This window comes from Dromaius novaehollandiae, chromosome 2 (assembly GCF_036370855.1).
Source record: "Dromaius novaehollandiae isolate bDroNov1 chromosome 2, bDroNov1.hap1, whole genome shotgun sequence".
NCBI lineage: Eukaryota > Metazoa > Chordata > Aves > Casuariiformes > Dromaiidae > Dromaius > Dromaius novaehollandiae.
Window position 1 is genome coordinate 55,177,608 of NC_088099.1, and position 135,302 is coordinate 55,312,909.

At 42.4% G+C, this 135,302-nt stretch overlaps 2 protein-coding genes across 2 annotated transcripts; one reads left to right on the plus strand and one right to left on the minus strand.

Annotated features, from left to right (window-relative positions):
- Nucleotides 1-12,965: 12,965 nt before the first annotated feature.
- Nucleotides 12,966-83,831, plus strand: EEPD1 (endonuclease/exonuclease/phosphatase family domain containing 1). The gene is made up of 8 exons (XM_064506552.1): nucleotides 12,966-13,100; nucleotides 13,327-14,305; nucleotides 50,482-50,533; nucleotides 72,943-73,053; nucleotides 76,788-76,922; nucleotides 77,804-77,936; nucleotides 82,931-83,125; nucleotides 83,347-83,831. The coding sequence occupies exons 2-8, from the start codon at nucleotides 13,452-13,454 to the stop codon at nucleotides 83,544-83,546; spliced, it is 1,680 nt and encodes a 559-aa protein (XP_064362622.1). The 5' UTR covers nucleotides 12,966-13,100; nucleotides 13,327-13,451; the 3' UTR covers nucleotides 83,547-83,831.
- Nucleotides 83,832-90,502: 6,671 nt separating this feature from the next.
- On the minus strand, nucleotides 90,503-125,329 carry MATCAP2 (microtubule associated tyrosine carboxypeptidase 2). The gene is made up of 7 exons (XM_026102143.2): nucleotides 125,136-125,329; nucleotides 114,709-115,391; nucleotides 102,871-103,014; nucleotides 100,563-100,695; nucleotides 99,033-99,338; nucleotides 98,434-98,531; nucleotides 90,503-94,316 (listed from the first exon to the last, which is right to left on the minus strand). Exons 1-7 carry the CDS (start codon nucleotides 125,158-125,160, stop codon nucleotides 94,155-94,157), a joined length of 1,551 nt encoding a protein of 516 aa, XP_025957928.1. The 5' UTR covers nucleotides 125,161-125,329; the 3' UTR covers nucleotides 90,503-94,154.
- Nucleotides 125,330-135,302: the final 9,973 nt, after the last annotated feature.

The following is a 135,302-nucleotide window of genomic DNA, read 5'->3' on the forward strand; positions in this document are numbered from 1 at the left end:
TGCAGAACAATGTAACTATGGAATAAACTACAGACATTTTAAACCTGAAACAACCAGCTAGAGAGACATAGTCTATCATCTGTGTTGATCTCTGGACTATCCTGTTAATGCAATTAGTCATAATCTGATTATTTAATATAGATGTTAGTAAATATAATAACTATAAGTTAGGAAGGATGGATTGTTCCGTCCAGTATTGAGCAGAATTTTTCACTAGTTGTGCTTTTTTTTAAAGTGACTTTAGTATCTGATATTCTGAGGGACAGTACATCTTATTTACTTGGGGAGATGGAATTCCATTTGTTTCTTCTCATTTTCTGGATTGTGCTTTCAAATGGAGAAAGGGCTCCTTTCCTGAAGCAAAGGCAACTGTCATTTTCTGCGCAGATGCAGTATATCACACAATGACTACGTATTCATCATGATATCTGCCTTCGGTCTTTAAAAGAAGTAATGGAAAACATTTGGGTTGTCAGTAATACTGTTTATTTTTACAAAGTAGCTGGCTGAAGTTAAAACTTACTATAATTTTTAGGGTTCTAGGCACACATGTCCCTGTGCATATTAATCACAGAAAAAAAAAAACCCAAACTTTTTACTAAGGAAACATTTTATTGTTTTAATATGCTGTAATTAAAGCCTGCTATCTGCATTAGTAAAACAAATTTCACTTTCACAGTGGATAATTCTCTTGAATTTTCATTGCTCTGTCGTTCTCAAGTGATCAAACTCCTCCTTATGTGGCCAAAAAAAATTCTGTCAGATTTTCTCTCTTACAACGAACCCCATCTGTCACGCACAATGGCGGCAGGGTGAAGGCTCCATGATGCTCCTGGCTGAGGGCTGCCCTGCTTCCCTTTCCCCAGAAAACACACTTTTCCTCTGCCTAGGAACTCTCTCTGCTGGCCCATTGACTCAGCAGGATTTTTAGATTTATATAGAGAAAAAGGATGAAACCAGATGCCTTAAAGTTCTGCGTGTGGTGCCCCCTGAGGAAGGGCTGACAGGTTTGGAGGCTCTCCAGGGTAAGGAGCTGTAACACCTCCTCTGCGCAGACATGACAACCCTAAGCCTGCTCGTTCTTTGCGCACGCAGGATCCATTCCCAGCTCGCCTTCAAGAAAATAGTTTCCTGCATTTCTGTAACAGGCAGTTCTGTAACATCTAGAGAGAGAGCAACGTGACTCCTGGCAGCAGCTGTTTCCTTTCTGCCACATGTCAGTCTCCTCCCTTGACAGGAGACTAACGCTTTTCCCCTTTGCTTGGGCGGTCGTCTCTCAGTTCAGCGCAGTTACCGGGGAATGGGGAAGCAGAGCTGGGCTGAGGGAAGGGCCTCCCCATTTCTCCTGGTCTTGTATTCTGCAGCAGAGAAGACCCAAGTCAGAAACACAGGTGAACACACAGCCACAACACTGTGACCCCAGAGGAGCTAACAGACCACTACCTCTGGTCCAGTGAAACCAGAAAAAACTTTGGTTATTCGAGAGCAGATGAATGGGGATTTTTTGTTGGATCTGATTTAGATCATAGGTCTTTTTCACCTATCAAAAATATCTGTACATCTGCAAGCTAGTTCATCAGCTTAAAATAGGATGGTTATCCCTGTGGATCTGCTGACAACGGAAATGAAGCTACCAGTCCTATACTACCCACTCCTCCGCTCACCTCCTCTCGTTCTCATAGCTGTGTTGTCCCCAGCTCCTACTTACCAAAGCAACAAGTCCAAGGCCACCAGCATGTATGGAATCACAGAATAGTTTAGTTGTAAGGGACCGCAGGAGATCACCTAGTCCACCTCCTGGTTAAAGCAGGACCAACTTCAGAGTTACATGAGGCTTCTCAGGGCCTTGTCCAGTCAAGTTTTAAGTATCTCCAAGGATGGAGATTCCCTAGCCTCCCTGATGCGGGACTTTTCACCACTCTCATGGTGAAGTTTTCTTTTCATATGGATATGATTTAAAGTATAAATTATATTAAGGCTTCTCTGTGATTGCCTTGATTTCTCCATTTTCTTCTGGTAGTTGAAATATTTTGTGGGAAAACATTGCTCAGAATTTTTTGCTGCAATTGAATACATTTAGAGAGCTTGTTTAATAATAACTGGGCCATGGTGGTTAGAAGCCATAGATTTTCTCCTTTTGCATCAGCCCCTTCATTTTACCTCAGCAATCCTGGCACTGAGTTTGAATTTTAACACAGTTTTAACATCTCAGAAGTACAAGGAAGGGTCTTTTGGTTGACAGTGAGGAAGAATAGAAAAAAACACACCAGTGGGCTGGCAGGGCCTTATGAACAGAGCTGTGAAGAGGGGTAAAAGTGAGATCACTCCTATAGGGCCCAGCAATCGTGAGGGCACTGGGATGCTGAGAAACCCTTGTGCCATCTGATGATTCCCTTCCTTTCACCCCTTTCAGCCTTTTCTGCTGTTTTTCTGCCATTGCTAGCTCAAAGTTATAAAGAACAAAGGTATAAAGTGTATGCCAGGAGGAAGGCAAGTAGGTGGCACAGGAGGTGGGAAGCAAAGAAAATAATTTCTCCTGAATAATTCGCTCCTGGATATTAAATGCTTCTCAGTGGGCCTGATCATGAGCCTGTTGCAATGCCATCACAGGCATCGGGAGGTGTTAAGCGAAGCCATAAGCAACTTAGAAGACAGCACAGCATGGAGAGTGTCAGATATCTTACTTGTAGGGATCATCTGTGCTTTAGCCAGAGATTAAAATATGTGAACGTTAAATGTCTGTCCCTGCCAAATGACAAAATATAGTGAGGTAAACTCCCTTCAGCTGGCTCGTAGGCTGTTTCCTTAAACAACTGAGATTAGCCAGATATTACAGACTTTCAAGCCTTTTTGAAAATATGCCTTAAAAGTAATTAGTTTTTGGAGCAGTGAGTTTGGAACAATTGTTTGACATCGCAAATGGCTGATATTTTTAGCAGAAAGGTCTTTTCTAATAAAAGTAATTTTGTTGAGGCGTTCCATTTCTCTAATAATTTTTCTAAAATTTAAACCCGTATTTTAAATCAGAATCGCAGTTGACTCTTTATTAAATATTCCAGCTTTGGAAAGTGAAACTACCTCATATGATCCTTCTGAAGATTTTGATTTAAAGAAGTGAGTTAGAGAATGTACTGGGAACTCCTAGGAAAGTGGGAAAGGGGCCTACTGTGACCTTTATTTAATCAGGTGTTGATTTTTCTTTTTTTTCCCCCCACTTGATTTAAGGTAACGCCAATGCTTGTCCCTCTCTTTTGGAACTTTTCTGCCTTTTGTCTTCACACACAGAACCTGGCCTGATCTCCCAAGAGGTCTCTAATTTTTCCTGAAATCCATGAGAAAGACTGCACTTGGCACCACTGGGGGACTTTCAAATGCCTTGGAGAACCTGTCTCTGCATATTTACTTAGGTTTACTTGGTAAATTGGTATAATGTTCCCACCAGGCAGCTCACCCCACATTAGACCTGCCAGAGCCTATGCTTGGCAAAAGCAAATGAAATTCAAAGCTTAACAAACAGGAAAATAGTGCCTTCCCTGGTCTGAAGGGTTCATTTTATAACAATGTTTTTTTCATCATTTGTTTTCATGCTACAGAGTCATCATTGTGCCTTAAACAATTACCAGCTTAAATCCAAAGGGAATTTGAAAATGTGTGTCACCCTGTCTAAAGCAGTGAGGACAAAAGGAATATGCACGGAGCACAACTCCGTCCCCATTTCATTTCAATCCACTGCAAAGACAGCGAGAACCATTGAGTGTTCACTGTTAGCAGAATTAGCCCTTTAAAAGCTGGGTGGTATCAAGGCCAATTGATGTGAATGCAATTTAGTGTCCCTGCCAACCATTAATGTACAGGGCTGCCCATCTCAAACCCTCCCTGTGAAGGCCACATGCTGCTACCCTTCATCATGTTGGGCAGCTCCCTGCTCTCCAGCTAGTTGTACTCATGCTGGAGAAAGTTGGGTTCAGTGAGGACAGTGCAGACGGCAGATCCTCACACACAGCATGCAAGGGCAGGCTGAGGTCCAAAGGCTTTGCACAGCCATTTGAAACCTGCAGAGACCCCTATGGATAAGATAAATAATCTATACATTGAAGTTTTCCAAAATAAATGGAGCCCATACTGTGTTCTTTTTTTAACTTGTTTTTCTAAAAGCATATTGTGTTATGCTATCAGAAGGAATGCTTGTAAACAGTGAAATACCATGGAAAAAAACAAAGGAAAGAATGTAGGATTGATGCCTTGGTTTGCTGAGGATCCATCTCCCCATCCTTGTGCAGCATGAAGACTATATTGCACCTAACAGCAACTGTTTGCTTAGTGAGGGTAACTCATACCTGACAAATCTAACCATTTAAGGGGTCAGTTGGACTCCTGCTCTACCAGGTAGCCTATCAACTTTGCTTAGAAGTGCTGGAGGTCAGGCAATACATCCAAAAGACGTTTGTGATGCCCTGAGCCCCAAGGCACAAAGTTCACTATGCAGTCAGCCCTATCAGGTGCAGCCTGAAACAGAGGCAGACTCAGCAGCTGGCACCCTTGGGACAGCAGGACCTTAGTCAGCTTTAGTCTAGTCACCTGCCCAACCACTTCTCCAAGCTTATTACCCTTGCTGAGTGCTCTGACACTAAGTCCCATCTTAGGAGTCGCTCCTGGGAGATCCTGAGAGCTCTCGGTGTCTCCTGAGATCAGCTGGAAAGCAGGTTAAGGCACCGTCATCCAGCAGCACCAGGAGATGGGAACAGCTTGTGAATCACAGCAGGATCACCTGCAGCACCGTAATTGCCTGCCACGCCACCGCACCATGACATAGGGTAAAGGCAGACATGCTCCATGACTAATGAGGGAGGAACGTGAGTCATGTACGAAGTGGCAAGGGTGTGTGTGTGTGTGTGTGTGAGACATGACCCTCTGTGGGGTGGATGCAGAATGAATCAACTGCGTGCCTTGGGATGCTCAGGGGACACACTAAAATCTGCTTTAGGTTAAGTAGTTAGGTTGTCGTTGAAACAAGAAGTTCTGGGAGCCCTTCCTGTACCACAGCAAAGTTTGAGAATCCATCATAGCAAAACTGGAGGTCCCACAAGATTTAGAAAAAGGTTTGTGTAGAAATTATAGCTATCTAATATCTGCTGTATTGTTTTTATGTTGAGTCATACTAAAAAATATACCAGGTAAATAACAATGAATGCCCTTCAGAGAATGGGGATCTTGTATTACTGACACAGTGCAAAAGCCTGGGTAAGATGGTGACAATTTTTTTTCATTGCACTGGGTTCGGTTCTTCAAACGTCGGAAAAGCATGTCCAAAGTAGATGACACTTGGCTAGAATAAGGGTTGGAGCTGTGGATGTGACCTCACCCGTTCTGTCACACAGAGTAAATATAACACTGTGACATCTTACGTAATTTAAATCCATATTTAGACAGCAAACTCCTTACCTCAGGCTACATTCTGCAAACTTTGTTCATGTTCAACAGTACTTCACCGTCCCTGTGATTTCAATTAGGTTGTTTATCAGAGTAAATATTAGTCAGCATGAGCAAGGACTAGGGTCTAGCCTTAAAACAATAAGCTCCTCAGGGCTGCGGGTTTTGTTCTGGGAGAAACAGCTTTTTGCAACTTGTACAACATCTGTCAGTTAGCAGTTCCTCAGTAGTTTGGTATGGTGGCTCTGAGCCTCATGTTCTTGACTGTAACTGTGTCACTGCATAGCTATCTTCCTTATCATGCTGCCAGAATTAATGAGATCAGGCAGAAGCAGCCTTTGTTCTCTACCGAACGGGCCACACTGCTGACTCCTGTTTACGCTGGGATCCTTTCCTGCTCTGTCTATGGCTGTCTAGCCACTTACTCCTCAGGTTGGATGGATGCCATCCCATCAGCCATTCCTTCCTAGGTCTCTGCCGAAACTCATCTTGTCAGTTGTGGAACGTCTCTCTGATCTGTGGAGACTGTTTTGACTTTTGATCCCGCCCTCCAAAGCCCTTGGCAGGCCCTCCAAGCTCGGTGCCACCCTCGAGCTTTGTAAGTATACTCTCGTTCATCCTCTGTGCCATTAATCTGCTGTTTCTATATTATCTCTCAAGCTGGTTGCTGTGACAAGAAAAAAAAAGTTAGTTTGATAAAGCCATGCTGGTGTTTTTTGAACTTGTAATTATCTTCCAAGTACTTGCAAAATGATTATTTGTGCCAGGATCTTTCCAGGGATCAAAGCTGGTTTCAATGGTTCCTTCATTTTCTGCTTTTATATTGGTCAGCACTGTCCATCTCCAGGTCCTTAGGAACTTCTCCGTCCTCCAGGGGTTCAGCAATTGCTCAGACTAGCTCCGCAAGTGCTCTACTGCAGATTTCATCAGCTGATGATGATCTGAGCACTAAGCAGTCTTTAAGCTGTCCTATAGGAACTGATTCTCTAGGAAGACCTCTATACTGTTCTGCTTTCCTGTCTCCTTTATGTTTTCCTTTGAGCAAAAGCTGACTTTTAGGCAGAGAACAATGCAAGTTAATTATATCAGCAGTGCAGGTCAGTCTGCTCACATAAATCAGCATAGCGCCGTCTTGAATTTTCTGGGCATCCTTCCACAACTTTTATGGGAATTAGACCAAATCTTTGGAGAAGGTGTTGTAATGACTATGCAGCTAGGTGTCTCTCGTCAGGGAGGTTCCCCGTGTGTATGTTCAAAGTCTCTCCTGGGAGTGGTTGAGGCCATGAAACAATGTATATTGTTGGTGCCAAACTTGAAATGTAGGAGACCCAGGTTTTCTCAAGAGAGCAGTGAAGAGAATGAAAATGATTCTCATGTAAGCAAGCTGCTCTGTTTTGTGTGAAAAGTTTTAAACAAAATACTTATCTTTTCATAAACCAATGACCTGATCCTCAACAGAGCTATGAATTTATATTTTCTGAGAATCTGTCTCCTAGAGATCTCTTCTGAGAATTTGGGACTTAGGGAAAATTTGGTTCTACTTCATGCTTTTCCTTTTTAACAAAGAGAAGCTGACAAGTGAAGAGGCAGAGACAGGAAAAAAATCAAGCTTGGAACAAATAAACAACATGGATATCTGACCTCTCCTCACATATAAGAAAATCAAAAAAACAAAGAATCCAGGTTTTTTTTCTGTGAATAACTTCGGGGCCTGAAGCACAACTATTTATGTGAATGAGAGTTACAGACCGAGAGCTGGAGTTTTTATACCAAGAAAATCCAAAAGCAAAACACCCAAATAGGAGAAGTTACAGAAAATATATACGGTAGGACAGTCCTCCAATAACCGCAGAATCATTTCGACTTTAAAAGATGTATGTATCGGTTGATTAAGAAGTTTATGAAACACCTTGAAAAGTCAGAAGTAAACTTTTTTTTAAAAAAAACTGTTCTCTAATTTATTAACAAGAAAATTAATGGTTATTTTCTAACTTAGTAGAAGGTAAACCAGTAACTACCAGTAAGGTGTAAATGATAAATAATGTCAAAGTGTAGGGGGGATAATAACTTCTTTGGAGAAACAACAGAATGAGCAGGAGATAAGCCTTGTAGTATTTATCATTATTTTTGGCATTAAACATTAACAAGTTATATTGCTTTTGAAATTCTAGTGTTTAGAAAGGACTAGGGAATGCTTACACTGCCTATAAAGTCCATGGTCCACTGTAAATTAGCAAACTAATTTGCTTGCACTTTAAATCCCTATCTATTGCCAAGGAGCGTCACCTAAAGACATTTGAAGGCTAACAAGTCTGTTTAATGAAAGGGAACGTTTGAGAGGCTGCTGTCCAACTGTGCATAAGCAAAGAGATATGTGAACTGAAGTGCTTAACGCCTACCATATTAGATGTCTGTTTTCACAATGTTGGCTTACCCTCCCTCTCCACTTGTTTAACTCTCGAGGTGCCTAAAACCTCGTTGCCCATATTTTTTTTCCACAAAAATTCCTTTGACTCTCACTTCTGGGTAGAATCGCCCAAACCTCGCCAGGGCAAGTACTTATCTAATCCAGCTCATAATTCACAGGCTGTGACCATCTCCCCTGCAGTAGTGATTTATGGCCATTCTCACAAGAGGTCTGCCAGACTGGGCCTCAAAGAAAATCTTAGGTCCGTTGTCTCGCAAGTCCATCTTCTCCCCCATGTCTCGTTTGGGAAGGGTCAAGGAGACTCCACCACTGGTGGCCTCTAAGTACGTTTTCAAGACTGACCGTATTGTTTCTGCCTGGGGTGACGGAAGGACTAGGTTTTTTAATTCCTTATTGGTCCTTTTTGGGATATCTGAGCGAATAACTGTATCACCTAGGATGTGTGGGATGAGAATCAAATCCCTCTGCTATCTGGGGAAACTTGACACCACATCCCAAACTGTAGGAGTATGTCCTTTCTAATGTGAGTTTCTCCCATTTCCCTCCAGTATGAGCTGTTCCACCATGCACTGATGAAAAAATGGCGGGCCAGTGGTTAGGATTTCACGTGGGAGGGAGAGATCTTGCCTTCAGACCCAACACTAACCAAAATTAAGTCTTACTGCGGGTGTAAAGATGAGTCACTTCTGCTTACCCTTCTGACTGTAGTACTTCTCTATAGGATGTGACACTTGTCACTGGTGCTGGGTTGCCAAGTTACATCACTCAATCTTTTTGCAATAAGTTTGGCAGCCATATAAAATATCTTACAGGAAAAACAGCTCATGCCATAGACATTGGATTCCCAGGATGATAAAATTCATGTGACTGTGTTCTCTGCTGCCTGTCATTCCCTCCCCAGGGACTTTTGGGTATGTGAGCTAATTTCAAGCAAACTTGATAGGTTAAATGTCTCAAAAATACCTAGTTCCTACAAGTGTCACAAAAACCGATGGCCAGGCAGAACAGAGACATCCAAATTAGCGACACTGCTGAGAGACTAATGTATGCTCAATGATATTATTATACACCAGAAAATCAACACAGGAAAGAGCCATCGGAAATCAGACTTTGTAAGTTCCACTGCTCATGAAACTGCAAACTCCTTCTTGTTATTACTTGTCTTAGTAAAAACACTGGCTGTCAACTGCCTCAGGCATCTGTTATGAGTGTTACTGAAGATGTCCTCTCAGAAGGAAAACAATTATTTTAATATCTCTGTTTAATAAAAATACAGACACTGCAGTTAATCAGTTTCCTTTTCAAGTCCTTGGTACGTTAAGAGCCCAGTGTAGCAGGTCTGAAAACGTGCTCCCTTGGCAACTCCCTGCAAACGTATTACAGTTCCATTTTCCTTGAAGTCACAAGGATTTTTGCCATTGGCTGGATGGAGCCCAGCCTCTGTGGTATCTGCCTATTCACTGGGATTGTGTGATTTAAAATAATTCCAGCATAGGCGTTTGCAGCAGGAAAATACTCAATTCCAGTCGCCAGTCTTCTTGAGCACCTTATCTTTCGCTGGAAAGGAAACCTATTAAAAAGGTGAGACATGCAAGCGATTTCTACTTGGAACAGCCCAGCGACAACCGCCCATATGCAGTTCTCATTTGAGGTGTGTGAGGTATGACTCCTCTGTAGTGCCAGACCAGGAACTCCCAAAGGCCGTGTAAGCAAGAGCTGGAAAAAGCACTGCTATCACGTTGCAGGCTGGTAGGAATTTCAGTTGCTGACTGAAGGCAAAGGCAAGACTTAAAGCTGTGGTATTTTGTTGAGCAACACCTTCTGGCTCCCTCTACCCCTCATCATGAAACAGAGAGTTTGTTTAGAGTCTCTGCAATGTACGTGATACATTTTGGAAAATTTGAAAAAAGATACATAAAGACCATCTTAAAATCTTGAAAAATAAAACCTTTAAAATGTAATGCCATCTAGTGTGATGCTTCGTACAACCTAAGACAAAAGACAGCACTCAGCAGTACCCGCATCAGCAGTATCTGCATCCACTCCATCCTTCTGGGTTAAGCAATTGTGTATCTTTCTCAAACATCTCATTTAAAGACCTCAAGTGTTGGAGAACTTCTTTCCTATGGAAAAAGCCTAGCTTTTCTTCATTCTGAATTGGACATTTACCGCAGGGAAGAGGATTTTGAGAAATCCAGAGCCAGCAAGCCGGTGACACTGCCCTACCCCTGGGTCTCTCACGTGGCACGCTGCCTATCTTCAGCTGCCCGGGAACCCCTTCTGCCTCGGGCGAGCTGCTGGGGAGGCTGCTCAGCCTGAGCAGGCAGCAGGGCTCTAGACAGTGGCAAAGTGAGCCCAAGGTCAGCACGTGGCTGCTGGGCAGTGATAAAATAGCCGTTCCCTCGCTGCTTACTTTGCTAAGCCATATAGTGATATATGAAAACGCTGTGCGTGTGACGGGTGATGGCAGCTACTGAGGGCCTTTTTGAAGCATCCTTCCCCCTCCCCTCACTGTGGAAGTCAGCCTGGACCTTCAAGGCTCTCACCGGATCCACATCCTCCGAGTGGCAAAATTCAATTTTGCCTACGCTGCCCTGGCAGGCAGCCAGCTGCTTGGTAAGCAACGAGCTGTGGATCCTGGGGAATAAGCCACCCACAAAGCCTTGGAGCCTTCTAACCTGTCTGAGCTGATGGAGATCCAGCAATCCCAGATTCGTGGCCTCTTGCCACATTAGGTACTGGGCAGCCTACAGGAGCCAGGAGGTACCAGCACACCGTGATCAATCATTTGCTGGATAAATTTAAGTACACTGAGCTTGTGATTGGAGTGAAGATAAAATGTAATATCCACCCTTGTTTCACAAGATTTATTTTTTGCTGCCTACACTGCTTGTCAATAATTACACCGTTGTCTTTTCAGTCATTTCAATCCTTTACTGACTGCACCCCATTGTTAGCTTTCTCATGCTAATGGATTGCCTAAGAATGATGTCAGGCCAGGCAACTCATCTCTTTTTTTAACCTTTTTAAATATAGACCAAACCTGTACTTTTTCACATCTTTTGGCACTTCCGAGAAATACCAAGATGTGTTAAAAGTTGACTCAGAGCTCAATAAACTCCCCATACTAATCCCTGATGAAAAATCAGGGTAAAGGGTTAATGAAGCAGTGTTCTCCCTTCCCTCCTCTGCAACCCCCCATTAACATGGCTTAGCATGGTTTGTACTCTGGATCAGGTGATGGGACACCAATTGCACCACTTTGAGCTCCTCTTCCTCATCAACACTGCAGCTGTGTCCAGCCCTGCAAGCTATCTTTGTCCTGCAGATTTAAAAACGTTGAGCAGTTGCTGACAGCAGAAAGTGCTGGAGGAGAGTGACATCTGTTACTCTCTTTCTGGAGCTGCTCCTGCATTCCCTTTGAAACACAGAAAACCTAGCTCTGCTGGCAGGCACAGAGGCACAACTCAAATGGATTTTTGGCCTCTTCAGCTTCAAAACTTATTTAATGAGCCTGAATCAATTCTAAACAACCTGTTGTGGAAAACAGAGGAGCATGTTCTGCATTGAGATAACAGCTTGTGGAGCTATTATCGTAATAATATTGCCTTGCACAGAATACTCATTTGAGTGGTTAATTGTTTGCAGCTCTATGCTAGTATCATCCCAGCAGAATTAGGCCCAGCATGATTTCTGCTGCATTGGCCACTGTTATCACGGTGCACAGAGCACTTTCCAGTAGATGTGGAAGCATTTAATCACCTAAGCGAGCACTTTCTCCATTCCAGCAGGCAGTGAAGAGCCAACTGCCTAATGCAGAGAGTACCCATTCCCATAATGACAATGAGCTAACTCTATTGCTTGGGCGAACAGAAGAGAAATATGTGATCCACGGCAGAATATCTAGTGCAAATGGCAAAGCAGTAGTGCCCACGTGCAGTCGGAAAGCCCAGTGCAGCCTGCAATCCCTTGCACGCATTACATTCTCTTTCCCCTTAGCCAACAGGCTGCAGCTGAATAAATTCAGCCTTTTATTTCAGATGAATCAAAATAATTTCCATTAGCTAATGATGGAAAATGCATGTATAAGCCAGGATTGTAAAGCTGTTCAATTTTGATGAGAGGGCCCGTCAAGACTCTTGATGTTCAGAGCATACATGCACTTGTAGCATATTCTGTCTGGATAAAAGAAGTACAGCTATCTTGTCAGCATCACACAGCATCAGCGTGCATAGCTGGCATCTGTAAGCCTATGTTGCTCTTTCTTTCAGTTTTCCTCCCCCTCCCTTTCAATTACACCCACTGATTATATTTAGGATTCATTGACATGGCAGGCACTTTTGTGTGGGCACAGCCAAGCTAGTTTTAAACGAGCTAACTTGGCTACAGCTTGCTCTGCAGGCAGCAGCAAGGGACTTGATGCAGCAGCAGCAGCCGCCGCTGCCGCCGGGTGAGTACTTTTGGTGGCTTTGCTAGCACAGACCGCGGTGCTGCCGTGGCTCTCCGGGCACAAAGTCCACACTTGCAAGGCCACTCAGGCACAGGGGTGTTACACGGCCATGATTCCTGCGCCGTGCTGCACCCCAGGGAGAGCCCAGGTGCGCAGCAGGCCAGGGATCTTGGGCCGGGGCAGCTCTAATACGTATATCTAATACACCAGAAAGCACGCTGTGGGGAATTTCAACTCAGCAAAAACCCTCATGGTTGTCACCTTGAGATGTGCCTACAGTGGAAATGGAAAAAGAAAGAAAGGGGGGGAAAAAGGTAGATTTTACATAGATGTATGAAACCACGATGCCTGCAACAGCAAAATAAATAAATAAATAAATAAATAAATAAGGTGGAGACGACTGATGAGACTTTTCGTTAGGTTTGGGGAAAAAACACCCCAACAAACTTCTGCTCTGCAGCGGCGGAGGCAGAGCGCGGCACGCCGCGGCGGGGGCGCGCTGCTCCCCAGCGCCCACCGCGGGGAAGCCGAGCCCGGCCCCGAGGCCCGCGGAGGTGGTGGCGGGGCCGCAGCGCGGTGCTCCTGGCCGCGGGGCCCCGCGGAGCCTCTGCGGGCCGCGGCGCCGCCCGGGGGCGGGCGCGGGCGCGGGGCGGCCCCTGGTGCCGCCCGGGAGGCGGCGGCGGCGGCGGCGCCGGGCTCCGCCTCGCCGGGCCAAGGGGCGGGAGCTCCCGCCGAGCTACTACTACCGCCGGCGGGGCGCGGGGCAGCGGCAGGAGCCGCGGAGCCGCAGCGGTGCGGGGCCGGGGGGCAGCGTGGCGGCGGGGCTCCCGCAGAGCCGTCGGGGGGGCGCGGAGGTGCCGCCGTCGCCTCTCGCCGCTGTCCGGCGCGAAGGAAACGGGCGGCTGGGGAGCGCGGGGAGCCCGTGGAGGAGGAGGAGGAGGGCGGGGAGGAAGGGCGCCCCTCCGGGAGCGGGGCTCCTCTGCGGTGCTCTGACCGCGTTTGCCGTCTCCCCTTGCAGGGTACCTGCGGCCGCCCCTGCTGACGCAGCCCCGTGGCACCCATGAGGGCTGGGAGCCAGGCCCCGAAGTCACCCCTTGCCCAGCGCCGGCCCAGTGCCCACTCCCCACGGTGAGGTGAGGTGAGATGGGGGGCAACCTCGGCTGCCACCGCTCCATCCCCCGGGACCCCGCGGACCTGTGCCACAGCCGCAAGTTCAGCGCGGCCTGCAACTTCAGCAACATCCTCGTCAACCAGGAGCGGCTCAACATCAACACGGCCACCGAGGAGGAGCTGATGACCCTCCCTGGTGTCACCCGCATGGTGGCCCAGAACATCGTGGAGTATCGGGAGTACATCGGTGGCTTCAAGAAGGTGGAGGACTTGGCGCTGGTGAGCGGGGTGGGGGCGGCCAAGCTGGAGCAGGTGAAGTTTGAGATATGCGTGAGCAGCAAGGGCAGCTCTGCGCAGCACTCGCCCAGCTCCTTGCGGAAGGACCCCACCTCTGAGCACCACCTCTCTGCCACCAAGATCAACATCAACACCGCCACTCCAGCCCAGCTCATGAGCATCCGCGGCATCACGGAGAAGATCGCCAACAGCATTGTAGACTACCGCAAAGAGCATGGGCCTTTCAAAAGTATCGAGGACCTGGTGAGGATGAACTGCATTAATTCCTCCTTTCTGGACAAAATCAGGCATCAGATTTTTGCAGAGTGGTCCCGTCCCCCTTCGACGAACACCAATGGCGGCCTCAACTTCACTGCCAAGCCTCATCCCAGTCCCACATCTTTGAGTCTCCAGAGTGAGGACTTGGATTTTCCACCTGGGGGTCCAACCCAGATCATATCCACTCGCCCCTCCGTGGAGATGTTTGGGGGGTTGAGAGATGGACGACCTGTGCTGAGGATCGCTACGTGGAACCTGCAAAGCTGCTCCATCGAAAAAGCCAACAACCCAGGCGTGCGGGAAGTCGTGTGCATGACACTGCTGGAGAACAGGTAAGAGGTGATACTTGACCTGTAGGCCCAGCTTTGTGAGGGGTCTTAGCTGTTTGAATTGTGTTGATTCTTCTGTAGGATTTAGCATGGTAAGCTCCTGTTGTAACCCTAGTACCTTGTGTGTCTGAAGTCCTGGTTTTAATTCTCATAATTCCTTCCCAGGATTATTCGATGTTACCCACGTCTTGCAGTGGTACCTTGGCTTAGTCTTAACACTGGGGCTGTAATGACTGTCCCCAAATAAAGCCATTATCCTTCTTAAAAGGCGGTGGCCCTCACGCAGAAGTACATACGTACTTACGCACATCTGTACGGGGAAGACTTGAACTGTTACAGGCAGTCACATTGTGCCTATTAATGGTTAGCAGTTATTGCTGTGGTCAAGGATTGATTCTCTGTCAAGGCAAGAGCCTCTTAAACAAATCACATACTACTTTCCTGCCAGAAGCTTGGACAGCATAGTGGGAGAAGGATTGCTCTGTGTATGCCATGTTTCTTACAGTGTTTCCCTAAGCATCTTACTGTCGCTCTCGGAGGCAGGATCCTGAGCTACGTTAACATTTCTCAGAGCCAGTACGGCCGTTACTCATGTACTTATTGCCAAGCTGAGACCTTCCACTGTCTTTTCTCTGGAAAGTTTTGTCTGGTTATCTCCTTAACCCCGGTGTTAGGGCTGTAGTCCATTCTTTCCTTTGCCTCCCCTCCACAGGTGAAAAATGCAAAAAAAAAAAAGGAGGGGGGAACCCCAGGAAAAAAATGTGAGAAGGAAAAAAAAAAACCACAACAAACTTGAGAGCACCCTGAGACTGGTTCGTGCTGTTCCCTAACAAGCAAGCAATGCCCCAGCTCGTCTGTCGAGGGTGACACAAGCCCTCACGAGCAGTCACCAGGGCTTGCTAAACCGGCGGGGCCGTTACCCGCAGGTGTGCCAGGTGCAGGACAGCTACCCGGGAGACCTGGCTGGTGTCTGTGTCACCGCAGCTCCTCTCTGTGCTGGTGGCAGGGCGTCCCCAGGGGAAAGCTGTGCTTCTAAAACCCAGCTCCGGGCAGGCAGCCAGCCCCTGATTTCAGTGAGTTTATGGGCACAAGCGAGATCTGTTTGGCTGGTCAGTGCCTGGACTGACCTTTATCACTAAAAGTGGGACGGTGCTTCTGTTGTTAGTGCGTGGAAAGCTGAGACCTATTTTTTTGTAAGGCAATGGTGCAACAGAGCCGGGAGTATCTCTAAAGCGCTTTGTTGCTAAACTTTATACAGAAACATAGGAGTGCAATAAGGATTTTGAAATAACTTTTGCCCTTTCCTATCCACTTGTTAACTCTGTCCCAGCTGATCTGTTTGTTTTGTTGATGGCACTGAGAAGCTATCTCTTCTCCCCGTCTTCTCCTCAAACTTCCAACTGGAAATTAATATGAATAGGTGACTCTCAGACCCCTGAAAATGGGGTATTTTAGGAAGAGGAAGTGCTGACAACCTGTTATCTTTGGTAGTGCTAAGGGTTTTGTTCGTTTTCAGTACTGTAATATCATGCTGAATAATAGTGATTAGAAAGACAGTAGCAGTACCCTGGCATCCTGTGCCACAGTATTGTATTTGCGGTCAGTGAAAACTCAGTGCTGTTTTCCTCCTGTGTTGCTGTATGTTGTTCAGGAGCCTGATGCTCCAACACAGAAAACATCTACTATCTTACAGCCGTGACTGCGTTTGATAGCCAAAATGCAGATGATAGCCCAGCCTGGAGTATTCAGATGTCATGCCAAGTATTTCAGCCTGCCATCTTTCAGTATTCCTTGACTGTCCCCCGCCCGGCTTCAGATATCTTATGCTTCCCCCTCCACCATGGTGGTAGTTGTTTCATTAAATAAAATCATGAACCAGTTGCGCTAGCTGGAGTGGATCTTAAGGTGAGGTCTCACAGAGTTGGGCATGGGCGAAGTTGGAGGCAGCTAGAACTGTTGAGGAAAGAAATCTTTCCGAGTCTCATAAATCTCAGCATCATTGGACTCTGAAAGAAAAATGACTATCGATTTTTAGGATTCGATCTTGTGAAGTGTTAACTGCCTATGACTTTTGCATCTTCAGCATTTGGATAGAAAGGAGGGGGGAGAGAAGACAGGCTACCTATTAAAAAGGATAGGCAGATAAGGCTCTTTATAAAATAAGCCTGCATTAGCCCAGGTTGGCCACTGTGTATGCAGAGCATGGCCCTAACAGCTTATGTTTTTCTCTGTGTGGTACTTTATCTCTCTCCAACTTACCAAACAGGTACTCAGCTACACTGAGTAGTCTAACAAGTCTCTCTGAAACTTTGAAGTTTTAGGTGAGCCTGATATAAATACTTTTTCCTGTTCCATTTTTGTTGCACAAATGTGTGCTGTCAATCATGGAGGGAGAGTAGGGTGCAATTGCTTTCTATGCTTGACCGTATGTGTAGTAATGTGAGGAGCTGGAAAGAAATGAGAGAGTAACTTGCATCGACAGACGAGCATGCAAAAGTTTCCTGGGAAAGTAAATATGGGAACAGAGAGATCAACACAATGCAGGAAAAACATATACATTGGGAAAAGTCTTACTCAGCACCTCAGGGAGCAGTGGAAAGGAATTTCCTCTTGCTTGTGCTAGTATTGCTGAAGTCGGTGGAGCTTTGCAGCTATAAAATGGACTTAGCTAAGGTCAGAATCTGGCTTTTTGTCTGTGTGGGAAATGAATGGGCTCCCTCCCTCCCTGCTCCAGTCGTGTACCCTAGAAACTGGTTAAAATGACTTGCAAACTAATGCTTGCCCAGGTAAATTAACTTCAGTTGATAAAAGAAATTCAGTTAGGGAAATTCAGCTTTTGCTTCTTCAGTAAAGAATACACCACCGCACAGGTGCTTTCCAGCACTTCAGCCTAAGAAAGTCAGCGACGTACAAAAGATGAGCGTTTAAGGTGCTCTGCATGCTCAGTGGATGGCCCACATTTGTTGCTTACATTTACGAGCTGTGAGCAAAGCTGCTGCCCAGTGGATCTGAAGGCTATTTAGCCTCAGCACCCCCTAGCTCGTGCGAGTGCCTGCCTCCTGTGGATGCCTGGTAGCTAAGGCACTTTGTGCACAGCCATGTCCACACAAAAAGTCATGCACAACAGTCCCTTGTAGGCTTATGTTGTCTCAGGAGTACGCTGTTTTGTCACAGAATTGTTCTCGTTTCAGGGCTTGCCTCACACAACTTTTTAAGCACAGGAATAAAGCATGGCTAAATCAAGATGACAGTATTTGAAAAAGGGTGAAGAGCAGTAAAGAATCTTAGTCTGAGCAGGAGACGTCTTGTGCTGGGATTTTCATGCCAGTGGAAAGGCAGCTTTTATCATGACCTGTGAGCGTCAAATAGGGTTGAGACCACTGGGGCTTCTCCTTTCAGGCACCAACAGCAGCGAAAATTGCTGTTCGTTTCCAGGTGTGGCTGTACGACGAAGCTCTTCCGTCAAGCCCTGGATAGCCTCTGCACTGGGAACAGTTGTACAGGAAGGAAAAAGGACAGTGCCTTCATTTATAGGAAAAGCAAGAAAAGGTCAAACTTCACATTACTTAGAGTAATCTGCAGAAGGGAAAAAAAGTCCTCCAAGCTCACTCCCCAAAGTGCTAAGGTTTCTTAAGAATAGCAGCAAAGGGAAAGTACTCTGATTGCTCTAGCATCCCTTATACTAAATCGGTAAGTATGACTACTACTGCTAAGTTGTTTTGAAATCCATCGCCGCAGTGCAAAAATAATGAAATACAGCAAGGTCCTCACCCTCTTTCTTATGTTACAAAGATCTATGTTTATCACGGTGTTTGCAGTGTGAGAATGAGATATTTTCATTCACAGGACGAGAGAGTAATTTTAGAAGAGATTAACATGGTGAACATGGAGGTCACCGTGACACGTAATTGGATTAAAGACTCCAGTGTGGAGTGAATTTGCCCAAACCTGCGACACTTCTGCAGATGTAGTTCAGCAAATCTGGGATTCGCTTAAAGCCTGTTAGAGCTGGCCTTCCTCTTGGAGTGCAGGCTGCCTCCTCCAGCTGCCCTCTACCCCCTGTAAACGCTGGTAACCTAAAGCAGCGTGCCTGTGGCTTGAAAGATTTAAAGTGACAGCTTGTGGTTTTGGGAGCTGACAGCAGAGCGGATAAATCAGTTGGTGAGGGGGCAGCGCAACAGTTTCGTGAAAGAAAAAGCCACGTGCTAGGCGTGAAGCAGGGGGAGGAAAAATCAACAGTTTATTCTCACAAAAAACGTAGTGTTAGGGTGGCATGACAAACAGAGTAGCAAGTTCAGATCAAATGCAGGAAACGCTGTTGGGGGCGAGGTGGGGAGGAGGAGAAGCCCGAGCAGAGACGTTTCCTCTGGCCAAGGTGGGCAGAGTTCTTGCGCCCCAGGTCATGGGGAGGGGAGCTGCTTCCTCCCTTCCTCCCTACCTGCCTAAAACCTGCCCCTCCTGGCCATGAACCGAGTTTGAGTTCCGGTGCAGCATGTGATTGCCCTCTCAGTCTTCGTTATGTGCCAGGAATGCATGTTTATCATTGCACGAAGAAATGTGTCATAGATACAGGCTTGTGTAACGCTGACGGATGCACAGAATATGCTAAAGATGCATCCTCTAGTTTAATTGCTTACTTAAAAGTTTGCTGCTATCCAAAGGCAACAATTAGTTGTGCGTGCTTCCCGGCACATTTTGAGGGGGAGGTTTTCCAACTGATTTTTTTTTTATGCTTTGTAATACTGACCAGTAACTTCATGAAGACCTTTTATTTTTTTCTCTCTTTTTTATTTTAAATACATTTTGTAATAGAGTAAATGAAAGTTGACACAGGGTCTGAAAGCCAAAGCTCACAGCGTCAAAAAGGAGCGGAAGTACCAAGGCTGCGGCTCAGCTTCCGCGGACCAGCCCTGTGACTGCGGATGGATGGGGTCCTTCTGGGTGTCGGGCAGCGCTGCCTGACCTTTCACTCTGCCCCTTGCTGTAGTCAGCTTCTTGGAGAAGTTCTCTCTTTTAGATGCAAAAAGTATATATAACAAAGCCTTAACACCTGTTGCAAAAATTTTTTGTAGCATACAGAGACAAGTACCAATGTAAAGTTTCTGCTACTGATTTCTTTCTATTCTTGGCTTAGTTTCTCGGAGAATAAGGCCTCTGTGATTATTCTTCCAGAGCATGTCAGTCCCTCTTCCTCCCTCCAGCTTTGTAGCTGCTTAGCTGTTTTCCCTTAGGTTTGCTCTCAAAGATAAGTTCCTATGCTTTTCCCCAATTTCTGTGGCTCAGAGACTCAAATCAGTGTTCCTACTAAGGGAAAGATAGGTAGGATTCAGTCCAAAACTGCCTCCTGAGAGGCAGCGGCTGGGCAGTCAGTCCCGGGACACCGTTCGCTGTGCCACCATGCTTGCTGCCTCTTGCCCAGCAGGCCAGGAGGGGAGTGCGGGAGGGATGGCAGATACCCGGGGAGAAGGGGAAGGGAAGAGGAGAAATCCATTGCTTCACCTGACCAAGAACGTGTGTTTGTGGAAGGGCTATAGCAAGTGGTGTAGCCATGCTTGGGAGGGAGCTCTTCGTTGTGGAGGGCAGTCATACCTCCTCCGGGGAGGTGTGCCCAGGTGAGCAGTCACCCTAAGTGCATCCTCTCATCATGGGAAAAAGACAGGCTCCCAGATCACCCTCTGGAGGAGCCTCTTTCCCTGCTTGAGAAGGTGAGATCAGCTGTCTTGTTCTGGTGCCTCCGTTTGGGGCTGAAGGCAGTACTTTCCCACCGGTTCCCTGCGTTAACCAGGGTGAGGTGTTTGGTTTCCTGGCACATCTCCTACCCTGCATGGAGAGATGGCGCAGCTGTGCAAGGTGCAGTTTGCTACTCACGCTTGTTTTGCTCTGCTGTGTTTTGGAAAGGGCAAGATGTGGCACCTTGCAAGTGTGGCTGTGGCTTTGTAGCCGTGTTTCCCAGCAGAGCAGTGGCAGGGGATTGCACAGCCCGCAGTGGACTGTGCAGCTCTTTTCTCACGTTCCTCTAGCTGGTGTCTAGTAGTAGTGATAATATTTGTACTTGTTTGCTTCAGAGGCTCAGCACCAGGTTGTATTTGCTATTTCTGTTCTGTCACTACAACTCGCAGTGACCCTGCAAAGCCCTGAGGTGTGTCTGTTTTATGTCTCTCTTCTTTAAATGTCTGTTTGGTTTTTCTCAAACTAATAGTATGCTGGAGCATTGCCAAGAATAATTCTCTTGCAATAAAAGATCAGGAAAGAGGCCTGGCCCAAGTAACTTGACTGTGCTAATAAGTCTTAAACTGCAAAAGAACAAATACACCCTCCTCTACTTATGTAATATTTAGGAAATCCTGCCTCCTGCAACTTGAGAGAAAAAAGGAATTTTAGATGATATCTTCTATTTATGTGCACTTTATGAAAAGATTTTTTTGAACAATATAAATGCAGATGTCTGTAAAGCCATCATTACTGTGGGATTTTTTTAATGTGTCTGGAGACAAGAAAAAGTTGGGGTGACTGAAGAACTGGCTTTTTTTGTCCTCTGCCTGTATGAGATCAAAAATATCTTGCTTGCTAGGAGCCTGAAACTGCCTTCTGAATATTTTCTGTCAGGGGAAAGCAACAAAATATTCGTGGGTGAGACCCTGTTGTCCAGTGAAATTCTACTGATTTATTCTAGTTCAGGCTCTGGCCTGTTCTTTTCATACCTCAAATCACGGGAAGGCTCTAGAGTTCAATGCTACAAAGCAGAAATGTCTCCCCGGGTGGTGTGGCTTCCCTGTCTTGGGTGGGAATCGCAGCCCCTTTCAGAATTGGTTCCAGAAAGGTAGGTGATGCGAATTAATTCAAATTAACGTACATTCCCCTTTCGAAACCCATGCATGCTTCGTATGGATGCGACACTGAGACCCTCTATATGGCTATCACTTGCTGCTTCTGTAGGGAGTGGACCACTTACTCCTGGTGCTTTGCAGCTCAAGTCTTTGCAGACGGAGACTGAAAAGGAGTGGGTGGACTTGGAGCAAGACGGTGAGGGGCGTACGCCACCCTCTAGTCCAGCCTTGTGGCAAGCACCATATTGGGGAAGGTCGTGTGGGCCATGCGGTCAGGAGGTCTCAGAGGTGGGCGCACTGAGCTCCAGAGCCGTTGATGCTGCTTGTTGTCTGTTGACCTCGGCCAATCTGGCAGGTTTGGTACAGGTCCCACAGCTTTCCTCACTGGGACGTGATATCAAAATACAGGCCAGGCCCTTGAAATCTCCCCCGAGTGACCTCTCTGGGGAGTTTCTCTCGGAAAGGGTGATCTGGGCTTCTTGTTTATTTTAATGATCAACCATCTCAGTGTACCTTTTGAATATCTGAGAGGTGCTATTTAAGCAGCCATTTTAATCTGTGTATTAGCTTTAAAGGTGAGAATGTCGCTGGAGAAATGGTTTAGTTAAAGGTCAATTTGTCCATTATAAAATAACTTATTTTTGTTTTTACTTAATCTGAAGCTGTCACTGCTACGTGTGTCGTAAGACCTGCATAAATGAGAAATCAGTGGGGAAATCATTTGTTCATATTTTTTCCCATCATGTATACTTGGTACATCTGGCACTTAATGTCTGGAAAGTTTCAATCTGTACCTTGTGAACTCTTCTACAGGTTTATTTAATGTCACTGGATTCCCTTTGCAGGTATTCTGGTAAATTGGAGCCAAATTACTTCTGCAGATTCTGCAGAGTTTGCTGTATTCTGCACAGCAAATATGACATGGATTGGCTAATTTATGCTAATAAATTGGCAAATTAGTAATCAATGTTTTACTGCCTGCTTCTGGATCGTATGCAAAGGCCACAAGGCTGTATCTTCATCCTGCTAGAATTCTCAGAAAAGTTATGCTACACAGTTGTAGAAAACAGCACGTGTATCTATACATAGGACTACATCCTGTAAGAAGAATCTCTAATGCTCTGTGATTCTTTTGCAGTTTTGGAGATGACAGCACAAGTACAGGAACAGCAGTTTTCTAGCCTTGGCTTAAAAGGGGTAATCAGAGTGTCTGATCTTAAAGGCAAACAATGCTGCTTTGTTCTTACCAGGAACAAAGAGGGGGAAAGGAAAACCCGGAGACTATATACATGAGAACTAAATTCTGCAGTTTCTGAGAATGTGTGAGCGTAAATTCAGTCCCTCTTAGCTAGAGGAAAATACTGTCTCTGTGCAACCAAATGGTAGTCTGGTTCACTGGTAACGCTGATCTCCAGTCATATTAAAGAGGGACATTTAAGAGAGAATCTGTTTTTACACATTTAGCAGCACCCTTCTAACAGTGTTGGAGCCTGGATTCCCTGCTTTCCTTACCACTGCATTGTCACTAGGGCCCTGATCCTTCAGGCTTCAGTTTTTTTGTGAAATCACTGGGAGTCTTGCCTGAATAATGATTTCAAGATTTGGCCGGATGAGCAGAGAAAACCTGATGGAACAGAGATTATAGCGTGCATATGGCTTATTTTTAAACTGTATTGTTCTTCATTTCGACGCAGGTGTAAGCTCACATGCGGAGGCAAAACGTCCTTACTGAAATAATTACAACGTGCTGCAGTAATTTCTCAACACCATTGTGTGGTGTGGTGATGGAGACAAGAACCGTGGCACGTTATTAATAACAGCGGTAAAAACAGCAATGCGGTAGCTTTCTCGTTTCCAGATTTTTCTACCTCCTGGACTTGACTTTACTTTGAATAAGAGCTGGCAATCTTTACTGATCTATCGGAAAATAACACCGTTATGAGCGGAGATGTTCGAGCACTCGGTTGCTTGGCTGGCATGAGGGTGACCTGTAGCACACCTCGTCTTACCCTGGCATTAAATATGCATATGCTTTCCCCTTTGCTTAAATCTTGTCCTTTCCTTCCTTTCCCTCCTCTTGGGCTTCGGTGAGTCACAGCGGGATCCAAAATACCATATACGGTGCTGAGGACAACTTGGGCAGCCTGTCAGCAGCCCACGAGTGGTGAAGGGAATATGTAGTTGTAGTGAAAAAGACGTTTTCTGTTCAGAAACTTGTTTCCTTTCACCCTTCGCATAGGCAGCATATCCAGTCATGTGTCCTTTTCAAATGTTACAAGTATTTTAAACGGCTCAATCAGTGGCAAGGAGGATGGGTGCTGCTGACCTCATTTCCATGCTCACATCTGGGAGGTTTTCAAAAGCAGGAGCCAAGGCTCAGCACTGCACTGTTGTTTTGCAGCGCCTGCGGTAAAATTATTAAGTGCTGGTGATTAAAGTGATACTTGAGAAATACGTTTACCCTGATTGTGCCCCATACGTGTGCAAATGTTCCAGAAGTCCAACTGTGTAAAAAAAGGGTTAATTCATATGGAAAAATACATTAGAGAATATATTGTCATATATGCTAAAAATGATTGGGAAAATTACAGTTACTAGACATGCTGCATCTGCACTGGAATAACTCCAGTAGCCAATCTCCCGTGACCTATATGTTGATTTTCTTCTTTTCTCTTCTTTTTTTTTTTTTTTTAATGTAGAAATTTTTGTGACCCCCCCACAATGCTGCATTTCCTAATGGACACTGTTCTAGGGCTTGTCTGTTCAGAAGATAAGATTATTTCAGTGCTCCAGCCAAGCTAATTAACCTTATTTCCAAACATGGCTAATTAGCCTGGGAGCACAGTGCTGAGACATCTGGGCTGTTTCCAGCATCCCAGCCAGCTTGTATGGAGGGAGCCTGCAGAGTCCCTCTCCCTGGCACTGCCTCGCACAGCGTGGATGTGTCTTGGTTGCGAGGGAACTTCGCTGCTGTACCGTCTCTCCTGTCTGTCTAAGGCTGTGAGTCTGCCGTACTGGGGAAAAGTGCAGTGATGCCCTCCTGCTCTCATGGAGGGAAGACCTGCAAGATAAAGCTATTGCTGGGAGCAGTTTTTGCCTTAGATTTATGAGGCTGGAGATGACGAGGAGAATTGGAAAATTTCTCTTTCCTTGTGCTTGCCTTTATATATATATATTTTTATTCCTCCTTTTTAATGTTTGTTTCAGGTAAATTTCTCTTGCTGCTGTACAAATTTAGCTTCAACAGCTGTCCAAACTGTTCACAGCTGAACTAGTTTTTAATGGGTTACTGAATGGCTAATTGATCAACAAGGATTTTGCTTTGAGGTGTTACGGCAGGTTTCCTGCCCTAAATCCCTTGTGCTCACAATACCTTATTAGTCATGCAAAAATAACATGATCCTTCTTTGTTTAACGAGAGAAAAAGTGTTAACCTCTCCTGGGTACAGTGTAAATGGGTTTAAAGTTTTATTTTGGAGACGTCCTTTGACTCTTTGATATTTATAGTTTAGTTTTTCCTCTTCTTCCTTGTTTTTCTATACACCATATGCCTGTGGTTGCAGAATGCACACGTGCTCTGTCGTGCTCGTCGTTTGATGGCTCGTTCCAGCATTACTCACAGTAATTGCCGGTCAATGACCTCTCTGAGGTTTGGATCATGTAAACCTCAGTGAGTTTTCTGCTGAACTGGAAGTGGCATGCTGCTGTATACACAGTAGATGCTAACTTAGAACTTGTTTGTTTTTTTTTCCTTTATGTATGTATGTTTTAAACCAAATACAATCAAGTTTCTCTCTGTCATAGTGCCATTGAATTTCAGGATGTTATACGAGAAACGATTCTAACGTGGTATTGCAAGATTAACCATAAAATACTGAAGTCTGGTGCTTTTCTGCATACAAGTTCCACAGGAGTGCTGTCAAGCCTACTGGCTGCAGTGTATAAAATGACTATCTTATTTCTCTTTTCTCCTTTCAAGCAGACAAGAATTTGGAAAAACACAAACTCCCTCAAGGAGGAAAGTCTTAGCTGGGAAAGACATACATCATTCAGTTTAAAACAGTTTGCATTTTAACCAGGGCAGCAATTTTCCGGCGGTGATGCTGTCTCGAGCAAGGGTGGTGCTTCCATAGGGGCAGTGATGTGGTCCGTCTGCACACGGGTTAACTTGGTGAAGTCTTGAGCTGTTTTCCTCTTGTGGTGAGTGCGGATGGTGGTAAGGCACAGGCCGGCACCAAGCCAAGCACCACAACACATGCAGGAGGAGGTACGCTGTGCTTGCCTGCCGACATCCCCACCACAGGTAAAACGTTAGAGCTGCTATTGAATGTAAGCATGGAAATAAGTGCTATCAAAGAACAGGAAAATGCTGCAGTGGTACCTGGCTACTTTTGTAACCTTTATACGACCAGCCCAAGTTTACCTATGATTTTGGCAGTAACGGCAGTGCAGCTTTTGGCTATCTACCTGTCTGTCTTCCTGCTATTGCTTTGTGCGGCTCCTCCCTTATCTGTAGCTGTGTTTACATACCCGTTTCATAATCGATCCAAATGGAGCTACAAGCTTTGCCAGCTGTCCTCTGCACTGGTCTCCCTAAAGAAAAACATGCTATTGAGCAATGAGCAGGATGGCATCATACCTTCATTTTCTGCAGGAGCACCCGTTGAGTGAGGTTTAAGCACAAGAACTGAAGGCCAGGGCTGTGTAGAAAGGCCCGAGACAGGAATCCAGCTGATGGAAATTTGGGGGTTAGACTAGAACTGTAACCTGGACAGGGATGAATGGGTTGGTGCTACTGACAGACAGCTCAGCTTTATTTCCAACATGTTTCAGAGGGATCTTGTGATGAAGATATCTGTTGGTTAGCAAAACCAGTTTGTTGTCTTAATTATTTCTGATTTCTTCTGTGCAAAGTAGCACCACAGAAAAGGAAATCATGGCTTAAAGGCCAAAAACAGTTCAGGTTTGAACAGTCCTCAGTAAGCAGTTCATGGATTTAATAGATATATGGGCAGTTCCCGCACAGAGCTGTTGGCAGTAAAAATTCTGGAAACATTGCAAAGGTTTTAATGCACAAGCAATAGCCACCTCTAAGTGTGAGTGTTTCCTATTTCTTTTTTTGAACCAAGAGCATTTGGATTTTACTGTGGTTTCATTCGCTTCACTTCCTGTTGCAAGAAGCTCACAGTTTCATTTTGGATTTTTTTGCTTAAAGTAAAGTGGCTTTTCTAAGCAGCTGTGTGCAAGAATGATGGTGGATCTTTAAATTTCACATCTGTGCACCCAAATTCAGCAAAATGGAACTGAATGTAAGATGATGGGCTGTAATGTGTAGATTACTGTGTATTGGTTATCCATAAGGTGAAAGGAAATTGTCTTACCAAGGATCACCTCTATCTTGGACCGGAACTTCAAAGTTCGATCTAACACAAACGTGACCCCCTTCCTCATCCTCTCTCCAGTCCTACTGAAGTAGTCTTTTCACTGGCTTCCCTTGGCTTTTAAACAAGCTGTCCTCATTACTGGTCTTGCCGCACCTTTAGCGCTTCCAATTATTGCAAGTGTGTTCCCATCAAGCCTTGGGTTTCAAGCCATTAGGGTTGAATTGTATCATTTCCCACCTTCCTACCAGGTCAAGGGCTTTCCTTTGATCATCCATGATCCTCTCTCCAAAAATCATCCTAACATTGTCTTCTGCTTCCAAGATGTGCTGCAGCATTTCTTTCTCCTCTGCTGAAGCCTCTGCCAGGCACTTTGAAAATCAGTCCCTTTTAAGATACCTCATGTTTCTGGCAAAAACAATTTGAAGAATGCAGCTTTGCCTTTTAGTTCAGAGGGTGTTATGAGTTGTTGCAAACAGAGGAGGCCCTTTTACCACTGCTTTAGGAAAACCTAAAGGAAAAATGTCCTTATGTTTTTGATTTTTTCCTCAAATGTCCTTAAAGCTTCACAGAAAAATACAGTGTTAACTTCCTGATGTGTTGGACTTTTTCTTTTTTTTAATTTTCAAGAGTGATTGTTTAAAAAGCGTTTGTATGTACATTAGGAGTTCAGCAGCACTCAGCATTTTCTGTTCTCTTCAGCTGGACCTCTCTAGTTGTGTTCTACTGATGCATGCTGGAGTGACAGTTTACAATTCCTGTTCCGTACACATCTTATTTTCCTAAAGATAATATCTTGAGATGTTATCTTTATGAGGAAAAACTGTTGAATTTGTATCAAGAAAACTGTTTTGTCTAGCAGCTCTTGAACACAGAATACTATTAAGAATGTCTCTTAAAATTAGAAACTACTGAAGGAATGTCAACTTTGTTATGGTGGTATCTTCTGCCTTTAGTATGCAGCCTAAATCCTGTTATTTGTAGGAGAAGGCCTGAGTTGTCCATGCAAGACTCTTTGTGCCCCAGTTTTAAAAACACTGAATGGTACATTTTAGGGGACTGTTTGGCATCTCTGGTCAGATTGGTACTAAATGTGAGTACTGTCTTAGTTGGCATGCAAGTGTGATTTTTATATATATAAATATATATATATATATATTTTTAGGAACATGACAGCCTGAGGTTTTATTTCTCCTGGAGGAGAGATTTGCCAGAGGTTTATGTTGTCATTCTGTTTATTAGGGGATACTTTTCCTGCTCATGAGTTACAGGATGATTATAATCTAAAGACTTGACCCAGTGTTGTCCATAAACTTTGCTCATACGTTTAATTGCTGCATGGCAATTTCATGTTATCCAGGAACACAAGGTCTTAGAGTGACTTGAATCCACTCTTCAGAGAAAACATAGAGCTTTTTGCTTCTGTTTTTATTATTTGCAGTGCGTGATTCCAGTTGTACCTTCCAGACTTGCTCCTCAGAACTGAGATGCTCCCGGAAATGCTGCCAAATCCAAAAATCATCCTAATGAGGAAGATTCACTGCATACTTTGTAATTTTAGTGCTTGCCCCTCATGTTCTACTGCTATAGGTTGTGAAATAAATGTTGCTTTGAGTCATTTGAAAACTTCGAAATAATGAACTTGAGCCTGTTGCTAGCAGAGAGTCATGGTATTACAGCGAGGTGTATTAAGAAGTAGTTTGGGGTCTGTGAAGAGGTCAGCATAAAGCAGGGGAATCACTTCTGTGCCAAGACATCTCTTTTCACTTGTTTAGTGTGTATTCCTCCTCCTCCTTCACGTGAAACTTTGTTCTCCTTTGTCCATGCACTTATCCCCTTCTTTCTGTGCACACACTGAGTCTAGATGAATTTCTTTCCCTTAATCTTGGAGCTTGTGGAGAAGACAGATTTTTTTCTCAGGATTTAGCTGGAGTGATTCTTCTGCCTTAGATCTTTTCTGACCCGTTAAAATGCATTGCAAGACGAGACTTCCATGAGGCTGCATCAGTTCCTGAACTTGCTCCCACTAACTTGGCAGTTAAGCTCCTGTTGATGCCAAGCAAGACTAGATCTAGGGAATTTTTTCTTAAATCTTCTCTGAGCATACGCCATGCTTTTCTCTGGGGATATTGTTAGGACTGGTAGAGCTTTCTCAGCTAGTACAATTTTTTTGTCTCCTTCTGGGTTGGGCTATGCCTATTTATACCAGCTGAGACTCTGGCTACCCTGGCTAGATAAGGAGTGAGGATGGGAGGGACATGGTTGACCATGTGCCTTCTCAGGCAGCTTACAGAAACATGGTCTGACCACTGTTGGCACTCTGAGCTCTCCTATCAAGGAGGCTGGGTCTGCTGGCAGCAACCCTCCTTCACTGCCCCACATAAAAATAATTTGCCTCTAAGTGTATGTTGCTAGGCCTGAGTCCCATGCAGATTTCCAGTGAGGTCATGAATGAATAGAATAAAGCAAGAATCATTGCAACCTTCCTCCTTTTATTGCCACCTGAACTCCAGCAGGGAAATGCATTTAGATTTGGGAAAATACTGCTGAACATGGCATCTTTGTACAGCTTGCTTATTCCCTGTTTCTGCCCCCTTGAGTCAATCATTTCTGCATATTTCTTTTTCCTTGTCACCCTATTTTTACATCCTGTTTTCCATACTGTCATTTCTTCTTATGAGTGAGGTGATACGCCTGATATTTTACTACTCTACTGTTGTCTCTAGGTATTAAATCATTAGTCTGATTGCTTTTACAGAATACTTTTATGATTCAACTTCAGGAGGCAGTCATGCCAATAAAACTTGCACGAATCACACATCTTAAATGATCTGAAATGCTTTCTATAGAGCAATGATTAGATTATCCTCAGACTAGCCAAGAAATGGGAATGAGAACAGTGCTGTAAAATGGTTATAATTTCTGCTTCATGTCCTTCATAGGGCTGCAGCTGCATAAGTACTGTTGAGAAGAATCACGAGAGCCCTGTTTATATTGCTTTCTGCTAGCAATGTAGCTTGGATGGTAGAGGAGTTAAAGTCCGATATAGAATCCAATAAAATAGTTATTAGCACTTAGTATGCAATATTCTCAGCTTGTGCTCACTAGGGGTGTCCGTATTGTCATCTTCGCCATTTCGTTGCCCGTTTTTTGTGGGGTTATCACCAGTTAAGTCTGGAGAAGAATGTGATCTGGGACACAGCTGAGCTGGGTCAGGCACAGTATCGCCATGGCTGGCAGGACAGCGGGTAAAGCTACAGGGAACATCTTTACAAGCATCCACGTGATTCTGTTTCATGTCATGCACGTAGTTTGCTAAGAGCTACTTTATCCACCATGGAGCTCTTTACAAAACATGGAAAGCATGTACAAAGCTGCGTGAGGTGTAATTTTGCACTGCTGTGCGGAGCACAGCACAGCTCATAAAACGCTATATCCTCCTGTTGTCCCTTTCTAAAATATGATCGCACTTCAACTTTAGTATTTGGAGAGCTGTGGTTCTGGCCAAGCAGGCTTTCTCATTGCCACAGAAGACCTGTGTTTCTAAGACGGTGTTGTATTGAAGCCTCTGTCCTAAATAAGGTTAAGAATCTGGACAACACAATTAGCTCTGAAAGCCAGGAAAAAGCTAAGCTCAGGCCCCTGTTCTTTGCATTCACAGGGACTGTCTGTGTGCAGGGCACTGCACTGCTCTTACGTCCTTATGCTTTAAAGGCCAGTCTTATGTGCAGACATCTCCGAGCCTGGCACACAGGGGTACTGTTTGACTGGGAAGCTTTCAAAACTTCTTCCTGTGTGTCATTGTAAAGTTTGAAGCTGGGATTGCTTCCAGCTCCCTGAAGACACTCTGACATTGTTTCTTCCTAATCCCTTCCCCCTTCCAGAATATGTTTTTTATGGAGGCTAGCATGTTGTGTTGTTTGCTGTCTGTGCCGAAACACAAGCAGCAGTTCATGGGAATAATGTAACCCTGAATTAGCTATGAGCCAAGGCAGAGCGCGGTTATATGGTGTGACGGTGGTACGAGTGGTTGGCTCCCGCGTATTCTAGCAATGAGGCTTAGCCACCAGGGCTGGCTCATGGCACTGCTCAATTTATCTCCTTGCTGGCCTGCCATCAAGAAGCACAAATGTTTAACACTGCAGGCTTTCCGATTTTCAGCATGGAGAAATGACGCTTCCCCCTTGACCCTGCTGTAATCACTCATGGACGGTTTGCTGCTGGTTTGCTATTTCTTTTTGTCTGTGTGCAGGTATTCAGAGGAGGTAAAGCGAGTTACTAGAATAGCGATGGGAGTGCTTGTATTGAACCAGCCCTTTCTTTCCCAAACCCAGGTACAATGAGAGAGAGGACGAGGTAATGAATTTATATGTATGCTGCTGTCTTTAAATGTACATTGCTTTATGCAGGAATTTGGCCTTAGAAGTTTGGACTATATTATTTATAAGACAGTGGCCCTGAGTTCAACCCACCCAAAACCAGAGCGCAAAGGTACTGTTCCAGATTAGTTGGTACAGTTCTTGCAACATTCACAGGCTTAAGGAGACAAAACAGACACAGGATGAAAAGGGAATTTATCCTGGATAAATTATTTCAACTTTTCTTACCTTCAGCTGGTCATCAGGAGCTGAGGTTAAAATTTCTCCCGGTACACCAGACGGTGCTTGTGTTCACTGTTTCCCATGCTACCCGTTCTGGTATTATTAGCTGTGAGTGTTTGGAATGCTGAAGGAATTGATTTGAGGAGAGAGAAGGTGGGGGAAGGATTAAAGCTGTGGCCTGTGGTGCACAAAGTGAGAGAGGCGCTAAAATGCACAAGTGGATAGTTTTGAGGGTGTCTCCTTCTAATTGTTAGAACCTATAAATGGCTTTATCCATAAATAGTGACTGGCTGACTGGGATGGGATTGCTGAATAGGTGGCATATAGATGTGGAGGTCCTCTTTGCAGGGCCTAATTTTCAAGTATTGTCAATTCTGAAAGTTCAAAAATCATTAAGATAGACTCAAAAAAATAACAGGACTAACTTGGAGATATGTTCAAAAATCCTGCAGACTTCTGTGATCCATAAGCAGAAATCTTTCGAGTTCATCCTTCATGGCTGTGCTCTGTGGAATGGAAAATGCTGCATTCTGCCCAAAGACAGGAAAGCTAAAATGAGTGCATGTAGGATCTTTGGCAGCCAGAGCCACTTAAGTTGCTGGAAGATCTACTGTTGCCTGCCACGAGCTTTAGCCTGCACCCTGCTACAACTTCAAGGACCCGGCAGAGAGGTGTGTGAGTGCACATCCCCTGGTTAACCCACATCCCCTTTGCCTTTCACGTCCTGTAGACAGGATGGGTTTTTCCTTTCTTGAAGGAGTGCTTCAGAGCATTGTTCTGTCTTGGGATGGAGGGGGGGGAAGCAACAGCCCAACAACCTTGCTCTTCTCACTTAGGAAATCATGTGGTTTGCATGCCACGTGAGAGATTTCTTCAGTGCAGAGCTGGCGGTGAGGTTGTCTGTGGCAACGTTGACTCATGCTTCATAGCAGCGTTTTCCTTCCCAACAAAGTGTTGGCTCACCTCATGCTGTTACCAAGCTCCCATTGCACGCTACCTTCAGATTTGCGCCCACACGTCATTGCTGCTTGCTCATTATAGGAGATGGTCTCCTCAGCTCTGACTTTCTTCCTGTGTGGCAGGACAACATGGAGTCGAGTGTTGTATGACTGAGCACAAATTCCACCAAAACCCTGAATACGCGTAGATAATGGCTTCTTACAAGGCTGGGGAAAGCTGAGTTGTCTCTGTTTTGCACAAACTAGTGGAGTACGTCTCGTGTCAAATAACCCAGGTTTCTCTGCGTAGGCAGAAGGTACACAATTTAGCAATAACTCTTTGTGTGTGTCCACTGTTCCTGCGTGAACTGCCAGACTTCGGTCTGTGGGAGGGCAGCAGGTTTTGTAGTGTTCTTACCGAGTCATTTGGGGCTCTGGGGAGAGAGGGGACTGTGCCACCCAACCCGGAGCTGGCACTTGGTAACGAAGGAAGAAGCATTCAGGCAGAAGATATACTTCAATGACCGCTTATCCTCTTTCCATGCGTTGTTTCATCTGTTCATCCTGGCTATTAACTTGTGCTTCAGTCCTGAAGTAAAGCTTTTTGTCTGACCTATTTTTGCTCTTCTCTTGTAAGAGGAAAAGGAAAATCTGAAATGCTCCTTTCTGAGGTGTTTCACCCTGCTTTTACAGGAAGGCTGTCTTTAGCGCTTTTCCATTGTGATTTTTGTTGTAAGCTGTCGCGTATTTTGTCATCTCATCCTCATATTCCCCTAAAAGAAGGGACAGCTACTGCCTCTTGGTAGCCTTCCCTCCCAAAGGTACCGCTTTCCTTGTTTTCCTGTGGCGCTACACATGCATTCGAATGAGCGACGCTGAGTCGGGCAGTGATGCTCAGGCTCACATGTGACTGGGGAGCCTACCTTCCTCGCCTTGCTGTGCACCCTACGGATGAGATAATAGACTGGCTCTGCCCTCCAGTGGCATCCAGGAACCAATCATCTCCCTCCACTCCTTCAGGACTCCCTCTTTCTTTTTTTCTGAGCTTCTTTCCCTGAGGATAGTGGTGCTTCACGGTGACCTTTGTCAGAATAAGATGTCAAATTGCAATCTTGCCCTCAGCTCTTTGTCTTCAGTGAAGTAACGTGTGCTTGTGACCACTGGCATTGTTGCTTTTTTCAGGATTCCTGACATGGCTGGTCTTTTACTTGGCATTCTGTGGCTTAAGGCTTTTGGGGAGGGGAGGGTTGCATATATGCCACAGCAGCATTGCCACCGGAATAACATTTGATTGTTTAAACTGATGAAAAATTGGTGAACACCCAAAGGGTCAGAGCCCAGTCTGTTGTATGACAAAGTTATCACCATATTCTCCAAGGAGCATTGGCTTAGGCTGGCCCTCTCCTTCCTCCTCCTCGCTTACAGCCTGCGTCAGGGCACTGCTGCCACCACGAAGTCTGAGATGCCTCGGCTCCGTTGTCACCACGCTCGACCAGCCGCCAACCTGGCATGAGCACGGGGTGCCACCTGAAACACTGCTGCGGGGGCTCTCTCTCCTCAGGATAAGGCAGGGAGGTTTTGTTTCTCTCCAGGTGTTCTGGTTGCAAAAGCAGTCCGGTCACAATGCTCCTGCAGAGCTTAAGTGTAGCCACCTCTTCATGGCCTTCCAGGGTGTAAAGCTGGATGTTCCCAATGTAAAGCCTAGGGTGTTTTTTGGAAGGGCTCCAGGTGTCTGGAACTGGCTTTCCCAACATCGTCTAAAATAGCCCAGATGGGGGGTGACTTTGGAGTGCCTGGAAAGGGACACACGATTCTGGAGATGGCTAAGACTGTTTCCAGCAATGACGAAGAGGCAGAAGGCAGTTTTGTTGGGCAACTGGCTGATGGAAACCCTGCTGACATACTTTGTTTTAAAGCTGTGGAGACTTTTCTTGGTTTGTGGAATTAATGGGTTAGAGTGTCTAAAGGCTTCAGTCCCCTTGTAAGCACTGCACACCTGCATGCAGATGTTCTGCTTGGTCAAAGTAAATGGTGAGGAGAATTGTGAGCTGGCTCCTAAATGAAAATGGACTGCAGGTAGAAGCCTTGAATTCAGTGATGGAGGAGTGAATAAGAAAACAAATGAAATGCATTTCATGCAAACAGGCTGTGGAAAAATGCTATAGTGATCTCCCATTAGAAGTCCAGTAAACTCTATTAACCTTTCTTACACTACTACTTGCATAATGTCAGGCTTTTTCTTTTTTTTTCCCCCCTCTCTTGCTTACTGTAATACAGAGGTTGTGTGGTGGGAGCTATTTTTGTCTCTTCTCTGCAAAGCTGAAGAGACATGTGTGTGTTTGCTTTTTTTTTTTTTTGCCTAACCAAAGGAGATAAGAGAACTTCCTCTTATTAAATCCTGTGGCAATGCAATTGCGACCACGTAATATCCTATTGAATTTAAGCATGCTGAGACATCTGCCTTTAGCAATTTTCATTTTTATTGGAGATAGAGAGTGTTTCTCTTCTTTAAATATGAATCCTAGTAACCCCTAAGATGTCTGGCTGGATCCGTGCCTGCCCAGGGTTACTTCAGTTCAGCAAGTTCACTGTGCCCAGAGTTCATGGCAGGCTGAATTCACTCAGAGGCAAAGCACCTTAAATATTTGCAATATGCAGCATGAGTAGTGCAAAGAGGAAGATGACAAGAATCTTTTATTTAATAAAACCTCCTTTTTATGGCTCATTGAAAGGCTTTAAAAAGATTTTTTTTTCCCCACCCCTCCTCCCAAGCTTTTAAAATTAGAGGGATTTTTGGGTTTTTTTTTTAAGTTCAGCTGTGTTGGCTAAAAGAAAACCTTTGGTGACAGAGCTGACATGGCACAATCATGTTTTTCATCCCTTATTACACTCCTGGTGAAGCAGATATGACAATTTCTCCTTGCTTCAGAGCCTGAACCATCCACTAAAACTGGTTAAAGAAAATTCCCCCATAGACACCTACCTGCTTAATATCTGTAATGGTCATTTTTATAATTCTTTCTGTAGTAACTGGTTATGTGCGTATGTACTGAGGACGCTGCATGGGTTTGCTCCCCTGTGGCAATTCACAGGCATCTGTGTTTAATGATAGCTGTCTGATGAAACCAGTGTCCGTTTCTCTCCTCCCAGCCTGCTGCTTCCTCAGGTGCTGTTTTTGTTAAGATTTTTAGTTATGTATTTATTTATTTATAACCAGTGCATGACCTTTTAAGAGTATGCTGTAGCTGTTTAGTGTCTGGGGATTTATTTGACACACTTAGAGAAAAGCAGCCTAAAATTTCTGCTGCTGGATGAGTCTTGCTGGAAGGGAGACACTTCCTGTTGCTGCCCTGGGCTTCTAACCCAGCTCTGCTCATGCATATGCTGAATGTTACCCAAACCTACACAGCACAATAGACCTGCTCCTACTAGACTTATTTTGCAAAGTAATGAACAACGATGGCTAGGTTTTCAGTTCCATGTTCCCCATTTCTGAGCACTGATAAAGACCCTGTGGGCTTCCGATTGTTTGATTGATTTTTTTTATTTACTTATTCCCCCTGTCCCCACCATCCCAGGTAATCTTCCGCAAACCATCATCTGTGTCCTCAAACTCTAATCAAAGTTATAGCCAGGAACTCTTTAGCCATGTCAAAAACATGGGGGAGGGAAAGGGAGGGACTGTTATAAAAGTCAGAGCAACCAAATCCAAATGGGAAAAAGTAAATGCTAAAGCAGTAAATAATGCATTAAGGTTTTCCTTAAATCTGAAGTCAGAGCCAGTTATGCTATAATTAGCACTTATATAATGCTTATGCTTTCATGCACTGTAAAATCTTTAAATGAGGCATTAAAAAGTGAGGTGGTCTCAGAGGACAAGGCTACGGCCTGGGATTGTAGCCACCACAGCTCTACGCCATCTCCATCTCTGATGTGATATTGGATGAGTGATTTCAGTTCTCTGCAACTTCAGGCATGTTTCCAGCATCACTTAGGAGCTAGATGCTCCCTCTAGGTGTTCATTACTCTGCCTCAGCACCCTGAGCTGATCCAGGTTAATCTGGGTGCTTCGTGTCTATGAAGTGACTTGGCTTGCCTTAAACAGCTGCTGCATGTGGTTTATTGAGTGGGAGTGGTGACAGCGTAAACCATTTTATTTACAGTTGCAAGAGACAGTCTGACTATGCCCTGGCTGTCCATTTGTACGTGTTTAGGGAAAATGCCACTTCCTTCTTTGTAAAGCACATGCAGACCTACAAATGATAGCCAAGGCATCATTATGGTTGTTGTTATGATAAATGCTACCATGAAGACTCTAACTTTAAAATATCCTGATGGAAAAGCTGCTTCTGTGGCAGAAAAGTGGCTTAGGGAGAGGTGTGCGAGATGACTGCCTTTGGCGTGGGATTCAGACGCTTTCTGATCAGTTCTCCTGCCTGCCTTGGGAGATGGATCTCCGTCAGCATGCTCATTCCAGGCAAGTGGAAGTCGACAGCAAGGCTGCGATCCCGGCTTTGGGAACCAGACGTGCGGACAGCGTTGTGTTTCGTTTGGTTGCTAGGCTGCCAAACTCTTCCGATAAAGTCCAGCCGCTCTGCGTGATTCCTTCTGCAGTGTGATAGCTTATCAGCTCAGATCGCTTGGAGACTGACACTGCTAAGCATTTAGTTTTTTATTACTGGGACAAATGCAGCAGTTGTATTTGTCATAAAGAGGTGGGAAGGTCATGACTGATGCCCTTGAACTAGCATAAATTGTTCTAGAAACTACATGCAGTACTGGTTTCATTGCTATTCTGGCCATTAGCCTCAAGGCTTAGGACGCTTCGGTTTGATGGCACTGTTTGAAATTGGGTAGAGACTCACTTTTCATTTTGACTAAGTAAAAACTACCTGTGAAATGTTGGCTCCTGTGTACAATCCTCAGCAGCAGGAAAGCCTTTACTATGTGTCCCGCAGCTCACGGTGGTTTTTGCAGTTGTTGACTGAAAGACGTTTCATCAGCTTTCATAATGGCACCTGTTATTGCTATCTGCTTAATCTGATCATGGGTCCATATGTATGACACTTTTGATTGAAACTTATTACTCCATGTGTAAGTATTCCACAATTTAAAACTTTCCATGATATCTTCCATGTTATAAACTTCTGGTTTGGATCAGTACTGTAAAAGAGAGAAATAGATCTTTTTAATGAGGTTCCTTAACTGAGTTACATTCTGATTTCAAAGTCATAAGATGCTAGAACAAAAAAGACTGCTGTGGTAAGTGCATGTAAAATAAGTTGACTGTGGTATTTTTTAAGTATATATTAGAACGGGGGAAAAAGCCTCAACTGTGTCTGCTTCAAGAGAGAATTTTTAACATTGCACATTAATAAGCCCATGTCACAAAATATCATACTGGTTAAGAGCTAAACAGAAGGTGAGATAAAGGATTATATCCCTTGTTCCTGAAATGTGACTCACATTGCTATGGTTTCAGGGTACATGAGACATCCCTTCTGTAGTATTTTCAGTCAAAAGTTTCACAAGGGTACACAATCTTCCTTGAAAAACATTTTCAGTCTTGGCAGCAGTTCGCAGTCCAGAAAGCTTGGGAACCACCAGTGACAGTGGTAACACCCAGTTATGCGAGATGAGGGGAATAAAAGCAGAGAAGCTGCTTGGCCCTTCCACTACATATCTCTCTCTGTCCTCCAAAGACTCTGGCACAGGACATTTTCAGATGAAATCGTACATTACTTGACCCATCTCCCTGGTCAGATAAACCTATTCCTATGCTCAGCAAAGATCACTGTTGCAGTATTTAATTGCTACATAGAGTAATATAAATTATCCCTTAAGATGGATAATGCATTATTATGCTCTACACCGGTATGTAATTTGGGGGAGTGGCTGCCATGACAGATGGTAGCCCTTCAATCCAGAGTGACCTGGAGAAACTTGGCTGGGCCAACAGAAGCCTCATGAAACTCAACAAGAAGTGCAGAGCTCTGCAGTGCCAGTGAAATAATGCCATGCTTCAATACAGGCGGGCAATCAGCTGGCTCAAGACCTTCAGATCAGATAGGAGAAAAAACTTCCTTAGAAGTTGCTGCAGCACTGGAATAAGCTATCTGGAGAGGCTGTAGAGTCTCCATTTCTGGAAGTTTTCAAGACTCAGCTAGGTAAAGCCACAGCTGATCTTGTGATAGTCCCGTGTTGCGTAGGCTTCTGGACTAGATCATTTCCAAAGGTCCCTTGTGACCAACACTTCTGTGTTAGTGATTCTGTAGTACTCCTGAATGCTGATGTCCAGGATTCAGTTCACAGGGGTTTCTTCTCTCTAGCATGCATAGTTTTTAGGAATTTTCTGGGATGCAGTAGAAAAAAAGTGAATGGTAGATATGTTACTGCCTGAAGCCAATAAGCATCAGGGCAGTATGTGCAGCTTGTGGGCCATGTGTGTTTGTATGTAAGTGTGCTGAATTCTGTTCTCATGCCTCTGTTAGCCAGAGCTCTGTGAGGCAGTTTTAAGCCTGCACCAGTCAGATCCATGTTTATCTGCCTTAATCAAATCTGACATAAGCTCTGGATGAGACCCTTCCTGGTCAGATCTGTATCCTGTGTGGTTGATGACTGTGCTGAAAACAGGAGCAATCAAGTTAGCCAAGACTGAGAAATACTTCAATTTATATTTGTATTTTTCTGCTTTAAATGTCTGCTGGATGCTAGCACTAGCGAGCAGTAATGATGATTTTGCAATCTTCAGGCATATCCACCCACACCTACATATCTTTTGGAGTACCTCCTGAATGAACACCGTTATTATCATTTATTCCTGTATCTTACTGTTCTTTTCCTTAAAGTGACTGAAGCAGTTAAAATGGCTTCCAGTGTAACATACACATTTTGGATGGAGGGAAAAAATTATTGGGGTGGACGAAGACTTCTGGGTCCTGGACACCGGCGCTTTGCTCTTGCAAGGCACTGCAGCACTGGGTTCTTCAAGAGCTTCTTGAGCTCCTCCCTAAACATGGGCTGGCTTTTAGCATCCAATGAGAAGTCCTTAAAGTGTACAGACCATCTCTTAACACATTTTCTGCTTTATTCTCTACCTGCTCTAATGATTCATTTTATTTAATGCTTTCTCTAGAAATCTCTTTGGTGAATTGATAAGGCAATATAAGCTGCTTATGAGAAGGTGGTAAAGTACACTTGACCAAAGCGCTGCTCTTGATTTCTCTGCTGCTTCTCTCCCCTTGTCGCAAAGCCTCTCCTCAACAATTTTGTAGCGCCTCTCTGAGCACCTCTTGTGCATGTTCTTCTGTTCTTACCCCTGTGTTTCACCTTCTCCACCACTTAATTCTGCTTTGGCATAAAGTCTTGTTGATAAGATGCTCATATGAAACATGCAATTGCTATGGAGCTCTGCCAGCCTGTTAAAGGTAGGAGCCAATTTCTGAGGGTCAGTCTCTTTGTTACAAGCATATTATAAAGGACTTTGAGGTTCTATATTCAGATTCAACTAGAAGACTCCAATACTCTTTTTGCAACACCAGACTAATTTTTCCTGGCATTCCGATACCACCATCTGATTCTGGTTCTTGTACCACCAAACTACAGCATTGTTCTTGGGGCCTTATTTAACAAAATAAACTGGCTTCCAGTGTATTCTTTTGTAAGATTTTAAATGGGCAAACCCATTTCTCTGAGACGAGGATGTGCATGTATGACAAGGTAATATTGCATCAAGTTTCTGAGAGTGAATAAAGGGACAATAGGAGTTTTAACATAGATGTTTAAAGCATTTGGTTCACACACCTTAGGAAATAAGGGAAGCAAATGATTTTAATTCACATTTTATTGCTGCCCAAGTTTAAGTTTATTTTTCAAGGACACAAAAGTAAATTCTTCAACTATTCCCTGTTAATTGCTTTTCCTCCCAAACCCCCATAATTTTATTAATAGCTTTGTTCTTCATGGCAGAATGATAGTGTAGTGTTGTGCCCTTTCTCAAACATGCCAATTTGATTTAATTAAGGAGAAGTTAGTTTTTCCGTTGCTGCAGTAAGGCAGGATTGGATTGGAAAAGGTGCCAATTCTGGAGCTATGAAGCACTACCCGAGAAACGAATGATTCAGAAAATCCAGAAAAAGAGCCAAATGCCAGAGACCACTTACAATATAATATAATGCCTATATTTGGAAGCTCTAAGTCACCTTTGATTTTATGAGCTTCTATTTTTTTCTGCTAAATCTTGGTCTCCTCGCTTTGTTGGACAGACTTTAATAATTCAGTACTAGTTAAATAACTTGCTCATGTCCAGTTTAAATGACTCAGAAGAAACTAATGGTGCCACAAGCACAACAGCCTTTGTAAGCCTCCATCTTTCTGCAGAATTCTAAGGAAATGGACTTGCTTTGGAAAGAATAAAAAATCCTAGGACCATGAACATTATACAGAGTGTTTTCGCTAATTGCAAAACCTTTGGACCTATGGTGAATCAGTCTCAAGGGAGATGCTACTATTCTTCGCTAAATATAATAAGTACAATATGAGATAGGGGAAATATCTTTTGTCACAGTACAAACAAAACCCAAAGCCTCTCCCCTACAGCCCATTTTTAATGCAGGCAACTCTTTTGATGCCTCCTCTGAGAAGTGAGTTGGAAAAAAGGAGCTGAAACAACTTTGGGGTATTTTTTTTGAGTAAATATAACTGCCATCAGTTTCTTCCACTTGCAATAGTATTCTTTTGCGCTGCCTGATTTTTCATATAGTGAATTCTTTAGCACGGGAATAATCAGTTAAGCAATAGGTGGAAGCAGTCGCAGAGAAACTTGCTTCCTGGGTTGCCTGTCCCAAAGTTTTGAACGATGGTGGAAGTTAACCTGCAATGTCTTTAGCTATATCTGATCCCTGTTAGGAGATGTATGCAGACAATATTGCTGGATTCAATATAATTTAATATATGTATCTGACTGCTTGTTCTTTATTCTTTTGGCTACTACTCTATAATCATTATATTACTAGCAATCTTAGGCTTTCACTGCTTTGATCTCACGCATTTGGGAATTTGGGGGTTATTTTAAGCTGACTAGTCTATTATAAAATCTATTTTAAAATTTAAAAAAATCAACAAATAATGAGTTAAGAGAGATTGATCCTCCTGAGCCATTTGTGTGATACCTCTCCATCTCAGGAATCAGTTTTGGTCCTATTCGGTCAAGTGTGATGTCTCTGAGCCCTTAATACCAGCAGTTCTTTGGAGGTCCTTGGAAGTCTGCCACAACATTTACTCATATAACAGGTGCCGTTGTCTTGCCATCGCACCCATTTGCAGAGAGGGAAAGAAGAGGAGGAGAAAAGGAGGCCAAGAAAAGAAAGGCCCCTGGAAGGCCTGCAACTTAGCAAAGAGAAGTGTTTCTAGGAAGCGCAGTTAGCACTGGGCTCATGTCTTCAGTACTCTGCATCCCAGATGGGAGTGAGATAGCAAATCTGTGCAAACATGATGACGAACGGAAGCAGAGCTTTTACACGCACGCACGCACACGTGCACACGCTGTGTGCACCCAGAATGACGCTCCTGCTGTAACTTCCTCTGGTTTAAAAGTTGAAGGGAATCTTCAGAAAGGCAGATCTTATGCAAGAGGAAATGAATAAAGGGTGTCCAGTCTCCTTCCTTATTTCCTGAAAAAGGAAATAATTATTTCTGAGATACGATCCTGTATGTGGAGAAGGAGGTGAATATGACATTTCCTTGCTGCCCTTATTCCTCTCTGATAGAAGAGCCCAGAACTTACCTACGTGCCCTGTGGAGCACCAGTGCCTCACAACTCAGAAGATGCCTCTCTGATTAGATGGACAGATCTCCAGATGGCTATTTTTTTACAGAAATTAGCATTCTTTAAATCACGGAGAGCCTGGGAGTTTTGAGCAGCTCCCCTCTTCATTTCACCCTGAACCCTAGTGCTGCACTTGCCTTTAAATCTTGACTTTATTGTACATCACACTACAGGGAATAGTAATATATTTTCTGACCCCTATTGTTTTCACTAGAAATAGAGATGGACTTCTGGGCACATGAGGTTTTCTTCGGTAGCTTGGATCATAAATTGGCCATCCTGCCTTGGTGTTAATGCATCCAGAGCTCCTTCTTCTCCTCCCTGTAAGGTGTGATGTGATGTATTCTGCTTACTGGCATAAGTGTCCATAGGCAGAGAAGCATGAATATTGCCCTGTAGAAAGGACTTGGGACATGATCACAAGGGGATGTAGAAGAAGACCTCTCGGTCTCATCATGTTTGGCGTTCATGCCTTCTATTGCCTGTTGTGCTTTAAGTCATTTTGTGAGCATGTCTGACTCCCTTCCGGAGTGCTTGGAAGGAGTTTGTTGTACTCGCAACCTCACTTTTCGGTTTCAGGCTCATGCAGTGGGAATACGCAGAGCCTAGGGTTTACAAATCATCGTTCTGCTACTGCAGTGATCCAGCTGTGCAGAAACCACAGTCTCAGTTAAGCATAAATCAGACCCTTGATACCAAGTTGGTAGGTGCAGCAAAATGAAGGTCCTCCTCTGCTTTACCACAGGGGTAAGAAAGAGCATTGCAAGGAGGGAGCTGCACGCTGCGCCTCTGTTGGAAGGGGGAGAGGGTCGAGAGAGCAGCACTGGACCCAGCGAACCACTGAAATAGGAAAAGAAGGAAGTAAACTATTTCATTTGCCTCCTGTCTGTTAGCTTGGGTAATGTTGCTGTTTCCTCCTTTAACGCTCAGTACTAGCCATCCACATTTCATGTTTTTCCCTCTCTTAGTTCCATTACAGTTCCCTTTCTCTCCATAACAAATACTCCAGTCACTCACATAATGTAATAGGATCCATGAATGCAAACATTGAGGGAACAGTATTTGTCCAGCCTGTGTTACACCAGCAATTTGCTTGATGGATTTCAACTTCTCTGCATTTCCATTTATTCCTGGTTCAGTTCCCAGCTGCAGAGCCTTGATGTGTTTTTTGTTTTAAAACCTTTGTGCAGGCACATCAGGGATGACTAGATACTGCAGAACAGCTGCTTTCATCCAAACTAAGAAACTGCAAAGAGTAGCTTTAAGTAAACTGCAATAGATATTTTTTTTCCTTTAAGCAAACGTCGTTCCCCTGTTTTATCCTAATTTCTACTTATTATAGATAGATTGTTCCTGAGAATCTTCCAAATCGTTTTGTTGTGTCATTAACTGGCAGCTAGTCCCAAAGCAGTATGGCACGGTATTCCCATCCAAGCCTGTTAGCGTGCTTCATAAGCTCTCTGGTGGGTCCCAGCAGCAACTAGATGTGGCAGCAGACACATTTTTTCCCTCCGTTTAAGGAGTGATTGAGAAGATACAGATGCTTTTAGTGGAAAAGGCAAAACTGATTTTACTTCCTTGTCAGACCTCATATGGGTAGATGCAGGCAAGTTTATCTGGAAGAAAGTCGTCGTAAGCATGCTTTCTTCTTTCTTCTGTCTGCTTTTGTTTCTGCTGTTTTTGACTGAACCAAATCTCATGGAGGAAAAGGAAACTTTATAAATTGGACATGCTAGCAAATGTGAGAGAGGTTTTTCACAGTGTATTAATGTACATGTCAATGGTAACTATTTTACCATAGTCTAGAGGCACCGTGTTTACGTTGGCTATTGCCTATATTGGCATTGTCAGCTCTGAGGAAGGAGCAGCACAGATTGCTTTGCAATTCCTGAGGCCAGATGCTTGTTTCTCGGTCATCTCACCGCAGTAAGCAGAACTGCCCTTTCTGGCGTGCCCGGGGGCTCGGCAGCAGCCGGGTCCTCAAGCACCGCTTTCCTGTGAGCAGCGTTTGCATCGCAGCTCTTCCGCTTACCTTTGCGTACGACAGTCATCGCCAGAACAGCAGAGCTGACAGCTAAGCCTCACATTTCAGTAGACAGCAGCAGCAAGAGACGACTTCAAATATGTCAGCAGCAGCTTTTTTTTTTAAAAAAAAATAGTGGCTTAAGAAGCAGGATACGTGCCTTGCTGTGTATGTCATTTCTCGGCTGTTATCTTTTCCCACCCTCCATTTATTTACTGAAGAAGCATATGCCTGGTGCCTGAGCTTCTGTCTGCATTCCAAACAATTAAAAAACAGTTAATCACAGTTCCTAACATCATACTGTCAACAGCTGGCTGCAGTGGGGGACGTGCCTTCATTTTACAACCCCCGCAGTAAGCACGTAACCGCGACAGCCGCTTCTGCAGCCCATAACCAGCGATCACCCTTAACGTTATTCACTCTGACGTCTGGCAAACACCGAAGAAAAAGCTGGGGCTGTGGACTGTGATCCGCATGGTGCTGAAACGGAGCCGTGCCGTTCAGCGGGGAGCTGGGGACCGAAGTCAGGCCTGGGGACTGCAGGCGGGAGCGGGTCTGCTGAGCTGGAGTGCCCCAGGACCCACTGTCCTGGGGGTATTGGGGGCCGTTAGCACAGCTGAGCTGGGCTTTTCACCTTTTTTTTTTCTTTTGTAACTCTAAAGTTTCATGCGCCTCTCTTGGAGTGGAACTGATGAGTGAGTGAGGTCAGTTTGTGCAGGTCTGTGAAAACAACTTTACCGCACGGATTTGAGCAAAAGGATTTGAGCATATGGGTTTGACAAAGACCCAAGGGGTCTTTGTCCTATTTTTTTATATTAATTAATCCCAACAGAAGTCTGTCGTCAAACACTTCCATTATGAACACCTATAATCTACTCGTGGGTATGTAAGTCGTCCTTAAAATGTCACCGTGGGCCATCACGTGGTTATGGAATTTTATCTCATGAGCAGAAGGGAGAAGTTTATGGACTCCAAGGGAAGGTGGTGGGAATGCTTTAATAACGCTTAAAAGAATTGTTTGTTTGTGTTTGAGTGCTTTTTGCACAGGCCACTTGTAATAATGCCTGTGCTTCTGGATGGAGTGTGATTGGGTACAGCTGTACGCTGAGGAAGGCGCTGGAAAGCTGAGAGAAATCAAATCAAATGGCGTTTCTTCACGTTGTTACCTATAGTCGGGCTTATGCGCTGACTAAGAGAAAGCCTGAAGTTTCCAGAAAAAGTCAGGCCCTGGGCAAAGATTTATAAACTTGCAAAGTGAATTGAGGTCAGTTCTCAGTTCACACTAAACGGGCTGGTGTGGAAAGCAGAAATGACTGCCTGGGCTCGGTGCTGCGTCCTGTAAGAGCCCTGCGACGCGGGGGCAGTCTGCACCGTCTGTGCGGTAGGTGCTGCTGTTCCAGGCCGATTATGGAGGCTGGCTGCGGAAAAGGAGAAGCAACGCCAAGCTGTAGTAAATCTGGCTGCACGGGCATGCCTGGAGACTCCCCACGCAGTGATGGTGTGCGGTGCAGAGAGCTGAGGTGCAGGTCCTGGGAAGGGCACCTTGCAGCCCGCGTCTTGCCGCTTTCCCTTCCCCACCGCAGCCATCCTGCGTTGCAGCACCCAGCTGCTTCTGTGGAGCCCTGCGATGGGTGCGAGGGTTTGTTTAAATGCTTCTCCGACTCTCTGCTCACCAAGCTTATCCTTCGTGTTTTCCTCACTTCTTCCTGAAAGTACCAGCTTCTGCACTCAACTGGAAGCTCAGCCTCTCAGATGAAAACACCAAGCATATTCTGCATTTCTATGCTCTGTGGACCTGCCTGGCTCAGCAGCTCCCATCTACCGTCTGCCTTGCTGCAGAGCTGTAGGTTCAATGTTTGGCAGGCAGAAGAGCCTGGGGTGGTTCTTAGGAAGACCCTGACATCACCTTTTTGCAAAAGCACATGGGATTTGTAGGCAGCACAAACTCAAGCTGGGAAATAAAGTTCAGTGCAAATGCAATGAGATGATGGCTCAGGTCCCCAACCAGCAAGGGGCCTAATCCCCAGTCAACAAGTTGGCAGTATTGCAAAAGGGAGCTAAGGAGCCTTTAATTATTCCTGCAGTGGGGTACATGGGATCAGAGAGAGGATACCCAGTACTGCCTGCTCTTAAGTAGAAGATTTTTAGGAAGGATTGTAAAGCTAACCTAAGGAGTAGAAGTGGTCTGTAGCTCTAGCTCAGCACTGTGACTAATCTTCTGCGAACTCAAAGGAATTCCCTTGGAGGGAGAGCTCCATGCATCACCCACAGTCATGGGTTTCCTTGACAGCACTTCATGTTTGTGTATTTTTACTGCTGTAGGAGGGTTCCTCATGGTGATTGCTGCATACTTTAAAGTAGCAGAAGTACCAGTAAAGTATCTTGAGTGTGCTTGGGGTGGAAGGATATTAATTTCAGTAGCTTTGCTTAAATGTACTAAGGAAGTAATTGAGTCAGTAAGTATTTTTAACATAGTTTCAGATATAACCAGGGCATTTTTCATCATGCAGGCATAGTTATGTGCAGTACAAATTTATTAACAGCATACTTTAACACTGGTGAAATAGAGCAGGTGCTCCCACAACCAGAAGGATTCTTCAGTAAATGTTTTTCTGTAACTTTATTCATGAGCTAGTGTTCACATGCTCCAGGGAAGGATAAAATAAATGACAACAGGGTATATAAACAGGGTACATAAACATAGTATTGTACAGAGAGCAAGAGTTTAGGCTTCAGCTTAGGCTTTTGATAACTGTCTTTGGATTTCTGCTTTATCAGAGTTTTTTTTTCTCCCTCTCAATTACTAAGTAGCTATAGTCCCTTCTCTTCTGAAATCCCTGGCTAACACATAAGCCACAAACAACATATGGGAAGGTACATGCTGCTCTCAGTGTTTGTAGGCTTGCTGATGTGGTGCCTAAATAAACAGCTTCATTTTTCCAGTGTTAAACCCCCAAAGCAGCAGCCTTGAAATAAGCTGCATTTCTAAGCTGACACTGCACAGAGTAACACATATAAACTTTGCTTGGAATTCCTAAAAAAAAAAAAATCAGTAAGTGTCTGGCTATAAAGAGCAATTTTCTGAGTAGTGGATTGTAATCTAATGAGCAGAGACAGCATTATTGATAGTGCATCAAGGAACAAAGCGTCTTATGGCTGATTGCATGAAGACTAACATTTGCCTTTGCCAGTTCCTTTTGATACAGAAAGAATACCAGGTACCACCTGAGTGGAAAACAAAGAGGAGCCTTTAGTAAAATACTGGGAAAACACTCATCTAGTGTCTAAAGTCTAGAACAGTAGAGGGAAATCTTTTTCTTACTGAACATCAAATAAATGGGCCACAAAAGAGCTTCATCTTGCAAATTATATAACAATGTTGAATTCAGATTTGCTTCTGGCCCTGCCCTTGCAGTACCTTTGCAGAACATAAACATTTTGTGTAGGTTCTTCACCTCTGAACAAGAGTTCAGCATCCATGAAAATAAAATGGGATAAAATAAAATTATTCCTGCTCCCTGGTTTGTTACCTTTTTTGGTCTAACTCAGTATGCTCAGTTTTAAATAAAAGCGTGGCAGTTGAAGGAATTGTTGTGGGCTCTATAGTGTAGTAGGGAATGAGAGTAGGTTGGTACAATAAGATGATGAGGTCTAATGAAAGCAGGACTTGCATTGTGGCAGTCTGCTTCCTCTTTCTTCTGCAGCTACTGAGGGTCAGATAATCCACAACTAATGGTCTAGAAATAAATCAGCAAACTGGTAAAAGCATCAGCAGCCTTAACTGATACCCTTTACCTTTTAATGGTAAAGTGCTCTAAAAGTCTCAGGCAGCTATTGGTGTCGAAAGGAAAACGACAAAAGTAATTTGCATAATAAATACCACATTAGTGTGCCGCTTGTGAAAGGGCATGGCAAAATGCTAGCTTTCGCAGGGTGCTGCGTGGGCTCGAGGCTGTCTTTACAGAAGCCCAGCTGGTCATGAGAGCATCCTGAGCGCCTCCACATGCGTGTTGGTGTTCCTCCCTCTCGCCTGCCCTGCGTTTCTCCAAAGTGAGCTGCAGTAGAGGCTGGCCATCCAAAACCAAAGAGGTGAGCCCTGAATTCAGAGATAGGCCTTGATCGTGGCTGTATTGCTACTGCTTATGTTGTTTGGAGAACCTCATTCTCCAAAACATACCAACCTGGGTTCTTTCTGAAGTTTAGGGTTGCACACAGTATTACAGTATTTTTAAAAGGAAGTGCCTTTTTTGCTCAGTTCCACCCCCCCCTTTTTTATTTTGCTTTCTGAGGGAATTACAAGCAAAATTTAAGCAAAATACCTTGTATTGGCATTGTACTTTCCCTAAGTACCTTCCAGTTCTGCTAGAACGCTCATCTGCAGTGTATTCACCAAATCATGACAGAAAATCATGTGCCCTTGCTACTGTAGTAGTTGTACTTTAATGGAATACTTTTTCTCCTTGACTTTGCTGTCGTTTTCTGAACCATCTCTGCTCTCTCCATCTGAATAAGAGTAGGCCCTATGGACTGAAAATATATGGTCTCTGCTTACTTTATAATTCATTGGATATAGCCTTTTTATGATACTTTGAAGACATCTGAAAATTAGAAGTACATTAAAGTGAAAGCACATTAGTGTTTAGAGGTTAGGTTGTTAATAGTCTTAATGGAAAGCATTGTAATGTAGTGGGAAGACATGACTAAAGCTATGTTTTGCCAGCTTCTGCTACAGGATGGACATACATAATTAATGCATAAGATGTCAGTGGACATTCAGGAATTATGCAACATTGCTCTGAGGTTTTGAAAGGCTAGGTAAGACTTCTTGTAGTGCGTGGCAAATTATATCCTTCGGCAGACTTCCACATCAGCTACTCATATGGTATTGAACATGAGTGTCTTACTATGCTGGCTCTTTGCTGTGCCTCTCTGCGATCATCAGAGTCATTTAAACAATATTTATATGCATCATTTGATCCTCCACTGCAGTGCAATTGTTTGTGTCCATAGATAATACATTAAGTGACTGGTTTTAAGACTAAGGAAGGTCAGCAATTTGAGTTGCAGGATCAGTCTACTCCATGAGCAAAAAGCAGTGTTGAACCACCCCATGGCACTGAGGTCCCTCTCTCTTTCCTTTGCCCATACAGCAAACCTAAACAAGAGTTTCCATTAGGCACTGAAGCTGTAGAGAGCTAAAGTTGGGGTGAGCTGAGTTCTCGCCGTGCCGCCCTGCTGGAGCTGCTCGGCTCTGTAAGCAGGCACGTGGAGTCCTTGTGCTCTCCGGCCAAGGCAGCTGCCATGAGTTACTGATTGCAAGTCCCCCAGCGATGGGCAGCATGCAAACTGTGCTTTTCCACTGCTTCAGCAAAGGGCACGTTCTTACTAAGTGGTGTCTGTCAAGCTCTGTATGTGAAAAAGCCAGTGTTGTTTTGTATTGCCTGCAAAAGACTGAAGAGGTGAGTTTGGCCTTGAATTGATTTGGCATGGGATAGATTTTAAAATCTGCAATAACTGAAGGAAAGAGGGGTAACTGATACTTGATCCCCCCACCAATATGCTCCTAATTTTAATTGGTAAAGGAAAATTGGTCTGTTAGACCTTCGTCTCCATTTGGGGTCCCACCTGTCCTGTGAGGGCTGCAGTTTGGTGGTAGAGCAAGGGGATAGAGCAGGATCTTTACCTGAAATGCCTTAGGGTGGAGGGCATTGGACTTTGCGCTGCGTATGTATACCAATAACTGAATGAAGTTACAAGAGAATAGATAACTTCTAATTTCTCAATAAACTGATAATGACAGCACAGATACTGTACAAGGTTCTCAGTGCATATCTTGACTGAGCAATGATTTTACCTGAGTTGCCTGTCTTACAGGATCAAATCCTGCTTGAGTAACTCTTGAAGTCTTTTTGAAGTGAATGAAATGCACTGAGGAGGATTTAGCTCCTGGAGGTAAACTTAGAAAACAGTTGCTAGGTGAAAAAATCTGTTTTTGATTAGAAAGTGGCAGTACAAGAACAGCATTTATTAGTAAGTGTTTCTTTGCCCTACTTTCAAACAGTTACATGTATTGCTTTCTTACCTCCCTCAGATCTCTTGAGCTCAGTTGTGTCTTAGTTACTCTAACTCATCTATGATATTGTAAACAGTCGGGAATAACTGTTGTGAAACTGATGGAAATCAGGTGGTATTGAAGAACAAAGCTGTCTAAAAAATGATTTCAGGGATGAAAATACTTAGATTCTTTCTCTATGTTTGTGGATGAGAAGATCTTCCAGTGTTAATCTAAAGTACATAAGTATAATGATGAAAGCAGTTTCTCCCCAAGGTGAATTTGGATATGCTTGTAACTCAGAAACTAGAAAATCTATTTAAGACAGCTATATCAAAGCAACCAAAGTAACACTTGCTCTCTCTCATTTTAGTTTATATCTTGAGCACTTTTTTGTATTTGTGTATCTATAGACTTTTTGTAAAGTGAGAAAATATACCAGAACTGAAGTTTTCTTCTTCTACTTGTGTTTCTGAAATGCTTGCAATGGAATGATTCATTTTTTTTTTCTGGTGTGTTTTTTTCTGACAGTATCAAGCTTTTGGCTGTACAGGAGCTGGTCGATAGAGAAGCGCTGGAAAAGGTATTTAAAAATATATCTAATACAAAAGTAATAATATTTTAAAGCTCTTAAAGCCCCTTGTGTCAGTAGGGCTTCCTAACTTTATGGGAAATCCTATAGCATAAAATGGGACCTCTTTTTAGCTTTATAGTACCTCAAGTCAGGGGGACAATGTTTTTTCTAAGCTGACTGCCTATTCTTGGTGTTTTCTGATTTTGCAGTGGGTTTGGAATAAGCTGTCTCTAGTCTGTCCATATTAGCTTTCCCAAAATCAGTTCACTGCTAGCAGCAAGGAGAAGTAGATGATTTGAAATGACAAAGATGAATGTCTGAAGAGGAAAGAGTGTTTAAAGTGCCCTAGACGCTCAGCTCAGGAGAACAGCAGAAGGTGCCTTGGAAGGAAATGTGGTTTAATTTAGTGATGAAGGGATTGAAGCAGCTAGCTACTCAAAACAGGTCCTAGCAACATCAGCTGAGTATATAGTCTGTGTTAGTCTGAGCTCTCCTCAGGTCTGTATTGTGGAGATACAGGCCTATATTGTATGTGCGTTTTTCAGAGAGCTGAGAGGTACGTGGGGAGAGAAATTTTGGCTTCATGTTATCCCCTTGTCCAAGTGGGGTGCAGATAGTGCTTGACCCAAACCCCTTACTGTAGCCCATCCCTTGCAGCAGTGCCCCAGGGCCTACATTGCATTCACCCGTTGGTCAGGAGCTCCAGCAGGGATGGCCAGCGACTGTCCGCAGGACAGCTGGGATTACAGACAGACTATGCTCAGGGCACAGGCGAGAAGCCATGTCGAGCCCTCAGCCTCCTACATCAATGTACATGTGAGAGCCCTGCTCAGGAAGTACATCTGGTCCAGTGCCTAAGACCGGTTGGCTTAGCCAAGACGACAGCATCTCAGCAGCCTGAGATCCCATCTGTGGAGCTGTGCTAGTAGCAATAAAAGGCTGGAGACAAGGCCCTCGATGAAGCAGCAGGAGGCCAAGCTGTTTCTAATTAAGGCCATTGAAGCAACTACATGCCTTTTGTTTTTAAATTACAAAACCCAGTGTTTCTCCTCAGCCAAGGCTATTTCAAACACAGCAGTACCCTATAGATCATTTCCCTTTGTATGAAGAAACAAGTATCATATTTTTATCATTTTAGGATTTTACTGTCCTGGAGGGTAGGGCTGGACTCCCAATGCCCACACTGGAAATAGTGGATTCCCTTCATGTTCTGCAGAAGCTGCTTTGTCTAGAGGGTCAAAGAGCCACATGCGAAGCAGCATGGGAATATAAAAGGCTCAGTAGGATTCAAAGAGAACAACTGGGTTCAGAGCCCTACTGTGAAAACTTCTGCGTCTGTGGGTTATGTGGCAGGCATTGACTTGGTACTGACCCAAACAGCCCCTCTGTACCTGGCAGTGACCTGGTGAGACTTAGTGAGAAAGGGAGGAAAAGCTCTCCTACCTAGAGCATGTCCTATCGCTCACAAGAAGGTACTGCAATATTCTAGTTACAGCCAGCCCTTCCTTTGCTGCATTTGCTGGGTACTCTAGAAATACTGGAAGAGATGGAGCACCCAGGGTGAGTTTGCCTAGCGGTGTGGAAACGCAAGCATTATCCTTGGTGAAATGAAATCCAGCCCCAGTGGATGCTGCAGCCTTGCGCTGTGTCACCAAGTAGGGACGCATTTCACTGAGGTCTTGGGTAAGACCCAGCTCATTCAAAGGGGTGAGGGGCCTTTGGTGAACTCTGATTCTGGACCTAACGGGTGGATTTTGTTAAAAGGCAGCGACAGAGGACAAGGAAGGTGATACTAGAAATTTTTTTTTGCAAAGAAGATGAGATTGTCAACCGTTCGTTTTGCAAAACAGATTAATATGAACAAATCGTAGTTGTTTGTAGTAATGCCTCTGGTAGAATCTCAGCTTCTGTGACATCTCACAGGCACTGCAAATTTCTCACCTTTTTGTCAGGTCTGTGCCTCCCTTTGGCCCAAGGCCTCCTAAAACAAGGCTTGGCAAGAAACAGTGACCTCAGCCTGGTGGGAATTGCCGTTCGAGCCATTGTTTGTAGCTTTGCAGGAAGCTCTTCAGAAAGGCTCAGCATCAGAAAAATGATCTTTCTAAATTGAGCCGTCTGAATATTTGATATCTGCTTTCATACAATGCCAAGCTTAAAGAATGTAAAAGGCCAGTTTAGCCCTCTGGAAAATAACAGCGCTGAATTATATAAGTTCAAAGAAATTTGCTGCCTTTATTTTTCAAATACAGAGGGGGAAAAACAGTAGGCTTAAAAAGATTCATTGTCGTGTCTGCTTGCAGAATCAGGTTTTGAGAATGTGCTGAGTTTTGTCTTCGTAAATCATTATTTATCTGCTTTATATTATAGGAATACAGAGTATTATTACACAATAAGATTTTAGTATTCATTGCAACATGGATTTTATATTTTTGAAGGGAAGGTTTCCTCTAAGCTAGCTATGGACATAATAACCTAAAGGTATCTTCCTATAATACACTTTCTAGTCTGTCACATTTCCATGCATGAAGTAATATATGACGGTTTTTGAACTTCCAAAGCCTTTTCATTTCTAAAATTCAGTGCTGAACTTTGAAAGTGTTATATTTCTGATACTTACATAAAAACTCAGAATGAATAAAATCACTTTGGTGAACAGCAATGTTTGTCCCCTTGAAAAGACTTATGGGCACAAATCAGTGCTCATGCTGCATACTAGCTCCATTAAATCAAATCACATTGAAGTTAAGCATATATGTAGTAAGTCTTTTCAGAATCAGGGCTTTGAGACGGTAAAGAAAAATGATCTGGCACCGCAGAGCACAATTTACTGTTACCTTTTGGAAATTTTATTATGGACTTGGAAGTGAGCGTGTGAAGCAGCAGCATGTCACAGCCTTCTGCAGCTTGCAGGCTGGGAGCTGCTGCTGCTGGGCTCGTGAGAAGGTGATAGCTGCCTGGGGTATGTCGCAGAAGGCTTTGCACAAAGAGGGGTACTGCTAGCAAGTTCAAAAGCTGTACCTCAGTTATTTACTGGTTACTTGCAGCAACCTGTTATTTACTGATTACTTCCAGCAATCTTTTTTTAATTCCATCTTTATTATCTTGTATAGTTTAGTATCTTTTTATTTTTTTTCTTACCTTGACCATTGAAAATAAATTGATCAAACAATGAGAAGACTTGTGCTGTACAAAGAGTCTCTTTAATTTTCTAAATCCTAATACTCGTTGGGGAAAATTTGGCCAAATGGCCCTATAAGTCCAAGTTCTGCCACAGTTGGCTGCGTTTCTGGGGTAACTGAGACAGAAGACATGACTGACTGGGTTTAATTGTAGACCCTGGCTCTGGACAAGGTTGTCTGACCCTTTGGTGCTGATGGTCATCAGTTATGTTGTTTATCTCTGGGGTGCCTTTGGCACCTGTAAACACTACCAAATGAGGATGGTGGTTGTGGAACTGGCCCCAGCACCCTACTTGCTCTCATTAAGATCAACAGGAAAATAATCATTGAGCTCAGTGGAACAGGACTAGATCACAAAAGAAGTGCAAGCGTTGTCTTTACCTGGACAAAATTCAGAGTTACAGATCGGCTTATTTGTGTTTATTTTGACCTTAATCCATCAAAACATTCCAGCAGGTACTCCATTTGAAGCAGAAGAGAGGTCTCATTGATCGGTTAAAATTAAGCATGTGCTTACTTGCATTTTGTTTTACCCTCAACCTCAAATCTATCTGTCTGCTTCCCCCTGCCTCCATATTCGGCTCAGCCCGGCTGTCGGGCAGGGTGTTGCAGGCGTCTGAGCGGTGCTGCGGTAGTGCCAGTCCTCTGGGTCACCAGGGCTGCTCCCTTCTGCTGGGGCAGCAACAAACACAGGCGGCCGCGAGATGCCAGGCAATAGCCTGCGTTTGTGGTAGCCTCATTCCCACAAGCGTTCAAGACCACTCAGAAACTTTAGAAAGAAGTGTCTCGAGGAATATGGGTTTGTTGGCACCACATCCTACAGAAAGCGCAATGTCCTCCTCTGGAAGCACAGCTCAGGGAGAGACCTCCAGGGCCAGTTTTCCTGCAAGGTGTTTTTGAGTACTTTACTCAATCTAATTTTGTCAAGTCCTTAATTGCAGAGGAGGAAGTCTAGTGTACTTTGCAAGTGTTAATCACATTTATTTGGGGAAGGGGAAAAAGTAATTCCCCTGAGGAACATGCTGTTTTTATAGTTTAAAAATAAATCTGTTTAGATAATTAGAAGATTGAACTGCCTAGCCAGCTGATGTTTCATGTTGGTTTCTGGTTTTGTGTTTAAATCCGTAGTGCTTTTCCAAATGCAACAAGTATGTAAAAATGATTTATCATTTGGTGCTTTGATGCCAGCAGGATGTTTAGGGAGAGCCCTCCTCAGAATACTTTTGTCGGTTTTTGTTACAAACTGAGCATGTTCCCCTCACAAAAAGAATAAACTAGTCAAGAGCAAAGGTAACACTGACAAAAATTTGGGGATATGTTCTCAGCTGGACTGAATTAGTTCAGCTTTGTTTAATTTCAGTGGAGATATTTCAGCTTCTGCTGGTCGAGGCTCTGACATGCGTGTTTAAAATGAAGTTGTGGTGGTGCTTGCTGCCTCTGCATTCATGTTCCAGTTCTCCATTCTTCTGCATGCTTTCTGTGCAGGAGAGGCCTATTTCATGTTTTTGTTTAGGGTGTAGAAAAACCTAGCAGACCTAGTATATGTCCTGCATGTGATTTTAAAAGGTGAGCAGAAGCCTTCATGTTACTTACTCCTGTAAAATCACAATTTAGGGCACATATATGGTCAGGGACAAAACTGAAGCTAGTGACAACATTGCCATTGGCTGTAGGCAGCCTTGGATCAGTCTTTCCATTAAATTAAATTGGGACGTCAATGTTATCCATGACATTAGTGATTATTTTCTGTTTTAGTAATCCTTAAGTAGCTCATTTGACTCTAGCTGTATTGCTGTGGAACTTCTAATTTTGGTAAAATCACAAAACTATGGAACAAATAATATTCTTTGCAGTGTGTCAAATGTTTCCCACCATACCCTTTGAAGTGTTAACTCTGATCTTGAAGTTCATTTCCCCTTGAGTGTTGGGTTATTGAGGAAAGTTAAGTAACTTATACAACAATTATACCACTGAAAGTCAATGTCAGTAAACCATTGACAACTCTTATATAGTAAACCTGCTTTGGGAACAAGCAACAGTAAACCATTATTCTCCTGTTTGTGTATTAATAAGCAAATGTGTCTGCTGTTACTCTGAATGATGATGGACTGAACAATTTACTCTGCAGATACAAGTTTCCTTGTTTCTCATCCGTGAAATCCAAATCATGTAATTCTATCTGCTCAGCAGTCTTTGAAAGTGTGAAATTTATCTGCAAAGTGATGATTGCTTTGCTTGAAATTAGAACTGATCCATGTAGACTGGCATTAGAGATATGCTGGGTGGGCTGAAGCATCACAGGAGTTGGAGTGAGAACTGGCTTTTGTTCAGGAGTGATGTTCTTGAATTTGATAATCTGCAGCTTGAACATCAGGATAAGTGATATAGGTTTCACTATCAAAGTATGTCTATGCCAGTGGTTCTATATTTATACCCTGTGCGCTACATCCAAGGGGTCAGTGAAAAGAAAGTAAGAGCAAATTAGTTCTCAGTAGGCTTACATTCTCTGTATGGGAATCTTCACCTTCTCTTGAAAAGTTTTGAAGGTCACAAATCAAAAGGGATTGAAAATATTTCATCTGGTGTTTGGAAATTGGGGTGCTGTAGCTCTGAAGCACAGGACGTGTACGTTTGGCACCAGGTTGCTGTAGCTACGGAGCTTCTAGCTGGCTTCCTGCAGAATGAGGTGTCCTCTGTCTGCTGGCCAAAGACTGTGTGCTTGTTCTCTGGGCATATCTCCTGGTGTGCACGTAAGAAGTTGGGATGATATGAGAAAAGGCTGATAAGCCTTCTTGTCCAGATAACTTCATTTTTTTCCTCATATGAAGTATTATTTCTCTTTGCTGAAAGAGAACATCTTTGCCCTATTGAATAATTTGGAAAGCTTAACAACTAGCACCCAAAGCAAGCAATTCCTAGAATTGTGGGTTTTCCTTGTGGGTTTGTTTGTTTGTTTGTGTTTTTGCCACCTTCCTCAGTGATAAGAGTAGATACTAATGGTTTCTTTTTCTACTTGTGCTTGCCTGTTGTGACCTGGAATTGTCTCATGTGATGTGGAAATCTGTTTTGTATATTTGCCTGCTCATAGGAAAGACTGGATGTTGAGGTCTGTGTTTGGGTTAGGTTCACTAGCTGCCACCCATTCCTGTGATGCAGAATTTTCATATCATGCTTAAGGAATCAGTGAACCATAATTGCGGTGACACTGAGGAGGTGGCATAATGTAGTAAAAGAAAATTTATGTGCTTGTCAGTGATCAGAAATAGGCTTTGTTTGAAGGGGAATGCCTTTGAGTGTTGAATGTTAGAAGTAGCATTTCCCACTTTTACAGGGAGAGAGCCAAGAGATCAGGACAAAAGAGAGTGTTGATTTCCTTCTAGTTGCATCACTGTAGTAGTGGAATTTCAGCTACTTTCAAAAACAGATTTATAAAACGCTGAGCTGCACACTGCCATAGTGTTCTCCTCTCTGCACAGCACACAGAGAATTTCAACTAGAAATTTGCTTTTGTTTTCTTCATCCAGTGCACTGTTTCCTCCAGATATTATCTGAACATAAAAAGTGTGACGTCAGTTGAGGTTCCAGAATTTCCAGTATGAAATGCATCTGCTAGGGGGTTTTATTTATCTTTTGTCTGCTTTTGAGTAGATTGAGCCAGATCAGTATTTAATCATGATTAAGCCCATTGTAATCACTGTTCTTTCCAAAATCCTTTTCAGAGGAGAGCAGGTTGTTTATTTGTGAAAGGCTATCCCTACGAGTTTTTCGATGTTTAAAAGAGAGGTCCTGTTTTCTATTTGCGTGTGTGAGAATAAGCACATCAGTTCTTCTATGCAGGGACGGAAATATGCTTATGTATGTGTGCTTGCTAGGGCAGTTGGAACTGAACTGTAATATGCCTTGCCACAGAGCAGCTGGTCAGCTGGGGATGTTTATTTGTCCCATCACCTTTTCCTCATAAAAGCATTGAGTGGCCAATCCTGCATTAAATGCTGCCCTTGCAGGTAAACCTTATCCTCATGTATGGGCCAGCAAAGGTCTGGGAGCTACCAGCAGTGCCTCGCTGAGGATGAAGAGGGAAGGACTGGCCACATCCGTCCTCCCGTGCATGGCTTTGGCCCCGCACAGGGTCAGGAGCTGTGTTGCAATGGAGTCCACAACTGCTTTCTGAGCTCTGTGGCTTCTAAGCTTGGGCCGCCTAAAGTCTATCTGTTGCCCTTGCAGCCAAAATACCCTGCACTGTTACTGCTGTTTGCAGTTTTTTGGGGAGTGTGATTTTGCAGCAGTCCCTGAAAGTTAGGGAAGAATTGCTGTTATCCTTGATTTACACAGGAGTGGTGGAGTTGCAAGTAAATCAAATGATTTTGTTAGAGTCACCTAAGACAACTGACTCCTGACAGAGCTGGGAAGTGAACCTAGGTCTCTTGAGTCCCCAGCACTCTTTGGACAAGACAGTCCTTCCCCTTTGATACTAATTCTTTTGACTGCAGCAGGGTGTACCCTTTAGGATCAGAAAAGCAGTTAGTTCAGTACTGAGTCTTTGTGTGAGTACTTTGAAAATCTGGAATCCTCTTGTGAGCCCTGTCCTGCGATCTCGCTTCACTTGAAACTATTCATTAAAGATTATAAAGCAAATGATTGCTGTAAATGAGTTATATATATTGCCAGTTCTCAAAACTCTCCTTCCCGGAAAGAGGTTGGCCGCTGTGAAACTTAAGTGCATTTGCGTGTTCTGTATAGTTACATGAGGAGATAAGTCTCACATTCAGGGAACAGGAAAAGGAGATGCAGAGTTTGCCACTGACTCACTAGGCATTTTTCATCAGTCTCTTCCAGCTATTTTGCTACCTCAGTGTTCTGTTCTCCATTCCTAGAGAGGAGAGCTGCAGTCTAATCTCTCAGCCTAAATTGAGCCGTGGGACAGACTTCTGTATAACTCATCTGCTGTACTAGTTCTTCCTGCCCTGTTCATTCAAAGCCACCATGGAATCAATGACTGACTGCTCAGAGTAGGAGGAGGAAATTATTCCAATAGATGGCCAACTCATCCAAATGAGGTTATTTTAATCTGTTTTTCATCTCGTTCCATATTACTTTCCCTTTTTCTCTCCCATACGATTCCTGTGTTTTTCCCTGTGTCTCTTTTTTCTTTCTCTTTTACAAAATTAGTGTTCTTTCCCTTGTCTTGCTTGTTTATCTGAGTGTAGGTCATGCTTACAGGTGCAAAGTCCTTTTTTAGAAGTCAGCCCTTGGGATCAAGATATCTCAGGGCAAAGGGAAACAACTACATGTTGTGAAGCCATGGTTTTGGTTGAGCGGAGAAGTGATGTCTTCTGTCAGAGTGAGTGACCATGAAGGTACAAGTTTGACTCAGACTTCACCTGGGCGTGACTGAAGTGTGTAAAAGTTGAAGTGTAATTGAAGTGCATTGTATGGGTGTGAACAACGGCTTTGCTTTTCCAGGAGTATCTCATTCAGAAATGACACACTAGGTGGTGTGCAGGGGGAATCACAGTGTCCTGCTGCTGAATTGTCAGCACCATTTCTTACAAACCAGGAGGTTTCTTTGGGGCATCCATCCATTAAATTGACTTAAAAACCCTGCAGGAATACAACTTTTGCCTTCTTTCCTCTCTCCTCCTCTCTCCTTCTCTTGGAGGGGTCTCGATGACTAGATGTTTAAGGAGTCTTATTAGTGGACTTTATGGCTCTGACCAGCTCCATGATGATTTCAGTAGCTCTATTGCTATTTTGTCTTTCCAGGCTTCTTTACTGAAAAGTATTGCCAAGTGGTCAGCAACGCAGGAAGCATAGGCCCACATCTGTTTGTATCTCTGGCTTCTTTAGTCTGGGTTGGACTTTTCTTCTCTTCAGTTGCATTCCCTCTGTCTTTGTCTGATGATCAGTGGACTTTAAATAAACAAGAAGTGGGAAGCAGTGCTATAGCTATCACAGGGAGCTGTGGAGAGCACAGATTGCTCTTAAAATGCCGTTGTTTAGGAGGTGCCCTGTTGTTCTCCTCCCCCAGAGCACAGCTGTGGGTCTTCCAGAAGCCATGGTACTGAGATGGCACTTTGTATTAGGTTGCCTTTCTTCTGTGAGGCATCTAGTCTCATCCTAGGACAGAAGCCAAACTTATCCATTGGTGAAATCATTCTCCACATTTCCAGAGCAAGGAGGAACAGAAATTGTGGGTTACAAATGCAGGCATGTATTTAAGTTTTGTTTGTAGGTGGTAGAAATAATATAAGGAGTTCATAATCTGTACTTTTTCCCCCTGTGCTTCTTCTAGAAGATGGCGGAAGACAGAGCAAAGTTCATAAAACAAGATAAGTTTTAATAGTCAGCAATTTGGGGGAAGGTTGCTTTTGTTGGTTTTGGTTAGATGTTTTTTTTTGATTGACATAGCAGGAAGAGTGGTTTAATGTCAGCCTAAATCATTTTTTTTGGTTGCTGATGTAGATTAAGTAATGTGATTTTTCTCTACGGGGAGCTGGTGTCCATTACATCTGTTAAAGCAGACCTTTGTACAGGGTTAGGAGGTTGTCCCTACACAGATCTGTGGAGGGAGTGCTCATGGGTGAAGGCAGAATACTATCTCTTTTTATTATTATTATTTTTCCTCATGCAGGACTATAAATAACTTTTGTGGAAAAACATATAAAGAAAAAGGTGTATGGAATCAAAAAAAAGTGAGATGAAATGTTTTAATTCTAGCAGACTGAAGAGATCCTCCTGATAATAAGCATCCAAAAAAGAAGTAATGGAATAGGATACAGGACTATTTTAAATAACTTTACAGGAGGTGGCACAGTGTTCTGTAAGGTGGTATAATCAGTGCCTGAGGGAAGAATAAATATTTGAAGGTGGCAATGGTTGTGAGTCATATTCTATACTTTTCTCTTCCTTGTATGTGTGTTCTCATGGAAAAGAATGCCTGCTCTAAACAGAAATATAAATCAGTTTCGGAAAAACAGTAATAATAACAGTAGGAAAGAAATGGATGGAAATAAAATGCCCTGTTAATTGCTAACTACTTTAGATGCAAGGCTCTGTGGTAGAGGTGGCCAGCCTGTGGCCTTGAAATAATGAGGGCTATTCCATTTTCCTTTGTATCACAGCAGTTAGCGTGCTGCTTTTCATTCATTCTCATATTGCACATCAGCACACTCCAGTCCATCTTCACCTTCACATATATTTCAGAAGTGTACAGGTAAAAAAAAAAAAAGTCACTTGTTAACACCTCTAGAAAATTTTCATCATGGAGGTAGAGAAAGATCTAGTTGCCTTATGTGCTTAAGCAGCTCTTCTTTGATTAATAACATTCAAAACAGTATGATTTCCCTCTTCTCTTTCAGTTTTGTTTGTTCTCCTTTTGTCATTAGCACTTTTTTTCATTGTCCTCTTCTCTTTTGAGTCAAGGCAATGTGCAGGTAAGTAGATTCAGATCATGGCAAATCAGTATAGTTCACTGAAGTTTTGTAATTGGTGAACAAGAAACTCACTCTTATCACTTTTGGTCTCATGTTTCATAGGATGTTTTTCCATTTGCCTTCCCAGTGAAGGGCTAGGTTCTGACAAACTGATTTGCCTCAGGGAGTCCTGGTGATTACCAGGTGAGTAAAGTAGTTGTCACTGTGGTATGGCTTTACGCCACGCCACAGAAGTCGATAGGAACTTACCCATTTCATGTAAAAAGGATCGGCTCGGGCTAAAGAAATGTGAGAGGTTCCCAGGCAGTCCCGGACTCCTGGTTGCCTGGTGCCTTATATCTAGCCCAAAACAAACACACAGATTAGCTCTCCAAACATTTGCCGCACAGTCTATGGCCATAGAGAGCAGCAGCTGTAACAGTGCCGAGTGGAGTATGTGTGTTTTGACTACACAGTTCATTTATATCTGTCGTTGCTTGAAGCGATATCCATAGTGATACATAATCTGATGCCTTATTGCTCTAATAATCTCAATAATACCGTCCCTGAGCATACATATATATTCCTAGGGAGGTATTTTGTGTTCTTTCTGATGGCTGAAGTGGCAGAAAAACAAAACTTGTCCTCTTCCTTTGGAAATAATTAAGTGGAAGAAAAAAATGTTGAAATAGCAGCTGAGTATTTACACCAGAAAACACAGTAATAAGTAAATAGTTCAACCGTGTGGTGGCTGTGATTTTAGCTAAGCTAACTAATTGAGCAGACCATTTTATAGCATTGTAGAAAAAGTGTTTGAACACAACCACTTCTCTTGTAAAAGCAGCTGGATAAAAAGATGGCCTCAAAATCATGAGGCCTTCTTCTTTCTTCTTTACATCACATGAGTTCCCTTAGCATGCCATTATTACTGATAATGGTTATACTGCCTATTTATGCAGAATAAAACACTCACTTGAAAAGACTTGAAAAGAATAAATTGCAAGGCTTTGTGATTGTCCTTCACAACCTCCTGAACCCAAATTCCTGTATTATGTTTTAAAAAAGTTCTTAAGGGTAAGAAAAGCAGTATTCAAATAATGTGTCTTTTGTGAAATGCCTGTTCCATGAAGAACTAGGAAAAAGCTCAGCTTGTAATGGAAACATGAGAAATTAAGAACCCATGTGAGTTTGTCATCCTTAGTATGGATTCTTTCTGTTGCACAGTCCAAGTCTTTGGCAATAGAAGATGAATTGAGAAACTTGGATCTTACAAACACACACAAAACACTATAGTCATAAATTTCTAGCTCTCACGGGACAAAAAAATTAAATGTGGGAGACCTAAAGGTTCCAGTAGAAGGCAGCAAATGGTATATTTTTATCTCCTTCTTCAAAAAAAAGAAAAAGTGCTTCAGAGCTATCCTCTTCAGCTTCAAGCAAGTGTTAAATATATGTTAGCACGTGGCATGGAGTAATGCCCCTGAAAGTGGAAATCACAGGTAAGATGGCCTGTATAAATCTCAGGATCCTGTGTAAATGAGAATTCTCGTTTTCACAACTGGACTTAACCTTTTTTTTTTTCTTTTTTTCCCCAAGTCATTATGTTCTTTGAAAACCATCGTAATTCAGGTCTTAAGCAATCATTTTTTGTAGTTGCCCATTCTTAACATAACGTATGTAGATTTTAATTCATTGTAGTGCATACCGCTAGACTGTAGTACTTGCCTTAGAAACAGAAAAATACGTCTTTGACATGCTCAGGACAAGTGTCTGGCCTCTAAAAATATTAACATTATCTGGCATATTTAAAGATTATATCAGCTCATGGTCTCGCAACACCATCTAGATAGAGCCGGTTCTAGTATGCAACTCTTCTATTTTTGGTTGCTCTTAGACGTCACGCTAGACCTGTTCCTTAAAAACAGGAGAAGAGAAGAAGCATTTTAAGCTTTTAATGTTTGTCTTTTCCAAGCACAATATATTACTTACCAAATGAAGCTAAATCAATTCAGGGTACAGTAAACTTTTAGAGAAGACTGTATGATTTTATGTAGCAGCTATAAACCTCTCTTAAAATGAAAGATGGAAGTCAAGAGTGAATACTCATTACAGGGATTCACAGCTGAGAGAAGGGATACAGCGTACTGTAGTAAGTGTAAAAACTTGAAGAAGCAAAATTTTGGTATTTTGCCTTTTGTATCTGTGTAAAGAATGTATAAAAACCTGCTCCCAGATGGCCGCTCTTACCTCTCTCCGTCCCTTTCCTGTAGAAATGTTACCTGCTTCACAAGGTGTTTGCTAGATAGTGGTAGCACTCATGTTCACATACAGTTCTTCATATTCTCAGAAAAGGATCTTGAAAGAACCTTTAGGCTGCAGATACATACTTGAGGAAACTTAAGGGGTTCCCAGATCGGGGACTGAACAACACTAGTAATGATGTTATTTGAAATTTGTATTTCTGTACCCAAATCAAGGACCCAGTGAGCACCAGACTGTGCTCTGCTGTTGTGTGCATACTAACAAACTCACAAATCCTGTCCAGAGATCTTGCAGTGTAAAAGAAACATAATTCACTATGTCTTTATCATCTCTTTTTTCTTTTTTATTTACTCACGTAGGGTGCCTTGTGACCCTCGTCTGCTGGGGAGAGGAGTTCGGTGCTACTCCTAGGCCACTGTCATAAATGGCTTCAGCCTGAAGTAGCCGTCTCCTTCCAGCTTTCTGCTGCACAGAACAATGGAGCTTGCTGAGGACTATACCATTGTCTCATTCTTCATCACAAAGTCAGATTTCATGCTGGACCTGATCCTGTGCCACTTAAGTCTTAACTGTGGGATCGTCAATAGGCAGGGTTACACTCATCTAAAACAAAACTTCTCATACATACTTGTTTGCAAATATTGGTATCCTCTTTCACAGCAAAATGGCAGCATAGATTTCAACTAAGCATTTGTGAAGACAGCTTATCATTAAATAGCAAACTGGCTGAAAAATGGTATATACCCCATTTTGACAGTAGGGAGCTGAGCATCCTGTTGTTCTTTAATAGTGACCTCCTATGCATTAGGATAGTTTATTGCATTGTCTCTTTTAGGCATTTCACTGCTCTGCACCAAAGGTTTCCATGTCTTCCTTTTGATGATCTATAAAAATACATTGTTTATTTAAATAATAACTCTGTTTAGAGTGAAGCTAGAAGAACATACCTGTGAACGATCTGAATTGTTGTCCCAGGACCACTATGATTAAAAGACGAACATAAAACTGTTCTTATGGGCTACAATCTCCCTTTTTAATCAATTGTTCAAAGATAAAAAATGTAATTTCCTCTCAGATATTACAAAGGATTAAGCTGTTAGGGGACTGTGGTTAGTTGTGATTCATCTGGGAGGACAGTGTAGAAACTCATTGACTTTTTCAAAAATAAGTATTCAAGGAAAGCAAATAATTTAGGAGTGAAAACTGCCAGTCCTCCTGCTCCCCAACAGATCCTGTAAAGCCTTAATAAAAAAAAAAAATCTAACTGATTTGATTCAAACAGAATCATATATGGAAACAAATCATTATACACTTCTGATAATTGAGATAATGTTAAGTTTATCAGTGAGCATAATTATTTCCTGCACATTCATGCAAATACAATGGGTGAGTAACAGAGCAGCTGTGGGAGAGACTCATGCTCTTGCTTGGTTCATTTTTAATTCTAGTCCATGGGCTGATTCGAAAAAAAGGACCAAGTTCATAAAGGGGCTTAGATGCCTGGTGTGAGTATGACATGGAAAGTATGTGCTTAGTTTTAAAAACTTACGAACCGGACAGGCATCCTCTAGCTGCTCGCTTACCTTAAGAGTGCCTAAATTAGAGAGTCTTTAATGCTTTGCCTAATGGTCCTCGGGTAACTGGAGTTATGCCTCTGTGCATACCCACAACTACCCCAATCCGTAGCAGGTGGAGTGGTCTTGAACAACTTCATTTCTGGCCTAAAACTGTATGTATCTGGGCTTCAAAAATGAGCCTTCCTCATCCTGTCTCCTCAGAGGAACTCGCTCCAGGAGGGTTCCTTTTTTAAGTATTAAGGACAGAAGTGGACAAGTAGACGAAGGCATCTCCTTGCCAGCGGGAGCTGGGGGTCCAACTCTAGTGAAGGACAGGGTATAAGCGACATCTCTGTAGGCAACTTCTCCCCCGGCTTGCCCCTGCCAGGGTCTTTGTGAAGGGGAGTCCTGGGTGCTGACCGCTGAATTTTGGGGGAGCAAAAATTTGTACCGGCTTGCATTTAATTTTGGTCTGAAGGAGCCCTCACATCTGCCAACGAATACCTGTGTGCGAGTGCACGCATGCATGTTGTGAGGACAAATGAGCTTTGCATTTCCAGAGTGTGCAAATACATAGATGATGATTGTGCATCTGGGTGAAGTTTTACTTGTGAAGAAAGCTCCTGGGCAGGGGCTTAGCTGAATTTTAAGTGCTGAAATACTCTGTCTCGGTTCCAGTACCCATGAAGAGTTTACAGAGCTGTTTGAAAGGTGCAGTAGGTAATGTTTGTGAAGAAAATGGAGGAGGCAAGATTTATTTAGCCAGCGATCTCACTATTTTGTTTTAGATGTAGAAGAAGCAGAACAGCAAGTGGAGAATCTGCAGATATCGCCCCAGGTCTGGATGGCATGATGTAAACAGGATAAACTAATATGGCAAAACTGGTAGATAAACCTTCCAGGAGTCATTCTGTGGCCGTTGCCCTTTCAATATATTTGTGCCTTATCTTTTCTTTCATCATAGAATTTTTCTCCTAAACTTTATAATTTGGCTTCTATATGCTACACAATTTTTTTTATTCTTTCTTCAGCTATAACTTAATTGTACAATTATGTCCAAGAGGGAGAAGTAGAAAGCTTTTCCCGAAACAAATGTTATGATATGTCTGTGATCTGAAATTGATTGCCTGTGGGACTTTGAGCTCCTCTACAAGCACTAATAATTAGCTATCTAGCAGACCTCTATTTGCCTCCCAGGTTTTATTTGCCTTCATGTAATATCTACACTTGAACGACACAAGCAATAAACATTAAGGTATCATTAATGAAGTCTTCCTGGAAGGGGCTAGCACTGGGCATGTATAAAACATTATACCTTAACACAGGGCCGCTCCGCTTCCTCTGTGTTATTGGTATGGTTTCTCTGAGCAGAGTCGCCGTGTGCATCCCCAGCATCAGTGCGTGTTATCTCCCTGGTGTGTGTGCGCGCTCAGAGATATTTTTTGGCTACTTTTACAAACGGGAAATGGATGCACTTAAGGGAAAGGCAAACAAGCAGTGATGGCCTGAGATTACGTTATTGTCAATAGGAAGTGGGATCCAATGTTGAGTCTCTGGTTTGGACTTTAGCCATAATAATGCTTCCTTCTCCCCTGCAGTTATGTTTGGTTATACGAGAATCCAGATGCAACTGAAAGGCATGATGCCTCTTGGTGTCCCTTTGCGTAGTTGCTCCTGCCTGTGGCAATGGGGATGCAAAGAGCTACTAGCCTTCAAAATTGTGCTGAAAATCCTGGCCCAACTGTGCCTTGCACCCATTCGGTACTGGCTTTGCACGGGCATGCATGGCTGCCCCGGGACAACAGGGTTGCAGTCCTGAAGTGCCTGACCTTTTCGTAGCCCTACCTCAATAGCTGGTTCAGTGAAATGCAACAGCCACAAATCTCTCCACCCCCTAGCTCTTCCTCTTCCTCATCACATACATGATCTAACAAAATGCTCTTTTTCCTCAAGAGAATGGATGTCAAATGAGGACACATCATGTGAAAACTGAAGTTGTTAAAAATATTTCTGAACTTGAAACTAACTAGGTCGGGCTCAATTAAAGAGGCACCAGCCCTTGCTGTGTCCCGCATATGGTACATTGGATCAGGATTACAGGTGTTTGCTTCTGCTTTTTTGGTTGGAAATAAAGGTATGCTCCACTCTTGGATGAGTTAAAAAAAAGAAAGGATAATGTGCAGTTAGTCCCAGGAACATGATTTTTACCTTAGATAATCCCCAGTGATGAAACAGAGGAAATATAGAAGATGAGGGTGATAAAGGAACAATGGAAGGAGACAGATCTGGAGAAATATAAATTAAAGGTTGGATGAAAAGAAAGTAGCTCCAGATGGCCTTGTGAAGCCACTGTCAACCTTGTATCCTCTGCCTTGTTTCAGGATGGGAGTTTAATTGTCAGTGGAGTCAGGTTTAGAGAGGGTTGGGGCGGTTCTCTTCAAATGCATCAGCACAGTTCACAAGGTATATCTTAGGTCTCTTTTCTTTATTTTTTCCTGAAGCACAAAGTCCATCACTGGGAGATGTTCTCTAGCATAAAATATCTTTTGCCCCTACCTTGGTGTTTTCCAGCCCCTGACCTGCAAATTCCTGGGATCTATGAACTACTACTAAGAGGTCCCTAGAAAGTAACAGGAAAGTGAGCCCAGTGTCAGAAGACCTGAATATTTTTTTTATGCACAGGTCCAGATTTCCACTTTAAGATTTTTCCAAGACGTGCAAGTTGAAAAAGGTGGAGAATTTTGACCTAATATAGTTAAGCATCTTTTCTTTTTGCTGCTCAAGCTCTCCTTTTAACTATTGGCAGCCCCTGCAGTTTTCACAGCTCATGAACTTCAAGTCTCTCTCACCATGGGGATGTCAAGTCTTTACTAATGTGACATCTCTTAATAGATCTGAAATGATTAGGAATTGATAGAAGTTTCATATGCATCTCCTGTACTCATTAAAGCTGCTCCCTCTAGTGCTCTATTAATAAAGGGACTATTCATATAAGACTTTTTTTTTAAAAAAAAAAAGAATATTTTTCCCTTGCTCTTATCCCTCTTCTTTGGTAAGTGGAACTAAAATTATCTCTGTTTTAATGAAGTAAGTTGCTGTTTACATTTACTTCAGTGCCCTTTTGGCCTGAAAGCATCTGTGGTAATTAAACAAAATGGACAGTTAATTGCTTTGAGTGCCCTTCTATAGTTCACGCAGTGATTACTGCACAGAAGCGTACTGTGCCGTAACAACAGGCTCATACGGGAAGCTCCTTTCGAAGGGTCTTGCTCTCGGTCCCCTCTTTGCTGTCTGTGCTGTGAACCCAGCTCTGCAGCTGAAGTATCCTCCAAAGAGGAACTGACAGCCAATAAGAAATGCATAATTACAAGTGGTTTTATTAAGCCCTAAGGCTTAATTGTTTTCGTGGTCACGAGGGGTTTCCTTTGGGTTTAGAAGTAGTACACCAGCTTTTTAGGCAAAAGATGCTCACCCCAAAGGAGGCCACTGGCTCAGTGTGGTCCCCAGGGCTCATGTTAGAAGAGCAATGCTTGATGGGCAAGCTGCTCAGCATGGAGCAGTGTCCTTTTTTGGAGAAGATGACCCTATTGTGCCTACTTGGAGTGGCTACACAAATAGCACAAATAGTAAAGATTACCCAGGGCACCCTGAACAACAGGTTCGGAGATCTGCCTGTGGGTCACTGCCAGTGCTTATTGGCAGTTCTCTTAGTAAGCAGAGTTACTGCATTGGCAGATATTTAATTTAAGGCATAAATCAGTTACTCTTGCTGGCAGTGCTTAATGTGTCCTGGGGAGAAAAAAAAAAACGCATTAGGGAGTCTGCCATTCCCTTATGATTGCCAGTACGTGCCAGACCAGCACACATTGTTTCCTGCCCCCAAATTAGTCCTAGGCTCCTTGCCTTCTCTTCTCCAATCCCTACTTAACTGTATGTTTCCTCCACTTTTTCCAGCTACCCCTCCATTTTTTTCCAGTATTAGCCGTAACCTTATTCCCATCCCTGTCTGCACTTTTGGAATAGCTAGGAGTGATAGGCACGGACTCCTTGTGAGGGTGGAAAGAGAAGCGTACATCCTTGGATGCTCGTTTCCTAGGAAGATGACGTCATGCTGCCACCGAGCGAGGGTGATGGGGCTTCGCCCGGTTCTTGCACTGGCCGTTGCTGGCTCCTTGCACATCGAAAAGTTGGCAGTAAGCAGGTAGCTGTCCTGAGGGATTCACCATTTAAGGGCACAGACTGCTTTATACAGGGAATATTTCTTGAGTCTGCCTCCTGCCGCACTCCTGCACCCTAGAACCACTGCTTATCCAGCAAAGTCTAGCAATGAACTGAAACGGACTGTGAAAGCATAGGTGTAGTACAGGAAATCTTTGCAAATGAGCCCTGGTGTTGTTGCTGTTATAGTACATGTTTGAGCTTTGGCTCAGTGCACATGGGATTTAATAAAACACGTCTTAGCAAAACCTAACTTGCAAAAGAAGCTGAACACTTCAGTACCTTTCTTTTAATTTAACTATGTGATTTCAGGAAACTTGCAGTCTGAAACACTCTAGAGAAGAACAAAACTAGGATTTTTTTTTTCTCTTATGAGGACTTTGAAAAAAAAGTCATTCTGATTGAGATTTTCATTTTGATTTTTCTTTACCACTTGGAGAACTGCTCCTGATGGATTGACACATATCTAATGTAGCTTTGCAAAGGAAGAAGAGAATTGTTTTTCTTTCCCAGTGTAGGCCAGGAGCTTTTCTGTATATTTATACCATACAAGGGAAAGTTTAATGTTGTTTGATAGTGAGTTTTGTGGGCAGAACAATGTGATTTAAGAAATGCCCTTCTCACCTGAGCAAAAAAATATGACATAAGCAAGTATGCTGTCAGGCCTTCAAAATTTGTATGCCTGTAAGCACTGGAAAATGGGCATAAATTAAAGCCAGCTGCTTTAGGCCGAGTTCTGAGTTGCCGAAACTGTACCCAGAATGGACTGATGCCTTCTTCTGAGCAAACCATGTAATCTCACTTGTCAGCTTTTTGTTTGAGCAAAGTTAAATCAGGACCTTAAAAAATCAATTTGGAGGAAACAAATATTCAGCTAGTTGGCTGCAGATGCTCTTTTTAATAAAGCGATGGTTTCTGTGTTATTTATTCAGCCCTGTCATGTACTTTGTGCTGGCTGGATTTTCTAGGCAGCTGCAGCGCCGAGATAAGTTGACTCTTTTGACAGTTTACAGTGGAACTTCTATCTTCAACCACTTTCATTGCATGTTTGCTCATTTAAGTTATTTAAGTGTTAGAAAACTCATTCACCAAATTCGTGCTGTTGTAAAGTCAGCAGAATTACATTAGAAATGACAGCTGTTACTACCATGATTTATTGGGTTTATTACGGTACCACCTAGCAATCAACTCGGAGCAGAGCCCTGTTCTCCGGCACCGCAGGCTCCTTACATGCCTCCTTGTTTGATAGATCGGCACACCATAGCACTGTTTCCACTCAGATAACAGATTCGAATATGCACAGTATGTTTATACATCTCGAATAAGGAGCCCCAGCAAACCTCTGCATTTCAGAGAACTTTTTAAAAGATGTGTCAAATGTTTTTGCTTTGAGTGAGGCACTGAAATGACTCAGCCTGCTGAGACAAAAAGGTTGTTGAGTGACATATTTCTTGCAAGTAAATGCTTACAGCTTTAGACTCCAGGATGCTGAACTTACAGACAAGGCAGTTATAAAAGAGCAGGTTTTGTTTTTATTTAAAACAAAAGATAAAAGAGGCATAAGAATAACAGCTAGTCAGAACTGCCATCCCTTCCTTTTGCTGATACCTGTGTAGGAAATGTCTCTATCTGTGCAGTTATCACGGTAGCTCTTCAAACTGTGTTTGGCCAGAAGCACGTCCCACCATGGAGAATCAATGTGTGGGAAAGGTTATCATGTGCCCTGAAAATCCTTCTTTGTGATGTTGCTGCATATTTTGGAATGGCATTCTGGATGCAAGATCACATCTGAAGACGGTCTTGCACTGCGAAAACCTCTGTTTCAATACAGTTTCAGATAAAACAGAATGATTCACGGTGAAAGCCCCTGTTGTTCTTTCACAGTAATTACTTTTTAGTAGCTTCTCACCCCCTATGCCACTGCTGCTGTGTGTGTGTGTATTTCTCTGTGCAGCCCATTCATGCTGACACCTGGTCTCCCTGCCAGAGTCCAGCTGGAGTCTAGCCTCAGGCACCTCGACTTGACATTAACTTTGCAAAGGGCCGCCGCTCCTTCTATTGAGCTCTATTTTGAAACTCCTTGCAAAAAGTATTAAATATCAACTGAAAGGGTTTTCCAGGGCATAGTCTCTTTTTTTTCACTCTCAAGATCGTATCCAGTGGACTCAAATGCTTTTCAGGTTGTCCACAGTTCTGGCATCCCTGATCTGTTGGATGTTACTGTGCTGTCTCTATGACTGTGTGCTTGGAAATCTAAATGTGTCCCCATAAATGGGGCCATACAGCTGTGTCCAGGAAGACTAATGCCTCTGGAGAGTATCAACTCTGGGTACAGCTGATCTGTTTATGCACGTGAAGGCTTAAGCATCCAGAAAGCATCTATTTTACAGTGTATATACCACATAGTGCATATGTTGTATGTATGGCTGCAAAATGCTGGGCAAAAATATGGTAGCTCACCTGACATCCCACAGGTCTCTTGACAGCATCTCCAAAAAGGCTGGAAACGTGGGACAGAATTTGCACAGCAGTCTAAGGAGTTTGTCTCTGGAAGACATTTTATGGTTGTAGTTTATCACTTGTCCATTAAAATGTAGATGTTGAAACATACCCTGTAGTAATAAAGCTCTCCTTCCTCTGGTTTACAATCTCTTGCAGTACCCACAGCATGCTCTTGGGCATGTTAATTTGTTTGAGGTTTCTTAGCCTAAACTTTCTGCTTCCCTGCCTTCAAGGTACTGACTTGTTATTTCTTTCGAAACTGCTTTTGAGCTACCAGAAGTGTTTGCAGAGAGCAGATGCTCTGTGACAGTCTCAGCCCTCAGCTAGCTGCAGACCGAAAACAGGGTGAGAAGAAAGTTGTTCCTCTCCCCTGGCACTGCCAGAGGCCTGGGGTGTCCTTGTACAGAGTCAGAGGAGTCTTAACCCAAAGAATTGTTTTGTCAGCTGGGCACCAGCCACCGAGCTGGGACTACACCCTTCCTCCTGTTTTGTCCCTGCAGCTGAGGGACATGGTCAGTGTTGGAGTGAAGCCAGCGCTGTTACACAGGGGTTTCCTGCCCTCTGGGAAGATTCAGCTGCCTGGCTGTGAAATCTCTCTGCCTCTGCTGTAGGACTGGGATGGTGCAGGAGGTGGTGGAAAACTGCATAATACAATGGTCTAAGGATTATTTTGCAGTTATGTCTTTGGAGACAGCACGGAAGAACCCCCTTTCCAGTCAAATAAGGAGCTGTGGAGGTTCACTGGTGATGCTGTTTGTGGCTTCCAAAGGCCCTAGCTCATTGTAATGATACTGAAAGGACTGGTGTGTTGTGGTGGAGGAAAGTCTGAAGAACAAATGTATATATTTTTAAAACAAGTTTGACTTCTAGCATCTGCACTGAGCTATTTTAACATAATCTCCAAATAATGTCAAGTCAGGGGTCAGCCCGCATGGAATCTGGCCCACACCTCCTCCTCTACAAACTTTCTCAGAGGGCAGAGTTTTTGCATTCCTCATATGTGCTAAGGACATACTTTCGTTCTTTCTTTATTAACAAGCTTCCTTTTATGCGGGCCAGCTTAGGCTGTTGCTGCATTAAAAACTGGAGCTCAAATTTTGTAGCTAACTGCTGCAGTTTCCTTGACCTCAGTGACAGAAACTGCCTCACATTTGAAGGTGGCTTTTGTTTAACAGTTCAGTAGAGAATAGCCAGTGTTCCTTGCTATGCCTTATCAATGCCTCTTTGCACGCTTATTGCTGTCTTTTTTAAACCTACAAAGCTGATCTTTTTTTTTTTTCTCTCTCCAGTTTTGTATGGAGCTGAACCAGCCGACGTTGCCAAACATCCGCAAGTGGAAGGGCCCTAGAGGATGTTGGAAGGGTGTTGTTTCCGAAAAACCCTCAGGCCAGCTACGTAAGGTAGATTAATTCCTAAGTTTGAACTTTGCTTCACTTTCTTTATTTTCTCTCTGTAACCCAGGACATATTTTTATTTTGTTTAAGGCAAAGCATTTTGCAAATCTTTTTCGGTGAGGTTTGTAACTCTTCTCTTTTCACTTTTCATATGGTTTTAAGTTTTACTGTGCTATTGGTTTTTGCAAAGAATCATCTTCCTTAGTCTGTGGCATAAAGGAGGAAGGTGTATGTGTGGTTGGGGGATGTATGGTGGATAAAAACAGTGCAGAAGTGTATAGGAAAGGCTACACATTAGAACAAGGAAATAATCCTTCATTTTGCCTCTGGCATGCTGAAGTACTTCTGAATTTTTTCTGCTAGTCAGCTGTGCCTGTTTTGTACTACAGCACTGGCTGGAATTTGGAACTGCTTCCATTTTCTTAGTTTGCAAATGAAGCTGCCACAGAGGGGCTATTCAGCACACTGTCCTCATCTGGAAAAGGAGCTTACCTTGCACATTCCCTGAAGTGCTCTGCACATATATTTAAAATATGCTGTAGGCTCTATTTAAAATCAGCACTGTGCTGCAGTATGCCTTCCCCTGCAGCATCTTGTGTCATGAGAATATATATATATACTGCAGTGAGGTACTAGCCTATAAGGTAGTGGCGGTTGCATCTACTACCGTTGACAATATCCAAGGTGTAGCAACATTGGACTGGACTCTGCGAACTGTGCCAAAAGGTGATCTCACCCAAGGGTAATGTCTCCCTTTTTCCTTAAGAACCTCAATGAGACCTTGGAGCAAGGTCCTCCTCAGACTCAAGCCTCTTGTTACTGAACAGGATAATTCTTGTAATGCGGTTGCAACACTCAATATTGTTGTGTGATGGAAACAAGAACCTGGGCCTGTAATTAAATGAATGGTGCCTAGTAGTACATACAGCTGTCTTCATCTATTCTGAATATTGTCATTATTAAATGAGTGGCTGAGGTTGTATCCCATAGGGGAGCTCATTGCAGTGCTTAAAATCCATGTCTTCTTATCTGGCTTTTCCAAGTCAAGTTGCATCACCATTTGCATTGTGACATTTTTTGGACCGTGGTGTTTTGCAAGGTGCAGCTACTTTTGCTGCTTTCCTGAGTAAAACCCAAGAACAGAAACTAACAGGAGGAAAAAAAAAGAAAAACACATGAGCACCACAAGAGGTGGATTCTAGCAACCCTTAAAAAGACACTAAGGGTCTGAGTGCACCCAACGTTTTAAAAAATTCAGGGCAATACTTTTTGTTTCAATGCAGAGAGCTAATCCCTTTCAGGACGTTTTTATTCCCTGGCTGGAAGTTTTCATTTAAGATCTCTTGTTATGCCAGATCATTAGAACACTGAATTTAAAAAATTGTGTGAAGTTGTCAAAGTTGTTCCCCCTTGCCATTTCTTTATTCCAAGAATTGTTCATAATTCTCTTTATTTTTCCAGAGGTCCTATCTTAAATCCAAAGTCTTTAGTCTATTCTTTCTCAAGCCGTATTTCCAAAGATAACAGTGGATGTTTTGACTGTGATTTGAATGATTAAAAATCATTGCCTACTTTGTTTTTCTGGTAGGGATGTGAGGACGAATGATTCCCAAATTACAGGAGAAGTCTATGGTGAAACTAGGAATAGAAATGTTATCTGCTGACTTTTTCTTTTACATGCTTTAACAGAATGGAAATCTGGCTATGCTACAGAACCCTTAACTAAGCCAAAAAATCTATTCTACCCCTTAGTTTAATTAATAGGTCTGTCAGATTTGAAATTCTGTACACAAATACAATACTATAAAGTAATGTAGTGTTACTCTGAATATATAGCATCTTTGGCCCAAACTGATGCCAGGATACTCTACAGTACTAAATAATGCAAAACAGTGGATGGTATATCAGGCTTATGCTTCCACGCATCCTTATCATTTGGCAGAAGAACCCTCCTTTGCATTTGGCTTCCTTGCTCCCTCCCTTCCTTTCCTTCTACCAAATACTGATTTTTGGCAACCAGGTTAATATAAAATCTGGAGGAATAGAAGGTGAACTGTCAACAGCTGTTTTATTCTTCCACATCTTTTTAGCCTACTCAGTTTTTACACATTATAATTCTCACTGGTGAAATAATGTTGTCAGTATTTTAAAGGTGAGTTATCTAAAGGAGCTACCAAAGAATTTTAGCCCACCTTAATAGTTTTTTTCAAGGCTCATAGGAGGACAGCAGAGCAGATATTGCGAGTTTATTGCAGCTGGAATGGAAAACTTTTCCTTGAGATGGATTTAATTATGATTCACTAAGAGAAACAGGTTTAAATAATACTAGGGAAAATGGTGTCTGTGTGATGAGAGAAGAGGAGGCTGATAGGCTTTCAATTAATTACTGCTGCTAGCAGAGCTTGGGTAGATAGTTTTCTGAAAATGCCAGTTCCACATTCCAAAGTAGTCAAAAAGGCATCTAGGATGACAGAAACTGAAAAGAAAGGGGTGGAGAATGGAATATGAAACACTCCAGCTGGAAAAAAGGCAGAGAAAATTGACAGGGCTGAGAGGTCTGGACCAGTTTTCATGCCAAGAGACTGAGTGAGCCTAGATATTTTTAGCTTGCACATGAGAGAAATTTGTAAGATCGTGTGTGGCATGGAGAGAATGAACAAGAAACAATTGTTTGCTGTTTCTTATAGCACAAGATCTAACCACCCAGTGAAATTATGAGCCATCAACTCTCAAACAAACCAAAGGAAGTACCTGCAGCACATCATTACATTGTGCAACTCATTGCCAAGCGGATTCAAACAAAGATTAGAACAATTCATGGAGGGCGCGTCCATTGGCAGCTCTTACACATGGTGGTTTGGGTGCTCTCACCCCCAGGAAGTCTAACCAGCAAAGTGACAGTCCTTGGAACAGCCAGTCAGGGCAAAGATCAAGCTCTATATACCCTTATTTCTGTTATGCTCTTCCCTTAAAAATCTGCTGCTGGCCACTGGCAGGGACAAGATGCTGGGGACATGAACTCCCACACAGGGTTAGGCAGAAAATTTTTTGTTTTCTTATGGGTAATAATCCACCTTATCATTGACCACACCAGGAATCAGATTCCTTGTCTGGAAAAGCAGGAAATGAGGGCCATACCAGCCCAAAGCACACACATAAAAGGCTGCATCTTTATCATTCAGCACTGCAGCAGCCCTGAATATATTCTACCTATATATGTTAAAACAGCTTATTAAATTGTTGACTGGACCAAACAGTGCTAAAATTACCTGGCTGTCTGATAGCCAGCATACAGGTGCAAGCAGCTGTGAGTAGCAAAGCAATATGTATTTCAGCTCAGGACACTCAGTTGTCAGTGAAGTCGATAGGACAACCTGTGGAGTGGTCCTCCCACATCTAGTGGCAAGTGAGTTTTGGCCCAGGAGTGAAGTAAAGAAGCTTTTCCACCTGTTCTCATTACCTCCTACTCGTAGTCTACGAGTCTGCTGTTGCTCCCTTACACTTGTGCACAGCAAGTTAGACTTCCTGCCCTCTGCAGATGCCAGGGCAGGACATAAACCTGTATCAGCTTTTACTGCCACAATATATTTTGTGAGTGATGTACAAAGCTGCCAATATCAACAGCGATACTGAGTTGACTAAACATTTGGATGAAAGTTGCACCCAGGGGACTGCATTTGGGCAGAATGTTTTGATTTTACCTTCTTTTTATTAGTAGTTTTTCTCCTTTTTAATTCCAGAGGGTTGAATATTCTGGCTTCCTCTGGGATGCAACAGCTGGCATTGAACTGAAAGATGCTTCTTCTCAGGAGAATGTACAAACTAACGGCAATGGGAAGCACTCGTATCCTCACCCATATCTTGCACATTTCAAGGTAACTGCAGTTGTGCCAACTGACCCTTGCAGAGTTGAGCTTTTGTTAAAATATTTTGGATAAGAAGCTTGAAAGAGACACAGTCTTCTGACAGATAAAATTTGCATGAAGCTAATATGTGTCATCAGTTTAGCATTCTCTTATGTCTTATATAGCAAGGTGCTTAGTGGGTCTTCATAGGTGAGGCAAATCACCTGAATCAGTCCTTTACATTACACATTTTGGAAAGTGGCTCTTTCCACACCGTTCTTGGGCATATGCTTGTATGAACATACAGCCCCTGCTCCACACAGCCTCTGATGGAGGGGTCCAGTCTGGGGCATTTGACATTTCTGATACTGCTTTGGGAGAAGTTTCTAATAAATGTAACAGGTCAAAATTAGGAGTAAATATTACTTGTGCCAAATGATGAAGTGAGTCCCAAAAGGTAAGCAAAAGATTGTAGAGAGCCGGCAGCTTGTTTCAAGGTACATTAAGTTTCTTGGTTATTCTCTGTGACAAGTCAGGGCTGATCACAAGAGAGTAGTAATTAGTCCTTGTAATGACCATGACATTATTTGTAGCTTATTAACAACTGGTGTTGGATAAACTGATTTTCATGAGCAGTCAGCTTCTGTCAGCAGCTGCTGCAGAAGGAAGCTGTTTGCTTATGAAAATCAGTTTTCCCCAGAACTGAAAATGTAGCAAGACATTTCTACAAAACGTGTCCCTTGTGTTCTTAAAAAAAAGAAGAAGAAGAAGAACAGAAAACCACACAGATGCAGCAAAGCGAGTTCTAGAAACCAGGATTGACTAGTGAAAGTACATGAAATAGGTATATGCTTTTGCGACCTTCCTTGTCCTGTCCTTACCACATTGATTTCTCCTCCTTCCTCCCCCAGGTTGGAATGAATGATATTACGCTGGTTAACCTTCATCTGGCCTTGTCACCCTCAGCAGGAGAGAATACAGGGAAGAACCACGACAGCCACAAGCTGGCAACCTTTGCACAGACTCTGCAGGAGACTCTGAAGGGTATGGCATTGTTTTCTTGCCAGCTCTCATGTGCTCGCTGGTCATCTTATCTAATCAAAAGGAATTTAGAAAGAAAACCTGTCTCTGTGCAGATTCACAGATATCCTCATCAGCTTCACACTGTCTTGACCAGTATTTATACTTGAATGCTCCATAGCATGGCAAATGTGTTTTTCCTCTGCTCATTATCTTAAAGTCTATCCTAATTAACACAGTTAGCACAGGGGACCCTACTGGCTTTCACACTATTTTGCCAATGATCTTGAAATCCCTCATAATTTTATGTTAGTATAAGACCCAACTTCAGCAAAAAGAAAATATGGATGCTAAGGTTAAGCCTGTCTTTAATGCTTTGTGGAAATGAGACCTACGGGAGATCAGAACAAAGCTTAATGGCTTTTTTTTCAAAAGAAATAGGTTCTATATGTTTGCTTTTGGATATTTGGAAGTACTTTGGAAACGCCAGTGCAAATCAGGAGATGCATGCTAATGAAATGAGACTGGAAACCAAATCCTGCTATTACATGGGTGCAATATGCAGAATAATTCTGTTGATTTCAAATTAGTTGCTCTGGTTTTGTGCCAGGATGAGTAATGTTCAGTTTCCCATGGAGCAAAACATCACATTTCATGTTCAGAGTGGTGTTAGTGGTCTTTTTATAGGAACAGAAAACTCTAGCCCTTTGTTTACTCCTTACAGAGGCACAAAAGAGTTACAAGGTTACATGCATGGTAATTTTCAAGTTGGCCCAGTTTTGCAAGGTTAGTCACTTGGAAGCATCAATACCCATCTTCTGTAACACAAGCAGTGTCTGCAGTTTTTATGCATGTTCTTCTGTTTTTCCTTTGGAGCTGCGAGAAGTCAGTCAGAGCTATTTTTAAGCACTGCTGATTTAAGTGTTTGTCCATATACCTTGAAATTGAAAAGGTTGAAGGTAAACAAAAGGATCCTTTGCTTAATCGCAGAAGGCTAAATTGAGACACAGATAAATGTGTAGCTCTTCCGAGGTCAACAGAATTACATTTCCGCTGGATCTAAATTTAGATTAACAACATCAGGGCTTCTTTTTGTTTCATGTTTTTCCTTTCATGTGGTGCACACATTACTGGAGTGTGCTTGCTCTTGGCTCAGTCTATCACATAAGAAGGGATTCAAATTTCTCCAAGCTTGTAGAATGCGGGCCTCATTTCAGAAACAAATGCTAGTACGCATATTACTTTGAAGTACTGGATTACCCTGCCAAAATCAATGTCATGCATAAAATTACTGAAATCCTTCCATTTCTTCCAAATAAGTGCATAAGATATGGGTAATTAATACTGATTTTGCTGTGGATACTCCAGTAAGTTTATGAGTTGATGATCCATTTTGCTAAGACACCTACTTCGTTATCTTTCATTCTTGTGAAGAGGCATCTGAGCATCTGAGGAAATTCAGGCATCAGGCAATGCCTCCTTCTCCCACAGCAATAGCGTCCATGTATTGCTCCCATCAGACCAGTGGGTCCTGGTTTCCTCGTTCCCCTTTCGTTTCGTTCAGCAGTGCCAGAGGGGCTCAGTGGCTGTTCGCTGCTAATAGCTAACCCTTGGTAGCAACGTTTCTGCCTTCTTTCCATCACCCCACCTGTCCAGCTTCAGTGTGATGACCATGTGTGCTCTAGTCTGGATGTGCTGGTGGTTGCTATGATCCGTGGACCAGGCTGTTGGCTTAGTGATTTTCTCCTGTCCAGCTTTTCCACAATCTGCAGATTTTCCATGCACTGGAGATGAGGCTTAGGAGACCTTTGAGAGGCAGTAGGGAGCTTCTTACCAGCCTTTCTACTGCCCCATCCTCCTCATGATCTGGTCATGACTCTCTTCAGGAAGGATTTGGGGTTAAGAGTCTATTTAGTTTGTCAGGGGACTGATTCAGGGCAAAGGGAAGTCAGAGGAGAGTCTCCTGCTGAGGTCTTTTTGGACTGCCAGGAAGAAAAGGAGGGTTTCACAATTCCCTGCAGGAAAGTGAAATTCAGTGCTGCGGACTGCCCGCAGGCAGTTACCTTTGTCTCAGCACACTGGAAGTCCTTCCGCAGATCGCATTGGCACACTCTGAATCAGATGAACAGACTGTAGCCCCAGTGGAAGTGCTCAGCCCTTGCGGCAAAGAGACCGAGTGAAGGCAGTGCTTTTCTTTGCTGACAGAGCCAGGCACAGAAACTGTTAAAAGTAGCTGGTACTTCGTGAATTTGAACATGAATTTGAAAACAGAACTGACTTTTTCCTCACCTAAGGAGTTCTCTGTTGCCATACACATGGTCACTCTGAGCTCAGTGGGTCTCACTGTGTAGCTCGGGAGCACCTCAAGTGGGAAGGGGACACGTGCGCCTGTCTGCTGGAGGCTGCATTTCACCACGTGCCCCCAGACAGAGCCTCTAGGGCTGCCTGGGACAGTGTAATCTGCCTGTGAGAGTCACCTTTGCTACAAAAACTGCATTGGGGAGGCAACGCTTGCAGATTATTGATCCCTCCTGTGGGAGGAAGAGCAGCACCAGGTTCAGTCAAATGAGGAGTCTTTTGCTGAGGCCAAGTCCTGAGGAGGAGGAGTCGTTCTGCCAGGCTCAAACCTGACTTCCTGGAAGAGAGGGAAGTCATGACAGAGTACCACGAGCATTATCTCGACTGTCACGTGCCCAGGAGGATCCAGGCAGGCCTGTTTGCTTTGCTTCTGCTGCTTAATATCCATCGAGGGCTGTGGGAAGTGGGTGAGACATGAAACCGCGGGGCCGCTGCATGTGGTATTGCTGCTGCAGGAATTGGCTGAGGTGGGAGCACAGCGGGGAGCTGGCTGCTTGAAAGTGAACCAGGATAAGCGGAAATGCAGTTGGTGGTTATCTAGACAATTGCTGGTCTTGTCTGCTCTTTCTGCTTAGCGCGGGTGGGCTGCCCAGGGAAAGAAGCTTGAGAGTTTGCTAAAAGAAGTGTGAATATTTGTGCAGGATTGCAAGACTGTGATTATTGCCTCTCTGTCATTTCTGACCCCCTTAAGGGTGTGCTCCAAAGCTTTCTAGAGTAGCCTTCCCTACTTACGTGGCTGAGGTGACAGCATGGAAGGATGCGAGTGCTGCCGGAGTGGTTCTGTCCCTGCCCATTAAGCACCCATTAGTCCTGAAGGACGGAGACAGAGCAGTTGCGTTTCAGCACCCTTTTGTGGTTTCTCTGTGATGCTGCACTGCAGACTCATGACACCGAGGCGTAATATGATCAGATTCATTTTCCTGTTCTTGTCAAGCAAGAGATCATGTTTTTTTGTGGGGACACATGCAAAATTGTTTTTTTGTGGGAAGACATGCAAAAATGAGGCCTTACTGCTCACAGCAAGCATGCTGCTCAGTATTGTGCAGGATGGGAATGCCTTTCTGGCTAGGATGCTAGCTGCAGAGGCAGAAGCCTACATTTCAGAGGCACTATTTAAACATTTTCTTATAGACCTTTAAGAAACTACTTGTATCGTGGAGTTGGAATCATGAGAGTAAACCAGTTCCTTCCAGAGTGACTCCGTCCTTCCCCATTAGACAGACATTGATTTTTCTCTCAATTCTAATGGACCTGAAAATATCTTGGGTTTGTGTTGTTGTTTTTTTTTTAAGGAGGGAGGGCCACTGCCATTAACACTTTATAGAATGATATTTAAACATCATGTAATTTGCAGTATGATTTGTGGCTTGCAAAGGGTAGAGAAACCACAGTTTCATCACTTTTAATCTCCCCTCTGCATCTTAGCAAGCATCAGGGTTCTGTTGCGAAGTATTCATTTTTGTAAGTCTGTAAGCTTCTGGTAAGCTGCTGGTCCTGTGCCCTCGCACCCTTTCCCAGTCCTTGTTTCAATCACTGCAGGCAGAGAAGAGTGGAACAGATTTTGCTGTTTAACTTGTGCTCCCTCTCCTGGCTAGCTGCTTCTGCAGCAACAGCACAGAACAAGCAGGTTTATGCATGAGCCAGAAAGCAAAGGGCTTACAGAGTTTAATAGTCCTCTTCTCAGAGGTCAGCTTTGTAATAATTTTTGGTGCATTTATGTCTGTAATGCAGCGATTTCTTTGGTCAGCTGTTAGGAGTCTGAATATCACAAATTTTTGGCCCGGGTTTGAGATGGGCACCAGGGCATGCGCATTCCCCTCTTACCCTAGTGCACAGCCAGGATACCTCCATCTACAGCTGGGCATCTATGGAGAGCACACCTTGTACATACAAAATTAATTTCCTTCTGACATTGTTATGCTTGTAAATATAATGTGACCAGAATTGAAGTACTTTTTATCTACATGAAAATAGGGGTTTTGGATGAGTATTTCAAGTAATCCCCTTAGTTTCTTTGAAAATACAGCCTTAGACAAATTCTAAGACATTTCAAGTTCAGCAGTAACTCTTCAGTGAGCCAGGCAAATGAAAGCTTCTGTAGACACTGAGTGTCTGTAGGGTTTGGGAACTAATCCTCTGCCATCAGGCTTGCAGGCTGCTGCTCATGGTTTTCTCTTAGATTTCTTAAATGCACAGGTTTAGAACGAGCAGTGCACTTTTGGGACTCTGGTATATACTAGTGTAAGGCTGTGCCTTCCTGGGATTCTTGCGAAAGTGTCCTTGACACTCACAGCAAAGCTATAAAAGACAATGTCAGGACAAGTTGGAAAAGATGTGTATCTTGCTGAAGAAAAAAATAAACTTCTAAAGTCACAGGTTTCTAAAAACCTCCATGATCAGAACTGCTAGTCTTTGAGTCTGTCATTACCTATATAGTTGAGGTGATGTTTAAAAACAAGTATGAATGGCCAGAATTAAGTAGGTAATGAAAAAAGGCTTTAAACAGTATAAGTTTCAGTAGTGCAGAGTCATGTTAGCATTGCTACTCAGTAGTTGTATTTTTCTTCCTGCTATTGTCTCCCCTCCCTTATGTATTTAAGCAGTATATGTTCCTTTCCTTCATTCATTTCTTTTTTCTTTCTGATATTTCTGTTTTCTAGGAGAAAAAGACGTGATCATCCTAGGGGATTTTAACCAGGCCCCAGACAGCAGTGACCATGACATACTAAGGAAAGAAAAATTCCATCACTTGGTCCCTTCAAATACTTTTACCAATATCAGCACAAAGAACCCTCAAGGATCTAAGTCGCTGGATAACATCTGGATCAGTCGGAGCTTGAAAAAGGTTTTCACAGGTAGAACTTCTCTTCAGTTGGATTTTATAACCTTTGTGAAGTTGGTGTTTGGTGTTGCTTGTGGGTAATGTTATTCTATGGGTAGTGACTTTCCCTAGCTGCTAGTGAGGCTGCCTTGAATTATTTAGTAGGCTGAAGGATTCGCAAGCTTGTGGAAATGGGTTTAAATCCAAACATCCTTTTCGTACTAACCTTTTTGTCTGCAATTCTTTCTCACGCAGGTCACTGGGCTGTTGTTAGAGAAGGTCTGACAAACCCATGGATTCCTGATAACTGGTCTTGGGGTGGCGTCGCTTCGGACCACTGCCCTGTGCTGGCTGAATTTTACATGGAAAAGGACTGGAACAGGAAAGAGGTGACGCGAAACGGAAACGGGGTGACCGTTGAACGCAACGACTCAAACACTAAACACGAACGATGACGTGAACTTGAGTGCGTCTCTTCTGTTTCCCAGGGAACAGGCAGAAGCTCCATGTGCTTGAGGCGCAACTGTGAAGCAGAACTGCCTCCCCCTTTCCCTCCTTCCTGTTGTCCTCCCTGACATTTAGAAAGCATCAGCACTTGATCTTGATGGCTCTCGCTTTGTGCCCCTCGTGGATAGTTATGGGGTGTCTCATGGCAACAGAGCAATCAATGGACATTTCCATGCCTGGAGATTTGGATGAAAATTGTACAGAAAATAAAACATACTTTTAATACTGTGTAAGATCTTGTTAAAAAGCAGCCAAGAAGGCTTTGTTGTGATGTTGGGGATGTGTGTGGTGGTTATTTTTTCTTTGCTGCCTCATAAATTGAGGGAATAATGGAGGCCATAAAAAGAGAGATACTGTAGAAATTCTTGACAGTTTTCAAGCACAGTTCATTGCTTTCAAAAGCTGCTGAAATGTGGCTGGGGCGGAGGTATTCCTGGTCCCCGTGACCTGAAATGAGGCCTGAATGGACCCTCTGGCTCAGCTCACAGAAGCACAGTTCCTTCTGAGTCGTGCGTGGATGTGGACACCTTTAATCCTTCCCTTCCTTTCTTTCTCTGTGCTGCTGGACAGGGTGTGTTTTGTCCCAGAAGAGCTTCCTGGAGCTTGGCTTTGGCTTTTAGTTTTGTGTGCAGCCTGTTTTAGACATTGTAACAGGGGGTCAGAGCACAGTGTATGATCATCATACATACAGTAGGGATGACGTCTGCTTGTAGTGTGTGGCCCTGCTAAAGAAGGTTGTTTCTGTACAAGTCCAGAGTGGGGAGGACTTCAGTCAACAAGCAGCCACAACTGCATCTGTGGATTGAGCATTACATTTGCCACATACAAAAAAATTTTCAAGTAACAACTAATAAAAAGTGACCTAGACAGGAGACATGTAAGGACTGGAAAAAGCAATTCAGCGTTTACAAAAGAAATACGTTGAATGTGAAAGGAGCTGAGCTGCCGACTAGCCCAGCATGTTCTGCTCCAGGCTCAAAATGACCACACAGCACATTTTAATGCTGAATGAAAAGGAAAGCTCTCTGACATGACCCTTTGTGCTATAAAGGGAAAAATACTCCTGACAGCAGTGCCAAACCAAAGGAAATGTTATAACCGAGGGTTTTACAGCAAAACAATATAATGTTCTTGTTGCATTTTCATTAATTTAACTTTCTGAAATACTCTCCTGTTTCGGATAACAACTGAGTAAGTTCACATGCAAAGACACACATGGTTGAACAGTTTTTCTTCCTTTATAAGCAAAACTAAACTGGATGAAGGTAAAACAGCCAAGCCATTACTGTCTTCTCAAACTGCTAACTGTGGGCTAGCACCCCTGAAAGCCATAAAAATCTCATTTGGATACAGGCAAGGAGAACGAAGCTCTCTGTCATGAGAGAACTGGCAACAGGATTCTTCTGACCTTGTCTGAGAAGAGTCCTTTGTTCTCTCTGCTATTCTGTACTTTCGCAGCATTCCCCTTTGAAAAAGGAAGGTGCAAGGATTTGTCCCAGGTCATTACAGAAGCCATCAGGGGAGCTTGGTTCCAGCTTTGGTTCCAGTTTCTTACTGCTATTTTGTCTTTTTCCAGCAGACGTGATTTTGCTGGCTTTGCTTATTTAGAGTGGTACCAAATCCTGCAAGTGATTTATGCTAGATCTCGGCAAAATATAGTTTAGGATGCAATGGTGTTACCATGGTCAAATGAATATCACATGAGGTTAGCAGCAGTAAAATCCCCAAGAACACGCTCTCTCTCATGTACCTTGAAGCTATCATCCTTCAGCTCCTGCCTGCCGCAGGCTGTGAGAGCACAGCTTGGCTAGCACACAGCACCTCATTAAGCTGGGGTAGCTGAGTAACCTACCTGCTACTCAGTGTAAGTGAAGGCGACTCTTGGACCCATCTGAATGTAGTTCAGTTTGAGGATAACTTCATATTGTATTTGTTGCTGCCCATAAGACCCAGGCTAGTATCTTCCCCCTAGAAACTTGTTTGGAGGCTGAAATGCTTTTACAACTATTGCAATAAAACTTAAGTGGGCCAGATCCCATTTAATCTGCAGCAGGTGTAAATAAACACAGAGGCACCAAAGCCTAGAGAAGGATCTGCATTTGGGCCAGCTGGGGGTCAGCTCAGCAGTGGGCTGCTGCCTCTGCAGCACAGCAAGGGGATGCCCATTAGCACAGGCTGCCGGCAAAGGAAATGAGCTGAGCCACCTTCTTCCCCTGTGCGTGTGCTGTCAGGAAGATCAGTGAGGTGGTGCATAGGCTGGAGGCCTCGCAGGCTGGCTGGCTCCTGGGAGGGAGCAGGCAGCTTCAGCAAGGCAAGTTGTCTGGTGAGCAGAAAGGTGCTTTGGATGGGCCCTATGGGGCAAAGGGAGCAGGGTGGAGGATGTTGGTACCCGCTGGTGGAGCTCTGCTTTGCATAAATGGTTGATGCAAGGTATGTGACTATTTCATGTTGGGAAGAAGCAGTGCCTGACTCTGTCGGTGATGCCCCACACCAAGGATCATTTTACTGGTTTAAAGAACTTGCTGTACTTTTTGTATACAATGTCTGTGGGGATGGTGAGGTCATTGCAAGATCTGACTCTTTACCTGCTAGATTTTGGACTTTCCTGAGAACATCTTTGTCGTGTTTTGTCAGTCCAAAGCTGAATGGTAGCTGGTAGTTCCTCCCGTATCTGCCTTCACCAGTAACCAGGACTACGGGTGCAAACTTATTTTAAGATACTTGTTGCAGAAACGAGGTTAGCTCTCTTTTCTATATCTTTATACACTCTGCAGTGCCAAGTGGAGCAGAAACAATGGGGGACAGCATAGAGAGGAACAGCGAGTTGGGCCCTTGCAGAAGGGCTGTTACAGGCAGAGCCTGATACTTGCTCTGCATGTTGCATATTTCTGGCTCCACTCAGGGGATGGACGTTTTGTGCAACTGGGGCCTGCCTGAAGGAGTTGTCACCAGCAGTTGTAAATTGATTAGGTCTTGCTTCATTTCTCTTAAGTAGACACCTCCAGAAGGCAATTCAACTCAGGTGGGCACTGCAAAGGGTGTTTTAACTCCTCCTCCACTGGCCTGGCTACATTACGCTAGCTGGGGTGTGAGTAAGGGGAAGAGAAACCCTCCTGCACCCCCTGGGGCTATGATGCCCTCAGGGGGAGGGGGGGAGGCTGTGCCCAGCGTGGGTGGACAAGACCTCAGTGGCTTCTGCATAAGGTGTCCCAGCAGCATCCGAGGGGAGAGGCAGCTCCTGGGGGGGGGGGGAATGACGGGTCTTTCAAACTGAGTTTCTGTCCTTCAGGACCTCCTGGTGGAAAAGCTTAAAGCAGAACCTGCTCACTGAGGCTGTGAGTGGCACTTCTCATGTTTTGCTTCTCTCTGCAATGGACATTTTTAAAATGTAGACGGACAAATTCTACTCTTCTCCCATTTGTTCTGGCCTGTTTACTTCAGGACGAAGCCTCTGCTCTGCTTTGTCCTGCTGGGTTATCCCTTTAGGAGCATGCATTTGGTTAAGTGTCAGTGGTTTAACACCACTGCGATGCCAAGTGACCGAAAGAGTGTTGCAAATGGTCTAGAAAAAGTAGTTGTGGTATGGGAGGAACATTCAGAGAGCCCTAACAATCTCTAAGGAGCAACTGCAAATAATTAACTGTCCTGGAGATGAATTTCCAAGAACCTGGTTGTGGAAGCAGTGGGTTCAATGAATCCAGCTCAGCAAAGACAAAAGTTTGAGCACAAGCAGTTAACAGCATTGCTCTTGGCACTCTTCAGTCCTCTCAGAAATCAGTGTTCAGCATTTATTTAAGAGGAAAGAAAAGGGTCAGCTTAGGGGATTTCAAGATTTTTCTAGACATTTAAAGGCTTTCTTCTGAGAAGAAGTTGATTTTGGTTTTAAAATTGGTGGCTCAAAGGAACATGATGGCCAAGGGTAGGGGATGGATGGTCCCTGTGCCACGAATGGGAAGTGTGGCCAGGAGCTTTGCGAGCTGCCCTGCAGTGCTGCAGAGCTCTCCTGTGATGATGGCTTTCGTTTGCCGGCAGCCCCCTGTGCCTCTCTGCATCCTCTCTCATCCCACCGCATGGTCTGCCTCTACTGAGGGAATGTTTAAGGCTGTAAACTGAAGCACTCATGAAGCAGAGGAAAATGGCACATCTTTAGGTTATGCATTTGTTTTCAGCTAAGGGAAGCAAATCAAAGCCACGCGGGCGTTTCCTGGCATTCGATTTCCAAAATTTCACCTTTTCATACAGAGTTTGTACATGAGTAAAACTTCTCTGGATACTTCTCCTCATTTGCTTTTCAGAAGCAAATTGTACAGTCCCAAGGAGTCATAAATAACTACCAAGTGGGGCGCTAGCAGGAGACATAACTTCCAGCAGCAGCTTTTTCTAACCTCAGAATAGGTGCAGGAGCTACTCCTTGTGAATCTGCCACTCTCAGGGCATGAACAAAACCCTTTGCCAGCATGTTTCACAGCTCTTGCCGTTGGCACTCGGCAGTTCTGGGCACTGTCCCACATCCTGCAGAGAAGGACGTGCCTGCAACTGCAGCCAGACCCAGCTGGCTCTGCCTCTTATCTCAGCCTACGCCACTCCCCTCTTCTCTGCTCTCGGTTGCAGTGCCTGGCAGGCAGGTGGGGAGGTCTGCAGCCGGTGAGGAAAGCTGAGGAGGGTTGGCAAACCTGCAGTGGGTTCCTACCAGAGAGGCAGAAAGGCCCGTCTGACTCGCTGCCACGGGCCATGTCCTCGCACCACTCCTTGGAGCCTGTGCAGTTTGCAAGAACTGAAGAAACCAGAGAAGTCTATAGTCATTTACATGTTCTTGTTCTTCGGTTTTTCTAGAACTCTTTAGGGGATACTCCGTCTTAATAGCTTATAGGTTTTCCATTGCTGCAAAGTTATGTTGTAACAGGGAATGCCACGTACAGAGATGTTGCTACACACCTCCCCTATTGCAATCCCAGCGTGTGCTGGCTGGGCCAGGTACTGCTTTCGTTACAGGTAGTGTCAAGAGGCTGCAACTCCAGGATCAGGTATCTGTTATGAAAGGCCACATGTGTATATATGATAGTATATAATATAAAGACACATGCACATTCAAACAGACCCTCATCTCACCAGGTTATAATGTAAGATGAGACTCCTAGGATTTTAAACAGTCTGAGCTTTATTTAAGCTGCTTTTATCTCCATTTACCTGCAAGTAAAAGGCTCCAGTGTAAAATTTCAGTAACTAAAAGGACTTCCTCCAGAGTAGCTATAGGTTAAATGTACCTGTAAGGTGAACATGGCTTGGTCCTTCTCCTTTGATGACCCATCCCTCTGGTCATCTTGTAACCCAGCATGCTCGGGTGTTCCCAAACTGAGAGACATCAGGTGATGTCTTCTCATCAGCTGTATGGGAGCGTAGGCCTTGTTTAAAAAGAAATAAAAATGGAATGCGCACAGACCTACCTTGCAACATTGCACAAATCTTGTGAAGAGGTAGTACAAGGGGCACCTGTGCTGAGCTCTCAGAGCGTTTTCCCACCAGTATTTAGGCAGTGGCCTTCAAGGGAGCTCTTCTTTCCCCAGCCTTTTCCTTCAGATCTCCATCACCCTTTTGCACACTGGCAGACAACAGAGGCTTCCTTATGGCTGGGTAGCTACTATTTTACTTACCTGTTCTCTTACTGTCAAGGATATAGGTGCAATGCAGAGGGTCCTAAGGCGAAGGATGGGGAAATATCTGAGCAAGAACGTGGGAGATGTAGGGACATGGGGCCAAGAGAAAGGCTAGGAAAGGAGGAAGGATGGAAACCAGAGCACAGATGGAGAGGGGAATCACAGCTGTGTGCTTCTCTTCATGGTTATTGTTCTGCGCTTCTGGTGATGAATCTTGCCCAAGCCTGGAAATGCCTCTTTTCTGAAAGGTGCAAAGGAGCCAAAATCAAGGGGGCCTCAGCTTTAAAATACTGCCCGTTTTTGGTCAGCATTATCTCATAGGTTGAGTCGGGATTTTTTGGTGGGTGGGAGTGAATCTCAATTTCTAGGTTCAGGGATTAGTGATGTGATAGACCCAATTAGTGAACACAGTCCTAAAATAGAAGGGAAAGCAAAGGATTGGGATTAAATAAATGCAGCCTATAGGATGACTGACAGACACGAGGACAAAGTTCAAGTAGGGGAAATAGGCAAGGAAACCAGAAGAGAAAGCATGGCCAGTTTTGTCTGGGATATGGTATGAGGCAGAAATTGGGCCATAATACAGATATATAAGACCCTTCCAGCACAGTTTTCCGGGGGTTGCTCAGATAGGACCTGAACATTTTGTGCCTACTTCTGCTATTGGACAGCCTGTGCGAGGGAGACTGGTGTTTTTCTGTGCTGCCTGTTTCTCCTCTGAACCCCTATAATGTTGCACTGGCCAGCAGGGAGGGCCTGGCTGTGGGGCCGGTGCTCCTGGTTACCTGTGAGCCCCTGCTGAAAGGCACCTCCTCCACAGGACCCTCTTGCGCCCTGCTCATACGCTGCAGCATGAGAGAAGTAATGTGGCTTGGAGCCACTCCCAGATCACCAGCCATGTTTCTCCCACAGCTGAGTTTTCTTAGGAATCTTTCCTTCAAAACAATGTTTACTCAACTTGATCCTGCTTACCAATGTGAGGACTGGATCTGTTCTTTATTGGTGCCATTTCCTGCTTTGTATGAGGTTGATGTGAATATAATTTCAACTATGATTTTCCTCCTTATTGTCTGATGACTTAAAATAGTGCTGTACTTTCCTCCTGAATGTCTGGACAGCCTGCATGTCCACTAGGCACTTTGGAAAAAGATTCTCAAAGAGAAAGTCTCAGAAGCACTATGATTGCAGAAGATATGAAATATTTCAGCAGCACCATGAAAAATGAATTTAGACAACTTTAATGGAAAGTGTATGGCTGAAATGTAATCCTGATGACATCTTTTTATTATTGAATCAACATAAATTAATGGTTTTAAAATTCAATATTCATTTTTTTCCACTGAATTTAATTCAATATGGCCTATTTCCAGTTGTGAAAAGTCCATAATTACATTAGATAAAATTGTTCAGTGAACCCAAAATAGATTTTTCCCTTTGTATATTAAAGATACACAATCTCATTTTAAACTACATATTGAAAAGAACTCCTTAATTTGGCACTAATACCCTATTATTAAAATGATTAAGTCACTTTAAAATGAAAACTTGTGAGAAGGGATAAGGAGCCCTGAAATGAGCAGCAGGGGAAGAGGGAGGGGATGCATCAGTAAGTTAAAGCAGAGCATTTAGAGTTGCTATTTCCCATATGGATGGTGCTGGGAAAGGAAGCACAGTCAAGTGGCTCTGGTGATGCCTCAGACCGTATCTTAGCAAAGAGCAGTACGTTGAATCTCTCCTCGTGAGCACTCTGATGGAGAGTACAGGGGTCCCTACCTGCTGTACAACTGTCACAAATCCACATGGTAGATTTTTCATGACTCCAAGAACTGTTTCTCACATGGTTCTGAAAAACCTTCAATCCTTCGTTCACAACTTAAATTTCCAACCAGCTGTAGAGCCAACTTTGTCACAAGTAACACTGTCATGCGAAAGTAACACTTCTATAGTCTAGATTCTGTTGTTCTCTTTTGTTTATTTGCAATTGTTGTATAAAATGCCATTTAAAATTGGCTAGGTGAAATGGGGCATCTATCCTAATGTTGACCAAGTTTCTGTGTATGAATGACACAGAAGTAGTGAGACATGGATACACAGCAAAGCAACTGGACCAGACTACTAGGAAAGGCTGTCATCACATCATTGACATCGTGAAATTTAGTAGTAACTTGAGCTTACGTGCACTACTGTCCAAAAACTTTATTACCGAACTTCAGTACCATGATTTAGTAACCAGGCTCATCACAGTAAAAAAAGATTCAGAAAGGTTACAAAAGCTGCACTTCCAAATTTAAAACACTTTTACAAAGGAGGAAGGACAAATCTGCTCAAAATAGAAGGTGACAGTTGAATCTACTGCTACAGTACTGTTTTTTTTTTTTTTTTTTTAATGCTGACCACTTTGATGCCAACCTTCTACTAGTCACACCTATTTTTAGAATAATGAAAAAATATAGGAAGTTAAATGGCACCAACTGCTTTGGGGAAAATGAGATGCAGGTCTTCAAGCAAAGCAAAAAGACCACTAGCATTTTGGGTGGGAGGGCAGTAATACAGTCAATAGGCAGGTGGAGAAAGGGCTATGACTATGGTAATCTGTGGCAAAGCAAGGTGACTAGCAAGGCTTCCTGGTTTCATGGACACATTACAGTAAATACCCTCAGACTATAACAGAGCTACTACTGGGGAGGGGAAAAATCACTTTTTTTTTTTTTTTTTTTTTTTTTTTTTTTAACACAGAAGCAACTGGAGGAAGGCTGGGAATTCTCTCTGGTAAGAAAAAAAATTTTTGAAATTGTAGCCCTTTCATAAAGGACTGAACTTTTCACATAGCCCTGGATTAGCAAAGTGAGCCCAGTTTTTCTATGCTGTAGCTCAGACGATCTCTATCCAATTTACTCCAAAGACAGCTTTTTAACTGGCGTCTTTGACTCAGCCTCAGACACGTGTGGCCTTTTTGCTGCTTGCGGCAAAGGAGCCAAAATCTGGAGTGAGTGCGTGACTGCAAACTGTTCCCGCAGGCTGCTGCAACACTAGGTCTGCTCAGCTCAGCACTAAAGCAAAGCTAGGCAAAGTTACCAGTGATCAAGCTATGAGCACCCCAGGAGGAAGAAGAAAAGGGCTTTTTGTTAAACATACAGAGGCTGGCAGGCTTTCAGGTCACAAACACTATGAACAATACAAAATCAAGGCTGTGAGGAGTTCTTGGTCCATGTCTTAAAAATAACCAAATTTAGTAAATTTGTACATGCTGAGTGCATTTTCTTTTCTCAAGCAGTTGGGCAGCCACTACAGCCCACTTGCGATACTAAGAAGCAGCCTGTTTCTTGGGATTACTCAAAACCTGCAGACTGCTTAGCCAACTGAGAGCTTTTCCCCATGGTTTTTTTTTTTTTTTCTTCTATGAATCACAAAATGTGTTACCCAGCTTTTGGATTAAAGAGCAGGGGAAGAGAAGAGGAGGAGATAGTGGGGCTCAGGCACATAATAAGTGTGGCGCAGAGGGAACCTTGTTCCTGTCCAGCCTCTGTCGGAGTGAGAACAGTACCATGGCTCCTTCCCAGGAGTTCAGACCAGCCCTGGTAAAATGTTATCTACCACAACAAAACCCTTTGTCACAGTACTTACAAGTGCAAAATGCAACTTGCCTCAGTTCTTACATAATACCCTGGATTCAGAAAATGTAGTTCTCTGTAAGTCCTCCTGCATCATGCAAGCTGTTTACCATTTGACTGGCTGTGCCATAGAGTAATATGCTTTCTCCGCTTAGTTCTGAATATAGCACTAACATTTAAAATGGAGGTAAATTTGCTTCAGAAGTGACGCAGCAGTTCTGTTGCTTTGAACATGAGAATAGGACACTTGTGAGTCTTAATCTCACCTCACTAATGTCTCAGTCCTCACACGAGCTCTGCAAGCTCAAGCTTACTGTAGCACAGAGGCCTGAAACTGCTTAAAAAGTGATCTGACTCTCTGATGACTCAGTGAAGAAGTGGGGGTTGTCTGCTGCACTGAATTATGTCCCTGTATATCTGAATTTATTTAAAGCATGCTAGTCACAAAATCATAGTTCTGCCCCATCCTCCTTCCAAAACATTGAAATGTTAAACTTCCTAGACATGCTATACTTGTCCTCAAAGGTGGGAAACCCTTTCCAGAATTCAGCTTCTTGAAACATGTACTATACAGGAAAAGATGTGGAACAACTCTTTTGGGAGATAATCTGTTTATGGTCATTGAACCAGCAATACCTTTTCTTTTATTCTTTCCTTTTTTTTAATGCCAAGTCTCTTAGTAACAAATGGTTCTTTACAGTGTGACACAGCTTTGATCCTATTGCGCCAAGACACGTTTCTGTGTTCTGTGAATTTTTTTTAACTTTTTTTTGTTGCTATGATGAGCAAATGGGAAAGAGTTAAGCAGACAGTGATGTAGCATAATCTACAGCAGTTCTGTTGCTGTGAGTTGTGAAAGCTATGAACAAAGACAGGGCAAATGAGAGTGAGCTCCTCTCTTTTTTTTCTTTCCTCCACCCCAAAACTGGGATGGGAAAAGACAGTATATAAAAAAGAAAGTGACAAACTCCTTTTGTAGGATACAAAATATAGAGAAGATGATTGGACACATCACTGCAAAGGCATTCCTAAGCCAAATTTAAAAAGCACAAAGCCCCTTTAAAAAATAATCAGTATACAATGACAATGCAAAAGGAACTCGAAGGAACTTTTTTTTAAAAGAAAAACTTCTGAGTTCATAGTTTCATGGTTTGTATTTTTAAAAACCTAATTCACAAAACTATGTACTCTGACCACCTCCCCCTTCTGCAGAAAAGTCAATTTCTGCAAGTTCTAAGTCCAGTTTTATAGTCTCAGTTGTACAGCATTAACAAATGATTAGCTAATGCTGTTAATTTATGAGGTCCTGGAGCTCCTCATCAGTCAGCTCATTGACTTCCATGATCTTTTCCAAGTGCTCCATGTACCGTGCATGGTCTTGCAAAAACTGCGGTACCCTCATGTTCTCAATCACAGCTAATTCCTTCAGGCGGTCCACGTCCTCATATGAGATCTGCAAGGAAGCAGATGGGTTAATATTGAGCTATAGTCCTGTTACATCTGTAATTTCTCTGTTGTGGCTCTAAACTCCCTTTTGCAGATAGCAAAATATTTTAGAGCAGGGGGATTTAAAAGCTTATCAGAGTCCTTTGAAAGCAATCCTAGAGCATGAGTTACTGTGTTTCTCAATGGAAGAAAAATGTAACCCTAACAAATGCCTACATGGTTCCTGATTCAGCTTTTGATTAACTTAGTGAACAGTCTAGTGACCTGAATGTGAACAGGACTGACCTACAACAGCTACAGCAATAGGGAGGGAAAGGATGGAACACATATAATTCTTGGAGTTCTCAAAGAGGTGGAAAGACTGACATGAGACTGGAAAAGATGCTGGGCCAAAGATCAAGGAACTAGAAAGGGAGTGCAGAACAGATATGGAACAGGAAACAGGCAGGCATGGGCTCTGGAAAGGTCCAGAAAGTCCAGCAGTGCCAGCTACCTGAACTCCTAAAGTTTCACTTTCACCAGCAATAACTTATTTGTGCTTATGTAAAACTAAATTAAAACTAACTACAGCATGGCCAACCTTAAGCACTCCAAAATGGGGGGAGTGGGGTGGGTGGAGATTGGGTTTGCCTCTTGGCATCAGAGGCTTCTGGGCATAGCCACAGCATTTTCAAACTTTTCAGCCTACTATTTTTTCTAATAAAAGCTGAGATTTTTCTCACAGTTAGCTCAAGGTTTTGTGAATGATAATCCAGAAAGGATGATTTCTTTGGCTGTGCAAGGCTGCACAAGCTGTCCTGCAAGCACAGAAGTCTCCTTGGGCAGCTATCCAGTGTGATGAAATTTATGTGGTTCCGCTTTGTCTACAAGCTGTGCATGCTGGGGCCCCTACAGGCAGAAGCATATGTACTGGCAAAAACATAGGCCTGGCTGTGCTTACTAGCTGGCAATTCTGATTTCCTCAGGGCATGGTGGTGCCAGGTGGCTTGAGAGTGGAGCCTGCTCCTTCAAACCTTTCTACCCTCTGTTTCCTCTGAGGAGCTGAGCACAATGCTGTCAGGGTTCCCTGGAAACAGCCTGCCTGCCTAGCAGGTGATGGTTCCTATTCAGAAAAGATGAAAGCAAGCACTGATGATCCACCTATGCACAAGGGACATGGAAGGGCTCTTTGGAAAGGAAGGAGGGTCTAATCCAGATTACTAAACCTGATTCATAGGAGCAGTCAAATGTGGGGTGATTATCTCACCGATAATGGGAACAAACTCCAGGAAGAGAATGAATTTGCATCTGAACACTTGTATGTTTTCTGGGCTGCAATGATAAGATGCATCCTGATTTAAAAATGAACATGCGCCCATGCCCAGGCAGACAGCCAATATGAAGTCACGTCAATATGAAGTCCAGCTGTTTGAAGAGAGTGTGACATTTCACCCTGATTAATGTATTTAGAAGTGGACAGACAGAACCTATACGAAATCATACCATCTCCTCTCAGTCTGGAGACATGGCACCAAATGAGATTAAATATTGACCTTCTCTCCTTTCCCAAGTATAAATCTACCTCTTTTCCTCAAAAAAGGAGAAAGAAAAGGACCCTTTCCATCTCATATTTATGTTCAGGAGTTTCTGTTACTGCTGTAACCAAGAAATAAGCATTTATGATCAAAGGTATGGTCTGAACAGGATGCATTTCACTGGTCATAGCAATTTCTAAAAATAACTAAAGTTGACATTTTGAGGAGAACATAAAAACATAATCTCATCCTACTATGGTAACATGTTGTCTTCCTTACATGTAATTAAAATGATTTTAATTGGTAACAAAGACTAGGCTAAAATTGGCTCATTTAGGCTTTTTCTAATGTGTTCATGTTCTTGGAAAACAAAACAGCAGGTGACTTTTTGCTGCCTTTGCTTTTTGAAACACTTGTAGTTATTCAGTACTGAGATGCCTCCAATATCTGCCTTCTATTTCTCTTCTTTAATATCTGTATGTGATTATTAGATGAAGGTTTTGCAAGACTTCCCATATTTGATTCCTTAACTACTGCAAAGCTTTGAAACTGCTCCTTCTCAAAAGCATTTTTTTCTCAGGCTTCAGCATCTCTTATTTATCACCCTGCAGGTATGCAGAACAGCTTGCATGAGTGCATAGGCGATGTTCTATTTCCACATATTGCTCTCTTCAACACTGTAAGTAACGCCAGAAGCAGCAGAAAGGCATGACTGCCTGGGTCAGCCAGATCTCTAGCACTCAGATGAGAACAGAGGACACAGAAACTTCAGGATGGCTCTCTCTTAAATACATTTATATGAGAAACCAGTGCTCTGATTTTATGGCTGTGTTAACTTCCTATTAAAACGCAGAAAGCAATTTCTTATCAGCAGTATAGTTGGTTGCTTTTGTTTCCTATTATGTTTGTTCCCAGGTTGTATTTGGAAGAAAACAGGCCTAAGGTAAACATGCTGAGAAAGATGAACTCACTTGTTACAACACAACAACACTAAGAATCTTTGAAAAGCAATGAACATTTTCCCACTAATTCCTGGGCTTCCCTATGTTTAGATTTCAGTACTTTTTCTTCTAAGCTGGAAGACATGCCAGCTTAGCTTCCTTATGGAACACCCCAATACTTCTTTTCTGCCTTAAACAAACAAACAAAAACACCTTTAGAATGGTGAGGAACTCATAACAACCACAGGCTAAATCTCAGTGAAAGTTTAATATTCCTCTATGAACACAGAACTTGCTTTTCTTGAGAGCAGGCACTGCTCTTACACAGACCTCTTCAGTTGGATTGCGGATGTGTGCAGTAAAAATATTCAAAGTAGTGCTTAAGTTCCCTTGATTTAGAAGCTGTGAAGTCAAGCACTTACAAATGAGCATACTGCTAGAATGAAATTGTTTGAAAACCCTTAATTTGCACACACTGCATTTGGATTATGACTGAATCTGTAATTTTATGCGGTATGACTTACATGATGTTTTTGAATGGGGTTGACAATATTGCAGTCCCTCAGAAGGGAGAAAGAGAAAGTGGTGCAGGAATGGAGTGTGTGTTCAGCACAGTTTAGCAGATTGAAGTTGTGTGGAGTTAAGCATGCTTAAAGCAGAAGGAAGTTTCAGAGAATAAAGCTGCACACTTCTTTGAAACAGCATTTTTTCTTTTTTTCTCCAGAGCTCTCCAACTTCGTTCAGTTACTTAAATAGCTCTGCTGACCCATATGGATATTTCTGACACTAACAGGTAAAACTTCTTAAGTATGAACCAAAAGCCTGTATCATAATATGCCATCTCCCTTCATCACCCAAGGTCAATAGCAAGCAGGAAGCAATGTTGCTACACCAGCTCTCAAACCAACCAAACCAGTACTAACTTGATTCCCATTTTATGTGAGTTTGAACCCTGCTTTATGAAATGTGGAACCCTAGCAACCTAACGATTTAGTTCAGGAAGTCTCTGACAAACCTGCACTACTTAGTATGGATTTGAGAGAAAACAAACTTGTCCCAGCCTCACATTTAAAACTGAGGATGGCAGTCAGGCAGAGAACACCAAGAAGTGATAGAATGGATGGAAAACATGTTCTGTGAATTTAGAAGTACCATGTATTCTGGAAAAAGAGACACTGATTTTCAAAAAAATATCAGAGATGACATCAGAGAGAGGAAACAGGGATGGAAAACCCAGTATCAGCTCTCCCTTTGTGGTGGAAGGGGAGGTGTTAAGATCAAACTGTGAATGTGATGTGCTGCTAGAACCATCACCTCATCTAGCATCTGTCCTGCCTGCCCGAGGCATTCCACTGTACGGCAATGCAGTTAATACCCTGATAAACCTTCCTGAAGTGTAATCAGATGCCATCAAAAGGAGGAAAGGAAAGCCTGAGAAATATGACTGTAAAATCATAATCTGATAAGTGAGGAACGAGGAAAACCTGGCAGTAATTTTTAGGACCTCAAAATATTTGTAACTTGTGCTTTGTTTACATCATGTACTATACAGAACACAGAGATTTCTAGCTCAAAGTAAAGCAAAGGGCAATGGCTTGCGTAACTCTTCACAGGCAACCTTACTAGAACGATGCAGCTGCATCTTTTGAGTAAGAATGAGTCCACTCACCTTTCCAAGGGCTGTCAGAAGATGGAAATCAATGGACTCTCTGTATCTCAGGATTCGAAGGATGCCATCCAAGTATACCTGATCCTTATTGAAACAGCCTAAAAGGAGTAAGATTTATTCCACTGCGTCAGTTTGTTCAAGGTGTATTTTATGAAGTCATTATTAACAGAACAATTGTATTTCTTAAAACTACATATTTATGTCTCAGAGACTGAAAACTTTCTCAAAACTAACTAAAAGGCTAAACTCACTAGCCAGAGAAAGAAAACAAACACAAAAGACAGTATCTGTGAATATCTGCAGCAACACTTCTTGTAACAGACATGAAAGGAGGTCAAACTGAGTCTTAACTTCTTTATACTTTTATAACTCCCACTTTCAAAAAAAAAAATCCTTTATTGACTCAATTTCACAGTCATAAGAATGTGTATTTTCAGCCTTATTTTCAAAAGCATAAATCTCGTTGCCTTATTTTAAAAAGTGAAGGGTCCCATTTCTCACTTTTGCAAAACTTTTACTGTGTGACAGATGCTGAATGAGCTCTGTGCATACTCCAGCCACATCTGTGAGGAACAATGATAGATAAAACAGAGACCCACCTGGCTGTGATGTGTCGGTCCACCCCCTCTTGGCTCGTACGCAGTAATCCCACCTAGTGTTAGGGTCCTTGACAAATTTTCCTACGTCCTGGAAAAGCTGACTGAAGGACATTTGGCTAGCCTGATACACTGTGTAGTAGAGGAGGGCAGCCCTCCAAAGAAAAGGGTCCTTGCGGAACAGGACACTGTGAATGCTCGCTAGCCCCTCTTCCGTAGGGTTGATTGGTTTTAACCCATGTTTTCTACGTCCATTCCAGTTGCACCAAGGCTGGCTGTTGTTGTTAATACCCCGAAAATAATGAGTTCCTGAAAAGAAAGGAATATAGGACTTAGAACAGTAACATCCACTGATTCAAAAAATGATAAGATACTGGAGGAGATGCCAGTATCAGGACTCAACTGGTAGCACTGGGCAGTGGGAAAAGTGCCAGCTTTGGCCACACCTACAACAGAGAATTCTGCCAGAGGCAGAAAAACAGATCAGCCCTATTCTAAATGGCAGCAGTGCAATAATTCACCTGCTGACTGCAAGTGAGACTTCCAAAAATGCCTAAGGAATACAAATCTTAGCAGGACTTTGAGTTCCCAAATCCGTGAAAAGAAGTTTTCAAGTGTCTTATGTGCTGAATGCTTCTAGGATAGATCAGGCTTTGTGGTGAACAGAAGTAACGAGAGGCAATGAAGGGAGGGTTCAGTGGCAGCAACATTGCCTCTTGAGGCTGATTAGAGAGCCCTACTGCAGCCTTGGAAGAGGTTGCTGTCCACTTCTAAAGTGAGTAACACTGGCTCAAGGCAATCACAGTGCTTACTTCTCAGATGAAATTCAGCAACTAGCCAAGTTTACCTGGTTTTGTTTTACTTAATTAGAACAAAATTCACTGAAAAGTTTATAGAAATTTTCCATGGGGCTGGGCCAACCTTGTGTAACGCAAAATGGAGGCAATCTTGCACAGGTTTAGGGATCGCTGTGTACGTTCCTCATACTTAAAGCATGCCTACATTAGCAAGCAGTGCAGCATACTAGAAGGGACTGGTAAAGTGAAATGGCGGGTGTTGGGGCTGAGCAATCCCACTAGCTGTGTTTCAGGGTCTTTACTCCGGACTAGCTCAGGGTTGGTCTCATGAACAAGATGCCCCTGAGCAGTAACACTGCTGTAGTTATGCCCTGGAGCGTAGCTTCCATGTTAGCATCATCTGAAAGGATTATACTTTGCCTGCTCCGAGACTGCTCAGCGATGTGAACCTTAGTGCATGGATGGCTGGTAGACTCGCTTTGAAAGCTCACTCCTGATCTGACCTGAAATGTTAATGTAGATACATCCTAGGAATCTTAAAGCGGATGTCTTCCTTCTACTATGTGGTGCACTTATAAATAGGCTTCTTCTCTTTAGCACACCTACAGTATAGGTCGTTTAAACAGGGACATTCCCTCCTCTTGTGTAAGTCCAGTACCTAGCCCATTATGGCAAAGTAATTAAGAATGCATGCATGTACTCCCCTTTGTCTGAAGAACTGCTGTCATGCTCATACCAATTTCATGTCTCAGCATCCCTTCCAGCCAGTGCTCTCGTGCAGTGGAGATATTGATAGTGAGAGTGGGACGGCCATTCACCACTGTCATTGAGGCTCGAGAAAGCAGGTCCTCCGTGAGATGGACCACAATCTAAAGATGAGAGAGTTCAGGTATCAAAGAGCTCTCTTCTTCTTCTTCCCCTTCCTGCTTTATACCTTCCTTTGGCCCTTCCAATATTTCATTTATGCTTGGTCCCTTGCCCTTCACAAGTCTTCTGAGCTATTGGCAGATTTTCCATGTGAGACATTTCTGACTCCATTGAGATATTCTAGCCACCTGAAAACCTCAGAGACCTTAGTGGGACTTAGCATGATGGTTAAGACAGGCAGATATGAGACTGCAAAATTTGAATATGGTAACATTGACCAGACTGGGAAGGAGAGGAATCAAATGCAGAAAGTAAACTAGAGAAAATTACATTTTTTAAAGTGTGTCTAATAATCTTGGAAGTATTGATAATTTTAAAATATTAGATAAACACATACATTGACTGGATATCTGCACACTTAACAGTCTCTTAACTTTTTTTAATTGCAATTCTGAAGTCCCAAGAAGGAGGGGGAGAAGCACTGTGTGCTTTGTTTCCTCATCTATAATGCAGACTTGAAATATTATTCAAATATTGGTATTGTTTTGTTTTATATAGGAATCGAGCTCTCTCCTGTTTTTCTTGGAAAATTAGTAATCAAAAAAAATGACACAGAAGGAAACTAATTCATATTGATATGTTTTGGTATCTGAGTTTTAAAAAGAATTTTTAAACAAGTGGCTGGGAAAGTCAAAGAAAACTCTCTCTTTTGAAGATTAAGCAACTTTCTCGCCTCAAGAAATGCTTAGAGAAGGTCCCCAGAGTACAGCTCAGATGAGTACAGGAGAGCGTACCTACAAGACAGACCATTTTTACTATCAAAGTTAACAAAAAAGGACCCAAGGATCAGAGGCATTAACATGACCCCATTGGTGTAGACTTCTCTATATTCAAAACCCTCCATTCAGCTCCAAGTTCAACAGAAAACAATCAGTCACCATAAAAATCTTATTAAAATGAAGGAAAGAAAGGAAAACCCTAAAATATTTAGAATCTAAACTACTAGTACTACTTAAGCCTTATTAACATCTGATGTCTCTCTTCTCTTCAACTACTGAGAGCATTTACAGCGTATTTTAGTCCATACTGAGCAGGATGTATTAACTGTACTTTTGCAGAAGGGGAACACTTGATTAAGACAGACATGGGATGTTTTATGAGGGTGTAGGATCCTGCTTCCATAAAGGCAAAGAAAGATAAACAGGTACGCAAAGGGAAATAAAAGCACAGCAAAGACCAAAAATGTAAATTTTTTCTGGCTTGCTCTAACCTGAAGCCTTGGAAACCCACAGTTAGAGAAACAGGTAAAGTTTGGCACCAGTGTCAAACTGCAGTCTCCCAAAAAGGAGTGATGAGTGTAACAGTCTTTCCTGACATTACTGCGTTCACTAATCAAACCTAATTTCCCATAAACTAATTTTTGTCTATTGATCTCCCGTTCCAGACTCCTCTTGTTCACTCCCATGATCTCAGAGTCTTGGACTGCGTCAGCTGGCATTTTCATCTGCAATAATTCTGTTTTTCTACATTCAACTTCAGCTGACTTTTCCAAACAATTCTATGTAACTCAGTCAAACTGGATTTTTTTTAAAATCCTGAATAACTGAGAAATAGCTTTTATGCACACACCTCTAGAAAATAAGGTTAAACTGAGGAAAAAACAGCACTTAAACCAATTCAACAAGTCAAAGTTTTTCAGATATTTTTATTCGCTTATGTCACCTTCATTTGTGCAACTTCTCACAAATCAGTCTCCTGGGCTGCTGATTATTTTTCTTGGCCTTCTCCTACCTCTCTTACATTCGGTGTAAATAATGTAATACAAGAGAAAGGATGGCAGAACTGAGAAATAAATGGAAATGTGCTATTCCAAACAGCCAGAAAAAGAGAGGAGGAAGGGTGTTGCTCCTGGGTACTCCCAAAAGAGATGAAATTAAGAATGAGCATATATGAGTCAGGAAACAGGCTCAAAGAGATGGCTGAAGCATTCACAAGGAACTTGCATCATTTGGATTGTTCAAAAATTCAATTGAGCACAGCCATTTGAAAAATATGATGTAAGGAATATTCTTATAACTATGGAGGAAAGGCCTCCCAAACAGCCTTTTAGTTCCCTTCCCCATGTAACTTTTAACATCTAAATAAATGCTTCTTTCCTGACCCAGTGCATTACCTACCTCACCAAGACAGCCTTCTTTCACCATGTATTTCCTGACATGATTCCAGATGCGACTTTTGGTCAGCAAGCTGCCTCCAGTGGCCTGTTCAAATTTTTCATAGCTTCCATATTTCTGCAGTGTCCGTTCCATAATGTTAATGGACTATAAAACACAAAGGTATAGCAAATATGTGTAAGCCTAGCAAGTGTTCTTGTTCTCTCTCTTTCTCCCTCTCTCCCCTCTCTTTCTGCTCTCCTTCTCTCTGTTTTTTTTTAACTCATTGGGAGTCACTATTGAACTGTAGTCATTACATGCAGGCTGACACACTCTGTAATCAATTTATATAATCTTCAGACATGCATTAATGCCAAAGTACTGAAAAAAGATTCTGATTAACTCATCTTGGACCCACATACATCAACATGACACAGATGATTTTCAGCTTAGTGAAATGACACCCATTTTTTCTGTAATTCAGGGAAAATGGTACAACTGGCTTGTAAATCAGACATAAAAGGCCACAAGGAGGTTGGAAGGTTAAGTTGTTAGCATGTTTCTTTTATGGTTTTCCAACAAACTTTATAAATACTATCCATTACCATCATCTCACTTCATTTCTTGGTATTTTATAATTTAGAAATGCTGAACCATGATTGAACAGATGTATAACTATAATTTTAAGATGAATATTTTTACCAAAATGCCTCCTTATGATAAATCCTCTGTAGCATGGATGTCTGTGTTTCAGAATGGAGCAGAGATAATGGAAACTTCCATTTAAGCCAAAATACTTCTTTATAACCCAAACAATGAAGGAGGGAAGTTCCATTAGGCAAATAAAGCAGTAACAACTTCAATTCTCTTATGTATTGCTGCTGGAAGAAGTGTGTGGAGATGGAGCAGAATGCCTGTTTTATATAATGAGATCTGAACTCTGTGTGTGTTGAAGATGTTACTCATGGGGTGTGAAATACTCATTTCCAATGAGCTATTTCCCAAAATATCATTTCACATCCTTAAAAGAAAATACAGTACAGAATATTTTCTTACCCAGCAGTAGCCCAGCTAAGAAAACCACTTTATTCTCAGATATGACAACAGAAGCTCCCAAGAACCCCAGACAGAAAAATATTACTGATATTACCTTACAAAATGAACACTATTGCTAAGAAAATACCACTAATGATGATGGTGGAAATCTTGCAGACTGAATCCCTTTCTACACTGTACAGTCAGTGTATCTATGTACCAAATGGATAATATGGTTATGCTCTTTGTTTACAGCTGTGTAATTCTGACATTGTCAGATTGGCTTATTGTCCACAAAAATAGGATTAATTTTGTATCTCTCACAGTGACTAACAATCCTCTTTTATTTCATTTTTTCACGTTGAAACTAAGCAACCTGCAGTAATTGCCACTGAAAGCCATAAATGCTAGTCATGATGTATTCTTAAAGTCCTGTAGCTCTTTGATGGAAGAAATATAAATTACCTGAATGCCAAATGAATACCACACTTAATTTTTGTTATTTCCTTTTCTGCCTCTCATGTTTCATATTAAATTTGAAGGGTCTCCTGGTCAGATCTGAGAAATTTATTCAAAAGTGGAGGAAATACCGTAATTTACTACCTTAGCACACAAAAAAGATGGTTAGCTTAAAGAAGCCAGTCATTGTTGGAGGTCACATAATCTGGAAGCAAAGAAGCTATCATCTACCCTATGTCACTGCTGTGATCTTTCTTCCCTTTGCACCTGAATTTCCACATCAAGTTTTTCTTTACAAAACTCTTCTAAGTCATGTGAGCAGAGGGCATAAGCTGGAGAGCAGTAATAGTGCATCAGAAAAAGGACACAAGTGGAAATCTGCTGCAAAGATTACCCTTGGTTACTCCAGGAGCTATACAACCAGTTCTTCAGGTACAACGTAGCAGCAGTATGATACAATACTAATGCAACATGTCCGAAAAGCCACAGTACCTGGCCTCAAGAGAATGACTCTAGCACAAACAGGCTCAATAAAAAGCCAACCAGAAAACTTATATGAAGCCTATCTCTTCGCGCTGCCTCCTGCATGGGCAAAACACCCTATTCACCATGCTAATCCCAGCAGTAGTTTCAGACCTGTTAGGAGCTTAGCAGCAGTTACGCACTAGTCCCACCCTTGGCTGGGGTAAGATAGTCCTGTCCTCAAACAACACCCTCAGGATGCAGGATTGCCAGGAGGGGCTCTATGTCACCACTCAGCTTCGTGACATTTGGCTAGTGCCCAGGATCCAGCCCACTTCTGGCAGCTGAGGGCCCGCACTTGCTGAAGTTGGCAGGAGTAAGAACTGGGTGTTACAAAGAAAGGCAGCAATGAGGAACGGATTAACTCTTCTTTTCTAAGTTTTCTTTATAAGATCAGGCGCCTGGATGTCTGAACAGAGGTATCGTAAAGAGGGAAGTGCTACCATAAAGCCTGAGAGACTGAAAACCATTTGCCTTTGCCGCTCCCTGTTACAACACCGGAGTGACCATGTGCAGCAGCACAGCACAATGTGGTGTTATACAGCCCCACGTAGCACAGAAGCAGCTAACTCCCACACATATCAACAGGCACTTTAAACACATTTAATTTGGCTGCTTGCAAAGAAAACAAATCCTACTGCTACTAAAGAGGCTATGGAACTGCCACAGTGAAAGCTACCACGGATTTCTGCAACTTGGAAAAAAAAGATTTTTCAAGAATATATCAAAAATAGAGGACACATCACCTCCTGCAAACTGGGTAGCTCTAGCAATCACAGCCAAATGGCATCATTTCACGTTCCCGCTATTTTAGGTATTCAAAAGAAGTTCAGTGCTGTTAATTTTACTGTTAATCCCGTTGATTTATTGTACAGAAATCTGAGTAAGGAGAACAGTACAACTGCACTGTAGACCTATCCCGACACCTACAATGTAAATGGGATGTTGTTTCCAAGTAACTTCCCAGGTTTTACTCTGTGAATGCATGGCTGTGAATGGGACTAATACATAAAGGTTAAGAGAGGTTTATGCACGTTAGTAAGTAATGTATTTTTCTTGAGAACATGCATGTCTAAACATTGCATGTTATTTAAAAATGCTCTCAGACAAATGAAGCAAACAGTGTCTAATCTACATATTAAAAGGAGGAATGCATGAGTCCCTCGAGCAGGGCCTAATGTTTCTGGAGTCTAAAAGCACCTGCTTTAAGCAATTTGCTTTTAGCAAATTCTAGGATCAAGGGCAAGGTGTAGAGAACAAATCAAAGCAAAATCTAGTTCTTGGTTCTTAATCTGACAGGGAGCTTGTATATTTTCCCAAAGGATTTTTTTTAGGTGAATTACTACATATGAATTATTGATTTGTTCTAACAAGCTTTGGCTATTTTGTACATTTTTCAGTGTCTTTGCAAATGCCAAAGTATTTTCCTGCCTTACACAAAATCCTTGGTTAAAGAAGCAAATCAAAAATGCCTGCTCTCTGTCCCAGGAATAGCTTATTCTCAGCAGGCAACCTGAATAACTCAAAATAACAACTCTTCAGTTTCTTTTGCAAGGTGCCAAGTCCTTAAGATATTAATGTCACCCAGCAGTTGTTTGGTATATCTGGTTTCACTGAACAATTAATTGCTGTCATTTGCTCACTTTGAAAGAAGTCTCTGAATTAATCACCTAGCATGAAATTTGTTTTCACTACCATGGACATAAAATTTCAATGAAGTGTATAACTGACACATGAAGCTAAGCCCCTACTTATATTCTTTGATGCTTAAATCCTTTTGAATGTGCATCAGTAATCTCCATTCTCCAAGAAATCTGATGCCCAGCAGCACCATATTTTATCTCCCAAACCTCTTCTTTTTTCCTTTTCTCCTCCCCTGGCCAATTCTCTCTCTCAGTAATAAATTCTAGAAAGATCTTCAAGGATATTGAGATGCTGGAAGGGAAGTTTTGAATGAGATTTGCTAGGTGGTTCTGTCAGCTGAAATTACCTACTGGTTATTAAGGGACTAATTCTGTCACCATTAATAACTTCTTACGGATCAGAGTACTCAGCATACTCAGCAACAGGGAACTGAACTTCACTGTACACAATCAAATGGGCTCCCACAGAGGCACGTGGGAACCTGCCTACCAGGTCGAAGTCTAAAGCATTCTGTCACAACTGTGTCAGCTTCACAGTAATAATAATGTATTGTTATAATTAATAGTATTATATAAAATTGCAGTGAGATGAGGAAGCAAGATGTAGCAGGACTACTTCAGGCTGAGGTACTGTCAAAGCCTGAATGAACTGGCCTCATGAGGCCAAAGCCAGAGAACTGCAATTCCCTGACCAGCTGCAATATGCTGTGTCAGCAGAACCCGTACTTTCGGAGACATGTCTTTCTAAGTTTAAATGTACTTTGTACAACTGTACAGCATGGCATTGCCCCCCAAAAGTTGTCAATAAGGCAATTTAAAACACAGTAATTCCTGTGGTTTTAAATTCTCTGAAAGTTACTTAGTGAAAGAACTGATGCTGGGATGGATAGCATTTTCAAAAGTGGCCAGGATTTGGTCCTTACCATTTTAAGGCATCTTAAGCCATCTTTCAGAAAGTATGCTCAGGCTAAATCAATAGTAGTAAATCAGACAAGGCCAGGGCATTGGCTCAAGTGCTGGAACAGGATCATCCACAGAGCTTAACTATTAGCATGCTCCCGGACATGCTTTTGTCTTGGGCTAACTAGCACGCTCTCACGCAAAGCTTGACCATGGCTGAAGGGTAGTACAGGCAACCATGTTTCCAACAGAAGTGGGAACAAGGCCACTACATTTTGGATGAGGAGAGTTTAGCCATAAGGACATGGCCATGTCCTGGTACTTGCCCTCAGGGCCAGAGAGCAGCTCCTGGCTCTTTTTTTTTTTATTAGTATGGGCGCATCTTTGCAGTTCCACTGACTTTACTGGCTCTATCCCATTCAAGCAGTAGGTAACATGGAAACTGAAACAGTTGAGAGCAGCAGCTAAATTCTAGCTGTTTTTGAACAGTGATGAGTTAAGAAATCACAGAGAAAGTAAAAAAAAACTTGGAAATCGTGACTCCTGTACTCCGCTTAAATTGCATGGCTGACTTCAGTTCAAATTAAAAGCTAGAGATGCAGACTCCTTATTTTCCTTCTTTTCTTCTGGAACAGGTCTTTTTAATGTATTTTTATTGCACAGGAAGTAGGAGCAATTTATAGCACTGGAATCATTGCTAGTGGGGGAGTGTAGGAGTAGAAGTTTGGCTTAGTTCATGTTAAATGCTGCTGAGAAAAATTACTGCTGCAGTCATTTCACAACATGTCCTCTCCCTGTCTTGGACTGGTCTCAGTGTGGCTTCAGAGAGATGCCACAAACACAGAGCTCAGTCTGCCTCTGCACAAACCAAACACTAGGTCCAGTTCAGCTTTATCACAAATTGCATGAAAAAGCTTTTCCTACAACGTGATGACAAAGCTTTGCATGGAGAAGAGACCAATAGGGAAAATGAGAGCGAGATTCTGCCACTGAAAGAAGCCAAGAGAATCAGTGAAAAAGAGAAGTATTAGGATTAAAGAATAGAAAAGATACTCTATATACTTTATGAAGAGTAAGAAAAATATGGAATGCTGACCAAAGTAGAGCAGGGATGGATGAGTTCAGGTTTGATAAAGCAGAGGAGTGTTGATGCAGAGCACTGCTGAAACCATTTGAGAGCAAGGAGACAGTTTCTTCTCAACATAAAAGCTCATAAAAATAAGGGTGTTTAAGAAGGGCACATAAGATGTATTAATCTGTTCAGTTTCAATGCTGTTTATAAGGATATGTTACTACTATGAGAGAGACAGCTTTATGTAGGTTTGGGGGTGTTATTTCAGAGGACTTTCCTGCTGTAGTCAGAATGCAGGTATTTTCTAAAACCACTTCATCACAACAAACAGTGAGAAAATGAACACTGAACATGCATTAAACTTTCTGTTTGGCCTTCAATGACAAGAAACTTTCTCGTACTGAAACCCCCACACACACCAACAGAGGCAACATTAGCTTGGGAGTTGGGAGCCAGAAGTTCTCAGCCCTCCTGTCTGCCTCCAGGCATGTTGCTGAACTCCTTCCCATCTGTTTAAGTTTCTTCTAAAATGCTATGGGACACCTGGATCAACAACACAAGGTGAATAGCAGGTTCTCAGAGATACATTCCCATAAAAAAGCATCTGAAAGTCCACAGACCCACACTGCCACCTTGCACCTCAACCTGTGCACTGATGTGACTTCAACAACAGAAGTAGGTAGACAAAGGGCACCTCCTCTACCCCATATGCCACGCTGGGTAACCTATATCCTGATGGTTCAGCCACCTCAGAACAGATGACGCAAGTCTGAACCCCTGCAGATGGAGAGAGTCATTAAGCCTGGTCTCCTCATTCCTGAACAAGTATTCTCACTGTTAGGAATTTAGTGATTGCCACTATCACCTTTTCCCATGGCTCTGTTTCAAAAAAAACAGAAGGAATCCTGGTAGTTCCTTCCAAGAGTGCCAGATGCTAGCTCTCCAGTGGGTGGAAGTGTTACTCTGCATCCTCCAACAAGCAATGAAACAACCACAAGAGCCATCACACACGTACACACATTCACACACTCTCTCTGCTACTGGCGTACAAGTCTCTGGAAGCGGTAGATGGACCTAGCACTGAGATGAGAACTGTCACCAACAACGCTGCTGATTTTGACACTTGCCACAACCACCCCAGCTAATGGTGGTATCTGAGGGGAAAAGGTTTGGGATTTTTTTGGATCCCAAGCACTGAATACGACTTGGAGACCCCTCACTCAGGGTTCTCTACTCGTCTCTGAGGTGACGTGAAAGAACTCAGGTGTCGCAAGAGCTTGCTAGGAAATGGCAAAATCCAGAATAGCATGTCAGCTCTTGCCTATCTCAGCATCCAACAGTGACCTAATTTTCCAGCCTCAGGGCCAATGGGAAGCAAGTAACTGGTCTTGTCACAGTTTCTAAGGCCAAACTATAAAATCTTCAGCAACAGCAAAAAAAAAAAAAACAAAAACAAAAAACAAAAAACAAAACCCACAGAAGAAAAAGACCATATGCCTGTACCAGGTTACTAGTAAGTAATAATTCCTGTTGCTTATTATCCAGAAAGTCTGGTTGAATCCCTCTTATGTCTACAGAAGAGTGCCAGAAGAAGCAGTCCCAAGACAGGTTCCATTGCACAGAAAACTCTGTGGACGCTCAAGAAAGTAATGACACCGAAGCATTAAGAGCAGCAGACCTGAATTCAGTTCTGCTTAATTACCAGGTGTTAGGAAGGGATTTTTTTTTTTTTTAACACACCACAGCAAATAGTTCTCTGAATCCCAAGTCATCTGTGTGCAGCAATACAGGATCATTTCTTCTTGTGAGCACATCCTAGCAGTATGTGTATCTATGGTATCTCACAAGCAAACAAGCTGTATTGCTGCACATAGATGACTTGGGATAAGGCAGCTGAGCTAGAAAATGGACTCAGTGATCTAGAAGATAGTTCCCTATCCTCAGTTCCCATGTTCAGAAGCAGCTCTGTTACAAAAGGTTTACAGGCTCAGTTGAGATTTGTGATGTAGATAAGGCTTGGAGGCACCACTGCTTTCCTCCCTACACAGCTTATGTGTGCTCAAGTGAGGGGAAAAGCTTTCCAGCTGTATGCTTAAGTACCAATAAGCTGTACCACATGGAGCTTGTTAGACTGATCAACAGCCATAAAATGTTGGCTGCCCTCATTTCTAGCTACAGTTGAAAAAGAGAGGTAGAAGTAAGTAAAGGTTTCTGAGGATAGCTAATTTAAGCTGTGCTATCTTGAATTTTGTTTAAAATTTATAATGTTTTTTCTTTCTCTTTGCTTGTGCTCTATGTGGTAAAGAGTATGTTTCCATAATTTAGACAGGGTGGAAGTATTATCAATGAAAAATGTCTTCTGTATTTTATAAGTTAAAAATTCATGTTTCTTTTGGTTTTGTTCATAATTGGGTGATGAGATAAGCTGACATTCCTACTGCAGTATCACCAGAAGTACTCTGCAAACATCTCCAGTGGAAAAGAGAAGTCTCAGCAGTGTCTTCAGAGCTATGCTACTTGGATAAACCCAACAGCCTTGTGTTACACATTAACCCACTCTTATCTACAAAGTTTAGTTTAGGAGTGAGTTTAGTACATGTTGCTAATAAACAGTGAGGTGTTTTACAATCAAATGTCCTTTACAACCAGTGGCACTTGCATACATCTTCAACACATTGTATCTGTGATATTAGCAGAATGCTGCAAGAGATTACTCTACATTAAATGTCTTGTCATTTAGCCTTCCTATTTAATCTGATTTTTTTTTCCACTATCTGAGACACTTGCTAATTGTAGGCTAGCTGTATTAACCTACCACTTGTCCTGACTTAAATGTGTGTAATATGGACACTTATAATGTGGTATAACTGATTTTTCCCCCCCCCCCTTTCTACTTATACAAAAAATAGAACTTTAAGTGTAAAGGAGAAAAAAAGTCTTTCTCTGGAGGGATTACACATTTAACAAAATAATCATTTAAGAAAAGATGTCTTTATTGCCCTCGCTTATTGTTCAAGAAATATAGGTGTTCAGAGGCAAATTACTTGAAGGTGCAATTTCCTTACTAGTTTTAGTTCAGAAAATAGCAACTGGTAGGTCAGATGCTCTGCAAATGATAAGGGCAATTACTTCTACCTGAATACTGCCACCTAAAGCATCAATAAAATACTTCTAGTGTTAATAAAAACTAACAACTAAGGACAACTAGTCTGAGCCAGAAGGAATGCGGATAAGCAAACTTTCATAGACCCCAAAACATAGGGCTGCCTCACTGACCTTGAAATATAGCAGTAGAGAATTATTTCCGTAGCACTAGAAGTGTCAACCAAAGCGAAAAGCTAGAAGTCTGACATGCTATGTACTATTTCCTTATTTTTCAAGTTCTCTTCCCTAATAGTACCTACTGCATGACTCATGGAAGTGCCTTATTATGTAGAAAACAAGGTAAAGTAGGATAAAAGTAAACAAGTATGAAAAAAGAGATGTTGGAAGTATAATTTTGAAGTATATTAATAATGCAAAAACATGTACTGTATGGCTATGAAAAGTCAAAGGAAGAGTGGGATATGCCTGGAGTTGAAAAATTTTATCTGTCTAGAAGCATGAGGGAGAAGGGAGTGCTCATAAGCCTGCACTTTCCCAGCGGCAGTATTGTTGTGTTAATCGTTGGCATATCCATACTGTTCTTCGCCTATTTTTTCTTAAAGGTGAGGGGGATGTTGTCACAGGTTGCCACTGATTCCACTGACATGAACAAAGGCAAAAAGGATAATAAGAGAATGCAACCTGCTTTCATGTCTCAGCAGGCTAGCTTCATAGGTGGGTAAAAATACCTTTAAAGTGATTTAAAAGCCTTTAAATTCTGAAATGTCTCACTGTTGATCTCATTTCACTCATGTATCCTGGCAGTCCCCTACGAAGCCAGAGTTAGTGCAAAGCTAGTTTTACAGAGATTTTAGTCATAGAAGAGCAAGCAAGGGTAAATCACTAAGCATCTTTCATAGATGGGTTAAGCATAATTTCACTTCTGTTCACAGAAAGTAAAGCCTCCTGAAATAACTACAATAATCAATGAAAGCCTAAAATATTACAGAAAACAAAATAGAGTTGATGCCTTTTTACAGAAAAAAAGAGAACTACTTGCAGTTGTGTTTGACTACAGACTACTTGACAGTGTGAGTACTCTTTTCATAGTTGTAATTTCAGTTGTCTTTTCAGAACTTAACACTTCCTATTAAATACCTACATGTTTCTCCTCATAAGTAAAATCTGAATGGAAAAAAAATAGCATTGAAGAAAACTGCTCATACAACATTATGGAATAAAACTTTGGGTAATGCTGATTTTTCTGGATAATAAATTTGCATGAAATGAAACTCCAATTTGTGTGGAAATGAAAACTTCTAAAGCTAGTTGCAGATTTAAAAAGAAGAGAGAGACTGCCATCTGCTGGACTTGGAGTTACTTGTGTTAAAGTGGCTATTTTGCTCACTTGCATGAAGCTCAGGATGTGTGTTCAGTATTTTTTAGGAGCTGAACTTTGAAAAAATGTTTTTATTGCTACAAATTTGTCGCTTAAACTAAATCTTAAGAAAGAATTTACAACTCCTTGATAGTTTTCATAAATATCATACTTCATTGAGTATTAAATACCTAACTGCTTTTATAAAGTTGTTATAAAACCCTTATTTGAAAAGGTTAAAGTTACAAATCAGAATAATACTAATGGATTATTCACTACTAAAAAGGGTGAATACTCATTATAAAGGTGTGGGCTCTTTCCTCAAAAGGAGATTAAATTACTGATAGGCTTGCTCCATAAAATCATCATGCATAAAATCATTTTTAAGGCCCTGCTACCTCATACTGAAAGGGATAATTTGCATTAAATTCTATTTCACAAATGAGCTATTGTTGATTTGCAGTAGTCTATGATTAATGTTGCTAACATTACTGTAAAAAAAATAAAGGAAACCTTGCTAAATGCTCTAGTTAAGGAGTAATTTTATTTGGTGTCAGTATGATTTATTTGGTTGTTTAGAAGAACGGGAGCTAAATCTAAGAACAGAAGAGGTGCTCTGTTTTCATAAAAAAAACATTTTCTTAATGAAAACCCAGCAACTGAGTTACTCAAAATATATTTTTTTTCCCAATGTGAAAATACAGAATCACCCTTATGATACAGTGACCAAATTAATGGGTAGGAATGCCTGCATGCTTTGTCGGATTTGAAAACAAATGTCAGATTCTTCACAAGCTGGGAGTCAGTCATTAGAACCCATGGTAACTTAATTTGGGACATCTTTTGCATCAAGCATTTTGGGGGTTTCAAAGTGAAATAATCACACCACAAAGATGGGAAACCTGTGGAATGCAGGACTGGTTTCCTAGGTTAAGTATCACTTGAAGTGTGAGATTCTCTGTTTAAAAAACCTTGTCAAACCTAATGGTTTAGAAAGACCTTATTAAAAAAAATGTAGGAAGAGAACTGTTTCTTATATTACACAGATAATGTTTTTTTACTTAAGTCAAATTTCAAGGCAAAATTTTTTTGACTCCAACAGGTACGAAGCCAAGTTGACTGCAGAGAATGGGAACTATGATATAATACCATATTATTAAAAAAAACTTTTTAAGTTTTATCTGTCTCTGGGATGGAATTTTGGTCAGGATCAGGGACACAGCACTGATTTGCTGCTTGACTGAGCTTAATGCTATGTAAATATTCTTCCAAAGTTGATTAAACCAAGTAAAATCAACACATGCTTATCCAATAACCATGACTTCAAGGCAATCAATTCCCTTCCCCTCCCCCCCCACCCAACAAATCCCTGTGTCACCAAGAGAATGGGCAAGATTTCTACATTGCTTTTTTCTATTTATTAAAGCCTATTTATGCATTGTATTTTTTCTATATTGGATTCTGCTTCATTGCCTCAGAAGCTTTCTTGCATTAAATTATGTTTCAGGTAAACAGAGTTACGAAAAACTATGCATTTATCCTACAAAAAACTGTAAACATTAGGAAGGTTTTCACTTCATCAAAAAAATTCTTTCAATTCTGCTTTTGTCTTATCATCATTGATGCATTTTTTAAATAGTACGTGAGAAAGACAAGGAATAGTTTTGCACTTGCTACAAATAAAACCAAATATCATCTCTATAAGCATAGAAAAAATACTAAAGTAATCAGTGGGGAGAGAGGGGGAGGGAAAAAACCAGAAACCATACCTGCTTAAGAAATCTGTCAGATGCTTGGCTATGCTTAGCTAACACATTTGGCAGTGCAGGGTTTGCATATTCAAATTGAGGATTGTATGTGAAATCTGACTTGAAGAATTTCATCTTCTCTTTCTCCACATTGGAAGGCTTGATGGCAGTTAGTAAACAGAGTTTTCGGCCAGAGACATCTCCCTCTTTTCCATGGCTTTTTGACAACTGGGATTGTTTTGGCTTTGTTTGATTAAAATGCCTCTTAGTTCTACTTCTGGGTCGAGGAGGCAGTCCTGTGCTGTTCCCTGCAACTGAAATACTGTTTGTAAACTTCACGCTGCTAGACACTGGGCTAGTGATAAAGATGGAAGGCTGTCGGTTTGTGCAGTACCACCCGCTGCTGAGCAAAGGCAGTGGGACTTTGATTTTGCGATGCTCACTGCCTCGCAAGGTGGCAGAACACTTTGTGGCTTTTCTGTGTTTCTTATGGTGAGCAAATGACTGCTTTTGAGCCTGGTGTTTTTTCTCTTCTTTGCTCTGCAGAAGGACATTGTAGCTACTGGTTCCTGTTGTGAAAATGTCCTTAAGAATCCCAGTAGACAGGTGCTGGAGACTGTTTTCATTATTAATGTTTAGCTTATGTTCTTCTGGACTCAGGACTGACTTCTTAGAGAGCTCTTGCTTAGGCCAGTGAAGTTCTTCTGCATTAAAAAAGAAAAAGAGAAAAACACATCTGTTGTTCCACAGAGCAATATAAACCTTAAGATCCCCAAAGAGCAACACAAATGAAACACACAACTTGACTAGGAATAACTTGGCATGACTGCGGTTAACACCGTCTTGACTTTCAGACATATGGAAGAAGTGTGTGTGTGTGTGTGTGTACACGTACATCAGCTTTAACCAAATTAGATTGGGCTTGTAAGATCCAGCTAAACAAGTATTCTATGTTTGCAACTCCATGTGTAGATGCACAACTTCCATGAGTGCACTCAGTTTGCAGCTAAGAACTAACTTGTTTAAAATGAGATTCCTATGCATGGCTTTATAAATGCGTATGGTCATGTCAACATCTTAAACCTTTAGTTTCAAGCAAGACCTGATTGATCTTTATCATGCAAGGAAGGCCTTTGTGTGGATAAAGGATAGCTTAAAAAGTAGGAAACAGTGTAGAAATACATGGGCTGTATTAGGGGTGAAATTCCATAGGGATCTGTGCTGGGATATATGCTGTCAGCCTGATGTGGCCTCATCTGTAAAATCTGATTCACAGAACTTGTTCTCAGGAAGGACGAGGGCATCTAGAATGGTGTAGCCACTGAACAATTTGCAACACCGTAAAAATAGCAGAATAAGTTTAAAGGACTTCAGTATTTTGCATTTCTTCCTTAATATAGAGAGAGAGTTGTATTTAAAAAAGGGGGAGGGAGAGAAAGAGGGAAACAGAAGAGAGATCAGGTAGTTACAAATGCATCTCTAAAATCTTAAACCACACTGCCATTGCATTTATTCAAAGTTCTATGGTAACAGCTGGTTTAAAGAAAATACTTGAGAAGAAACACCATAAACTAAACTAAATGCAAGAAGCAAGTAAGCTTCCTTTAGTGAAGGAGCTCTCCTCTCTTGCCCTGATCTCTGGGATAGACTTCCAGGGCGACAGGTCCCTGGTGCAGAGTGACAGCACATGAAAGTCACTGAGGATTAAAATTGTATTCAACATTTGTGATGACTTGTCAGGGAGAATTGACCTCTATTCACTGGCCCTAACCTCCCCCTTCTCCTACTAACTAGTTGCTAGAACTCTAAGTGAGCTGAAAGTAATGGCATAAATAAATCCTGCCACAGAGAAATGCTTCTTTCTTCTGTGTCTAAAATGAAGGAATTCACAGAACGGGAGATATGGCCAGAGACTGATTAAAAGCCCCCAAAGGGGATTCTAGCTTCAGCCCACAGTTATATATAGCTGAGTTGTAATTACTTTACACGCAGTAATTATATCTTGAATGGAACATTAAGAAGAGTTCATTAAATGCCTCCAAGGAAAATAAATCAATTGTAGTTTAATTTCAGCTTTATTTTCACAAGAAAATTAGGTTTTGCTCCCAAAATAAGCACCATAACAAAGCATTTCATGCCTTCAAAACTGTCAGTTCCATGTAAATGTGTTCTTCAATTCTCCTGAAAGTGCTGTTTAAGCAGCAAAAAGACTGAGGTCCTGTTTGCAAGAATACATAATGACAAGAAATCCACTAGAAAGACAGAAGCATTAGGTTATTCTCCTCCACTAAAACACGCATACCTGATACAAGATCAGATTTGTTCCACAGTAAGTTTGAGAATCTTCTTTCTATGTTTGGCAGAGGAATTCCTGATGACAGTGATGAGGTGGTACATGACAGCCTGCCTACCTGGCTTACCTTGCTTTAGCAGGTACTGCAGTGGTGAGAAACCACAACTCCCCTTGCAAGGAAAACAGCATCAAACATGCAGTGGGGCTATTCTGTAGTGGGCATTCATCTATGTGCGCACTCATCTACAAATAGCTGCTACATAATGAAAGGTGGTTTTTGGACAACAGAACAAGACATCTGCTCTCGTATTTATCTTGGCAGATATTTAAGACTGGTTTCAGGCCTGCACTAAATATGGCAGTGCAAATATCCTTCCTTTTAAGAAAGATTACAAAAAAGGCAGTTTTTTAGAATATCTAAACATGCAAATATGCAAATTTCTGAGTGTGTGACTTGTCTTGTGTATACCAAAACTGAAGGTAAAATATGGAAGTTGGATAACAATCTAATTGTAATGGTGGTAACACTTCACTGTCTTTATTAACCAATTCTCAACAACCACAGGGAGCAGAAAAGTCTTAAACTGCCACTACATAGGGACTAAAGTGAATTAATAGCACAAGTGTATTTAAGAAATGATAAGCAACAAGAAAACAGAAATAAAATTTGAAGAAAAAACTCAAAATCACCTTAAACAACCCCCCCAAACTCTCCTGTCAATACAATACAAAATAATTCATGCCAATAAGCTCTCAGAGCAAAGCAGTACTGTCAGCTAATAATAAATACATAAAAAATACATTATCCGTTTCTGAATCTGTACCTGTTTCTGAGTACCACAGATCAGAATCCTCCTGCAAGTATCATGAACAGTTGAGTACTGCACACTCAGCAGTAGGTTTTCAGATGCATGTGGTCAATAAACAGAAAAAAAATTGTCCCCAAACTGCAGTAACCTTTATACATGCTGTCTAGTGGCAAACTATTTATCAGCTGCCAAACAAAACATGGCTGTCTTTAATCTTCTCCCAACTAAACACAGATGCTATTTGAACTACATTTGTGCTGGAAGCCTAGAATCAACAGATAATCCAGCAGATTTTAAAGATTATATCAGATAATACTTCCCATAGTTTCCACAAAGATCATGTAACTTCAGTTCTAAATCCTGATGAGCAATGTGAACTTCACTATTCTACAAAATGAATTAGAAAACAAAATATCTGATGCAACATCAAAGACATTTTGCAAAACAACACCAAACTCTTAAAGTTATTATTCTAGTATGTTTGTTGTGGTGACTAATACTGATTAAAAATGAATGATATTTTACTTATCGTGTGTTACAGACAGCTATGTATCTCACCCTTGACCTTAGCATGTACCATATCTTGAAGGATGTATCCTGTCCAACCACTGTTGGTTTCAGACATTCTTGATATTGGAAGTTGTTGCAGAAAACAATGTGTGATCTGCCTGCTGCCTCAGTGAGAGACAGGAAAAGATCACTTGATTTCTCCTGTGTTCCCATGGAGTTCTCCATACAGATGAAAAAGAAAAAAAATACTTAGCTGTTTATTCACAAGCCAAATGAAGAGTTGCTTGTTGTTAAGAACTTATTCAGATGAAAGCATCTTCATCTTTTGATGAAGATGAATTTGCTGAAATTGCTGTAGGCTTGTTCAAAACATAGCTACCTTTCTCCTTCCAAAACTTAATGTGCAAGCAGGATTATATTTGTCTTAGGTTGTCAAACAACTCTTGAGGGCTCTAAAAGCCTCCAAGGAATTGTTCCCAAATCCATATAATGTTCTTAAGCACTACTGTTTGCACTGAACCTTTCCTTTGACAGATGTCTGGCTGCACAAATGGCAAGTCTGAGCCTCCTCTCTTGTGCAAGTGGAAGTGCCACACTTTACATTTCATCAGTGACTCTAGTGAAGCAAGACAAGATCCAGTGGACTAATCTTTTGTCTCCACGTTTGCAGAGGGTGGTTCACTTCTATTGCTGCTTCTAAGTGGCACAATATACGGCATTTGTGCCTCAAATGTGTGTTGCTTCTGCAAATATTAAGATCAGTATTATCTGTAGTTAACAGGGTGAACACTGTTATAACAATATCTTCTGGGGACAAAAGATTCTACATTGCAGATGTTTTACAGATGGGTTGCTGGCTCAACTTGTGTGTGATTAGAACCATAAGATGGCAAGCACAAGATGTATAAAATACATAAACTGCCTGCACTATATTGCCTCTAACTTAGGTACAACAGACTTGCAAGCTGCTTAAAACAGCATAAAGTGGTGCTGTTGCTGACAGGTATTCCCACACTTGTCCCATCCAACTGCTAGTTCCTCTCCAGGTTTCCTCTTGTCCCACACCTCTATGAGGGCACCAAATATTTGTGCAGCCACAGGTTCAGCTGTGAACCAGACTGGGAAATGGATCTAACCTGAAACTAACCCAGCCAGACCCGGCAATCAGGGGCCAGGGACAAGGACAGGGTACAAGCACAGGGACCACTTCTATTTTCAGTAGTTCCAGTTTAAACTGCTCATAGAACTAGATGTTTCTTTTTCTTTCCCTTCTGTAGTCTTAATTCCCCCACACTATTAATTTTACTGAAGTTGATGGGCTGTTATTCCCTTAGGATATTTAGAGTGACATGTCTCCCTCTACAGACATTCTCCTTTTTACCTCCTATCCTCTTGCTGAGGAAGGTACCTCCACAGCTCTTTCCCCTCTTTTGATGCTGTCTGCTTTAACTTTTTTCCTTAATTTTTCCACTAGTACAGCCATATTGCTAGCTATGGAGTCTTTACTAACCCTGCTTCATGTTCACTCTTTCTTTGCCTCCACTTTGCTCACTCCAGCCGTCAATGGATTAGATGGGACTGACAAACTTTTTCAGGCTATCTAATAAAGAACAGCCCTTGCACACTCTTCACCCTTTCCAACAGAAATTATTAAATAATTTCCAGTGCATTTGGAATTTCAATGTACTTACTCTTCCAGTTGCTAAGTCGCAAACTATGGGCCCTTTCCTGCATTCCCATGTGAATCTACCATTAAGATCAGTGTCAATGTTAGGGCTTAAATAACTAGAGGTGCCAAGCAATCACAATTTCTGTAAACTCTAGTGCTATTTAAACATCACTTAATTATTCAAAGTTAAACTGAAGAGGACCATAAGTGGTATACTGGCCTGAATTGCTATATGAGGATGAATCTCCTATTACATATAATGGATCTGCATGAAGAAATGACAAACTCTAGGCACCTAACTCTAGGCCTGAATAAATGACAAAGCTAATCTTGATCCTCATTTAAACATCCTTAGCTTTATCTCCTGCAGAAAGAATGCTGAAAATGCAAATCAGTCAACTGCTGGTTGGGGTAACCTGCTTTCTGAGTGTTTTCTTTTTTTTTCTTTTTTTTAATTTGGCATCTCCCACACAGGGAATATTTAAGACAGAAACCCAAGCCCTCTAAGCCATAAGTTTTGCATTCATTCAGAACCTAGTTTTGAATTAACAAAATTAAATCATGAGTGAGAAGTCACTCTTTTGTTTTGCATTGCTTAATTTCTAATTGCAAAAACGTCTCTCTTTCCAAAATAAGAGCCAAGGAATGATGTTTGCTGAGGTATGCAATATGTGGATGTATATGGCAGAAAGGCTCGCCCTAAGTCATTTTAGATCCACTCACAGACTGTAGTCGTAGAGCATTAACCAAACTGAAAGTATGTTGGCTTCTAAGAAACTCACTTTACTAAACAGTATTTAAACTTTCTGAGATTAGTAATGCTTGCTGATTGAAATGAGTTTTAGTAGTCCTGATATAAAAAACTATTCATCCAACAGCCTATGTTTTGAAAACATACACCTGTGTTCTAAAAAGTGCCGATGTATCACACCGCGGTGCACTACACAACCAGCCAACAGATTATCTGTCCATATTAATTACACAAATTGGCTGGCAGTAATTTCCAGCTTGTGAAATATGATAATAGGAGAGATGTCAACAGACTATTTCTAAAAGGTCTTCAAAAGGCAAGTTGAAAATCACTGTACTAAGGCACAGGCCTATCTTGTATTATCACACTATCTATCAATAGGTTTTATTTTTCACATCTCATCCACATGTGGAGGGAAAGAGCACAGCTGCTCAGAAAAGCGTAAGTCTAATTTTCCTGTCTTTACACATTTCAATCTTTACAGCAGAAAACAACAGCCAAAGAACACTGGCCCCAGCCTCTAGTTGCCTTTGTGAATCTCTCTAAAAAAAGGTGTAATTTATGCACAAAACCAGATTCTCTCCATTGATTTCACTTCCAAACATTTGGAAGTCACAAAGCCGTAAGTCCTTCAACAACAACAAAACCTACCCTGGTCTGTCCTAGAAGACTGCCCCAGCATGTTTACTTCCATTTATTTACATTTTGCTCCTCTCTGCAACAGCACAACAATAAAAACACAGGTTCAAGAGACACTGATACATTATGACACCAAGTTATCTGCTATATTTAGGAGCAGGAGGTGATGATGTAGAAATAATCGGGAAGAGGCAGAAGAGCTGCCTGCCCCCATTTTGACACCAATGCGGTGCTGAAGGAAAGAAACCCTTCTCTTCTTTTTCACCCTCCTGTTCAGTGGAAATGTGATGTGAGTGTCTTTGACCAGTGTAGAGCTCTGCCCCTCTTTCAACCAGCTGTGTTTGGTTTCTGCTGTCCCATGAGGCAGGTTAGCAGGGCAGACAGCCAGTCAGAGGCAACACCCCTCCTATCTGCCTAAAGGATCTCACATCAGAGCAAGCGCAGCTCCAGCCAAAATCCCATAGCTTTCAAGCAATCTGCTGGAGTTGACAACACCCGGCTTACTCCATACCATAGACACAATTACACTGCATGACACAGAATTATACAAAATACCACAAGCTGGATTTTGTTGTCACTATGGGGAGCTTTACCCCGGACAACTTCATTTACGTATGTGCAGCTATTTCCGTGTCACTGCAGTACTGGAGAAGGAATGTGCCCCAAGACTGATAGAAAGGATATGTGGGGACTGCAAATCTCATCATAATTCTCCATCAGCAAAATATTTTGCATGTCTGAGTTGCACTCTCCTTACCCAGCTATTAGCTTTGGATCTTGTAGCACCACAGAAACTACCAAATCTTGTCAGAGGTTATCAGTTAGAAAGCATACCTGTTAAATTTTATATTAAGTTATATTAAGAACATATAGGTTTCTGTCTTTCAGAAATTGATGTATTGAGCTAATTTTATTATGTTAGTAATGTTTAGTCTTAATTATAGTCTTAATTATTAGTCTTAATTTTACTATGTTAGTACATGTTTATGCCCAGTTTTAGAATTTTCCACTGATTTTGGTGAATGTTGTGGTAAATTTTTCTTCTTCTAGGTCACTTGTGGGTAGGTACTAACCAAGCAGCTTCGTAAATACTTGTTCCATAGGTGGCGTAACATGAATAGATGACAGATATTTTAGTGCATAGGTCTCTCTCTGCCCAACTAGCCCTAGTCTAAAAATGTAGAGAGTTCTTGTGGTTTCTGACCAGCTGTCACGGAGGTAATATGACCTTTTCTGCATAATGCACAAATCCTTTCCAAACTGCAGATTCTTGGAGCACTTAACAAGGACTTCTTGGAGAATTTCCTTCTACCGTAGGAATATAATGATCTGAGACACTGCTTTTGTTTTTCAGCTTAGTGTTATCATTTTAGAATATATCTGATTTTTTTTCTATTCAAAATCAGAAGAAAATACTTCCAATAGCACGATTTAGATTTTCAAATCTGCACAAATGCAAATAATTTAATGTGATCTGTCTACAAGTAAGAAAAAAGATAGTGAAGTCTGAAACTGAAAGATGAGAAGAAAATAAAAGGACGTGTCAAGACTCTTCCATTTACATTTCTTTGTAACATAACCGTACATTTGCAAAATAGGTATCTACAATATTCAGGTAGTATGAATGGACTAACAAGTATGATACTAAACATATCATACAGCTCCACACTGTATGACTGGTGAGTGCAGAGGGCCACAGAAACATTTTGCAACAAACTTGGCCAGAGAGAGGGCTGTATGAATTGTCTCTCAAGTACTATAGGCTTATGTTTGTGGAGTAACAGAAGCTGACCAGCTAATCTCATAGTATATTACCTTACTATTATAAAGACTTCTAATATTTGCAAACACTCAGGAGTTTTGAATAGAAAGTGCTGGGCAACCTGAATTGGACAGCCCTGGCAGCTCTGTCTACAATGACTGAAATGGTTTAGTTGTAGAATTAGCCAGTGAGCTCTGGTAAAAACACAGACACTGAGCTATTTCCTATTTTTTACTGTAAGAATATTTATTAAATAGAGCCCTATCATATTGGAAACTTTGAAACGTAACTTAATTTATTTTTATTTTTCAAAAGGTCTACCTCTTTGTTTTCTTCCTGTAATAAAACACCAGTCATTCAACTTTAATTTTGAGCTCCAAAACCAAGGGCAAGTTTCAAATACGAAAAACTTGTCTGATCCATACGTTGCCATTGTTTGTATACAACCATCTGATAAACCCAGCATTTACAAGACTGATTTACATCATTTGGCATGACTCTTGGACTGTGTAGTTTGTTTTTTCTTTGAAATCAAAATGATATTCAAGATGTATGCTTCCTACCATAAAAAAACATAAGCTGGATTGCAAGCAGTTTCTTCCACACAACTTTCTACACTGAAATATGACACAATTAGCTCCAGATTCAGGATCTCCATATTAAATGATATATGAGCATAGTAATAATTAGTAAAAGTGAAGTCCTGCACCTAATGAAATCAAGTAACAAACTCCCATTCACTTAGTGACTCAGGATATAACCACAAAACACCAGTTTTATAGACTGCACAGGCAGAAACTTCCACCTGAGCAGAACTCCAGCTTGCTCTACTGCAGTGCAGGCTTGCTCAGGAATTACCTGACTGCACAGTCTGGACCCAAAACACACACCCTTTCTTTTAATAAATCTTAATCCTTTAAGATTACAGTTCCTGCTGTATATCCCTAGGGAAGGCTTCACCTAGTTCCACGAACTCTATTTCTACTCCCCTTAGCATATAGCAGAACATCTAATAACATCCACACACACATGGTATAGCATATAAATTACCCAGGAAGAGAGTATCTGTAAGAAATCTTAATAAGGATTGTGAGAGTATACTAAGTCATCTCCATCAGATCTCTTCTAGACAGATCTCACCATGACAAAACCACACTGGCCTGGAGCTGCTGAAGGCCTGATATATCAAACGACTATTTTAAACAAGGACAACAACCGAGGGAAAAAATAGTTTTGCAGCAGCAATTTTACAGGCTGAGTGCATATATTCTCATGTACAGCATATATATAGGACATATAAAAGTTTCTGATATTATACAAAACTATTCTGCATTATGGTTATACAGTTATATATAATATACGAAACAAATAGTTACATATAATACAAGAATATTTGTACAGTTCTCTCAAAATATGGCAAAGAGGTGGCACAAACACTAGCTATTACTAGTAATACTTTGACTAGCATTCCCCTGTGCATCTTACATCACTGCCCTTTCAGCACTTCCATTAAACCGCTGCGACCTGCCATATCCGCGCCCTGCCATTTCGCGGGGAAGGGAGGCGACCCCTGGGCCCTCGTGCGGCGCCCTGGCTGCTGCTCTGCCGGCTTTCCTCGGGGCGTTTCGATGGGGAAGCCTCCTCCCGGCAAGGGACTTCAGGAACCCGCTGAAATCATTCAGTATCTCCTCTCACCGCCTTCGCATGTGGAAGCAGCCGGCGGCGCTGCAGCTGCTCAGGAACCGCTGTATCGGGGCGCGCTTTGGGCATCCGCGCAGCCGGGAGGGGTGCAGGAAAAACCGCTTGGAGGGGGAAGCGCGGGGGGGAGAGAGGGGAGATGAATGCTGCCTTACTCCCTTTTAATCGCCTCTTTTATCAGCGCGTAGCGTCCCGGCGGCGCTGGGGACGGGGATGGCGCCTGGCCCCACGGCGGGCGCCCTGCAGTCGGCGGCGGGGCTGGGCGAGCCGGGCGGCCCTGCCTCAGGCCGCGGCCGTTGGCAACGGGCGATACTCACCGGTGACACGGATGGACTCGAGCATTACTGCTGCGCCGCGCCGGGCAGCGGCAGGCACGGCGGCAGCGTGTAGCGTCGTCGCCGCCTCACCGCGGCCCGGGGAGCCTGGCTGGCCCCGCCGCCGCGCAGGGAAACGGCGGGAGGCGTGCACACAGCGCCCGCCCTGCCCTGCGGACTACACGTCCCAGCGTGCCCGCGCCGCCGGAGCCCAAGCGCCGCCGGCGCGGCCAGGGCGAGTTGCATGCTGGGAGTTGTAGTGTGGGGGAAAGGGCGGGAGCGGGGGGCCGCCATCGCCGAGCTGCTCCCACAAACGCCGTCGAACCAGCTGCTTTGATCAAAGCGGCAGGGCCTGGCATGGGGTGCAAAAATCGCCACCGAGTCGTCAGTCTCAGCCTTTACACGAGTCTGACAGGGACAGCTTACACGGAGTTCAGCAATCGTGTCGTGTTACACTGATAATTATCAATTACCATAACGGGAATAATTGATAGTAATGGATATAAATGATCTGCCAGGCCTGAGGAGAGGGGAGGAAGGGGTACGCACAGGGTGTGTGCAATCCTGGGAGACCAAGCCCATGAGCAGAGCTGCTGCTTGCTAAAAACAACGGGAGAATTGCATCAGAGCAACCATTTGGGGTAATAACTTACTAATCAGGAAGGTTATCAGAAATTGGGAAGCAGTGCATAGAGTTTAAAGCAAAACACAGTTTACGTTGCATCCTTCAGTTGCTTTTCTTACTGTGGCAACCTTCACTCCCCGAAATGTAATCTGCACACAAATACCTATTAAACATCGAACAGCAGTAAGTTTATTCTACTTCAGTACTTACAATTGTGTAACCAAGTAACGTAGATATAGTCTAGGAAGGTTTTGTTACTTTCATGCAAACTTATGGGCATTACTGAAGTCAGACTGTACTGGAAAACATTTTAGTGGGTTAATGCATTTTACTTTTGTAAGTGGTCAACACTTTATTGAAAAAGCAACTTAACTGCAAGCAACTTAACAGCATAGTAATACTGAACACGCATTATCTGAATGAACTGATCTGCCAGGGAGAGGTAAGCTGGGAAGTTGTGCTCTGCTTTGGTTGAACAGCTTAAACGCCTGCGATTTCCCCCTCCCATCAATAAATTCACACCTGCAATACACCGCACACAGAGATTCCCTTCAAAACATCATCCTACAAGGTCATATCATCCTAAAAGGTCATGAGATTTAACTGTATCATCATGTTTCAGAGACTGAAAGTCGACAGATGATACCTCTTTGGTGGTTCGGAGAACCCCTGAGGAGTAGTTTCTATGTCCTACCTAAAGAAGTTTTATTGAACTTCATGAATCTTTCTTATGCAATCATGCCAATGAGTGGCTGGACTTGCCCTACAGAATGCTGATCACATACTTCTATCTTCTTTAATACCACTCTTCACAGGCCATAGTTAACCCCCCCACACACACACCTTTAAAGCACATACTTCAATTGTACTTACTACTGCCTCACACACAGTCAAAGACAGGGACTCTTAAGACCGGCTGAGAAGACTAAGGTGTTTTTTTCAGCATCTATTAATGCGAGAGCTAATACTGAAACACAGTTATACCTAGCTGACAAACCGGATGTCCTTTATAACTTGAATTCCTCGAGGAGCAGAAAAGATACATGCTCTGTCAACATATCTAAGTTTAACCTAAAAAGCCCTCTAAAGTACTTTGCTAACACTGTAGTATCAGGAAGCTGCAGGCTTGTCTCCAAATCTCAAATTGCAGGAACTGAATAGATGGTTCTTAAACAGAGCTATCACTGACACGTTTGTGTTTGCTCATGTTAGATGGCAATTACAGAAAAAACAGTGAATCGGTTCAAGCAGTATGAATAATCAGCATAGCAGATGAAGAAATGATAGGTGGTTGCTACAAAGTGAAGTCAATATGTCATTTTAGCATAACTCCCCAGTAGTTTTTGCTGTGTAGACCCTAAATTCTCATCTGAGAGATGAGATTTTATTCATGCTTGGAAACCATAGCAATGAAGTTGATAGCTCCAGCTTTTGAAAAACACACACAGTTGAATATCATCTATACACTTCTATCTCCTCCCCTTACTCCCTCCAGAGAATGCCATCTCCATGTTTTCTCTTTTCCACTTCTCCCTGGTGTCTGAGAGTCCTCTTCCACCGCATTCAATCACCCCTGAATCTGTTGGTTTTTTCTCCCCATTGTTTCTCTCCCTGCTAGCCCTGCTCCTTCCCAGGACGACTTGAAGGTTTTGCGAGGGCGGTGCTAGCACTTGGACCTAGCAGGAGGATGATAAAAGCAGTAGCAGAAGGTGCAAAGGAGGAATGCTAAAAGGCCAGCTGCCCCTGTTTTCTGCATTGGCTCAGAGCGAGCTTTGTCATGTTTGCTGATTAAAAGTATAGTGTAGATAAGCTCAGTAAAGAAAAAGTTCTATTGAATATGAAAAGAATGCTATATATATAGTTAATGTCCTTCTAACAGTTCTGACCTCAAAGGTACTTCAGTTTGAAAGACTGTGCAACTGGGCAGTGGGAAGGAGATTAGCCACCCCATCATTAAAAAAATCCTGCAAGTTGGCAGTGCAGCTGGCATGGATGGTATCCTAACAAGGTGAGGGCACAAGGAGACTAACAGCAAGGTTTAGCCAATAGCCACAGCCTGGAGTACACCTTAAATAATATAATTCCGCAATGCAAATAAAATCTGTATCTTGATATCACTTATTCATTGTTAGGAGACAGAATTAAAGCTGACAGGTGCATCTGGCATTTTAAAGCTCAACTTTAAGACAGTATTGCTTCCAGAGATAATTTTCCATTTACTTGGTCAGAAATACTCTGTAATTATTTGCATGTTGAAAAATGTATGTGTATAAGCATCAATAAGCTCTGCAGCATGCAGAGTCCAGAAGACCAGTGATACATTTTATTGATCTCTTGATCTGTCTCAAGCTAATTAATGCTGCAAAATTCAAATACACACACACACACATATATATACACATTTGGATTATATACACACACACACACATATATATACATATATGGGGGGGTGCACTTGGTTTAATGTCTATTTTATTTTTTCCTCTCTCATATTCACACTGATGTCTTGTCTTTCTTCCACCTCTCCGTGCTGAGAAATAAGAATCACCAAGGAACTAGGAAAGCTGAGAACAAGAGTATCTAAAATAAACACTTCACATAACTTGGCATAACTTCAGAGCCAGCAGAGTGGCAAGGTTATCTTCTCCTCTCTGGTTTGATGACTATTAGCTAGCTGAATACTTTTTGACCAAACAATTTCATAGACAAAGTGACTCCAATTGACTTTCCTCCCAGCTGTAGTTTTTTCTAGAAACGTCTCCTGAAGTGCCTGTGACATTGCCGTCTGGTTCCAACTCGATACTCATCTTCTAGTACACAGCAAAGGCAGCACGTGTTTGTAGGGGGCTGCTTACTCATACAAACAGCCGTATTCAATGGGATTACTATTTTAAGATGCCTTGAAAGTGTACAACTTGATGTAGCTGCAGTATTCAGATTGATTTACATACTGAATTTGTTCCTTGATGCCAGGGAGGCTGAATACCATGAGCCCAGCCGGACTGTGGTAACAAAACGCAGGCAAACCTCACAGTAAAGTTTGCAGAAGTGAAGGCAAAGTAAAATCCTCATGATGTGGCCCTACAAATGTAGCTCACTGTTGTCCTTCATCATAGAAAAAAAATCAGAAATGTGTACTGCATACAACCCCTTTAAAGGAAATTAGCTCAATCTATGGAGAGTGTGGATTTCTAAAAGTCTGAAGTTTTCTGAAAAAATGTGTGACTGTTTTCCCACTCAAATGTACGTATGCCTACTAAGAAGAAAAGAGCTACCTTCTTTCCTATGACAGAAAATTGGGTGGAAGTTGTATAAACACGTTAGTCACAGTCAAGCCGGCACCTGCTTACAGCATGGACTGGTGGACCAATACACCCTTCTTGACCTTTCCTCCTCTATCCGCTTTTGCAGCAATGCCTTCTCACTATAGGGGTTCCTCTTAGAAAGGCAGGACGTCGCCCTGGGCAGGGGCAGGCAGGTCTGGCAGGCAGCCTGAGCGCCGGCTGCCCACGGGTCTGCCAGCACCTGCAGGAGAGTCACACGCACCTTGCTGTGGCAACACCAGTAGCAGGTCGGGCAGCCTGGGGGCTTAAGCCCACCTCTCCTCACGAGATCGTACCGTCAGTGTAGACGTGGACCCTGTACTGACCTCAGCAATTTGCCCCCAAACTATGTGAATTCTTAAAATCATGTTTATACTTTGAATGTTGGCCTTTTAATCTCTGCCAGCACATCTTTGGTGGTGCTGTGATAATTTCAGCTGAAAAGCAAATGTTTACATAAAAATGCAGCTTCCTTTTTCCATCTCTCTCTGTTTTTTGAGATCCCTAGGTACTGCTCATCGTGGTGTCACTGGAGCCAAGGAGTGGGACTGCCAAGGTCCCTGTGGAGGCGAGGAGGGCAGGACACATACCATCTTGCCCTCTTACCCATCCCCTTGGGTCCCCTGAGTTCAAGAGAGATTTTTGGACTAGACCCACAAGAAGACGAGCTGCCTGTACCAACCTACTTGTAAATCACTGTCTGGGAGCAGCAAGGACAGGCTGTATGCAGGAAAGCCAGCCAGGTGCAGGAGTCGCTGTGACAGCAATGGGGCAGCCCCCATGGTGCCTGAGGGCAATCCTCTATCATACTGCACCCAGGCATTGTCACACTGCATTTGTACTACATACAGACCACTACTTCATGTATTCCTCCGTGAGGTGTTCCTCTCCCTTTCACTGACAAGGAGCTGTGATCTCATTTTAATACCCCTCTACTTAATCTATTTTCCATGTCACAATAGCTTTTTCAAGTAAAAGCAGGCTAAAATATCTGGGGTATTTACTCATCTCTAACACTGCCTCATTGTAATTATATGTGTAGTTCCTACTGATGCTGAGATGGCTGTATTACCAGTGTCCGTCACAGCTAAGTCTGTGGAAAATATTCTCACCATTATATTTAATATGTGTTTCTTCAAATGACAATAGAATTTCTCCCTCTAGCAACAGCTTCTTCTTAATTCAGATGTGCTTTTATTTTCTTTCCAAACAGAGAAAACAGTTTTCCAAAGCAAAATAGTAGGCATCTTAAAATCTTGTCTAAGCAACACCCTCTAGTGTAAAGATGCTATTATTGCATGGAAGGTTTAGCATGTCACTGTATGGATTTTTTCCAGAAGAAGGATGTGGAAAGGAAACAGAAAAAAGTCATGAGCTTATATAAGACCCAGTACATATCCATAGGTCTTTCCCTCTTTAACAAAGCATATAGGCTGTATTTAACTAGGAGTACCTACTTAAGTTTTAACAACTTTAAGGTAAATTTGTACTTACTGTTCCTGGGCTTGCTTATGCATTATTTATATTTTGTGTAGTACAGTTTCATATATTTATTTAAAATATGAGAACAAGAAGTTGGCAAGAACAGAGAGATCAGAAAATTACTATCTGTTGGACTTACAGCATACGGAGCCTTCATATAAGGAAAGGGACTAGAGCTGATAGAACGCTACTTCGTGAAAAATGGCTTTTCAAAAGGAATCTCCTAATTTTTCCATTTTTCTGAAAACTCTTTCAGGAATATAAAATGGGATACTATTTTGGTTGGTGAGTTTGCTGATGTGATTATGTGATTACTGCATTTGCATTTTGCTACAGAGTTGCAAGCAAGTCCTCAGGCACTGTAAATTAACATAATGGTCTAAATTAACATAATGGCACTCAAGTATGCTCATGCCCCTTGCTCCATTTCAGAATTTTTATGTCAGCAAATGATACAGCTGTGCAGTATGGATAAAGAAAGAAAATAGGCTATTTTATAACTGAGACACTAAAGAAGGAAGTCTTTGTAACTCTCTCTCTCCTGTGTGAATTGTGATCTAAATGAAAGATCCTGAGAAACTTTCAGTGACTTAGTGATACAAATACAATATTATACTAAGGAAATTGTGAACAGAATAAATCTTTTCAGAGTGCAAGACAGGCAAAGGTTTCTTAACTCCCACAGCCTTGTGAAAATGTAGAGTACAACTGCCAAGAGCTTTTTTTCTGAAACTGAGTCCACTTGACAACTGTCTCTGTTACTAATGAAATATGAGTTTTCTCTTTCCTTGTTTCACTAATTTCTCCATTTTAATACATTTTCTCTTCTGTCTTTTCCTTTCCTGCTGTTCACTTTGTTCTTATCTTTCCTTGTTATTTGCCATTCTCCACTCTATCTTCTCATTTTGTTTCTTTCTTCCTGCAGTCTTTTTGCTTCTCCCTCCAGCTTCAGTTTCTGTGTGACTTCTCAGTCACCGTTAGTGTGAGATGGTGCATTTCATCTCTAACAAATAGTAACAGTAATCTGTCAATGTCCTCATATGGCAATACAGTGTAGAATATAAATGTCTACGTACTTTTCCAGTCTTTAATATGAATGACATCTTCGGTGAGCCAGTGTCTTCCTGAGAATCTTCCATGTTTTGTGAAATGAGAGGATAAATAAAATTCACAATATATGAAATTCATTCTGTGCATTTTGAAAATGTAGCATATTTGCCCCCAGCAAATGTCCAGTTTAAGGGATTCTTCCCTCAACTATGCCCACCAGGCCAGATTAATAAATGAAGCCCTCTGGTGTTATAAACCAGAGTCCCAGATGAAAGTTACACTGTATTGGTTACAGGGCCTCACATTCTTTTAGTCTGGTTGATTATGAATTTCCTACTAAGGCTGTTAGAAGACAGACACATGCCCTGAGCATTGCTAGTTTAATCCACGTCAGCCATGCAGCTGTACAGGGCTAGTTACTCACCAGACCCGTCTCACTGCTGACATAAATAAATTCCTTTACTGGATAAAAGTCAGTCTAAGTTGCCTCTGTGATTATCACAGAAGCTGACAAAGACTGTATAATCACCTTTGGGTTGTCAGAGAGAACAGCTCCTACGTCCTGGCCATCAAAATTTTCTGATTAAGTATTTTTCCAATAGAAAATACAGATTAATGCAAACTGACGTGTTCTGCCATACTGTGGACCTACCCTTCTATTTGTTGTTTGATGAAATCGCCCTCTCCCTTTCCTTGGCCAAGCCTATGGCATATTCATGGAGAGATCAGAGGGCAAAATTTAGTCTTCCTTGCAGAATTACTGAGGAGAGGAAGACTATTACATACTTACTGCTCTTCTGTATTGCAGGATTCCCTTGTATGGGGATCCCGTTGTGATGACTGAGTAAAGGGGACTCACTTTCAGCTTGGCTCCCACGTGGTTTTATTCAGAGGGCTGAAGCACAGAGACACCAGGACACAGGCCAGTTCACATACATCCTACAGGCTCCATTGAGGGGGAGAAGATGGCAGGCTGGGAGAGAGGGATGGCCACGCTGGTGGACCCATCCTGAATAAATTCTGCAAGGACTTTCTTCTTGTCTCTTTCCCAACATTAAACAGCCTGTCTGAAGTCACTGTGAAGAACTATTTCTAAGGAAACTATAAGCCAGAAATAATGATGCCCTGTACTGTCTATTATTTGATTCTCCCCTATCCGGCACCTTATGCAATCACATGTACCTGTGTAAAATGAGTATCAGAATTATGAGAACTTTTCAACTAATTAGCACATTAGCAGAGCACAAGGTGCAGAACAGAAATACTTCACCAGCTCTTGGCAGGTTTAACTGACAGGAATTTTATTTGATAGTGCCACCAGAGTCTGAGTAACTCCCAGTAACATGGCTACACTACTGTTAGCCAAAGAGTGAATTTTCTGTAAAAAAAAGCGTTTTCTAGGCAAATCTACACTCCAAGGAACAGTACAATGTACTGTATTATAATGCACTGTATTATAATGCAATAGATTGAAATCTGCTTGCAAGGGCAAGGAAGGTGAGCATCAGCTTTCACTTTGAATTATTAGCTGAGAATAAAAGGAAATTACTTCTACAGCTTGGAAGCTACTGTTTTTCTCTAGATGACATGATTACTCAGATTTTTCTATGAAGCAAAGGAGGCATCTTGCTCATCTTTCCTGTGGAATCAGAAGCATGAACTCCATTTCTTACCAAAAGTAAGTTTTAAAAAATATTCTCTGAGGATTACAGAGTCCTATGCAATGGACCACACTAGATTCAGCATTTTGTCTTCAATATTTTTCATCTATGATTGTCTTGGTATTGTAAGGAAGCCAGAGCTACAAAACCTTTTGCCAGTGCTCTCCTTACTGTTTAAAAAACTGTTCCATTCGTATTAGTCTTCTAATATAAACTTTTGTAACCCTCTGAAAATGAAAGAACATCCCTGAAAACAGTCAGTATGCTCAAAAATTTTTTGAAGGAGAAATTGGGAAAGTAAAATGTTTTTATTGCCATGTTAAAAGACAAAAGACTGGCTTCTGTACCCAGGCTCTCAATTCCCATGAAAACTGCAAATCTCCAGGTGCTTTACATTGTGTTATTTATTGCTACAGAAGAAATTATTTTGCATTAGCTTCCCCCTGGCAGGGAGAAATCTTAAACTATGTCATGTGGGGGAAGGAGTGAATGAAGGCACTGATTCATAATTTCTGAATGCAGAACTGGCATGAAATATAAAGCTGTTTAGCAGGCAGAGCTGGCCCATTGTTCTGCTGGTTTCAGCATGGCATTCCTTTCTTTCTCTCTCTCTTTCTTTATGCCTTCAGATTGTGAAATATTAGGGTTTTTTCCCATAATCTGTGAAATTTTATATGAATTTATTAAGAAAAGAATTAACCTTGCCTGGAAATATCATTGCTGTGGACCTTACACCCCACCATTATGCAGGGAGTGGATCTTGTAGCATTCCAGAAGACGACAGCCCTTTTTTGGCTCTTTGGAGTGATATAAATATTTTACATTTACTGTTTATTGCTTTTCTGGAAGACAGATATTAATCCCTTGAGAAACTGAGAAAATAAGTATTCCTGTTTATTTCTAGCAGAGATCCACCGAGTGTGGATCAAAATGATCAAGTAATTATTGCCTCTGTAGAGAGAAAAAGGAATGGAAATTTGTCACATACTTCTACCTACGCTTCTAGGAATGTTAATTTCATTTTCAGAATAAACTTTACAGAAATAAATTTTACAGGAAATTTGTATTACAGAATAAAGCATGATTATTTCCTTCTGTTTTATATTGTATAGCAGATTAGATTATGTACACTAACAGTGCAGCTACGACTATTTTTGTTGGGCAAGTAGGGCCCCTAGGCAGAACGGCAAGCACTGTGACACATCCATTTGAGAGATGACAGCACTGGATGGAGCCGTGTTTGGAAATGCAGCAATAATGTCTGGAACTGCACTCTGTAAATCTTACAGATCTGCACGTGAAGCAGAAAGCACATTTAAATTGAAGCAATTCTGTTATGTTGAAAAGGCTCAAAGAGTGCACAACTTTTCTTCCTTTGGGGTGACAGGAGAGAGGAAAGACTTAACTGTAGTTCTCTCTCTTAGCTTTTTATAAGCAACTTTGAAGTCTGTACTGGTTATTTTGTCTGCTGGTGTTTGCCTGCATTGATTCTCTACTGCTCCATTAAAGGAAAGTTTCTATTATTTCCCAATGACAGCTTTACCTAGTCTGTCAGGGAAGGAGATGACGCCTGTCCTTTCTTGTAGCTGTGAAGGCTTGTTCATGAGTATGAGTGACGAGTCTCATCTGGGAAGTCCCAATATGCAGCCTGTCTCGTGAGCAAGTTCAGACCCTGGATCTTCAACGGCTCCAACTCACATTTATCCGAGAACAGCACAAGGACTGTGTGATCTTGAGGATTTGTTCTGAAAAGGATTGTTTGAGAATATATTTTTAGATTCTGCTCCACGTTTATGTCACACTTGGCAAATAAGGCATTGGAGAGATTTTCTAATGAGAGATGATTAGAAGAGCATGGTTTGTTTAGCTGAGCAAAACCAAAGTTGGCAGAAGAAATGATTGACACCTATAAATAGTGCAGAAGAAGCACAATGCTGAGGAAGAAGGGCATTGGCGCGCGGTAATGAACAATATTTGCATATGAGCAAAAAGGTATAAAATATGCAAATATGTACAAATAGGCTGGAAA

Bases quoted from the DNA above. Each gene is read 5' to 3' on its own strand.
- MATCAP2 (XM_026102143.2), bottom strand. From the start codon at position 125,160: ATGCTCGAGTCCATCCGTGTCACCG. The intron at 115,392-125,135 runs GTGAGTATCGCC...TTTTTAATGCAG, and splicing joins CGAGTCCATCCGTGTCACCG to AAGAACTTCACTGGCCTAAG. The intron at 98,532-99,032 runs GTGGGTCTCTGT...TACTCCTTTTAG, and splicing joins GACCGACACATCACAGCCAG to GCTGTTTCAATAAGGATCAG.
- EEPD1 (XM_064506552.1), top strand. From the start codon at position 13,452: ATGGGGGGCAACCTCGGCTGCCACCGCTCCATCCCCCGGGACCCCGCG. The intron at 73,054-76,787 runs GTAGATTAATTC...TTTTAATTCCAG, and splicing joins CCTCAGGCCAGCTACGTAAG to AGGGTTGAATATTCTGGCTT. The intron at 83,126-83,346 runs GTAGAACTTCTC...TTTCTCACGCAG, and splicing joins CTTGAAAAAGGTTTTCACAG to GTCACTGGGCTGTTGTTAGA.